Below are 144,179 nucleotides of genomic sequence, written 5' to 3' on the forward strand. Positions count from 1 at the left end.
GAAGCACATGTCTGGAGAAAAAACAGAGATAATGTTTTTGTCTCGCCCCAAAGTTTTTCCTGGAGTAATGGAATGTATTTCACCTTCCTGTTTTCACTGTCCCATTTAAATACTGCTCCAGCCATGCAACTACTACTAAGATTTGACACCACTTTGAAATTGGTACTGAAGGGAAAGCAACACAGTATTCACGACACCATGGCACAGGTGGGCCGTGGCATGGGTTCATCACTGTAACAAACAGTAGTAGAGCTTTTCACAAGGAAATAACACACAATAGCAGTTACCCCATAAAAAAAATTAATTGTGTTTTAACAGTAACTTTAGAACCAAACAACATTGATAGAAGTAGTGCATGGACCTGGATGTTCTTACTACTTAACACACTTATTATGGACATGATTTTTGATCTTTCAAGAAAAGGCACCAATCAATGTTAGTAATTGGAGAGCTAATGGAAAGTAGATTCCTTTGAAATGCCACTCCGAAACAATGTCAAACGAGTGTCAAACGAGGTAAGGAACATAAATCAGAATTCCCCTCATCTCTGCTTCATTATCAAATGCATGTCATGTATTTCAGAGCTATGCACAAATCTGACAATTTGGAGAAAAGCCTTGCCTTTTCTAATCCAGTGGAAATGTTGATTGATTGAAAGTTGGATGAGTTGCAGAGTTGAGCCAAGTGAAAGGTGAATTTGCATTTGGCAGACCAATTTTTATGGGCTCCCTTTTCACAATTGCACTCTTAGGATGTTAATGTAACTTTCAGATAGAATTACCCCTTAATGTGTTCTGATCCCTGCACTCCATTAATTTAGTTGTATTGCCAGTAAATTAGTTTCACTTAGCCCCTCTGGCAGAGAATCCTAAAGAGCATAAATATAATTTATGCACCTAAACATTTGTACTCAAAATATCCCCTTCCTGAAAAGACATGCTTCTGGCAAACAGTTGTGGCAAACCTTTGGCCAATTTGCCACACATTTGCATCAAGCTCATATTTTTAAATGCAAACAATTCTGGGAAACTTGTGGTGAACATTCTGTTTGCTGCAAACTTAGTATGAATATGCAAATGAGATCCGGTTTTTGGCTACTGTGTGTTAAACCAAATTGCATAACTTTAAATGAACTTACTTCACAGAGAAAAAAATGAAGTATACTAAATGTAGAAATATATTGTGTTCAATGTCTAATAGATAAACGTAGATGCAATACAACATCTGCAATGACCGGAAATTTCCCAAATCGTTTATTTAATATTTTCTTGTAGCTAAAAAATTTACAAGAGAGAAATCTGAATACTATGGGGATGTTGACCTTAGGATGTTTAATGGAACAACTACAGAATTATTTACATGAACTAAATGATAACTGAGCAAAGCCTTTTATCCGTAAAAAGCCTGTTTGCTGGAAACATCTATGGTGGGATATTGTTTGATGCAGATTTTAGAATTTTCGCTGGAAAATCTATCATGAATCGGATGGAAATCTTGCTAATCTCTTGGAGTGTGCAGTTATGCGTAACAGATTTTGGAATGCTGTTCCTTTCATTCAAGGTTTACAAAATACCATTATCTCCCTATGCCTATCCACTATTTAAACTCATAGGCTGCAAGTCATTGAAGGACTTTCTAGTCTCATTGAAGCTGGGTTGGAATGTCTTCCTGCCGATATTGTAGACTGGTGATGGGAGGACCACTGGCAGAAGTATTAAAGTGATGTCACCTTCTGTGTCTAGAGAGAATAATCTTTAGTGAATAACTTGATTTCTTTCAGGCAAAAAAAGACATTATCATCTGAGTCACCACCAGCAGGGTCATATCAAACTATACCTGCACTTCAAAGAGAAGATTTTGGGACTGTTTCTCTCTGGGCTGGCGAAGCAAAGTTTTTTGTTCTTGAAGACCGCAATCCAGTTATTAGTTTCAGCAGTCCGTAGAAATGTAGAAGTCTTGTGCAATCTGTAGTTAAGCAGACAATGATTATTTCTTTACATTTGATTTTACTTTGGGCTTTTTTACAAACAAAAAAATACATTGATGTAAATAGACAACTTAACATTCACATACATATCACACTTTCTCAGATCCACGTTCCCACCGTATTCACACCCAATGCTGTTTATAATGCTTGTGAGACTTCAAATTGTTGTTATGTTGTAGACAGAGAAACAATTACCTTTCCATTGCAGTTAAAGCTGGCTAACACCTGACTCTTGAAGTCCTCCTGACTTTAGAGTCTGGAATGTCTCTTTTATATTGTCAGCACAATGCGTCAATAATGAAGGGGCTGTGCTTTTACTGGTTGGCTCTCCTCTGAGTCTTTCTCACTCAAACACCCACAGCCCCTGAGCGCCGCCCCCTTCTATTAGAATGGTTGGATTTTCAAATCCAAATAATGAGAGGTCTCAACCCCGAGGAAAAATCAAACACTTGAGAGAACCAATCAAAACCCGTTGCACAATTTATTTGCAAATATTGCATTAACAAACAGTCCCCTTTCCAGACCAGTTTAGCTCTCCCTGCTCTGTGGGCCACGTCAGCCAGTCTAGTGAATCACAGCAAATAGAATCATATTAAAGTCTAATGTTTTTGTAAAATATGTAACTCACAATGCCTGGAGTATCCGGCAGATGCGCATAACAAATAACAATCTTTTTTTTTAAATACACAACAAATCTTTCGACATGTACCTGGCTACGTCACTCCTGCTCAAGCTTGGTGTCTCTTGGTGTGTCCCTTGGTGTGTCCCTTGGTGTGTCCACAATCCTGTGTGTTACGAGGACCTCCCCCCATGTATAAAAAAAGTGGCATTTACAGAACAATAACTGTGTGTAAGGCTTTTATGTTCTTCTTTAACTTCAGGCTATAGTCGAGTTGTCCAAAACAAAAACAAGAGCGTTTCCTGATCCATCACTTCCCCTTCAAAAGAGAGGGTAAAATGGAGTACCTAATCAGTTGCACAACTTCCGCATTTAACCCAAACAATCTCAATCAGAGAGGTGTGGAGGGCTGACTTAATCGACACCACGTCTTTGACGCATCGGGGAGCAGTTGTTTTTGGGGGTTAACTGCCTTGCTCAAGGGCAGAATGGCAGATTTTCCCACCTTGTTGGCTCGGGGATTTGAACCAGTGACCTATCAGTTTCTGGCCCAACGCTCTTAACCGCTAGGCTTAACCGCTAGGGGAGAGATTTTAAGGGATAGTTTCACCTACATTTCTAAATGAAATACTTTGAAGGAAGGGTTGATAAGCCAGGTCATATGGTTGAACAAAGGCACAGGGACTGAGGGAAGAGCAAAATGAATAGGGGCGGCAGTAGCTTCAAGGTTAGAAAGGCATGCCAATATTCTAACCCCTGAGCAGCTTGCTGGGAAATCTGCAGGACGTGATCCGTCAGCCAGTGGGTTACCAGCTACAATATGTCTATAAACTACCTACTGCTGTTGTGCCCTTGAGCAAGGCACTTTACCCCTAAGTGCACATGAGCTGCCTGTGATGTGTATGTTGTGTGTCAGGTTGGTCACTGTGACAGAATAACAATACAGCAAGTATGGTAAAATGTCCAGACTATCTATGGTAGCTGTGTATTTAATGTACACTAACTACCATTCAAGAGTTTGGGGTCACTTAGAAATGTCCTTGTTTTTTAAAGAAAAGCACATTTTTTGTCCATTAAAATAACAGTGTAGACATTGATAATGTTGTAAATGACTAGTGTAGCTGGAAACGTCTGATTTGTAACGGAATATCTACATAGGCGTACAGAGGCCCAATATCAGCAACCATCACTCCTGTGTTACAATGGCACGTTGTGTTAGCTAATCCAAGTTTATCATTTTAAAAGGCTAATTGATCATTAGAAAACCCTTTTGCAATTATGTTAGCACAGCTGAAAACTGTTGTCCTGATTGAAGAAGCAATAAAACTGGCCTTGTTTAGACTAGTTGAGTATCTGGAGCATCAGCATGTGTGGGTTCGATTACAGGCTCAAAATGGCCAGAAACAAATAACTCATCAGTCTATTCTTGTTCTGAGAAATGAAGGCTATTCCATGAGAGAAAGTACCAATAAACTGAACATCTCTTACAACACAGTGTACTACTCCCTTCATAGAACAATGCAAATGGGCTCTAACCAGAATAGAAAGAGTGGGTGGCCCCGGTGCACAACTGAGCAAGAGGACAAGGCCTATAGAGTGTCCAGCTTCATTAAATAGTACCCGCAAAACACCAGTCTCAACGTCAACAGTGAAGAGGTGACTCTGAGATGCTCAGTGTCTGTGTTCTTTTATCCATCTTAATATTGTATTTTTATTGGCCACTCTGAGATATGGCTTTTTCTCTGCAACTCTGCCTAGAACGCCAGCTTCCCAGAGTCACCTCTTCACTGTTGACGTTGAGATTAGTGTTTTGGGGGTACTATTTAAAGAAGCTGCCAGTTGAGGACTTCTGAGGCGTCTGTTTCTCAAACTAGACACTCTAATGTACTTGTCCTCTTGCTCATTGGCCTTGACCTAGGCATTTAAGTACAGAAATAAAGGAATGTTAGAAACTAACTTGGCTACATCAAACTTAAGGTCAAGTCTAACGTTAGCTAGCTTACAGAATTTGCATCTATCCTCCACAACCTAACAAGTCTGACTAACGCTGCCACTGTCAAAAAACATTTAAAACCAGTACAGTAATGCTGCCGAACTCAATGAATCCCCATGCAAGTTGAGATTAGCCTGCTACATAGCTTGGTTAAATGAACACAGATGGAGAATAAGTAAAATCTAGATATGATAACGTAGCAAGATAACCAGTTAATTTAGCTAACGAGTGAAACAGTGTCCGATACAGTCCAGAAGAAGTGTCAGACTAAACTAACTAAGTTAGCTAGCTTCCGTTACAGACACTGACATAGTTAGCTAGCCAAATGTCAACAAAAACAACATACAATTAGCTAGTTATATTCCGTGTAAACATTTCAGTAAGCTAGCGTCACGAGCATGGTCATGCATTTACTTACCCTATCAATCTTGAAGATGATATAATGTAAACTCATCCCATTCCGTACAAATGTGCGTGATTGCGACATTCAAATGAGGCTACAAAGAAAACTAATGGGACTGTAGTGACTGTGTTGACTTCAAAATCGGGGATGTGAACTAGGTTTCTATTCAAGCGTTGATCGACATGGTAATGGCTCTATAGTATTGGAGAAAAGTTGAAAAAACTGACCCACCGTTACATCTTTACGTGTCATGTCGTAACGTACAGCACGCATAAAGCAACTATTTCTATCTTACAATCTATCTCCACCAGGTGTAGCACTTCTCTCATCGTTTAAAAACAAGAAATGGACAGTGACGGGGGTAAGGGGGGATACATGGTCATTTTTTTTGTCATCATTGCATGCGATCATCATTCTCAAAGCCGCTGTTTACTTCAAAGGTCACTTTAGCACCGCCCTAAAGACTTGATTCAAATTCGACACAAACCTTCAAATAGGTATGTAATGACACATTATATAAACTCTTTATAGTGTTTTATTTACATTTTAGAGGCGATAAGGTGGACAGATCACTATCACGCATTAGTTTCGCTTCCCCATCCTCCATTTTTCAAAGACCCGATGATGCTCATTGCCTGCTTGAATTATGCAGAAACGGGCAGTGTTTAGGTCATGTAATTGAATTGGTTGGAAAGGGGAGAAATTGTGCTTTACAATGGTATTGACATTACAGTTGATCTGGAAGTATTACGTTTTTGTGGCACTAAAATAAGGGCAATTGGACCAAGGCGATGTACGAGTTTACGTTACTCATTTATCACTCAAAAAAGTGTTATGAGTGAGTGCATCACAAACATATTTCCAGGGTGTTGATGCATCATCCTCCCAATACAGCCTCTTCAACATCACGGGTAGGGGAAGGGTATCCATCTGCAAAAGGGAAGTTTTGCTCTGATGTCAAATCAACTCATATTGTTGCTAGCTACCTGCATCAACCTACCTTAGCTGTTGTGCTAACTAACATGCTACTGAACCGTGACGCTAGCATATTGGTATTAAAAGACAGCAACATGTTCACATAAAAATTGTGTTTAGGCAAATCATTAGTTAGATAGCAGAAATATGATAGCTAATGTTCGCTAACTAAGCACTAGCCAGTCAGTCAGTGGAGCTGACAGATTGAAACTGGTATCAACAAAATGTGTTTCACGCTATCCCATAAAACATGACATTGCTAACTAGGCATAATTTAGCTAATACAATTTCAAAGTTTATTTGGAAGTTTAATTAATAAATTGGACACTCACCGGACAACTTTGATAGGTAGCTAGGTTTCCATTTTCGAACAGATGTTTCCAATTGCCTTGATCAACGGTTACTGGCCTTAAAACTTGTTGTCACAAATTTAAATTGAATCATGAGAGAATTGTCTGCAAGAAAAAAACCTCTGGCAAACTGTTTTCCCACTAGTGTCAATACATATTATTGTTGCCTCGTGTTTGCTGCAGATTCAACACCAGTGGCAAACTTTTGGTTATATTTTGTGGCACACTATTTAGTTTGCAGCAACACATTTATTTTTGTAAGGGGAGTCAGATGTGTTAAGCATTTACAGTAGCTCTTCGGCAGGAGGTTTGGCCACCCCTGTTTTCTATTTATTATTTCCCTCCTTATTATTCCTTGAATGTGTCTGAGCTAATGCTATAGAATGTTTGTCTCATTGCCTACAGTTGTCATTCTGAGTGACGGAGCAAGAGCTCAGCTTGGGTTGGTAGATTTAAACCAGGATGTAAACACTTGACTCCCATCAGGCCCGCTGTTGGGATAACCAAAAGCTTTCTCTCTCTGAGGCCTCTCAGCTGAATAGCTTTATTCCAGGACCCAGAGTAAAACATACAAGTCTACAGATTACAAGAGACTACCAGCTAGTGAGAAAAACACCTGAGATAATGAGCTTTGATACGCTGCCTGTCTCTCTTCCTCCAGCCGCCATCCATCAATGGAAATGGAAGAGACAGAGAGAGGGCCAAAGCTGGGTTATTCTCAGTTTGTCACTGGAAACTAGATTTCACAGACCTGGCTGACCTTTGGTGAAGCATTTTTTCTGCGCAGTGTAGCCTGCTGCTGCCCTGCCAACTATGCAAACCACTGGAATGAGTGATGGGATTTATTTAGGGATAGCCATGTCTCACTAATAGCCAAACATAACATATACCTGCACCCACCTACATGTAATTGAAACAAACACAATTAATAGTCCTTCAACTCCCATTTCAAGTGTATCCATGCCACTTTTGTTTTACTGTTATCTCATCAGACATTCCAATTAAGCTCAGTGTTTTCTTTTTCTGAACTGGATTTGCACCTAACATTCCTTAGATTCATACCTCGTGCTCCCCATCATTCTGAAAAGGTACTAAATATTGACAGCCAGAATGAAGACAATAAAGTATATCAATAACTAAATAATGCCCCCACTCTGGCCATCATAAATTATAGACAACTTTCCAAGCTGCCTCTCTTAGTATTTTACACGTTTTTCTCACACAATGCATTGGCTGGATTGTTTTCAAGGATATCCAAGGGATAAAGTCATTAGTCTAAGAACAAGTCACCTGGTGTTTAATGGCAAACACTGGAGCAAGTGGTGCTCTAGGGTTTGTTGTGACTTTAATGTATTATACTGTTGTCTGGCAATGTAGGCTTGTCTAAATCTTTTACCCAGATGAATTGTAAAGATTCACATAAGGCAACATTTCATGGAATATCTGTCCTGGTCCTAAAATATGGGATAAGAAATCCTCTCGATGCGCTAAATGAATGAATGAATGAATGAATGGAACATCTTAATGATATTTCCTGTGGTTTGCATGAAGCTTGTCCTCCTTAGAGAGGAGATTAAGATTTAAATATAATCTTAACTGACACACTTCCATTTAACACTGTCACTTAGTGAATTGGTACTAATTGATAGGATCTGGGACCAACTAACAGTACTAGTATGTCTAATTTTGTTCGATTTGCATCAAATATGATATTATCTAGATGAATGAACTAAAGATCAAATATAAATATGAGATGGATTTAAGTAATATATTATGTCTGAGAAAATTAGACACTAGATGGAGTATCTACACTATTTATAGACAGGACATAAAAATGACTTTTATTTAGTGAATTAACAAATTCAGAATGTTATACAGAATATGGACATTGCTTAGTAATTGTTCACAAACAACTGCATTAAAAAAATACAATTACATGTAACAGAACATACTAGCCATTACATCTGAAGTACTGTTGTAACTCCAATTTGTGGGAATTTAAACATGAAAAAAAAAGTTAAACAAGAAACAGTTGATTTCCATATTGACTCATGAAGCTCTGAACATGGGGTGGGGTAGGATTAAACTGAAGAGTGTGAGTATAAAAACATGGGTTGTGTTTAATAACAAAGTGAAGGACCTAAAACCATGCTGGTGTCAAACCAAACACACTGTCGAGATAACACTTCATTATCAACAAAAGCATCACATTGTAAGTGATTGAGATCTGTGCAATTTAAGGATTTAAGTACATGGGCAACATATCAGTGATGATACATCTTTTGATATCGATAATGGTCAGAAAGTCTGAGTTTTATTGTTATTATGTAAAAAGGCAAAGTGATCATGGTGAAGCCCCCTTATGTGTCTATGACACAACACATCTCCAGAAAGTTATAATTTGACATGAATCCAAATGCATATCTCTTGAGATCATTACCAAAATGTCCCTCAGTGCCTTCCAAAATTGCTCTTAACTGTAATCAGGTCAGTGTGATAGCAGCACAAGCATCTGCATATCTGGACACTGGCACCTTATTAGCTACATAATTTGGTTGTTTCGTATTCCATGGAGTTAGGCTGTTTGGCAGAGAAAGCCTGCAACGCTGCCTGTATTCGGACAACATCTGTGGTGGATAATTTTAGGCGGTGGCGCAGGAGACAGGAGAACAGGTCCAGGAGCTGAGGTCCGGGAGGGGACAGTCTGTTGACCCGGTCCCTGATCTCCAGCAGCTGCAGCAGGGCTGAGTCCTGCGATCCCTGAGTGTACGGGTAGTCCAGCTGCAGAATCAGGTCCTGGATCGCTTCCGGGTCAAAATGCATACTATAGCCGAACACCTGGATGCTATTTATTTTCATGTAGCCCAGGTTCTTACCGGGCTCCAGAAACTCGAAAGGTTCATAGTACACCGAGCCGTTCCCTTGGGGCAATGGAGCCCTGATCCTGCTCCGCAGGTAGAAGTGGACAGTCTCAAAAAACGTTTTCCACTTGTTACCCAAAGTCAATGTCCAGTTGTAACAGTCCAGGGGAATGTTTAGTTTAGTCCTCTCCCAATCAGGATAGCTGTTCTGGTCTATGGGCATGCTCCAGCTCTCAGAGTGACTTCCCCCGAAGGGGTTGATGTAGACAGAGAGCAATGGTTCCAGGGAGCTGTTCCTAGTTAGGCAGATCTGCAGGGTCATCCCCAGGAGCATGTGGACGTGGTTGGACTTGTACTTGTTGCTCTTCAATGTCAACAGCATCCTCTTCCTCCACGATGGGTCAAACCAGTTGTTGAGTCGGACGTCGTTGCTGACGAAGATCCCATGGATGCTAATACGGCTGTCTTTCTTCTGCAGCAGGTATCTCAGCTCCAAGTCCTGCAGGTCTGTCTCGAAGCTGATGTAGTGGTCCGTGGAGTCTGGGACCTCATTGCGGCAGACCCCCTGGCTGAGCATGTACCCGGGGTTGCAGCTGGCACAGCGGGAGCGGTTGTCATAGGAGCAGGAGGCGCAGAAAGAGCCATCGCCCACAGTGCAAGGGATGACACCCTGGCAGGACGGATGGTCGTAGGGGCAAGAGCAGCTCCTTGTCTCCTCCAGGTAGGAACCTATGTAGTTGTTCTCACTGCAGTACATGATGGACAGGATGTAGTTCAGCCAGTAGCTGAAGGACCTGCAAAACACACTCAAACACAAATACAGATCACCTTCCAGACAGTATATTATTATTTTATTTTTAGGGAAATGCAGTTAGTATGGCCATACACTCTATAGTGCACTTTGCAGTTCTGGGAATACTATCTTCACTATGATATCAGGTTCACTAGAATAACCACATATTTCCCAATAAATAGTTTAATCTCCCATAGGTTCATGTCATCCTATAGCTATATTTTCCTGAAGAAATAAAAATATATAAATTATCCCCCTGTAGTATTTATGTCTGGCCATGTCAGAGGGTTGTCAAAGAGTGTTAACTTCATATGTACGCAAGCAGGGTGTCACGGTATTTTCCCAACCCCACATGAGACATAAAAAAGGATAAGTGCAGTATCTATGTAGGTACAGTACCAGTCAAAAGTTTGGACACACATACTCATTCAAGGGTTTATCTTTATTTTACAATCTTTACATTGTAGAAAATAGGATGTATGCAATAGTCATGCCCCTTTAAAAAATGCACGATTAAGGGCAGAGAGAACCCTTGGTTTACTGAGGAACTTAGTAAAACCATAAGGGAATGAAATGCAGTGTGGGCTAACGCAAGAGGGTCTGGTTCGGCGAATGATTGGATGGCTTTTCAGCGTCTTCAAAATATGGGTATGGCTATGATCCAAAAATTGAAAGCAGATCACTACCTGAAATCTACTTCGGATAATTTCAATAATCCATCCAAATCTTGGCAAGTAGTGAAAGGTTTGTTGTGCAAAAAGATACAACGCTTCCCAAATAATTGTTGGTAGACACACAGATTGTAACTGAGAGAACCTCCATTCTGAAAACCTTAAATCAACATTTTCTAGATGCAGGCAGTTTATTTGAAAAGGTCAAAAGTATAACTGAGCCCCGTATGAATTTACCTGACACCCCTGTGCACTCCTTCGCCAGGTTCTCCTTTTCATCCTTCTCTGTTTCAGAAGTGTGTAAATCCCCGAAAGAAATTGACAGAAAAAAAATCACCTGGCCCTGATGATCTAGACGCCCATTTCCTACACCTAGCTGCAGACATCATTGCTCCCCCTTAACATCTATCTTTAACCTTACACTTGACATCTGCTTTTGTCCTGCCTCTCCTGAAAGGTGGAGATCCTTCGTAATTTACCATATGGAAATTGTCAGTACTGTCAAAGGTACTGGAGTTCTTAGTTAGTAGGCAGCTGAAAACAACATCTTAAATGGAATGCAATCAGGCTTTAGGTCTGGCCACAGCACTGTTTCAGCAACATTGAATGTTTTAAATGACATCCACTGTGCTCTTGACAAAAAGTTACATTGTGTGTCTGTCTTTATTGACTGTCAAAGGCATTTGACACCGTGGACCATGCTGTGTTAGTGCAAAGGATAAAATGTTGTGGAATTACAGGTCATGTTCTAGATTGGTTTATAAATTACCTATCAAATCGTACACAATGTGTAATGGTGGATAGTTGAAAATCTGAGTACATAGTGGTGTGCTCAGGTGTTATGGAAGGTTCTATTTTAGGCCCAAAGTTATTCATTTTGTATATCAACAACATTGGGGATTATATTGAAACAGCAGATTTTCAATTTTTGAAGATGATACTGTTCTTTATTCAAGTAGTAGTAGTTTATCTTTAGCTTTTGAAAATGCCCAAAGAGCATTTAACATCATATAACAGAATGTATGATTTGAAGCTGGTTCTGAATTTGGGTAAAACAAAATTCATGGTATTTTCAAATGCTGGACATACTATAGAGCAAGTCAAAGTGTAAAAATAATTAGGTGTGTGTGTTGATGACAAGCTGAGCTTCATTGTTTATGTGGAGAACTCGATAAGGAAGCTCAAGATGAGAATAGGTTTTTATTATTGGCATGAGGCTTGTTTTTCTTTGGAGGCCAGGAAGGAGCTGGTACTATGTACATTACTGGCGGTATCAGATTTTAGTGATGTTATTTATACAATTCAATTCGGAAGTTTAAATACACCTTAGCTAAATACATTTAAACTCAGTTTTCTCAATTTCTGACATGTAATCCTAGTAGAAATTCCTGTTTTAGGTCAGTTACGATCACCACTTTATTTTAAGAATGTGAAATGTCAGAAAAATACTAGAGATAATTCTTTATTTCAGCTTTTATTCCTTTCATCACATTCCCAGTGGGTCAGAAGTTTACATACAGAGAATTAGTATTTGGTAGCATTGCCTTTAAATTGTTTAACCTGTTGAGTGTAGGGGGCAGTATTTAGATTTTTTGGGATGAAAAACGTACCCATTTGAAACGGCCTATTTCTCATGCCCAGAAATGAGAATATGCATATACTTGTCAGATTGGGATAGAAAACGCTCTAAAGTTTTGAAAACTGTCAAAATATTGTCTGTGAGTATAACAGAACTGATATTGTAGACGAAAACCTGAGGAAAATCAAACCAGGAAGTGCTGCTTTTCCTGAAAGCTCTCTGTTCAATTGGATGCCTTGCCTCCATTTAAAGGGATATCCCCAGATTCCTTTTCCTATGGCTTCCTCAAGGTGTCAACAGTCTTTAGACATAGTTTTAGACTTTTATTTTGAAAAATTAGCGAGAAAGATAACATCGCGTCAGTGGATAGCTGGGTGTTGGTGCAGCCATTGTCTCTCCCTCTCCTATTGAAAAAGTGATAGTCCCGGTTGATATATTATTGATTATATATTTTAAAAACAACCTGAGGATTAATTATAAAAAACTTTTGACATGTTTCTGTGGACATTACGGATACTATTTGAAATTTTCGTCTGCGATGTCGTGACCGCTCAAGCCTGTGGATTTCTAAACATAACGCGCCAATCAAATGGAGGAATTTTGGATATAAAAATTATATTTATGGAACAAAAGGAATATTTATTGTGTAACTGGGAGTCTCGTGAGTGAAAACATCCGAAGATCATGAAAAGTAAGCGATTCATTTTATTGCTTGATCTGATTTTCGTGACCAAGCTACTTTGATGCTAGGTGTTCATAATGTTTTGTCTAGTGATTGATAAACTCACACAAACGCTTGGATTGCTTTCGCTGTAAAGCATATTTTCACAATCTGACACGACAGGTGGATTAACAAAGTGTTAAGATGTGTTATGCTATATTGCATTTGTGATTACTAAACATTTTTAATTTTCATTCAATTTTATTTGAATTTGGCGGGTGCTGATGTAAATGATCCCGCTAACGGGATGGGGTGCGTCAAAAAGTTAACTTGGGTCAAACAGGTAGCCTTCCACAAGCTTCCCACAATAAGTTAGGTGAATTTTTACCCATTCCTCCTGACAGAGCTGGTGTAACTGAGTAAGGTTTGTAGGCCTCCTTGCTCGCACACGCATTTTCAGTTCCGCCCACAAATTGTCAATATGATTTAGGTCAGGGCTTTGTGAAGGCCACTCCAATACCTTGACCTTGTTGTCCTAGAACCATTTTGCCACAACTTTGTAAGTATGCTTTGGGTCATTGTTCATTTGGAAGACCCATTTGCGAACAAGCTTTAACTTCCTGACTCATGTCTTGAGATGTTGATTCAATATATCCAGCCTATATTCCAGCCTCATGATGCCATCTATTTTGTGAAGTGCACAAGTCCCTCCTGCAGCAAAGCACCCCACAACATGATGCTGCCACCCCCGTGCTTCACTGTTGGGATGGTGTTCTTCGGCTTGCAAGCCTCTCCCTCCAAACATAACGATGGTCATTATGGTCAAGCAGTTGTATTTTTGTTTCCTCAGACCAGAGGACATTTCTCCAAAAAGTACGATCTTTGTCCCCATGTGCAGTTGCAAACCATACTCTGGTTTATTTATGGTGGTGTTGGAGCAGTGGCTTATTCCTTGCTGAGTGGCCTTTCAGCTTATGTCAATATAGGTCTCGTTTTACTGTGGATATAGATACTTTTGTACCTGTTTCCTCCAGCATCTACACAAGGCCATTTGCTGTTGTTCTAGGATTGATTTGGACTTTTCGCATCAAAGTACGTTCATCTCTAGGAGACAGAACACATCTCCTTCCTGAGTGGTTTGATAACTTCGTGGTCCCATGGTGTTTATACTTGCATACTATTGTTTGTACAGATGAACGTGGTACCTTCAGACATTTGGAAAGTGTTCCCAAGGATGAACCAGACTTGTGGAGATCTACAATTTTATCTGCGATATTGGCTGATTTCTTTTGATTTTCCCATGATGTCAAGCAAAGAGGCACTGGGTTTGAAGGTAGGCCTTGAAATACTTCCACAGGTACACCTCCAATTGACTCAAATCATGTCAATTAGCCTATCAGAAGCTCCTATAACCATGACAGAATTTTCTGGAATTTTCCAAGATGTTTAAAGGCACAGTCAACTAAGTGTATGTAAACTTCTGACACACTGGAATTGTGATTCAGGGAATTATAAGTGAAATAGTCTGTAAACAATTGTTGGAAATATTACTTGTGTCATGCACAAAGTAGATGTCCTAACCGACTTTTCAAAACTATAGTTTGTTAACAAGAAATTTGTGGAGTGGTTGAAAAACGAGTTTTCATGACTCCAACCTAAGTGCATGTAAATGTCTTACTTCAACTGTAATTGTTTTACTGTATTTGTGTCTGTAGTTTTGTTTAAAGTTGCATTAGTGTATGTAAGTTGTTTTGTCTGAAACGTTGTTCCCACTGCTGCTACTGGACCAGGTCTCTCTTGAAAAATAGATGTTCTCAATTACAAAAACCTGTATTAATAAAGGTTAAATAAACATATTTTAAAAACTGTGAAGAAATCCATGTGATAAAATAGCACATATATACAGTGGCTTGTGAATGTATTCACCTCCCTTGGCATTATTTTCTATTTTGTTGTCTTACAACCTGGAATTAACTTTTTATGGCTGCAGGGGCAGTATTGAGTAGCTTGGATGAAAAGGTGCCCATTGTAAATGGACAGCTCCTCAGTCCCAGATACTAATATATGCATATTATTATTAGTAGTATTGGATAGAAAACACTCTGACGTTTCTAAAACTGTTTGAATTATGTCTGTGAGTATAACTGATCTCATATTGCATGCAAAAACCTGATAAATTCCACTTCCTGTTTGTTGCGGTTGCATTAAAGAGAGGTATATCTATAATTCCATGTGTATAACTTTTATTATCATCTACATGTATGATGAGTATTTCTGTTGAAACGATGTGGCTATGCAAAATCACTTTAATGTTTTTGGAAATAGTGAATCTAATAGGCCAATGTCAACTCAGATTTTTTTATATAAATATGAACTTTATCAAACAAAACATGCATGTATTGTGTAACATGAAGTCCTATGAGTGTCACCTGATGAAGATAGAGAAAATTAATCACTAACCTGGAACTATTTCTGCTTTTTGTGAAATCTATATTTAGCTGGAAAATGGCTGTGCTTATTGTGGTTTGGTGGAGAACTAACATAATCGTTTGTAGTGCTTTTGCTGAAAAGCATATTTGAAATCGGACACTTTGGTGCGATTAACAACGAGAATAGCTTTAAAATGGTATGAGACACATGTAAGTTTGAGGAATGTTAATTATGAGATTGTTGATGTTTTGAAAATGACGCCCTACACTTTGACTGGCTGTTGTCAAATCGCTCTCGTTAACGGGATTGCAGCCATAAGAAGTTAAAGTAGATTTTTGGGGCCACCTTTTGCAGCAACTACAGCTGCAAGTCTCTTGGGGTATGTCTGTATTTAGCGCCATCCATCATTCCTTCAATTCTGACTATGAAAAACATCCCCATAGCATGATGCTGCCATCACCATGCTTCACTGTGGGGATGTTGTTCAAGGTGATGGGTTTGTGCCAGACATAGCAATTTCCTTGATTATCAAAAAGCTCAATTTCAGTCTCATCTGACCAGAGTACCTTCTTCCATATGTTTGGGGAGTCCCACATGCCTTTTTGCAAACCCCAAACGTGTTTGCTTATTTTCTTCTTCAAGCACTGGCTTTTTTCTGGTTACTCTTCTGTAAAGACCAGCTCTGTGGAGTGTACAGCTTAAAGTGGTCCTATGGACATATACTCCCATCTCCACTGTGGAGCTTTGCAGCTTCTTCAGGTTTACTTTTTGTTGCCGCTCTGATAAATGACCTCCTTGCCTGGTCCATGAGTTTTGGTGGACGGCCCTCTCTTGGCAGGTTTGTTGTGGAGCCATATTCTTTCATTTTTTTATATTGGATTTAATGGTGCTCCGTGGGATGTTCAAAGTTTCTGATATTTCTTTATAACCCAATCCTGTTCTGTACTTTTCCACAACTTTGTCCCTGACCTGTTTCGAGAGCTCCTTGGTCTTCATGGTGCCACTTGCTTGGTGATGCCCTTTGTTTAGTGATGTTGCTGACTCTGGGGCATTTCAGAACAGGTGTACTGTATATATACTGAGATCATGTGACAGATCATGTGACACTTATATTGCACCCAGGTAAACTAATTACGTGACTTCTGAAGGTAATTGGTTGCACCAGATCTTATTTAGGGGCTTCATAGCAAAGGGGGTGAATACATATGCACACACCACTTTTCAGTTTTACATTCTTTAGGCATTTTTGAAACAAGGTGATTTTTTATTTCACTTCACCAATTTGAACTCTTTTCTGTATGACCATTAAATGAAATAAAAATAAAAATACATTTAAATTACAGGTTGTAAGGGGGATTAATACTTTTGCAAGACACTGTAATTATGTAGTAACCAAAAAAGTGTTAAACAAATCAAAATATATATTTTATATTTGAGATTCTTCAAAGTAGCCACCCTTCACCATGATGACAGCTTTGCACACACTTGGCATTCTTTCAACCAGCTTCATGAGGTGGTCACCTGGAATGCATGTAAATTATTAACAGGTGTACCCTTTGTTAAAATTTTATTTGTGGAATTTCTTTCCTTCTAAATGTGTTTGAGCCAGTCAGTTGTGTTGTGACAAAGTAGGGGTGGTATACAGAAGCTAGCCCTATTTGGTAAAATACCAAGTCCATATTATGGCAAGAACAGCTCAAATAAGCAAAGAGAAACAACAGTCCATCATTACTTTGAAAGTTTTGATGTCTTCACTATTATATAGACAATGTAGAAAACAGTAAAAATAAAGAAAAACCCTTGAATGAGTAGGTGTGTCCAAACATTTTACTGGTACTGCATATGTGCACACAGCAACAGAGTATGTTGAATTGAGGACAACTCAATTCAGAGTGGAGAGTGGAAAAGTAGAAAATAAAAAATACATTTTAAAGTTCAGCTTCATATATCCCCATTGAGACCGTGTTTGTGCCTCGACCTAGGTTGGACAAAACTAAACATGGCGGTGTTCGCCTTAGCAATCTCACTAGAATAAAGACCTCCTCCACTCCTGCCATTATTGAAAGAGATTGTGATGCCTCACATCTCAAAGTAGGGCTACTTAATAATGTGTTAAAGTTAAATATTTCTAAATAATATTTTTATTTATTTCCCACGCCACCTTTTCAGCTGAATGGTAGGGGGTGTCCCCTTTGGGGGACTCCTAGCCATAATTAATGTTAGATCCCTCACTTCCAAGGCAGTTATAGTCAATGAACTAATCACTGATCATAATCTTGATGTGAATGGCCTGACTGAAACATGGCTTAAGCCTGATGAATTTATTGTGTTAAATGAGGCCTCACCTCCTGGTTACACTAGTGACCATATCCCCCATGTATCCCGCAAAGGTGGAAGTGTTGCTAACATTTACGATAGCAAATTTCAATTTACAAAACAAAACAACGTTTTCGTCTTTTGAGCTTCTAGTCATGAAATCTATGCAGCCTACTCAACCACTTTTTATAGCTACTGTTTACAGGCCTCCTGGTCCATATACAGCGTTCCTCATTGATTTCCCTGAATTCCTATCGGACCTTGTCCTAGTCATAGCAGATAATATTCACATTTTTGGTGACTTTAATATTCACATGGAAAAGTCCACAGACCCACTGCCAAAGTCTTTCGGAGCCATCATCGACTCAGTGGATTTTGTCCAACATGTCTAAGGACCTACTCACTGCCAAGGTCATACTCTGGACCTAGTTTTGTCCCATGGAATAAATGTTGTGGATCTTAATGTTTTTCCTCATAATCCTGGACTATCGGACCACCATTTTATTACGTTTGCAATCGCAACAAATAATCTGCCCAGACCCCAACCGAGGAGCATCAAAAGTCGTGCTATAAATTCTCAGACAACCCAAAGATTCCTCGATGCCCTTCCAGACTCCCTCTGCCTACCCAAGGACGTCAGAGGACAAAAATCAGTTAATAACCACCTACACGAGGAACTCAATTTAACCTTGCACAATACCCTAGATGCAGTTGCACCCCTAAAAACTACAAACATTTGTCACCAGAAACTAGCTCCCTGGTATACAGATTTTTTTATATTTTATTATTTGATTCAATTATTTTTCTACTGGGCCTGGTGTTGTCACCCACATGGGTAGTGTTGCCAAGAGAGATGAGGAGAGAGAGGAGGTGGGTGGCAACTGAAGAGGTGCTTACATGTAGCTGTCGGTCTGTCAGCGCTTTACACAAACACCTAATGCCAGAGACCGGAAATGTTACTTTGTCTCTGCTCTGTCACACAATTCTCTGTGACTAACTGGATTTACTTTATAAATTGCCTCCGTGAAACAATAGGGGGGAAACAACAATAGGTAGGCTTGTATTGTTATACTGAAACCCATTCAGACAAATCTGTCAGACTTGAACAAGATCACTTCTGTGTTACAGCCACAATAGCAGTAGTACTAGGAGACCTAGTTTTCTGTGACAGTATTTTCACAGTTTATGAGAATCAAATGGCCATGCCACAACCCTTTTATTTATTTATAGAGTATCAATCTAACTACCGTTTTCTCTTAATGTATGAAGAAAATACATTCTCCATAAACTAGGACAAACAGGACACACCATTAAAATAAAGGCTTTCACAGTATATCTAATGTATGAAATAGTTTCCTATTTATTAATCAGTTCTCTATGACTGTTAACAAAGAAATACGTGCTGATTTTGCCAAGTGAAACCATTACTAAAACATATTTAGAAGAAAATGAAGAGAAAAAATTACAAGCACAGCAGTTTTACCCGACAAGCGGGTTGGTGAAATTGGAGCAGCTATCCAATGTGCTGATTGATTGCCTTTGAACTATTTTGAACATAAGAAACGGAAAACACCAGTGCAGAACTGTCAAAGCAATATGCAGAGTACTGTACATAATTTATAAAGGGGATACTCAAGTGGATGTCTTAGATAGCCTGGATGTTTTACTTTCAAGTCACTTAGCATACAATCTTATCCAGGGCAACTTTCAGGAGCAATTAGGCTTATGTACCTTGCTCAAGGGCACATCAACAGATGTTTCACGTGTTGGACAATTGTCCATTTTTTAAAATTACATATAATAGACACCTCTCCTACTCTGGAGGGTGGGATGAACTTAAATTAATCTTGGTCCTTTGCGATTTCATATTTTTCCCCCAGTTAAAATCCTTGTGTCATTGCACTTCTTGTAAATATAGAAAATAGAAAATCAATAAAAAACAGATAATACTAATAGTTAGCATAGTCTAATGGATTTAGAACCATAAAAGACAATACCTGAGGTCCCACTGCAGACAATACATAATATACAACTAGTCATACATATTATACATGATACAGTATATACACATTCATACTTTTTTGTTCATATCCTCAAGCTCACAAATAGCTGTGTAGAGAGTTTATTTATGTTATTCACTCATAGTTTTTTGTGTAGTCCTACACCTGTAGGTGCCTGACCATGAATATCTACAGTCACTCAATAGCCAGAGATGTGGAACTCATTACATGTAATGTGAAAGGCTGCCACACCTTTTACTCTTTTCAGTAGTGCCTTGGGTGGTGAACCTAATATTCTCTAATTTAAGGAGATAGAAAATGTCTCTCACCAATCGTGAATGGGAGGTTGGGGAAGCAGATTTCTATTAAAAAGGATGAGTCAGCGGGCTAACTGAGATGTGAATGTGAATACTATCATGTCTGATAGATTATTTGTGACATTGTTCCCTGGGGTTATTCCAAATATGATGGTGTATGGGTTGTGTTCAATTGGTCGAACGCAGATGCTGCATAAAGTGTTGAAAATGGGGAACAAAAAAGGGGATAAAGATGGACAATCCCCAAACATATGATGTCATAGCGGGAGCCCAATACCACTTAATAAAAAAAAGACACGTTAGACATGATTATGTAGACATACTGACCAGCTCAAATAGACAAAAGCGTGCTATATGGCAGACCTATCCAAGCTCATCTTTCGGCATGTCCAGCCCACTCATTGTCTCAGCCAATCATGGCTAGCGGGAAGGATTCTATCTTTTTCTTTGGCTAAACTAACTAGGCTCGTAATTTAACAATTTTATTCGTATTTACATTGCCAGACAAGTTTGTTATTAACGCACATGAAGGTCACATGTTCGATAAGGCATTTCTGCCCCAAAAAACTATTTTGATTTAAAAAAGGTTAACATTCAAACGGCTCTCCTGTGAAGTAGTGACCCACGACATATGCCTAGTTTCCTGAATCGGGTCACATATGGAATCATGTGATAACCCCAAAAGTGTTAAATGACAATATATTTGAGATTCTTCAAAGTAGCCACCATTTTCCTTAATGACAGCTTTGCCACACTTGGCATCCTCTCAACCAGCTTCACCTGGAATGTTTTTCCAACAGTCATGAAGGAGTTCCCACATATGCTGAGCACTTGGCCGCTTTTCCTTCACTCTGTGGTCCAAATCATCCCAAACCATCTCAACTGGGTAAGCCTCATCTAATAATTTGAAAATATTTTTTAATCTTAAATTTGTCTTTCAGCATCAAATATGCAAAGAGGAAGAACAGTCCATCATTACATGAAGGTCAGTCAATCTAGAAAATGTCAAAAACTTTTAATGTTTCTTCAAGTGCAGTCGCAGAAACCATCAAGCGCTATGATGAAACTGACTCTTATGAAGGCCGCCACAGAAAAGGAAGACCCAGAGTTACCTCTGCTGCAGAGGATAAGTTACCAGCCTCAGAAATTGCAGCCCAAATATATGCTTCACAGAGTTCAAGTAATGTCAACATCAACTGTTCATAGGAGACTGTGTGAATCAGGCCTCCATAGTCAAATTGCTGCAGAAACCATCAATAATAAGAAGAGACTTGCGAGGGCCAAGAAACACAAGCAATGGACATTAGACTAGTCCAAATTTGAGATTTGAAGACACCCTGGAAAAAAATGTATTGGGGCTGAGATACCCGAAGACATGTGGCAATATTTCAGGATTTAGGATGGAAAAAAATGAACCCAGAATTGGACCCTATTTTTATATATTGTGTATTAAAACTGCAAATGTCCACTTTCTGGAGGACTGAGTTTTGAGACGCGTCCTACCATGAATGATGTGGGTAAGATAGTCTAGCTAGATACATTTTCAGATATTACATGTTTCTAATTTTGAAAGAGCCATTTGCTTGGCTAGCTATAGCTTAATGTTAGCTAGCTCACATTGAACCTGGTTGGATAGCTACCTGCAGATTCATGCAGGGTAGTAAAGTCATGAATTGGGATTATGCTTCAATGTTTAGCTAGCTAGCTACATGTCTTAAAAAAAGACTCCACTATGCAAATCACCATTTCCAGTGTTTGTAAATTCAGTCTGGCCATCTACTCCGATTTCAGAGCACTCTCATCTGAGTGTGCCAGAGAGCGCAGAATAACTGATGAATTTAAGAACGCTTAACACCTGTTGAATATGGCCTGGCCGGTGTCAGTAAACGTTGGCAAAAAAGCGATATTAAATTGTTGCCAGCAGCACAGTGTGGCAACCCTCCCACTCGGTCTGCCGAATTCTTTCTCTTTGCTCTTGTTTTCCTTAAAATACATTTTGGCATATAGCACTTTGATGCATTATGAAGGACTAATATTAGTGTCATTGAGCTTACTAGTATGTGTTTGGGGGAAAATGTGGAGTTAATGTTTGAGAACTGTAGGTGTAGGTGCTTTGCTTAAAACTTTTGTTACAGCTTTTGAGTTGTAGTATTTGGTAGGCCCAGTGTTGGTTGCCTTTGTTTGTTTGGTAAACTTGCCACTGCGGTGGATAGATTGTGTGCTGCGTTGGAGATGGAACATTGATTAGTTTCCAGGCCCCTGCCCAGCCTGGAAACTCTTGCTCTACTCACTGTTGGGACATTGGTCTGAGGTGAGTACAATTGGCTGTGTACCTCAGTGGGAGATTTTTGTAGGGTAGTGACACTTGCTACCCGGAGCTATAGCCTTTCTATTTCCCCTGTTAGGCTTAGTGACGTGTTTCACTTTGGAATACGTTGGGCATGGTTATTTTGTTCGTGGCAGTTGTCTCGGGGGGCACATCCATGGCTTGGGGGTATCTGCCAGCGTGCTGGTTTTTGTTTTTCTTGTCAGCTGGCTACAGTGTGTAACTACCCACCGCAAATACGCACGAAGACTAGGGTTGAGTTATTGTAGGTTTAGGGAAGCTCCATATATATAACTCCTCTCTTCTGTGTCATTTCTCTTGTGGTCCGATCTGGTGTGCTCAGCAGAGGGGAAGAGCGAGATTTTTTTGGGTATTTCTTGTGACTGTGGCGTCTTATGTAGACGAGTTCATTTGCTTTCCATCAGAGGAACTGTTAGAATTATGTACTAAAGAACAGCTGTTGAAGATTGCGGAACACTACAAGGTTGAAATTAGTGATAAATGTCAACAAAAAAATATTAGGTTGATATTGAAGGACAATCTGATGGAGTGGTATTCTTGAAGTTACCACTGGGGCAGCCTCTGCTGAGGACTGGCCGTCTCACCATTTCATTACAATGGCTGCTCCATCTGTAAGCCCTAGTAGTCTTCTTTTTGAACAGCAGTAAGAACCTGCTCCTGTTACAGCTAGAGCATGATCGTGAGAAGCTAGAGCATGATAGGGTAAAGTATGAAAAGGAATTTGAATTTAAACAGGATTTGAAGTGTGCTAAAATCAAGCTGCAACAAGAGCGGTTAGAGTTGGTTAGGGAAGGAACAATCTCAGGGTGAGAGTTTGCTCTGGGAAGGTGACAAATTTACTTAGGGGTCGCTCCTCTTTCGGTCGTGCTCCGGACACATTTGATATTGTTGGGAACTTACGGTTGTTGCCTAAATTTACATTATTTCCGTTGTTTGAGCCGGTTGCTGATGCTAGGAGTTGGCCTGATTCTGACCACAATTTAAATGTTGCAGTGTGTGACTGCTAAAGCGCAGGAAGCATATTCAGCTCTAGGTGTAGCCGCCAGTGTCAGCTATGATAAGGTTAAAATTGCTGTGTTACAGATTTACGAATTGGTTCCTGAGGCTTACCACCAACAATTTAGAACTTTAAAAAGGATGATCTTCACAGTTTAATCGCTGGTGTTCCGTCTCTGCAGTTATGACTTCCAAGGGCTGTGTGATTGGATTATGCTAGAGCAATTTAAGGACAAAATCCCTGATCATATAGCCACATACATTAATGAACAAAAAGTAAAGACTGTTGCTGATGCTGCGGTTTTGGCAGACGAGTATGTTTTGACTCAAGTGTCTTTGCAGAGCCCCGTATTCGGAGTGAGTGGGGGCGTTTAGAGAGATTTGGTCCTGGCTCACCGAGATACTCTGGTTCACGGACAGAGTTTCAGTCAACTAGGGTTGAGCCTGACTTCTGTGGTAAAGCTGACTTTGGTCAAGAGTGTCACTGTCAAGGTTCAGGGCATTGGGAAAATGTATGTCCGGTTCTCAGCGCTAGGGGTAAATGCAGTACTAGCCCCTATGTTTAATCTAAGCCTACGGCGTTAGCAGCACCTGTTCCACATCAGTTTACTCCAGACACATTGTCTCATGCCGAGGGGCATGTGAAAGTCCATATTGATCCAGACTATTTACCTTTCGTTACGGATGGTTTGTGTCTATGTTAGGAAGTAAGGACCTAGTGCCAGTTAAGATCCTGAGAGACACAGGTGCCTCTGAATCATTTGAGTCTATTACCCTTCTTTGCTGAGCCTGATTCGGGGAGTAGTGTTCTAATTAAGGGAATAGGTTTGAATACTGTCAGTTCCATTGCATAAACTGATGTTGGATTGTGGACTGGTGACAGGTGAGGTTGTTGTGGGGGTGCGTCCATCGTTGCCTATTGAGGGTATCAACGTTATCCTTGGGAGTAACTTGGCTGGTGAGCCTGTCTGCCTGTCGTGTTCCCATCTCTAGTGGTTTCCGCTAAGCCGTCATTTGTAGGGATTCCTGATGAGAGTGCGCACAGTTTTCCCAGATGTGATCTCTGCGTGTGTGGTGACGCGTTCTGAGCCATGGCGACCTAGTCACTACGCCTGCTAACGAGAATGGCAAATAAATCTGTCACTACTTTCCCTGTTATCCCATTATCTGTACCCCGGAGCAATGGGCTGACCCCACATTAGACGAGTTGCATGACCGAATTGTGCCTGTGGAACAGTTGGGAGATGTCGCCCATGGCTATTTTCTCTAAGAGGATGTCCTGATGAGGAAGTCAGTGTCTCATGGTAATTGTTTTGTGGGGGAGGCTATTAGTCAGGTTGTTGTACCAGTTAAGCTTTGTGAGTTGGTGTTGACAACTTCCCACAACGACATTGCTGGACATATGGGTGGGAGGAAGCCTGACAATCGCATATTAAGACATTTCTTTTGGCCTAGGTTAAAGAGGGATATTTCTGAGTTCATTAACTTGTCACACCTTTCAATTATTTGGTAAACCCCATCAAGCTATTAAGTCGGTACCACTGTTTCCTTTTCCTGTACTCAGCCAACCTTTTGAGTATCTGATTATTGACTCTGTTGGTCCTCTGCCTCGTTCTACAAAGGGTATTAGTTACCTGTTCTCTGTGATGTGTCAGACCACTAGGTTTCCTGCTGCCTATCCTTTACGGTCTATCACCACTAAGTATGTATGCTAAAAGTTTTGACTCAGTTGATCTCACTGTTTGGAATCCCTATGGTCATTCAGAGTGATCAAGAATCTAATTTCACCTCATCTGTTTGGTCAGGTTCTCCAACAGCTCCATATTAAACACAATTTGTCTAGCGCCTATCAAGTGCTAGACAAATCTGTTCTCCAGGATGACTGGAAGTCTCCCGAGCCACCTTAGTCCCTGTTATCTTATGTGTGTGATTACCGGTGACGCCTGTACGACATTGGTGAAATGGCTAAAGAGAAGATATTTTCACAGGAAAGGATGAAGGGCATATTTGATCGGCGAACTGAGCCTTGTCACTTTAGTCCAGGTGACCAGGTTCTTGCTCTGCTGTCAATTGTTGGTTCTCCTTTTCAAGCAAAGTTTCAATGTCCATATACGGTTGTGTGCACTAAGCAAAACGATTTAGTTGCCACTCCAGAAGGGAGAAAAGCACACCATCTGTGCCATGTAAATCTGTTAAAACCCTATTATGCACGTTCCTGAGGCCGAACAGTGGGAGTCTACAGAGGACGGTAAACCTGTTCTTTTGGCCGATACCATTATTTCGCAGGGTTCTTGACATGCCAGGTCCATGCATGGGGAGGAATATGTTCCTGGTCCCGACGATTGCATACTGCGGAGTAGATTGAAAACTTCAGAGACGTTGGATATTTTAGACAGCCTTCTCGCTTATCTACCTGTTGATGGGCGGGAAGAGATGGTCGGTCTGATTCTGAGATTTCCTCATTTGTTTGCTGATACACCTACATGTACAAACTTAATAGAACACGATATTGACGTTGGAGATGCTAAACCCATTTGGTTCTATATAGTTTCTTCAGAGTAACTGAGTTGTCTGTATGTTGAGGTCAGGTACATGCTGAAGAGTGATATACCAGAGCCAAACCAGAGCCAAACACTCACTTACTCTACTAATTACTGACTACACACATCATTGTTAATTGTATTTAGTTTACTTTATTTAACAAATATATTTTATTCCTTATCTCTACGCTGTCTCCCTTTTGTCACGAACTTCGAGCCGGTTCGTGATAAGAGTTAGTCACCAACGATAACATGAAAACAGCATAACCAGTTCTGCTAGGGCGAGTGGGGTGTTTTCTCATTGTGTCTTCAAGTAGCTAGCAAGCTATCCAACGTTAGCCAGTTGGCTTGGGTGCTTGACTGCCTGTCAGACAATTCGACCCAACCCTACTCATCTGCCAGGATGTCCAATGTGCGCTCTGAATTTACGAACGGACAATCTGATAGCACAGTTGCAGTCACCAATGCTCTGGAAAACATAACAGCCTAACCAGCTCTGCTAGGGCGAGTAATGTTCATTGAGCTGTTCTCGCTCACTTAGATGTCTGGAAGTAGCTAGCTTGGGTGCTTGACTGCTATTGTTAGTACATTCAGAAGTGAGTTTACAAGTTTATCAACTTCTAAAGCAAGATGTTTTTTCCCATACAATTGCTGTGTATGATATACCATTGTGTAGCTCTGTGTCTCTACTTTTATCCAATGTAAAAAAACTAAATTTCTAATTTTGCTACATAAGACTGATTTGAGCAGGTCGGTCACATATGTATTTTGATGTCTTCACTATTCTACAATGTAGAAAATAGGAAAACAAAGAAAAACCCTTGAATTAGTACATTGGTTCTTTCTTTAAATGTTGCGAACTTATGCCGCAACCGTTAGTGGTAGATGGTGGCATTCTGTCATTGCACCACACTGCTCACAATGCTGTTCTATCGGTACTCTAATCTGTGGCATTTAATGGAGACGTTCTGAGTCAGTCTCTCCTCTGGCACTAGAGTCCTGCATCAGGCAAAAACAAAAACTGTCGGTGGTCATGGAGTTGAGCGAACTTGGGTAAATACAATGAGGCAATGTCACCTGACATGTGGACTGAAGATTTTTGAAATAGGCACGGTGGGCTTTTGGTTTCTCTCCCTCTAAAAACAGAAATAAATAATTCTAAATAACAAACTGGCTTTATTGAAAATTATTTATTTATTTAAAATGTTCAATAGCCTTTTTCCCTTTATTAATATCTCCAATATTATTTTTTAAACAAGCCATACAAAGTTGGTTTCAGAAAAAAAAGGAACTTGTCTGTCGGCCCTGCATTAAAATACCCATTTTTTAAAAAGTGAATTGTGATAAATAAAAATATAGTAGTTTCATTTAAGAAACAAAACATTGACATCTGTGCCATATAGATTGCAACATAGTTGGGAAGAGCTTTTCGATGTACCGATTCCATGGCACAGGCTTTATGAAACGACACGCAATTTTCCACTTATTATAACCTGCTGCAGGCTTAAAACCTATGGGTTTAACCCTCCTGTTGGGTTCGTTTCATGTTCATTAATTCTGTGTTCCCAGTCCGAAATGACCGCTCCATTATAGCTGATTATAAATCCAAAATACAGATCACCTAATGTTGTTTTAGAAATGTTTATCAACTGAAGTTCTTGTGTATGTTACAAGTTTTGACATTGTATTTGGTATTTATGGGCTGCAGGCCTCATTGACTTGAACTCATATAACTCGTTTTGAGTAAAAAAAAGCACAATGTATGGACTATAACAAATACTCAGATTAAACATATTGTGCTCTTTATCAGACTACTTTGTGTCAAAGTTTAACAAGGACTTTTGTTTTGAAACCATTTCATTAAAAAAAAAAAATATATATATATATATATATTGACTAGATATTGTCATCAACCCGGGATATGGTGTATCTCGTTGACTCTGGGGTCAGTCACCCTGATCACATTTTCAGCCGACATCTGACCTCTTCTCTCAGGTAGGGATGAAGACCAGGACCAATTCCCATTCTTTGACTGGAATGTAACAACCTCAGCAGGGCCCTCTTCCTCATCACTGGATTGTTCCACATCGGTTGTCTCTTGGTCTGGATCATATTCTGTGTTGTCTTCAACTTCTGACACTTCCTCCTCTAATGCATCTTCACTGTCAGTTTCCTGGCCTTTCTCCTCATCGCCAAATATATGATCAAGAGCCTCACATACAGTATATCGTTTGGTTATTGTGCTGCCATAGAATTAATTGTGAGCAAGGCCTCAATAAAGCTTTTATATACCAGAGCTGTGACAAAAGTTCTATATATTATTGAAACAATGTTGCGATTGTTTGTGAGAATGCCAGCAAGTGTGGTTCCTGTGGGGGAAAGATTCTATTGGGGAAAGGTTCCTGTGGGAGTTGCTATGGAAGCCAAGAAGGGGAGTGAATAATATAATAATAATATATAATAATATATTATATTAAGGGGAGTGAAGTGTGTGTGTTTTTGCTCAAACATGCATGTGAGGGTCTGGGAGAGGAAGTGTGTCCATCCGATGAATGGGCATGTGCCTGAACTAAATTTTATACACCAATTGTAGTCTCACCCATTCATTTCTAACGACTGGTCATTTTTGACCGGGAACACCACAGGTGTATAAAAGTTAAATAAAACACCCCAAATTTTATGAAAATCATCAAAATGTATTTTGTGTGTTCAGATGCCCTATGTGGACAAAGTCATGGAACATCATGACAATCCGATTAAATGGACTACATTTTTCAGAGAGAACTTGTAAATCGGCCAATTCGACTGGAACACAGCAGGAGGGTTAACCTTCTGAATGAATTATTATATTGAAGATAGAAGCCGCCTCTTAATGAGATCCCGAGAGCCGATCTGTTATCCAACGATTATTATTGTTATACTGTAATTAACCATGCATTATCATATAAAAGCCCCTTAGATATTCTCACATCCCAGATTTGACGTTACGAAAAATGATCTGCTCCTGTTGTGTGTTCAGTTATTTGTAACAATGAAGAATGTAAACAAGCATGATGTGCATTTTTTTTAGATGCTGTGTTTTTATGTACAGTAATGATGGACAGCTGGAGGCATTTTGAAAACATGTATACAAACACTTTTTTTCACAAGCAGGTGTGGCACATCATGCAAACAATGTTTACATGATGGGCTATTAGCAGGACAATAGACTCTTCATATATTGATTTATTTACAGAATTATAATTCAATAGCCCGGCTACTGTGGTGTGATATTCCCCCAAAACTTGCAATGTATATGTTTATTTCAACTACCATTTAGTTGCACTTCCCCCCCAGCTCAATGACCACGGTAAAACCTTGCGGAGATGATCAATGTATTTGTTGCATTATTGTATCGTCAATTTCTCAAGTTAAAACATCTTGATGGCCATCACCAGTTCATCTTTGCTTGTAGGCCTCGCAGAGTTACAGATTAATGTTTTCAGTTGATGCCAAACAAGTTTGATTGGGTTTAAAATCAGCAGACCTAAATGTAGAGATTAAAAAATTATTTTAGATATACTGTAGGTCTACCGTATGCGACATAAGTCGCACTAGTGTTGAGACTAGTCAGTTCACCCTAACATTTCCATTGCTCTTCTGACAACAGAACTTAATGAACTGCTCACCAGGCACAGCAAAGGCTGTCTAGACATTTATGCTGTTCCGCTATTTCAAGGATGTGTAACCAAAGACAGATACGAGAGGACACAGAATACCAACTAGGATGGATCCAGAAGCAACTGTGGCTTACCAGTGAACCTTCGGGGGTTCATCATTAATACTGTGTCTCAGAAGTTTCTGTCCATGACTGATGCAACCCGAAAAAGCATTAAAGAACGAGTTAATGAGTTATTGAGGTCAATGAGAAAGTCTGGCCTGCTCTCCCTTAGGTAAAGAATTAGGCACTTTCCCATGTTTACTACAGTATGTACTGTAGGCTATGTGTACTTGTCAGACTGCACAGTAGCCTAATAAACACATACATTTTTAAATGTTTTTTTTTACAATGGTAGATGCTGTGTTTTTGGTTGATGGCCAACATTAAAAACTGTCAAATGCTTTTGTGAATTCAACCGCTTTACTGTTTAATTTTTAAGGCTCCTTTCTCTTCTCTGTGCTGGAGTGAAAGCAACAAATGAAAGCAACAAATTGTTGCCTACTGGAACACCCAAAGTCATTCAATTGTTATAATAGGATTTGAAGCAATAGCCTACCCGCATATTTCAGCACAGTTCCATGCTGCTTATCAAGACCAAGGGGACTGTTCTTGATAAATCATTGTTAGGATTATTCTGCTCTTCACTCTCAGTCACTTAGTAGCCTACTCCGGACCGGTCACGTTGTACAGAACCAACTTTTGAAAGCCAGTCACCGCTTCCCCCCACCATAACAAAACTTGTCTCTTTCTTACGTCAACAGTGAAGAGGCGACTCCGGGATGCTGGCCTTCTGGCAGAGTTGCAAAGGAAAAGCCATCTCAGACTGGCCAATGAAAAGAAAAGATTAAGATGGTCAAAAGAACACAGACGCAGAGGAACTCTGCTTAGAAGGCCGGTATCCCGGAGTTGCCTCTTCACTCTAATAGACACTCTAATATACTTGTTTTCTTGATCAGTTGTGTATTGGGGCCTCCCACTCTTTCTATTCTGGTTAGAGACAGTTTTGCGCTGTTCTGTGAAGGGAGTAGTACGCAGCGTTGTATGAGATCTTCAGTTTCTTGGCAATTTCTCGCATGGAATAGCCTTCATTTCTCAGAACAAGAGTACACTGACAAGTTTCAGAAGAAGGTTATTTGTTTTGAGCCTGTAATTAAACCCACAAATGCTGATGCTCCAGATACTCAACGAGTCTAAATGCCAGTTTTATTGCTTCTTTAAAATCAGGACAACAGGTTTCAGCTTTGCTAACATAATTGTCAAAAAATGTAATGATCAATTAGCATTTTAAAATGATAAACTTGGATTAGCTAACACAACGTGCCATTGTAACACAGGAGTGATGGTTGCTGAAAATGGGCCTCTGTATGCCTATGTAGATATTCTATTACAAATCAGACGTTTCCAGCTCCAATAGTAATTTACAACATTAACAATGTCTACACTCTACTTCTCATCAATTTGATGTTATTTTAATGGACCAAATATGAGCTCTTCTTTCAAAAACAAGGACATTTCTAAGTGACCCCAAACTTTTGAACAGTAGTGTATACCAAATATTTATTTGAAAATACTGTCTTTAAAATATTTTCAACGATATGTATTTGAAGTAATTGTAAACACATGCCAATACTTTACAAATTGTATTTTGAAAAACATTTCAGTATTCAACTACTTTTCTTTCAAATATTAAGCTCATCTTAATACTGGTTTTCAAATGTATTGAAAAGTAATTGAAATACCTGAAATAGTATTTGAACCCAGGTCGTTGTGTGTGTATATGTATCTGTCAGCCACCTCACTGAGTGCTGGGGAAATGTGAAATCAAAGAGGAGGAACCAACTACAGGGATTCTAAGACACTAACTCACTCTCTCCCTCACACACACACACACACACACACACACACACACACACACACACACACACACACACACACACACACACACACACACACACACACACACACACACACACACACACACACACACACACACACACACACACACACACACACACACACACACACACAATGTAGCTTATACTGTACAATCTGTGCTCCTTTACAAGTTGAAGATATTATTTTACAACTACTTTGCTCTATCTAATTTGACACTGATCCTTTTGAAATGTTGAATGTAAACAATGAGGAATCAGCAACAGAAGAATAGTTTTCCATTTTCATATCAGGAAGAAAGAAAGATAATTTTGCTTGCAAAGACTTCAAAGGTTTGGACAAATACTCATTCAAGGGTTTTTCTTTACTTTACTATTTTCTACATTATAGAATAATAGTGAAGACATCAAAACTATGAAATAACACATATGGAATCATGTAGTAACCAAAAGTATTTTTGCCTTGACACCTTTCACACTCTTCTTATTCTCTCAACCAGCTTCACCTGGAATGCTTTCCCAACAGTCTTGAAGGAGTTCCCACATATACTGGGCACTTGTTGGCTGCTTTTCCTTCACTCTGCAGTCCAAGTCATCCCAAACCATCTCAATTGGGTTGAGGCCAGGCCATCTGATGCAGCACTCCATTACTCTCCTTCTTGGTCAAATAGCCCTTACACAGCCTGGGCGTGTGTTGGGTCATTGTCCTGTTGGAAAACAAATGATAGTCCCACTAAGTGCAAACCAGATGGGATGGCGTATCACTGCAGAATGCTGTGGTAGCCATTCTGGTTAACCTTAACTTGAATTCTAAATATATCACCAACAGTGTCACAAGCAAAGCACCACCACATCATCACACCTCATGTTCCATGCATCACGGTGGGAACCACACGTACAGAGATAATCCGTTCACCTGCTCTGCATTTCACAAATACATGGCGGTTGGAACCAAAACTCTCACATTTGGATTCAGACCAAAGGACAGATTTCAGTCTAATTCAAATCAAAGGAAAAAGGAAACTGCACAGTTTCCTTTTTCCTTCATCTTGTTCATCTGTTGCCATGCACCTGCAAAAAATGATTGCTCAGATGTGCGAGTGCCTTTTTGAATTTTGAAGTTTAAATCAAATCAAATTGTATTAGTCACATGCCCCGAATACAACTGCTGTAGACCTTACAGTAAAATGCTTACTTACGAGCCCCTAACCAACCATGCAGTTTAAAACCCCCCAGCTAAGAATAAGAAATACAAGTAACAAGTATTTAAAGAGCAGCATTAAAATAACAATAGCGAGACTATATAAAAGGGGTAGCGGTACAGAGCCAATGTGCGGGGGCACTGGCTAGTTGAGGTAATATCTACATGTAGGTAGAGTGACTATGCATAGATGGTAACAGAGTAGCAGTGGTGTAAAAAGAGAGGGGGGGGGGTAATGCAAATAGCCTGGGGAGCCATTTGATTAGATGTTCAGGAGTCTTATGGCTTGGAGGTAGAAGCTGTTTAGAAGCCTCTTGGACCTAGATTTGGTGTTCCGGTACCGCTTGCCATGCGGTAGCAGAGAGAACAGGGCGGCTGGATTCTTTGACAACTTTTAGGGCCTTCCTCTGCCTGGTATACAGGTCCTGGATGGCAGGAAGCTTGGCCCCAGTGATGTACTGGGCCTTTCGCATTACCCTCTGTAGTGCCTTGTGGTCGGAGGCCGAGCAGTTGCCATACCAGGCAGTGATGCAACCATGCTCTCAATGGTGCAGCTGGAGAAACATTTGAGGATCTGAGAACCCATGCCAAAGCTCTTCAGTCTCCTGAGGGGCCATAGGTTTTGTCGTGCCCTCTTCACAACTGTCTTGTGTGCTTGGACCATGTTAGTTTGTTGGTGATATGGACACCAAGAAACTTGAAGCTCTCAACCTGCTCCAATGCAGCCGTCGATGAGAATGGGGGTGTGCTTGGTCCTCTTTTTTTCCTGTAGTCCACAATCTCCTTTGTTTTGATCATGTTGATGGAGAAGTTGTTATCCTGGCACGACATGGCCCGTTCTCTGACCTCCTCCCTATAGGCTGTCTCGTTGTTGTCGGTGATCAGGCTGTTGTGACACTGTTGTGTCATCAGCAAACTTAATCGTGTTGGGAGTCGTGCCTGGCCGTGCAGTCGAGTGAACATGGAGTACAGGAGGGGACTGAGCACGCACCACTGAGGGGCCACTGTGTTGAGGATCAGCGTGGCGGATGTATTGTTACCTACCCTTACCACCTGGGGGCGGCCCGTCAGGAAGTCCAGTATCCAGTTGCGGAGGGAGGTGTTTAGTCCAAGGGTCCTTAGCTTATTGATGAGCTTTGAGGGCACTATGGTGTTGATCGCTGAGCTGTAGTCAATGAATAGCATTCTCACATAGGTGTTCCTTTTGTCCAGGTGGGAAAGGGCAGTGTGGAGTGCAATAGAGATTGTATCATCTGTGGATCTAATGTATATTGATTGTGTTTGTTGGCCCTAGCAAGTCCATTATTATTTTTTTGTGTCCTTTTGTAGTGGTTTCTTTGCAGCAATCGACCATGAATGCCTGATTCACGCAGTCTCCTCTGGACAGTTGATGTTGAGATGTGTCTGTTACTTGAACTCTGTGAAGCATTCGTTTGGGCTGCAATCTGAGGTGCAGTTAATTCTAATGAATGAATCCTCTGCAGCAGAGGTAATTCTGCGTCTTCCTTTCCTGTGGTGGTCCTCATGAGAGCTAGTTTCATCATAATGTTTGATGGTTTTTATGACTGCACTGTCAGAATAAATCAAATGTATTTATAAAATCCTTCTAACATCCGCTGATGTCACAAAGTGCTGTACAGAATCCCAGCCTAAAACCCCAAACAGTAAGCAATGCAGGTGTAGAATCTTTCAAAGTTCTTGAAATGTTCTGTATGTTTCATATCGTAAAGCAATGATGACAATGTATTTTCTCTTTGCTTATTTGAACTGTTCCTTCCTTAATATGGACTTTACAAAATAAGGGTGTCTTACCTTGTCACAACACAACTGGCTCAAAGGCATTAAGGGAAGAAATTTCACAAATTAACTTTTAACAAGGCCCACCTGTTAATTTAAATGCATTCCAGATGACCACCTCATGAAGCTGGTTGAGAGAACGCCAAGAGTGTGCAAAGCTGTCATCAAGGCAAAGGGTTGTTACTTTGAAGAAACTCAAATATAAAATATATTTAGGTTTGTTTAACACTTTTTTGGTTACTACATGATAACAAATGTGTTATTCCATAGTTTTGATGTCTTCACTATTCACTAAAAACCCTGGAGTGAGTAGGTGTCAACTTTTTGACTGATACTGTATAATTTAGCTACTCTACCTGCTACATTCATGATGAGAAAACTAACTAGCTAGCTAGCCAAGTTGCTAGTTAGCTAACTAACTAGCTAGCTAGCCAAGTTGCTAGTTAGCTAACTAACTAGCTAGCTAGCCAAGTTGCTAGTTAGCTAACTAACTACCTAGATAGCCAAGTTGCTAGCTAAGTTAGTTAGCTAGCTAGACCAGTTGCTAGTTAGCTAGCTAAGTTAGTTAAGCTAGTTAAGTTCGTTAGCTAGACAGCTTGTATTAACCAGTAATACAAAATATGCTTAAACCTTTTAAAACTTTAGCTGTCACCTTGAGGCTTGATAGGGGGTAAAAATAATCTCCAATTCTTTACTAGCTAGATGACCAATTAGCTTTTATACCTCTATGAATCTAGCTAGCCCTACTGGCTGCCGGCCAAACCAACATTCTTGATTCTAGTTACTAAGATAAATAAAACAACTCAAATTAGCTATTCAATTTAGCGTTAACTTCTTGGAAGTATTTTCTGAACAGCTTCTCAAGTCTGTGTTTTTTCCAGTTGTCAACCATACATCATTTACACACTCATTTGTGGCACCCATATTCAAAAATTACAGTTGGAACTCTGAAAATAAGTGATTGTTGTTGCTAGGCTACCAATTTCAGTGCTATTTAGCTTGCGGATTGCAGGTGCCTTTAAAAGTATAGCTGTGTGTGAAATAATTATATGGATTTAATATTTGTCAAATTATTGAGCATATCCTCCAAACTCAAATAAGAATCAGATATTGTCCTAATTGAGCATATCAAAATGTATATCAAGATCCTGATATGGACCTCAGTCAAGAGTCTATGCATTGTATGTGCTGAGAAAATATATTATGTAGGCCTACAGTCAGTATATACAGAAATCCAGAGGGAATCCAAAAGTGATTTGTGCATGAAAGAAAAATATGGGTTTAATATTTGTCAAATTATTGAGTATGTGGTGAAAACTCAGTAATGCCTCTGAAATCATCTTTATTTTCAGCATATCAACATTTGCATATGGACAGCCAAGAGAAGCATATTTTGAATCAATATAGTTCCATATCTTGAATGTGCTGAGAAAACACAGATATGCAATGTATACAGTCAGTATTAGTCAACATGAGAGAAAATAGGTTGTCACATATTTCAGGATATTGAATGAGTCCATATCCAGCCATAGGAAATGTCCATGTGTGATATTCAGAGTAATCCCAATAGCATACATGTCTAAAAGGCACATCTGGATTCTGAAATTCTCAGGACATAGTGCATATCCAAAAATATGCATTGGAAATGGTCTGTATTCTTTAGAATATCAAAAATGTGTCATGTAAAGATATCCCCTGATTATGGACCCTTTTTGCCCAGTGCTTGTGTCTCCCCTGTTTGGTTTGCTCCATGTTTGTTTTTACACCATACGGTAAATTTGTGGCGTTTTCCTTTTCCTTTAATTTGTCTATTAATTAAGGGAATATAGTGGTCATCCATGGTAAATGTTAAGACGCTTCTCGATTTCGCTTGACCAGCACCCCCATGGTTCCCTTTCAGAACCCCTTTTAGAACCTCACCTGTTTTCTTTTGGTTGTCAGTGGCTCATTTGTTAGTTCCATTTTTCTGTTGGGTCACTATTTTTGGTTTCTTATTGGGGAATGTAACACCCAGTACACCACCATTTCACTATTTCCTTTTGCAATACATCCTATTTTACTATGATGTCTTACGAGGGCCTTGAAACTCCATTTGTCAAATTTGTCAGTATTTGTCAATACTTTCCCAATGATCAATTGTATTTTTTTCAGATCTCCTTACAGTACTTTCTGTATGTCCATCTGATAGTGGAACAGACATTATGACTAAACATTCACTCCTCACAGGGACTGTTTATCATTTATCATAACATGTTCTCACCTCTTTCTCAGCACAATGACTGTCAGCTGTGTCCGACACCTCTTGCTGAGGGTGAAGAGTTTGTCAACGATCCGTCTGGATTTGGCGATAAGCTGTCTGCTGCTGAGATCTAGCTGTCTGTAGCGCTGATGGACGGCAGGCTCCATTTTCCAGAAGTACTGGATGGCAGATGTGTTGAGGGCGTAGAATGTCGGTAGTCTCCGTACAAAGTTCTGGAACTCCTCTGCAAGGCAGAGAGGTGTGAAGAGGTTTAATGCTCCATTGCAGTTCTGCTCCGCTTAGTACTTTATATTCTGTATTTAGATTCTGTTAATTTTGTCTCATAGCCAAACGGATCACTTTAGAGAGATGGCACATGGGAATTGGTTTGCTGGGCCACCGTGGGGGAAACTGGAAGAGATGTAAGTCGCTCTGGATAAGAGCGTCTGCTAAATGACTTAAATGAAATTAAATGAATACTATTTGACACATATGATAAATGGGGAGAGGCTGAACTAAATGTTGGTTTGTGTATGAAATGTCCTAGCAGATCAAGCTCATCTCTGTGTGTGGAGGCCAAACAGAAACTTGAAATGTTACCTTGCTTCAGGGTATCCGGTTTAATGAGTGAATAGGGGCATAACAGGAATTAACCAAAATATTTTCAGAGCTATCAATAGCCATTGAATAAATCCAACCTAATCTAATAAGTGACTGTGATATTTACAATTAAACAGTGGTGTGGATTTCTATCTGATAATACAGATACTACATGACCATAAAGTATGTGGACTCTGCTTGTTGAACATTTCATTCCAAAATCATGGGCATTAATATGGAGTTGGTCCCCCTTTTGCTGCAGCCTCTACTCTTCAGGGAAGCCTTCCACTAGATATTGGAACATTGCTATGGGAACTTGCTTTAATTTAGCCACAAGAGCATTAGTGAGGTAGGGCACTGATGTTGGGTGATTAGGCCTGGCTCGTAGTCGGCATTCCAATTCATCCCAAAGGTGTTCGATGGGGTTAAGTTCAGGCCAGTCAAGTTCTTCCACACCGATATTGACAAACCATTTATGTATGGACCTCGCTTTGTCCAGGAAACAGGAAAGGGCTTTACCCAAACTGTTGCGACAAAGTTGGAAGCACAGAATCATCTAGAATGTCATTGCATGCTGGAGAGTTAAGATTTCCCTTTACTGGAACTAAAAGGCACAGCCCCTACTGCTCAGCCATGGAAACCCCTTTCATGAAACACCCGACAAACAGTTATTGTGCATATGATGCAAAACGCTTCATATGGGGATGGTTTCTGTTTTTTGAAAGTTACATATCTTGAAAACTTGATTGTTGACAAGGAAAACCTTTCAGGACCATGTCAAAATTGGACGAATGAAACAAATACAAAAATATTGTTTTGGGGTGGAATTTTCATTTAAAGTTGTTGTACTAGTCCACTTGTAGTCGCTGACCAAACATAATCGCAAGGTGTGCTTTCGCCGTAAATCCTTTTTTGAAATCTGACACAGTGGTTGCGTTAGGAGAAGTTTATCTATAATTCCATGCATAACACATGTATCTTATCAATGTTTATTATGAGTATTTCTGTAATTTGATGTGGCTCTCTGCACTTTCATCGGATGTTTGTTTGAGACAATGCATTTCTGAACATAACACACCAATTTCAAATTATTAGGTTTTTGGACATAAAGATGAACTCTATCGAACAAAACACTTATTGTTTAAAATGGAGTCCTGTGAGTGCCATGCGGTGAAGATCAAAGGTTAGTGATTCATTTTAACGCTATTTCTGAGTTTTGTGACACCTCTTCTTCTTTGGAAAATGTCTCTCTGTTTCTCTGTGACTTGGTGCTGACCTAACATAATCACAAGGTGTGCTTTCGCCGTAAAGCCTTTTTGAAATCAGACACTGTGGCTGGATTAACGAGAAGTTTATCTTTAAAATGGTGTATAATACTTTTAATTATGAGATTTCTGTTGTTTTGAATTTGGCGCCCTGCAATTTCACTGGCTGTTGTTGAGGTGGGACGCGATATCCTAGAGAAGTTAACCACAGAAAAAGTTAAGAACCTTCCCGCTAGCCATGATTGGCTGAGATAATGGATGGGCTAGACATGCCAATAGATGAGTTTGAATTGGTCTGTCATGTAGCATGCTTCTGTCTAGAACATGAGCTGCTCAGTATGTGTAGGTAATCCTTTCTAATAACTCTTTTTTAAGGATATCACGAAAAACTGCAAATGTGTTGATAATGCTCTCCAATTTCTGGAAGACGATCATGCCATGCTTACTCTCTCTGACTCTGAAAATGAGTCAGACGATGAGGAAATCCCTGATTTAAGTAAAAACATTTTAATTGAACCAGACATTGTGGAGTCTTCTGGAACATTAATGGACAGTGTTGTTGTCACAGAGGAAGTGCACTGAGTTTTGAAATCGGTGGAAGCATAGTATAATAGCTAAGGAGATTAAGAAAATTCTGAAGTTTTATTGCAAATATGCAGAGGGAGTTGAAAAGAGAACACACAGAAGGCTGATGTATAAAACACCTGAATCTGGATTACATCTTCAAACTAAGGGGGAACATGACATCTGTGACAGAGACGTAGAAGTGCTCATCTATGTATACTGTAAGAGTCTAGCTAGCAACATTTTCAGATATTATACGTTTCTCTATTTTGTCAGAAAGTTGTTTATTGGCTAGCTACCTGTCTAAATAAAAGAATCCACTATACAAGTAACCATTTACAGCTTCTGTATCCTGTGCATGTAACAAATAAACATACATTTGATTTTAAATAGTGTGTGTTTACCAGACAGTAATGTGAAGAACATGACTTGCACCAAAGTCAAATTAGGATATAATGTTAGGCCAACGAGACAGTGTCCAAGTTCATCAAACCTCCAGTAGAATACCCAACTTGTATTTCGTCACACTCACAACCGTAAGCTATTTTCTGTAATTATCTCACCATTCACTTGTAAATAATGATCTTGTGAGTTTATTTCCGTGTAATAATGAATTACGAAATGACCTCAAGTTAAGACGTTGTCAGCTACAATATGGTAATTATTTGAGCTGGCTAGACAGAAAACATAACACTAGTTAGCAATCCAACCAGCTACAAACAAACTAAGACATTGTTTAGATAGTTACTTTTATTTGCCAGATTTCTAGATTGACATAGAGTTGAAGTCGGAAGTTCACACAAAGTAGTCTTAATGACTCCAACCTAAGTCTTTCAACCACTCCACAAATGTCTTGTTAAAACCTCTTGAAGCTAGGGGGCACAATTTCTATGTTTGGAAAAATAACTTTCCCAAAGTAAATGGTCTATTTTTCAGGACTAGATGCTAGAATATGCCTGTAATTGACAGATTAGGATAGAAAACACTCTAAGGTTTCCAAAACTGTCAAAATATTGTCTGTGAGTATAACAGAACTGATATTGCAGGCGAAACCCTGAGGAAAATCAAACCAGGATGTGGCTTCTATTTTGAAAACTCCATGTTCCATAGCCTGCCTTTGCTCCATTTAAAGGGATATCAACCATATTACTTTTCCTATCGCTTCCTCAAGGTGTCAACAGTCTTTAGACATAGTTTCAGGCTTTTATTTTGAAAAATGAGCGAGAAAGATAACATTGTGTCATTGTATGGCCGGGTGCTAGCAGCATTTTGCTTGGCGCAACAGAATTTGGGTAGCTATTGCCTTTTCCTCTCCTACTGAAAAAGAAGGTTGCGGTTGATATATTATCGATTATATATTTTAAAAACAACCTGAGGGTTGATTATAAAAAAACATTTGACATGTTTCTGTGGACATTACGGATACTATTTGGAATTTGTCTGCGTTGTCGTGACCGCTCTTTCCTGTGGATTTTTGAACATAACGCGCCAAACAAACTGAGGTATTTTGGATATAAAAATAATATTTATGGAACAAAAGGAACATTTAATGTGTACCTGGGAGTCTCGTGAGTGAAAACATCTGAAGATCATCAAAAGTAAACAATTAATTTGATTGTTTTTCTGATTTTCTTGACCAAGCTACTTGATGCTAGGTGTTTATAATGTTTTGTCAAGCGATCGATAAACTTACACAAACCCTTGGATTGCTTTCGCTGTAAAGCATATTTTCAAAATCTGACACGACAGGTGGATTAACAAATGGCTAAGCTGTGTTTTGCTATATTGCACTTGTGATTTCATGAAAATAAATATTTTTAGCAATATTATTTGAATGTGGTGCTATGCAATTCAGCGGTTGTTGATGATAATTATCCCGCTAAAGGGATGGGTAGCATCAAGAAGTTATTAATATATGCCGTCTGTAAATACCATCTGTAAATACGAAAACAATTGTTAAATTACGAGCGTAGTTGGTTTAGCCACAGAAAAAGTGAGCAACCTTTCCTCTAGCCATGATTGGCTGAGATAATGAGTAGGCTGGATATTCTGAGAGATGAGTTTGGATTGGGCTGCCATATAGCACACTTCTGTATATTTGAGCTGGTCAGTATGTCTATTTAATCCTGTCTAACACAGCTTTAAAAAAATAAAACGTTTTGCATTGTAAAACTGCAAAAATGTTGCTCTCCACTTTCTGGGGGACCGAGTTTTGAAATCAGTGGAATTCAAGTATGATAGCTAAGGAGATTGACAGAAAAAACTGTCTCTGGATTACATCTTCAAACTAAGGGCAACCATGACATCCAACAGGAGATGCGTCCATCAATAATATATATGGGTAAGATAGTCTAGCTAGCTACATTTTCAGATATTACACGTTTCTAATTTTGACAAAGTGGTTTCATTTCAAGTTAAAGTGTACTGTTAGCTAGCTAATGTTAGCTGGCTGACTCGCTTGCAAGCAAACGTTACATGCATGATCTTATTATTCGTATCTTAGAGCCATTTGCTTGGCCAATTATAGCCTAATGTTAGCTAGCTAACATTGAACCTGGTTGATTAGCTACCCACAAATTCATTGAGGGTGGTAACGTCATGAGTTGGGATTATTGTTCATTGTTTACCTAGCTAGCTAGCTACATGTCTTAACAAAATACTTCACTATGCAAGTAACCATTTCGGGTGAGGTCATAAATTCAGTCTGGCCATCTACTCCTATGTCAGAGCACTCGTCTGTGTGTGTGCCAGAGCACAGAATAACTGATTAATTTATGAACACCCGTTGAAAATGGCCGGTGACTGTAAACGTTGACAAAAACAACTTAATACAACTGTTTCCAGCAGCACAGTTACAGTCACCAATGCTCTGGATAACGTAACAGCCTAACGAGCTCTGCTAGGGCGACTAAAATAGTCAGTGGGGTGTTCTCATTTGTGTCTAGAAGTAGCAAGCAAGCTAGCCAATGTTAGCCAGTTAGCTTGGGTGCTTGACTGCTTTTGTGAGATCAGAACGTTAGGATCAACCCTAATAATTTACTAGAGCGTCAAGTGCGCTCTAACACTCTGGGAAATGCTTTGATTTTACTAACGGACAATCTGACAGCATAGTTGCAGTCACCAACGCTCTGGATAACGTAACAGCCTAACCAGCTCTACTAGGGCGAATAATGTTCAGTGAGCTGTTTCCTCTTTCTGTCTGGAAATAGCTAGCAAATTGGCTTGGGTGCTTGACTGCTGTTAGTAAGGAACACTCAGATCAACATGTAAAGAGATGGGTGGGGCTAAAGCTTAAGAGTGTGTGAATGATGCTGAATGGGTGTAGACAAAGGGTTCTCCGATAGTAGTACCAAAACATTCAATGGCCATTTTCTCAAAAGTGAGTTTACAAGTTTGTCGACTTTCAAAGCAGAATTACTTACCCATTGTTCCTCATGTAGTGTATGATATAAAAACAAAATTGCTCTGAGTCTCTACTTTTATCCAATGTAAAAAAAACTATTGAACATTTTGCTATATAAGACCGATTTGAGCCTATCGGTCACATATACTAAATACATTTTTAAACGGATGGGTTTATTGCTGTATACATTTTGGACCACCAGACTGATAATGTCATGCAGCGTGTCATTTGTGTTTACACTTTTTCATAACAACAACGACAAGTTTGATGTCGGACGACAATAGAATGTTAATGATGTAACTGCAACAACTGTCTACAGACAAGTCGATAGACGTAGTATGAACCCGCCTTTGGTCTTGAAATCTTTGGTTGTTTTGTACACTACTGTACTCACTCTGTTTAGCACATGGCCTCACATGGGAGTCTTTAAAGAGATGGGTGGGGCTAAAGCTTAAAAGGTTGTGAATGATGCTGAAAAGGTGTTCAGTAGGTGTGCTGAAATGGTGTTCAGTAAGCTCTCCAGTAGGTGTGCCAAAACATTCCAGGGACATTTTCTCAAAAGTTTACCAACTTCCAAAGCAGAATTACTTTCCCATTGTTCTTCAACTGTACTGTATGTACATTTAAAAAAATACAATTTCAAATTTTTCAACATAAGACCGTATCAAGTCAGTCGGTCACATATGTATGCCCATCGCAAAACAAATGAATCCTACTTTTTGACCAGAATAAGGGCAATGTATCTATTTAATAATCATTCCGTACAACTGGGATAACGTATTTTCTCATTTACCAAGGGAAATCCACTGTGGTAATTTACCCTACATGTTGTATAAATGCAAAACTCATGTTTGTGCAGCCTCAATTGTTTCGAATCCAATTTATTGAATCCATTAATTACAATGTGTCTTTAAAAAGTATAGTAATTTGGTATCAAGACCGGGGAGGAATTATCCCTACACTCGCCATATTTGAAATGTGTAAATAAATCAAGTCAATCCTGATTAGTTATCTAATGAAAATGTAGTATAATTAAGATATTTCCAATGGCACACACATTGATTTGCAATTTCAGATGAAACGTTGGAATGAAGTATAGGCCTACTACTCCTATAGTATTAAAAATATTTTCCATTTATCAGCCTTATGTTTTCCGATGCTCTTGATAGGTCATTATTTAATTGGGGCGGATATTGAAAACCTAGACAACGAAGGTTACATATTTCTGGTGTCAATGTAAGATCAGCTAAAATCACTGGATTATTCTTGTGGGGTTTTCATTGCAATCAAGCTATTTTATATTAGCACACAGGTGCATGTAATCTCCCATTTAGTATTGTTTTAAGAAAACAAGCGCTAACACGGTGGTCCAATACAAAGTTCTGCGTCTTTGTTGTGATCCACCCTTACAGTATAATGCTGTCAACATCAATGTTGTGGATTCAGTCCCACATATGGGCCATATTAATGAAATGTGTTTACTGACACAAAGCAGACACTTTAGACTCATCAATATTGACCTAACATTTAATTTGAATAATGAATCCTTAAAGTACATATTGAGTGTACAAAACATTAGGAACACCTGATCTTTCAATGACATAGACTGACCAGGTGAAAGCTATGATCCCATATTGATGTCACTTTATGGGGATGAGATAGGTTAAAGACGGATTATTAAACCGGGACAATTGAGATTTGAATTATGTATTTGTGATATTCAGAGGGTGAATGGGCACGACAAAAGATTGAAGTGGGTATGGTAGTAGGTGCCTGGCACACCAGTTTGAGTGTGTCATGAACTGCAACGTTGCTGGGTTTTTCACGCTCAACAGTTTCCTGTGTGTATCAAGAATGGGCCACCACCCAAAGGACATCCAGCCAACATGACACAACTGTGAGAAGCATTGGCGTCAACATGGGCCAGCATCCCTGTGAAACGTTTTTGACACATTGTAAAGTCCATGCCCCCATATATTGAGGCTGTTCTGAGGGCAAAAGTGGTGGAACTCAATATTAGGAAGGTGGTTCTATTATTTTGAACACTCAGTGTAGACATGAACCCATATATCTTGTCATATGTCACATTAATCTCTGTGTTGTGTAATGTTCTGTGGCCTACCTACAGTACTTGGCTCTGTGTGCAAGTATCTTTAATGTTACAAACTCTTTCCATACTCTGAGTGTATCGTCAATCTCATGCTCCCTACCTGACTCCTCAAAGTCCTGGTTGGCTATCTTCCAGGTGTCCCTGATGTGCATTAGGCTGGCCTCCATGGCCCTCAGGTCCACATCGGGGCAGTTACACTGGGGGAAGTCTGGGCTGCAGCGGCACCAACAGTCATTGTCCCGGCACACAAACTGACCCTCCTCATTACAGCCAATGTAATTCAGAGCCGCCTGGACAAACCTAGACCTCAGGTATTCTGGTAGGATGGTCTGGAGACCTGGCAGAGGAGATGATATGGTACTGTTTATACAGTGTTTTACAATACTGGGTAAACTTCAAAACAAATTACTGTAATATTAACTAGACTCAAATATTGTAGTAACTATAGCATATTGCATTTCTACAGTAAGTTTATAAAGGACAGAATTAGGTACTTTCTAGTCACTTTATAGACACATTTCCACTGGCTTGTTCATACATGTCTATCAATCCCTGTGATTCACTTTGGAATCCAGTGGTATGGTTTCCAATGCCAGACTGAAACACAGATTGAAGCTAAATTCCTTCTGACACTGGTGGCTCGTCTAATGCTTGGCAGAAAATAGAAACTGTGACAATTCCATCAGAATGTCTGGGTGGGTTCAATTCTGGATGGCCGACCTTGCAGATTGATCTTGTTTTCAGGGCTCTGAACCAGAACAGAGCTGACTGAGTCCAGGTTGTCATAGTTACTGCATCCAAGAGGGCCTGTCCTTGTTTCGGTCACCTAAAGAGAAAGACAGAGGCACATGGCAATAATCCACTGCACTGTGAGAGAGAGCCACTAAAGTCATTAAAAATGCAGGGATGCGGAGTTGAATGTCATGTGGAATGAGATGAACAACTAATAGTACACTCACTTTCTCCCATCTGCCCTTCCACAGGACTATATATATTACACCTTATTTAGACACAATTAAATGTTCACATCTACAGACATTACAAGTAGTCTAGATACAGTATTTCAGTTATTTGATGTATGACGCAACACCAAGGATGTGCGTTTTGACATTTAGTATAGTCTGTTATATGAAAACTCAGAGGCCACGTGAGATTATATCCAAAAAGTATGGTACGCGAAGAAGCTTAAAGGTGCAGAGTAGGTTTGTGTGTCTACTCAGAGAACGAGAAGACATACAGTAGCAATGCAACCCAAAAGTCCTGTCATCTGACACAGGGGAGATGATGTGGATCCCCCCCCACCAAAAAAAAAAAAAAAAAAAAAACATTTTTGGGGACAAAGGGAAGAAAGAAAAGAAATCACTAGATTCACGCTGACAAACCTGGAAGACAGGATCTCTGTTCTTTGAGTGGGTGGTTAGATTGTGAACAATCACAGCTCAATCATCATTGACAAAAGGCTGATTTAAAGCTCCCGTATGTCAAGGTTCCTCTGCCATCCTCCCAAGACAAACTGGCAGCCTGCAGGCTTATCCATCTCCCTCCCTGTCACTTAAAAATGGTTCTCCCCTTCCACCACAGTGGCTCCTTAAAAGTAACTACATTGCCAGTGTAGATTAATGAGTACCTGTAATTATACTGTACATCCAGCAGAAAGGACACACTTTTCCTTTCTGTCTGTGGGCAGAACAGTCAGATTTCTTTGACACCTAATTTAAGGTCACTGGGAAAAAACTAAGGGAAGGGTGAGACACGAGAAAGAAAAAGAAAATAAACTGAACTGTGTCAAAAGTTCTCTATCCTTCAAAGCATTGAGACACCAGAACCATGATCAATCAACCTTATCAATGACATAAGTAGCAGTTATATGACTTAAATGTAAATGTAATGTTATTCATTATATGAAAATCACACGATGTTCATACAAAATTTCACTCAACATTGAGGTTTGAGTTACTTTGAAACGGAGGAGCGGGGGGAGAGAAAGAGTGTGTGAGAAAGAGACAACGAGACAAAGCGAGGGTGGGAGAAAGAGGGGGAAAAGAACCAGAACTTTACCAGGCCCATCGCCAGCATTTCCATTCTTTTTTTATTGATGCTTCGACACAGTTAATTAAAATCCCAGATGTGTCTACAGGGATGGGCAGATTAATTTCAAAACACAGACAGATGTCCGACTTAAAGGGAAAATTGACCGAATGCAAATCTAAAGCTGGGTTTTCAATGCATAGCAATGAGACCATCTGCAACAAGGACCCAGCGGAGCAGAACACGTGCACACTTAGTCGTTTCTATAAGAAATTGATTTAGAAAAAAAATACTCTAAACAGTGATTTGTATATTTCAGTATGGACAGTAACTTATGGGGGATTTGGGCGCTGTCATTAACTGGGAAATTGCCTGAATACAAATTGAAACATTTAAATGAGATGGATTGGAGATGGGGAGAGTGGGTGGAGAGAGGGAGGATTATATTAATATGCCAAAATCGAGTGCAATTAAATCACGCTGACTATCAGACATTCTAATTGTAGCTGTTTGATTGCTCTTAAAGGATTTCCTGGAATAATTTGTTTGTGTTGCTAGGTTATGTGATTAGGAGGGGACAGGGCTGGCCCCAGGTATGAGCGACATAAGTGGTCATTAGGGGGCCGGCAAAAAAATGAAAAAAACTACTTACTGTTGAGAATTAGAATAGTAGAATACACAAGGTACAATTTCAAAATGTGGTTCTGCATCAACAGTTGTCAATTAGCCCATGTCAACATATATATTTTTAAATTGGTAAATTAATCTAGCCAGCTATCTGAACTTGTGGTAATCATGGCCGAATTACCAAGCAGGCACGAAGGGCATGAACCCTGTGGAGGCCCCCATAGATTTTGTTAGTCACGCTCAGTATCATATCAAATTAACATCGCCATGTAAAAAAATGGTCAAATTGCAGCAAATTAACTTTTTCTTACTCTGGAGAGGGGAAAATAATCAAGAGTAGAGCCATTAAAACGTTTTTCCCATGAGCTGGAGGGGTCCCCATCCAAATCTCTCTTAGGGCCCTCAAAAGGCTAGGGCCGGCCCTGGGAGGGGATGTGTCTAGTATGCATCATCAAACAGTACTATTAGTCAGCACCAGCATACTTTCACTCACTCCTCATGAAGCATGCATTCCTCCTCTGATTCGGGCAAGGATGTTTTAAAATGCCTCAGCCAAAGAATCTGCCACTGGGGACTTGTTTAAAGGTCTAACTAGCGGTTAGCGTTTTGGAATAGCTAATGGTTTTAAGGGAGGATGGCAAAAGTGCTCAAAAGTAGTGCAGTAACAACCCTTTAATATTTTAATATGCATGGTGCATTGCCTCAAGTGTCTTGGAAGCTCAATTATTTTCTAAATGGAAGCATTCATATTATTATAATACCACTAAGGCAGAGGCATTGAAACTGAAAGAATCATGCCTTTTGTTAATTCAACCAATGGATAATTCCACAAAAGCAGGATAAAATGCCACTAAATGTGCCAGAGATGTGATGTATTTGAATAACAATGGCTATTAAGGGGCCTGTACTCCAACCTGTTTAGAAAAATATGGAATGCCAGTAATGTTTCATAAGGAATGGCGATTCTTTGGAAATTGCTTATTTCACAGCGCCAAAGAATCGGCCCATTTCTTAATTTCTTATGTTCACTGGGGCATAGCCTTAGTCAATGCTGCATATCCCCATTTACATCCTAGATGTGTTTATGATTGTTGAGACATTCTTTGATGATTCCGGCCAGATGTTTTAAAACCACTGTTTTCCTGGCTTACACTATCATCACCAGCAGAGTTGACATTAGCTAGCTACCTTAACAAGCTAAGGTTAGCCTACTTCATTGCAACGTGGATTTGGCTTTGAAACATAATAACATTTAGAAGGAAAATTAGAAGGAAAACATTTTGTCATGATTGTGATGTCGCCAGATTGACTTTACATGCAGTAAAAATGTAGCAAGCTAACCAAGATTGAGGGGACCACTGATTTTTTTCTAGCTAACATTAGCATTGCTAGCTATTTTTTATTAACTTTACTAGTAACAGTAATGGAGTGATTGAGCGGTGCTCTTCCCTTCTCTTAGAGCTGAATGATTCAGGTGCTCTGACCAGACAACGTTGCAGAGAGTAAACCGAGCTGGTTAAAGTTAAAGTTTACTCACAGCTTGCAATTGAGAAGCTTTTATTGACGACCTAGACAGAGGTTTTAACGGTAAGCGAAGCTGGCTACAGCTCATACCTTTATCTACATTTGTAAAGTTCCCCAAGATTCTATGACCTTGATAGAAAATAACAAAGTTACTCTTTTTTTGCATCCAAGGGTACCTTTTTATTGAGGGGAGGACATCGAGACCTTAATACTGTCATGACGTTGCCCTCTTTGGGTACAGCGAGCACCATCCCCCGCTCTCTGCTTCTACAACCAGACTGCTGTGGTCAGAGAGAGGTCGTAAATTCTTGAGAAGACCCTGCCTCATGGCCACACAGTATAAGAGACAGAGTGAAAATTCATAGAGAACAAAGGAATTTCTCCCACCTCACAGAACTTGAGGTCCGAATAAATTTCATGTTCCGGAGAAGGTATAAAAGATTGGTGAAGAATCAAGCTACAAACGGGTCTGTTTGTTACAACTTGGGAAAGCTCATGGGAGACAGTGTGGCCACATTATCATAACGCTGTTTATATAATAGCCTCATATATGAGGTTTACATCTAATTGTTGTATAAGATGAATGAGTATGATACTGTTTGTAAAATTGTGTAATGTGATTTTGGACTGTTTAATGAAGGAAACTCCAATTCCCTTTTGAGTTGAACTTAATCAGAGGACCGCCCCTGAGCCCAGTTAGGGTCAGGCATCCTGGGACAGCCCCTTTTCTGCAATTCCAAATAAAACCCAACTCAGTCAGACCATGTTTCTTTTAATCACGGGAGTACAAAGATTGCAGACCATTGCTGAATCTTTTAACCATACCACGTGGTTAAACTCTTAGACTATCGATACCGACAGAATAAGAACAATCTTTGATATTAATTACTAGTCTGCAGCTAGTAATTCGGTATCATTGAACGCGAAGAACGACAACCGCCGAAACATCCATTCAACAACAACATGAATGAATGTCACTCTGAACTATCCCCAGAGAGAGAGAGAGAATTCTACAAAGGAAACAGACTTTTCACCAGCAATCAAGACCACACACTGAGGGTAAATATTTATATATTGATTGCAATTGTTCCTGAATGAGTGAGCGCAAAGGATTATCATTTCAATTGTTATAATTATCAACTCTGTTGTGACTTCTCAGCTGACCCCCACTCCCCGTTTTGTCCACCAAGCCGTGATGCCGGTTTAGCCCACTAGGGCACATTCCCTCATCATTTCTTGTAACTATATCTACTTTGTGCTTTGTTTATGCATTTCTGTGAATTACTTAGTAAGTAATAAATAAATGATTTAAATGACTGGGTTCGTGCAGATAAACAACAATTTACGACGTTTGGAATGAGACTAACGTCAGGTAAAGTAAATAATTCATTAATCAGAAGACTATGGATTAGATATGAAAATATCTGAAAAGTTATTTTAGGAAATGATAACTTTGTAATCTGAATATTTTCCTTGGTGCCCCGACATCCTAGTTAATTACAGTTACATGATTAATCAGTTTGATCGCGTAATACTAATTACAGAGAATCTTTGATAAAAACAATCAATTCAATGATAGTAAAGACACGACAATACTGTAAGGTTCTATCTGACATTTCTGTCAAAAATCGGTCAGTAACATATCTTCAGATGGTTCTTCATATGTCTGTGAAGTTAGATTTTTGAAAAAGTAAAGTGAAAAAAAGGAAAAACTAGTAAATTTGATCTGCATAAACCCATTTGAACCCATTGGCTCTATACGGTTCTATCTGAAATTGAATCACAAGCGTTAACAAATTCAGACAGGCCAATCAGACCATCTCTTTGCCATCTGCCGCTAAGTATGCTCTTGGCCAGGTGTGGACAACCCCAGTCCCCGGAGTCCTGATTGGTGTCACTTTTGTCCCAGCACCAACTTACACACCTGACACCAATAATCAACTAATCATGATCTTCAGTTTAGAAGGCAATTAGTTTAATCAGCTGTGTTTGCTAGGGATGGGGGGTATGTTACAATCTGTCCCCGAGGAGTGTAGCATCCCTGGTCTGAGCTAGTCTAGCCAACAAGCAAAATCTTAAAGTATAATAAATCTTCAAGTAAATAATGTTGTCCCATCATTCAGTGATGACAGTAATTTGTCTGATGATCATAATACCTTTCTTTATGTATTTGATGATGTGTTCTGACTATCTTGGCAAACTAGTGTCTATCATTTACATATTGAAATAGCTAGTTTTTCCATCAAATCCGTTCTACATCTTGAACTGCTGCTACTCTCATTTTTCACTATATTTATCTTGCATTCCAAAGCGGGCTGTTTACTGCCCCCGCTGGAGTAATTGCGTGCCCATAGTAAACATATTTTTTTTTGTCAAAAGTTGCTAATATATGCAAATAAAAAATATTATTGAATAGAAAACACTCTAAAGCTTCTAAAACCGTTTAAATTATGTCTGTATGTAAAGCAGAACTCTCAGGGCAGTCATTCTCCCAAACTCTCTCTTGTCATCAGAAAAGTTGGCCCAACTTTGACGTCATCGCCCCCACCCTTCCCAAGCACTTACAGGTCTGGGAACAGTCTCTTTGTCTTCAGCGCGATGTCTGCTGTCAATGGGGCTTCTCATTGTGAGAATCGCGAGCTCAGAGAGTTTGGCGGGCCGAAACCTTTCTGGTCACGCGCCAGGGTAGTGGGTTCGAAAAACAGGTCACTGACTGTCATGCACGCTCTGCATATATTATTATTATTATTATTATTTATTATATTATTATTATTATTATATTATTATATATTATTATAAAAACGGTCCTGTCTGTTTTTCCAAGATCGATTATACAATGCATGCGTTTCTGTTCGTCCTCACGATTGCTGTACACCTTTATAACATGTTAAAGCTTGATTATGAACTTAGTTTGACAAGTTTAGTCGACATATAATATGTAAGTTCGACGTTTTGGTGCGCATCCACTTGACTTTTGGCTACATTTCAACCGAAATGTGTCGTGTTTGAGAACCGAAAGACAGAGACTGCAAAACTAAACGCTGTTTTTGGTAAGTATAATTCCTTCCAGGTCTTCTGATGGAAGAACAGCAAAGGTAAGGGAATATTTATGTGGTACTTTGGGTTTCTGTGGACTCCAAGATAGAGGAGCCATAATGCTACTTTTTGAGCGCCGACTCATAGTATAGCCTAGTGAACGAAACCTGTAACGTTAAAAATAAATGTAACACAGCGATTGCATTCAGAAGAAGTGTATCTAACTATATATATGTAGAACATGCATATTTAGTCAAAGTTTATGATGTGTATTCCTTGTTAGCTGACGTTATCTGCAGGAGCTATCGTCATTTCTCAGGACATTTGAGTAGCATTTTTTGAACGATGCATCATTGTAAACAGAGATTTATGGATACATATAGCATATTATTGAAAAAAACATAAATGTACTGTGTAACATGTTATATTACTGTCATCTGATGAAGATTTCAAAAGGTTAGTGCATTATTTTTCTTTTAATCCTGCGTTTGTTGATTGCATATTTTTTTCAACTTGGCTATGCAAATTAGCTGTGTCTTCGGTGGTGGTTTGACATAAATATGTGCTATGTTTTCGCCGTAAAATATTTTAGAAATCATACTTGCTGGGTAGATAAACAAGGTGTTTATCTTTCATTTGAGCCATTGGACTTGTTAATGTGTGGAGGTTAAATATTTTTAGGAATATTTTTGCGTTCCATGCGCTCCTTCCAGCTGAACGTGGGGGGGGGGTGTTCCCAAATTGGAACCCTAGTCCCCTTATGGTTAACCATAACAAGTTATCTTAATTCTCATACAAATGAACCATAACAGGACATGAATGACTAAACACCACATCCTAGCAGACCAGAAGATTGGGTGAAAAACAGTCCTCGATCCTTTCTCACATCGATGGCTAGTTGTTTTTCAAGCTAATTGCAATAAACCTCAGTCGAAATTGACCAGAGTTATAAATCAAACCACCTGATTTATGTCCACCTGGTGCTTTTAGTGTTTCCTGTTTGTGTTCCCTGCTCACTGGTAGGTTAAAGAACGATGAGACACCTTAACTCATACCGAAGAGCGTGAACGAAGAGCGTGAGACACCTTAACTCATACCCAAAATGGCTGACAAATGGGGCAAGCTCTCGAAGAAATTATTGAAATGGAACCGATGATTCGTCTCTCATGCATAATTGTAGAGGCACCACTTCCCCTCCTCATCTATTTCATTTTCCCATTCCCTTTCTTTTTTACCCGGCGTGTTACACTTCTAAAAAGTTTTGGGACACTGGAGAATAAGAGCTGCTCCCAGCTGCCCACTGCACTGAGGCAAGGAAACACTGGCACCACTGATAAATCTACGATAATTTCAGTAAGCATTTTTCTTACGGCCACCTGGCTACACCTACCCTGGCCAACAGCTCTGTACCCCCCGCAGAAATGTGCCCAAGCCTTTTTATCCTTCACCCAAATCCAGACAGCTGATTTTCTGAAAGAGCAGCAAAATTCATATCCCTACAAATCAGCTGGGCTGGACAATCTGGACCCTCTCTTTCTAAAATTATTTGTTGCAACACCTATTAGAGGGTCCAAATATATAAATATTTTTTAAATTAATTAACCTGGGATAGGGGGCAGCATTTTCACTTTTGGATGAAATGCATGCCCCGAGTAAACTGCATCCTACTCAGTCCCAGATGCTAATATATGCATATTATTATTAGTATTGGATAGAAAACACCCTGAAGTTTCTAAAACTGTTTGAATGATGTCATGTCTGTGAGTATATAGAACTCATATGGCAGGTGAAAACCTAAGAAAAATCCAACCAGGAAGTGAGAAATCTGAGTTTTGTAGTTTTTCAAAGCTTGGCCTACCAAATACACAGTGTCTATCTATGGGGTCAAGTTGCACTTCCTAAGGCTTCCACTAGATGTCAACCATCTTTGAAACTTGTTTTAGGCTTCTGCTATAAAGGAGGTGACTGAGTCATGGGTCTTGCAGAGTGTCAGACTCGTGACGCGCGGTCCAGACGGAGTTAGCTCTCGTTCCAGTGCTTTTCTTCAGACAATGGAATTCGTTTGACATGTTTCTAGCGGAACAACTGTGCTAGAAATGTAAAAAAAATATTTAAAAAAATGACTAGTCTTCAACCTCTCTTTCGTATCGTCTGAGATCCCCAAAGATTGGAAAGCTGCCGCGGTCAGCCCCCTCTTCGAATGGGGAGACACTCTAGACCCAAACTGTTATAGACCTCTATTTATCCTGCCCTGCCTTTCTAAAATCTTAGAAAGCCAAGTTAACTATCAGATTACCGACCATTTCAAATCCCAACGTACCTTCTCCATTATGCAATCTGGTTTCCGAGCTGGTCATGGGTGCAACTCAGCCACGCTCAAGGTCCTAAACGATATCATAACCGCCATCGATAAAAGACAGTACTGTGCAGCCATCTTCATCGACCTGGCCAAGGCCTTCAACTCTGTCAATCACTGCATTCTTTTCGGCAGACTTAATAGCCTTAGTTTATCAAATGACTGCCTAGCCTGGTTCACCAACTACTTCTCAGATAGAGTTCAGTGTGTCAAATCGGAGGGCCTGTTGTCCAGACCTCTGGCAGTCTCTATGGGGGTGCCACAGGGTTGAATTCTTGGGCTGACTATTTTCTCTGTATATATCAATGACGTCACTCTTGCTGCTGGTGATTCTATGAATCACCATTCTGTGTCTGTATACATCTAGCCCTTCTTTGGACACTGTGTTAACAAACCTACAAACGAGCTTCAATACCATACAACACTCCTTCGGTGGCCTCCAACTGCTTTTAAATGCAAGTAAAACTAAATGCATGTCCTTCAACCGATTGCTGCCCGCACCCGCCCACCCGACTAGCATCACTACTCTGGACGGTTCTGACTTAGAATAGAATATGTGGACAACTACAAATACCTAGGTGTCTGGTTAGACTGTAAACTCTCCTCCAGACTCACATTAAGCATCTCCAATTCAAAATTTAATTTAGAATCGGCTTCCTATTTGGCAACAAAGACTCCTTCACTCATTCTGCCAAACGTACCCTCATAAAACTGACTATCCTACCGATCCTTGACTTCAGCGATGTCATTTACAAAACAGCATCTAACACTTTACTCAGCAAATTGGATTTAGTCTATTACAGTACCATCTGTTTTGTCACCTACGCCCCATATACTACCGACCACTGCGACCTGTATGCCCTTGTTGACTGGCCCTCGCTACATATTCGTCGCCAAACCCACTGGCTCCAGGTCATCTAGGTAAAGCCCTGCCTTATCTCAGCTCACTGGTCACCATAGCAACACCCACTCGTAGCACATGCTCCAGGTATATTTCACTGGTCAATCCCAAAGCCAACACCTAATTTGGCCGCCTTTCCTTCCAGTTCTCTGCTGCCATTGACTGGAACAAATTGTAAAAATCGCTGAAGTTGGAGACATATCTCCCTCTCTAACTTTAAACATCAGCTGTCAGAGCAGCTTACCGGTCATTGTACCTATACACAGCCCCTCTGTAAGTAGCACACCCACCTACCTCATCCCCATGTTGTTATTCTTTTGTTGTTCTTTTGCACCCCCGCATCTCTACTTGCACGTCACCATCTGCACATCTATCACTCCATTGTTAATGCTAAATTGTAATTATTTTGCCTCTATGGCCTATTTGTTGCCTTACCTCCTTAATCTTACTATGTTTGCACACACTGTACATAGACTTTTCTATTTTGTTACTGACTGTACATTTGTTTATCCCATGTGGAACTCTGTGTTGTTGTTTTTGTCGCACTGTTTTGCTTTATCTTGGCCAGGTTGCAGTTATAAATGAGAACTTGTTCTCAACTAAGCCTACCTGGTTAAATAAAGGTGCAATTAAATTAAATTGAGTAGCTACAGGGTTTTCTCCTCTTGAAAATCTCTAAAAGCCATTGTCCGGTGCTCTCTCTGAGAAGCTTTTGTCTTGCCATCCATCTTCATATTAGTGAGGTAGAAATCCATGGCCTGAATTAAAGCCTGCTGATGCTGTGAATATTTCACATCAGTCACCTGAAACTGCCTCCCAACAAATGCAACTCCCGAGAACTTCTGCTCCATTCATCTTAATCAGAGGATTTTAGCAACACTTTGTCCACGAGGACACTTCCAACGCAGCCATGGTGTGTCCTTTTGCCAATTTAATGACTATGCCTTATCTGTCTGTGGTTTCCCATGATGGGATAGCACTGGGATGAGTCAATGAAAAATGGAAGGACGGTTACAGAACAGCAAGTGAGTTTTTAATTAATCTCAGATAATGTTAGGAATCAACACCCAGCTGTATAATTTTGTTAGGGACGACCATCACAGTGGTTCCCAAAGCCTCATTATGAGCAAAACAGTCCAGCAGTGTAGTTTTATACAATTACTTAAAGAAACTTAAATTAGCTGGGATGGCTTACCAGCTGGTCCAAAACTACCATTTGGGAAACATCGCTCTAATACAAGGTGCCTGTGCTAGGGAAATTCCTCATTGATAATCCTGTCATTGTCACAGGTACATGTAAATATACCACAGGCTTACATGGAAACTGCCAAACGTCCTGCTGTGCAAAGGGCAACCTCAGCCGATCAGACTCATTATTCAGTAATAATGATGGTCCCACCTAGAGAGCTCTGGGAATGAAAGACGGAATGAATTGATGATATTTAAATCAAACACACATCCTGCTATTTATGAAACTTTCATCCTGGCGCCAACAGACACAACTACAGCACACATCACAGATGGAACTACAAAGCAAAACTGCTAGGTTTATTCTAACCATTGTATGGTTACCTTGATGGCTGTGGATGCTATTTGGATGTGGTGTAGCTTGCGCAAGGTGCCTTCCCTGTCGATGAAGTAGGATGCAGCCAGCTGGTGGAGTGCCTCCAGAGTCACGGCCGTACCGTTGGCCTCGCTTGCCTCCACTGTCCTACTCAACCTCCGCTTGTCCACAAAGATCATTAACGACTCCTCCCCTAAACACAAACAAGGGCACAGAACGGCGCAGAATATGCACTGAGAACTGGGTCGGGAATAGTCCACATCCAACACGACACCTATACAGCACAGAGAGAATGTGTTTCTGAACCTGAGAATCAGCAGCATAAAGATTGAGTGGAAAGAAATAGGCCTTCCAATCATTCCACCAATAAATAAAAGGTTTATTATTCTTACCCCCCAGGGTGGCTGAGAGTAGAAAGTGTGTTCCGTACTTCCTGATGATGCTGTCTGTGATAGAGCTGAGGCTGGGCCGTCTGCCCAGGTGCCTTATGGTCTGAAGGAACTCGGGGTCCAGAGGCAGAGCCAGACCATTGTTATCCTGTCTCTCTAGAGCCAGGCTGTTCACCTTCCAGCGGCCAAACTCCCTGCAATGTCACACACAAACATTAGTACGCACACACACACAAACAAGCTCACAGGCAGGGATGCACACACACACACACACACACACACTGGCAGGGCACACTCCATTAGCAAACACCCTCTATCATAGTCATAGTGAAGAGAGAGAAAAAGGGCTCTAGAGCATGTTACAGCCAGACCCAGCCCACAACCCCAGTGCCCTCTGCCAAAATGAAGAGTGGACCGTCTAAAGGGCTGCAGAGGCCCTGGCACCGCCCCAGAATGAGGCCAATGTCTATCTGTGCTCTGAGTATTGAAAGAAGAATACAACGTAGGATTATAGTGTTCCAATTGCAGAGTGGACAGAACGACACAGCTTGGGCTGCATTAGAAGACTCATATTCATATTCAGGCCATGGTGGGTGGAAAATATCATGTCTGCACAGCAACTCCGGTGGCATTTGGATCTTTATGTGCCATTTCCTAAAAGATGAATGGTACCATGCTGTTTTCAATGTGTTCTGATAATTACTCTGTGCCTATCGTGAAAACACTGTCCTTCCCCAACACTTTTTACACAATGGTGCAATCTCGGTTGTGTAGAGTAACTTGTGATGCCCTGCGGCTGGACTGGTTTGTAATCACTGGGGAAGACATTCTGCTCAAAGGGCGCAAGCACACAAACACACACACACTGTGCTGATGAGCTGCTCTCAAGGGTCCTCTGTAGAGGCTAAGACCCTCTGATGAGTATAAAATGTCTTGATATCCATGCTGGCAGAGCAGGGTTCCAACAGTCTAGATTACCATGTGGCTCAAATAGCCCATAATAACCAGGGTTTAGTGGTCAAGCCTGTTATGGAAAGAAGAAAGCAGAATTGTAAAACTGTCCGACATGAGTGCTGCTGAGGTGTATTATTCCATTATAAGCAGTCCATGTTATGAGTGTTCCACCACAGCAAGGATACTATATTTATACCTCACATTTCTATGTGAATTTGGTCAGGTCGCCCAAAAAGTTACATATTGCAGCTTTAACACCAGTGGGATTGCAATTGACACCACATGTGGTGAATACACGAAGTGTTAAATTAATCACTTTGGAATCAACACTGTGTGGTGTTGTTACTCAACTGTGTTGACTTAATTTCCATTAACTCTGAGTAAAAAAGACGTGGAAGGGGCCTTGTTCACATTTTCCCAGAATGCTTTGTTGCAGGTTGATTTATAGAAATGTATTGTAATATTTGTGTTTCTGCATAAACATTGATTGATTATTTGAACTAAACTAATCCAATCTGTAATTGCACCTGTTACTGAGATGGTTGTTACAATTTAGATGGTTTAGGTAGTCTTTTTTGTCAAGTCCTTCACAATAGCAGTCATTTTGAATACAGGTTGTGGGTGATAAAATAGTCAAATTGTTGGATATCCTTACTCTGGCTGGATTCCGATAGGAATTACTAATCACTTCACAAACCATATTATTGTGACTTGGAGGTCTGATGTGGCCCAAGAGCCAAGAGTTTCAGACCACAATGTTGAGGATAACTAGGCCATAACTAAAGTCATTATGAAATGTACAGAGTATACAAAACATTAATAACAGTTCCTCCCATGACATAGACTGACCAGGTGAAAGTTATGATCTCATATTGATGTCACATGTTAAATCCACTTCAATCAGAGTATATGATGGGGAGGAGACAGGTTAAAGAAGAATTGAGACAATTGAGACATGGATTGTATATTGTCGTGGAAATTCTAATCAATAATGAGGAGAGACAAGGTCAATCACCAATCAGGATATTACATTATTCAAACCTTATTAATAGGGGAGCATAGAGCAATTTGCTTCCACAATATTGAGGCTAGTCGACTCAACACTCCCAAGTGTTGTGGCGAGCAGCTCCGATACAAATAATAAAACATCGATTTTATATTAAAGATACACCATCTTGGTCTACATGACAAACAACAGATGCATGGAATGGGTCAAATGGTGAGACTTGATATATGAGAAAGGAGTGTCCCCCAGCCAGATTGCATTTGTTATGAAGACTGTTCTTATTGTACAGAGTTTGGCCCCTAAGACACAGCTCTGATCTCGTCCCTTGTACTTCACAGTACAGAGACACCAACTCATTCTATGGCATAAATCAAATGTAAAGTCCCGAGGGGAGTGAGTCTCTGGGTTATTCACTAGGTATAGGATGACGTACAATTGTACATCAGAGATGACGTACAATTGTTCCAGACACTACCCAACACATCTTGTCACACCTTACCTTCCCCAAGGCCAAAGGAGGGAGTGACTGGCACACAAACATGGTGGACACAAGTAATTGGTTCCCCATTAATCACGCCATCCCTTCACATGGTTTAAAATAGGTAAAGACACATTCACATATGAAGACAATGTTTCCTCCTGTCCTCCTCTCTATCTGATATTCTGTATAGCATCAGGGACATGTGATAGACAAGTTTGACTTCTCCCCTCTCTGGACCACAGGTGACTGAGACCCATAAGAGGGAAGAAGTGCAACTCTACGGACAATTCCTTCAACCTCATGGCTTGGTTTTTGCTCTGACAACTGTGGAACCTTACATAGACAGGTGTGTGCCTTTCCATATCATGCCCAATCAATTAGATTTACCCCAAGTTTTAGAAACATCTCAAGGATGATCAATGGAAACAGGTTGCACCTGAGCTCAATTTAGAGTCTCATAGCAAAGGGTCTGAATACTTATGTAAATAAGGTGATTCTGATTTTATTGGGAATACATTTTCAGAAATATCTAAAATCATGTTTATGCTTTCTCATTATGGGGTATTGTATGTAGATTGATAAGGAAAACATTTTTAATACATTTTAGAATAAGGCTATAATGTACAAAATGTGGGAAAAGTGAAGGGGTCTGAATACTTTCAGAATATACTATATCGTCATAAGGGTTTACTTTTACTTCAAACACATTCACTTAGGAAGTCACTTGGTAAACACTTCAGGAATAGAATGTATTGAATGCAACAACCATGTTTCTGTCACTTACAAACACAGTCATGGGTGGGTATCCCTCACATTCACTTGAAAGGCATAATGGAAAATATGCAAATAAAGCTTTACAAACTGCAATATTAAAACACTGTGAGTGTAAAAATTCTGATCTCATATGTGCTGTGTAGAGACGCATGCTGATGTGATGCCATTACACTGGGTGTTCTGTTGTGGAATTTACAACAAGCAGATATGCACGTATGTACACTCGCGCACACACAGCAACACAAATTTATTTCTGGAGAGAACACCCCCAGGAGTCCGTGCTAACTGTCAATCAAAATCTCACCAATGAGAATTTCCACAGAGGAAAAAACAAGTGAAAAAATAAAGTAGCCAACGGGAATCAGTTCATTAGGACCTGTTTCATGACGGATTTCTCTATAACGAGGGGCCATTAATGGTACTCCTTCCACTAAGCTGAGGGGGAGAAAGGGAGGGAGGGAGAGGGAACAAGGGAATAAATGAGCGAGGGAGTGGAGGAGAGCTTAACCGTAATCGACACAAAGCTTCTGGGGATTTCTGATGGACAGTTATGGATTCCGCTGCAGGTTAGCAAGGACACACACACACACATACTGGTGGGTTAGCTGGGCAATTCCACCACTTGCCCCTGGCAGTATGTGAGCGAATATTTATTTGAAAATACTTTCTTTAAAATATTTCCAACGATATATATTTGAAGTAATCGTAAATACATGCCAATACTTTACAAATTGTATTTTGAAAAACATTCCAATATTCAACTACTTTTCTTTCAAATTAAGCTTATCTTATTACTTGTTTTCAAATGTATTGATAAGTAGTGCTGGGGAAATGTGAAATCAGAGTGGAGGAACCAGCTACAGGGATCTTAGGACACAAACTCTCTCCCTCTCTCACACAGTAGAGCTTATACTGTACAATCTGTGCTCTTTTACAAGTTGAAGATATTATTTTACTACTACTGTGCTCTGTGTTCAATATTATTTGACAATGATCCCTCTGAATGTTCAACGTGCACAACGTGGAATCAGCAACAGAAGAATAGTTGACCATTTTCAGATCAGGAAGAAAGATCCTTTTGCTTGCAAAGACTTCAAAGTCGTCATACCTGAAGTCAAAGTAAAGAGCCAAAAGAGAGAAAGAGATGAGATGAAGAGATGAAAAGGGAGAGAGAGACAAAAGGGAGAGATATGAGAGAGATCAATACAAAAGCAAGAGAGAGAGACAAAAGAGAGAGAGACAAAAGATAGTGAGGAGAGAGAGGAAAGCAACGACAGAGAGAGACGCCAGAAAGAGACGAAAGAGAGGGATGAGAGAGACACGAAAGACAGAAACACTAAAGAGAAAAGAGATGAAAGAGAGTGACGAGAGAGAGCGAAATGAGAGAGTGGGAGACGAGAGAGAGAGAGCGACGAGAGAGGGAGAGAGGAAAGAGAGAGATGAGAGTAACAGAAATGAAAGAGCGAGGGAGACGAGAGATGGAGAATTGAAAGAGAGAGAGACAAAGAGAGACAAGGGATACAGAGATGAAAGACATGAGAGAGAGGGACAGAGATGAAGGAGCTGGAGAGAGACGAAAGAGTGATGGAGTATTGGAATGGATAACAGCTTTGATAATAACAAAAGCAATGATCCCATGAGTGAACATGATACCAACAACATCAAAAGAACTTACCCTTACAAACACTTACAAAAGAGAAAGACAAAAGAGAGACTAGAGAGACGAAAGAGAGAGATACGAAAGAGAAAGAGAGATGAAAGAGAGAGACGAAGAAGAGAGAGATGAAAAGTGAGCATGAAAGTGAGCAACGGAGAGTGATGAAAGAGAGTGAGACGCAAGAGAGACAAAAGAGAGATAGAGACTAAAGTGGGATACAGAGATGAAAGAGAGAAGTATGGGAATGGTTAACAGCTATGATCCCAATGGAATCAATCATCCCATGAGTGAACATGCCCCCAACAACATCAAAAGGACATTAAACACCAATTTGAAAGACTGTTTCCATCCGTTCCGAGGCTGTTTCCGACCGTTCTACGATAGTTGCCGGGAGCTGATGCTGTAGTAGTCCATGTGGAGTCAAACAGCATTAGGACAGCTCAGTAAAGTCTGAAAATGTAGTTTAAAGAACCAATTCCAGCACTGAAAGATTCCAAAAAGTGGCTAATTATTGTTGGGCTGCAAATGTGAAAGATTCAGCAAGCTACTTGCAAAACACACCTGGCTAAAACATTACTGTAGCTCTTTTGGAATCATTTTTACAGATAATTTTGACACCTTTTGTAAATAAAAGTTGAATGACGAAGTCCATCCAAATCATCTTGGCTCCTGGACTACTGTCCACGCACTTCAAGGCTACGTTGAGACATTGACTTATCAATGACCCAAGCCCAGCTCAGATAAGCCCTACCATTGTGTCTCTGCTACTGAAAATGTACATTGCCCCAGGGGTGTTGGCAGACAGAATGTAAATAACTTAATTTATGTCCCTCTAACTTCCCTGAATGCCTCTGTTGGTCCTACAGCTATTGTATGCAGTAATCATGTGCCTATGAACCATAGTTATACTGTTAGAACTGCGGCTGTGTGACCTAGTAGGAAGTCCACTGTGTGCAGCTTACCCTGCAATATCAGCTCAAAGATAAATAGCATTGGCATGTCTACTTCTGATAAGCTTCCCAGTAAAGTTTTTTTTTAAACTAAGCAGTATCCCAGAAAAAAAAATAGCCCACGTAAACAAATGTAGCCTAAGAAACAAGGTTCATGAAATCAATAAACTCCTTGAAACAGATTACATTCATATTCTGACTATCTCTGAAACTCACTTAGATAATACCTTTGATTATACAGTGGTAGCAAAACATGGTCATAACATTTACAGAAAAGAAAAAATGCCGATGGGGACTGTGTCAGTCTATATTCAGAACCAGATTCCTGTAAAACTTAGAGAAGATTTCATGTTAAATACTGTTTAAGTGATATGGCCACAGGTTAATGTGCCTCACCTAAAGCCCATTCTTATGGAAGCTCCTATAGACCACCAAGTGCTAACAGTCATCATCTAATTAATATGTGTGAAATGCTTGATGATGTATGTCGTATTAACAGGGAGGTATATTTTCTGGGTGATTTCAATATAGACTGGCTTTCATCAAGCTGTCCACTCACGAAAAAGCTTCAAACTGTAACAAGTGCCTGCAACCTGGTTCAGGTTCATTTAGGGATTCCCAAGTGGAGGAATATTTATTTGAACGGAGAGGACATCGTTTTGGACTGATTAGTTATTCGCATGCTAATGCCCTTGTTTGAAATTAATAATATAAAATATTATTTGTGATTTTTTTTTCAGAAGCAATATATACAATTCAAAAAGGCACTCACACATCTGAGCAATCTAATTTGCAGGTGCAATATATAAAAATGTAATCTAATGAAACGTGAGATGCGTGTGTCTGCCGCCCCACACCAACCCACATGAAATAGCCTATTTGAGGCTGTTGAGAGGAGGGCAGGCCCACAACAATGGCCAAAGTGAAATGGAGACAGTAGATACAGCTGGTCTGTTGTAATACAATAAATACAGTAGATCTTGCTGAAATGTCATACTATAACAGAGACAGTAGATCTAGCAGGTCTATAATAATATATTCAACCTTATGTTCCCTGTACTCTATATATATCTGTTGATACAGGGCTCATATGTGAAACTATTCTAACTGAACATTCTCTTTCAAAGAGACACTGACTCCGAATGGCAGCCCCCAGGGCCAAGGTGTCCATCCCCCACTGAAGCTGGTTCATCCAGCTCCTGCCACAAGTGGTGTTCATCTGCCCAAATTTATTTCTGCAGGCATGGATGTGCCTCAGGGCCAAAAGGGCACAGCATGGAGGCGTCGCTGTGTCCTTTGCAAAATGAAGTCCCCCATCACCTGCGCCACATGCTTGGTGACCCTCTGCTTTACAGCAGAAAGAGACTGCTATGGCACCTGGCATCAGCAGCACAATATTGTGTAGAGCTTTGGCAAAGTGGGTGGGGTTATATCCTTGCTGTTTGGCCCTCTCCGGGGGTCTCGTCGGATGGGGCCACAGTGTCTACTGACCCCTCCTGTCTCAGCCTCCAGTATTTATGCTGTGGTAGATTTTCGGGGGGCTAGAGTGAATTTGTTATATCTGGAGTACTTCTTCTGTCTTATCCGGTGTTCTGTGTGAATTTAAGTATGCTCTCTCTAATTCTCTCTTTCTCTCTCTCGGAGAGATGATGACTCCTTGCTGTCCCCAGTCCACCTGGCCTTGCTGCTCTTCCAGTTTCAACTGTTCTGGCTATGGAACCCTAAACTGTTCATATTTACTCTAGAGGTGCTGTCCTGTTGCATCCTTTACAACTACTGTGATTATTATTATTTGACCCTGCTGGTCATCTATGAACATTTTGGAAGTTATCACTCTGAAACTTTGCACAAGTACTGCTGCCCTCTTATATGTTTTACTGAAATTGTCCCCATCATCCTATCTGAATGTTTGTTTTATCTTGTTCAATTTAAAGATGATACAACAATAAAAATAAAAAATGCATGTTTTTTTCAATGTATTATCTAAACCAGATCTATTGTGTTATATTCTCCTACATTCAATTCACATTTACACAAACTTCAGAGGGTTTTCTTTCAAATGGTACCAAGAACATGCATATCCTTGCTTCTGGGCCAGAGCTACAGGCAGTTAGATTTGTGTATGTCTTCAGGTGGAAATTTTTAAAAGTAGGGGGGTAGCTCTAAGAGGTTTTAAGGCAAGTTCTCTCTAGTTACGAGGCAAGGTCTGGATTTTACTCAGATCCAATTTAGACAACTAACTTCACATTTCATCTTTATGAAAACATTATCTTTGATCTGGACATTTTCCTCACAAAAACTTCAGGTACATAATGTGAAAACTCGTCAAGTTACAATTTTTTGTTATAATATTGTCATTTAAATTTGAATAACATATTCATTTTCATATTCATTTTCATATTCCATCTACCGTCATTACTACCATTTTGGCTGACGAAACATATTGTCCCTAAGTCCATTTATTGCATGTTAATGTTCTGATGTATGTTCTCCATAAGCCCATCATGCATTCCATTCCTCCAAACTGAGAGGACAAAGGCTTTTGTCTGCTGCCTTAAGATTTACAATAGGGGTGAGGTGTCATAAAACCACCCACCTCCATACTTCTCGATCTCCCCCATCTGGTAGGTGTGAGATATGTCTCGTAGGAGTGTGGTCCACGGTAACCTGACCCGAACAAGCCAGTCATGACAGATCACTACTAATGCTACAGAAATGTGCTTTACAGCAGTATCGAGATCCATCGGATGTAGTGACCACAACATAAACTCAGCAAAAAAAGAAATGTCCTCTCACTGTCAACTACGTTAATTTTCAGAAAACTAAACATGTGTAAATATTTGTATGAACATAAGAAGATTCAACAACTGAAACATAAACTGAACAAGTTCCACAGACATGTGACTAACAGAAATGGAATAATGTGTTCATGAACAAGGGGTATTGTAAAAGTTATGTCAGTTAACAATCCAATACGTAATATGGTACAGTCCAGAGAGGCTGGAGAAGTGATCGACATCTTCAATGAGACTATGCAGGGATCCAGTTTGCAGACTTAAGAGGAAATTTGAAAGTCTTACATACATTGCATACATTGACACTTTTATTTGGAAGCCCTGGATTATTTTTATTTGGAAACCCTCCTGGATTATTTATTATTTTACACCTAGGGATGAGGTAACATAGCATATTACTGCATCCATGCTATAAATTTACAGCGGGGATGCTGTAATAGGTTTTACAGCAAGGAAAATCATGCTGTAAACTATATTACAGCATCACTGCTGTAAAGCAAAATTACAGTATTAAACTGGCAACTGTGGTGCCAGTATAATGCTGTACATTTACAAGGAAATACCTACAGTAATATACAATTATTTTACAGTACTAAGCAGCATTGCAGGTTGTCTTTTAATTAAGACAGCTCCCTGAAATGTAATATTGTAAAAAAACAAAAAAACAATACGTGTAGAAATATATATATTTATTCAAATTCATGACATGAATTGCGGTTTATCCACAAACAACTACATTTGACAAGAGCAACACTACTCCAGATAGTAGGGGAGAGAGAGAGAGAGAGAGACAGAGACAGAGAGAGATACAGTGATATCAACCTTGACAAATACTGGCCAATAATGTACTTTACCAAACATAAACCAAGACATCAGAATAGGTCATTCTTGTAAATACAGGATTATAAAATTAAAAAAATTTAAACAGATCAATGAAAAATAGGAAAACAACAGTTGTAGGGGGAGAATTTTGTACAAAAAAACTATAACAACAACTGCTTGCCTGCCTGTCTTTGAGAGAGAGATCGAGCGAGAAATGGGTTGAGAGAGAAGGATGGATAGAGAGGAGCAAGCAGGGCTAGACTGGAGCCAGAGAAGCACGCTACCTACCGCAAGCCAACACAGGCTCCGGGATGGCGCAAGCAGATCATTTGCTGACCCAACCTGCATTGCAGGATTTATGAGAGAATGAGAGATGCAAACAAGTCTCGTTGGCATTCAGATTATCACCCCAATCTTTGAAACTCTGATCCTCCTTAGGTCTGATATGTCAACTAGGATAAACATGGAAATATAAAGAGAGATTGCTATCACTATCTCTAATACTATCACTACTACTACTATTGCTATCACTACTACTATCAATACTACTACTATTACTCGCTGGGTAAAAAGGCAGATGACAAATGACAAATAAAGTTTGTGTTCATCAGGTGTGTGTGTTTGTTTACTTACAAGTTGGAGTTTTTCCACTCAAACTCCTTCAGGTCTGCGAGAAAGCGTGTAACATGTGGGTCAATTGGCAATGGCTTCCTCTGAACAACCTTTCTGGTCTTGCGGCTCACTCCCGCTTTCGCTGTGCATTTGGTTCCTTCAGGGTTTATTCGAATCAGGAACCTGCATAACCCAACATAGAACATATTAAATCAGTTGAGGCATTGAAAAAATAACAATAAGAAATATCATTGCAATGTAACTAACAAATGCTAAATGTAAGTGCTGGATCAGTGAACGTTCAATGCTTGCCTCTGTATCAGCTCCAAGGTTGCAGCGGCCGACTCCTGGTATTCTATCATCTACCAAGAGGAACAGAGATTCGTCCTTCTCTTTGAAGTGGGTCATCAACAAAAGAATGGCAGCAGTGGCTGTTAGATCGTCATTGCCTTTTATGTAACCGTCGATTTCATTCAGCAGGCACTGGATCTCTCTTCTCAACTTTTGGCTTTTAAGAAAGTTGACAATTCTCTTACCCTTGTTCAGGAGAGCTTGAGTCAAGTGACTGTCAATCAAGAGTATTGAAGTGGTTGCAGAGCAATAACTTGGTGAAAAGAATGTGTCCTATCCATTTTTATTTTCTTTCAAAAAAGCACAAAGAAAAACACTCTGTTAGGCTATGCGCTGCACTCCATATCATCACAAGAGGACAGACAATTTACAGAAACATTTGAATATTTCTGTACATTTCTGTATTTTTGTCATTTCCATCCCTTTTATTGCATATGCCTCACTACCTCATATCAGAAACCATTTATTTTGAGGGCAAACAAACAAACTATTTACAGAACCTTTTTAACATTGTGTGTGTGTGTGTGTGTGTGTGTGTGTGTACACTCTTAGAAAAAAAGGGTTCCAAAAGGGTTCTTTGGTTGTCCCTAAAGGAGAACCCTTTTTGCTTCCAAGCAGAACCCCTTTGGGTTCCATGTAGAACCCTCTGTGGAAAGGGAGGAACCAAAAGGGTTATACATGTACCTGGAATCAAAAAGGGATCTTCAAAGGGTTATCTTATGGGGACAGCCAAGTAACCATTTTAGGTTCAAGATAGCACCTTTTTTTCATAACAGTTACATATATTTGTTACATTTATCAATCAAGATCTCACCTCTTTGGTTGAAGGACTGAAGCAATTCCCGGCACTATATTGGCGTCAAATTGTATTTTATGTCCTCCGGCTGAACATATTCAAGGTCGTTAATATTCTCGACTCCAACACTTGCCCTCAGATGCTCTGACAAAGATCTCACCATCTCTGTCTCCATCTCGAGCAATTGGTGTTTAATTGCTTCTTGAAGACTCTCCATGCCACTGGTTTAAGGTGAACACACTGAGAGATGCAGGGAAACAATAGAGAAACCTAACACTTTATAAACTGATAGTGGTTAATAATTACTAAGACTATCTTCATTAACACACACATAATTAATCAGATAATCTGGCATAAAATGAACCCCCAGATCGACAAGTGACACAGACTGATACACCCCAACAATTAAATGCACCTGTGATTCTTTGACCAGAATCAGTGAGATCTTTCCAAATGCATATCCGTCAAAATTTATCCCATTACAACATGGCCTTCAGTGTATGTTTTAACTTTGAATACAATTTTAGACACCTCTGCAGTGCTTTGATTTGTGAACCCTTCTGAATGTACAGCTCCCTAAATGGCGTTGTTATACACTGCTCAAAAAAATAAAGGAAATAACTTTTTTCTTTACATAGTTGAATGTGCTGACAACAAAATCACACAAAAATGATCAATGGAAATCAAATTTATCAACCCATGGGAGGTCTGGATTTGGAGTCACACTCAAAATTAATTTGGAAAACCACACTACAGGCTGATCCAACTTTGATGTAATGTCCTTTAAACAAGTCAAAATGAGGCTCAGTAGTGTGTGTGGCCTCCACGTGCCTGTATGACCTCCCTACAATGCCTGGGCATGCTCCTGATGAGGTGGCGGATGGTCTCCTGAGGGATCTACTCCCAGACCTGGACTAAAGCATCCGCCAACTCCTGGACAGTCTGTGGTGCAACGTCGCGTTGGTGGATGGAGCGAGACATGATGTCCCAGATGTGCTCAATTGGATTCAGGTCTGAGGAACGGGCGGGCCAGTCCATAGCATCAATGCCTTCCTCTTGCAGGAACTGCTGACACACTCCAGCCACATGAGGTCTAGCATTGTCTTGCATTAGGAGGAACCCAGGGCCAACCACACCAGCATATGGTCTCACAAGGGGTCTGAGGATCTCCTCTCGGTACCTAATGGCAGTCAGGCTACCTCTGGCGAGCACATGGAGGGCTGTGCGGCCCCCCAAAGAAATGCCACCCCACACCATGACTGACCCACCGCCAAACCGGTCATGCTGGAGGATTTTGCAGGCAGCAGAACGTTCTCCACGGCGTCTCCAGACTCTGTCATGTCTGTCACATGTGCTCAGTGTGAACCTGCTTTCATCTGTGAAGAGCACAGGGCGCCAGTGGCGAATTTGACAATCTTGGTGTTCTCTGGCAAATGCAAAACGTCCTGCATGGTGTTGGGCTGTAAGCACAACCCCACCTGTGGACATCGGGCCCTCATACCACCCTCATTGAGATGGCAGTGATCGCTGAGATCCTGATTGAAAACAGCAGAGGTGTATTTGGAGGGCAAGTTGGTCAGGATAATATCTATGAGGGTGTCCATGTTTACGGATTTAGGGTGTTACTTGGTGGTTTCCTTGATAATTTGTGTAAGATTGAGGGCATCTAGCTTAGATTGTAGGACTGCTGGGGTGTTAAGTTAGGTCACCTAACAGAATGAACTCTGAAGATAGATGGGGGGCAATCAATTCACGTATGGTGTCCAGGGCACAGCTGGAAGCTGAGGGGGGTCTACAGCAGGCGGAAACAGTGAGAGACTTGTTTCTGGAGAGATACATTTTTTAAAATTAGAAGCTCGAACTGTTTGGGCATAGACCTGGAAGGTATGACAGTAGATTGCAACTCCTCCCCCTTTGGCAGTTCTATCTTGATGGAAAATGTTGTACTTGGGTATGGAAATCTCAGAATTTGTGGTGGCCTTTCTAAGCCAGGATTCAGACACGGCAAGGACTTCAGGGTTGACGGAGTGTGCTAAAGCAGTGAGTAAAACAAACTTAGGGATGAGGCTTCTGATGTTAATATTCATGAAACCAAGGCTTTTTCAATTACAGAAGTCAACAAATGAGAGTGCCTGGGGACAAGCATGGCATGGGTTAGCCTCCACATCACCTGAGGAACAGAGGAGGAATAGGATGAGGGTACGGCTAAAGGCTAGCAAGACTGGTCTTCTAGTGCGTTGAGGACAGAGAATAATAGGAGCAGATTTCCGGGCATGGTAGAATAGATTCAGGGCATATTGTGCAGACAGGGGTACGGTGGGGTGCGAGTACAGTGGAGGTAAGCCCAGGCACTGAGTGGTGATAAGAGAGGTTGCGTATCTGGACACGCTGGTTATACTGGGTAGGGTCACCACATGTGGTAGGTGGGACAAAGGAGATATTTAAGGCATGTACAGTGAGACTAGGGGCTCCGCGGTAAACTAAACAATGATAATAAACAACAGTATACAAGGCAAATTGACATTTGAGAGAGACATAAATCGAGGAATAAAGCAATCACAGGTGTTGATTGGGAGAGCTTGCTAAGTCAACAACGGGTAAGACAACAACAGCTAATCAGCTAAGACAACAACAACAGGGAAAATGGCGATGAATGGGCAGAGAGGGTCGGTTAACTACACACAGGGCCTGAGTTCGGGGCTAGGGCCGACAGATAAACAAAGGTAAACAAAGTGGAATACTGTGATAAATGAACAGTCCAGCAGGCATCAGCTATGTATCCAGCAGGCATCCCCTATCAGCTATGCCGAGTGATAATAGGGTCAAGTGTAAAGCAATAGATGAAACAGGGAAGCCGCTAGGTATTCATTACTATGCAAGCACGCGGGAGACACGGCGTTTAAAGTTAGCAGTCCGGGGTAAGGAGAAGCATATGCTCCATCGTCCGGCAAATGCCGGTTGAAGGCACAGCTGATGGAATTACGTCTGCGGACCAGTCATGGTGGTACGACGGGGCACCGTGTCGACGAAGGGTCCGGGCCAGATAGCGAAAGAGGTATTGTCGTTGTGGTAATTTCGTTTGCTAGCCAGGAGATGCGCCTGGCTCAGGGCTAGCTTCGGGGCTGGGTCACTCAGTGGCAGCTACCTAGCTCTGATGATCAATGGTCCAGGGTTTACGGCAGGAATCTGGCGTTGTATTGGAGAAAAACTGTCCGAGGCTGGCAGGTATTATCCAGCCTAAAAAATGGCTGGTGCCTGAGCAGAGGGTAAAGGCCGCTAGCAGTGGCTAACAATGACTAAATAGCTAGTAAATAGCTTATTAGTTGGATACCTTGTGATGAAAGTTCTGGCTATAGGGTCTAAAAACATAGCGGATCCATGTCACATTGAGTGAGGCAGGTTACTGGGAGGTATATTTCATTTTAAAATGGAAAAAGAGATTGAAAAATAAATTGGAATATATACAAAAAAGACAAAAATATAAAAAGTAAATGAGAGGCCAACACACCTGCACTGCTTTTTATTTTATTTTAACTTTATTTAAACAGGAAAGTCAGTTAAGAACAAATTCTTATTTTCAATGACTGCCTAGGAACAGTGGGTTAACTGCCTGTTCAGGGGCAGAATGACAGATTTGAACCTTGTCATCTCGGGGGTTTGAACTCGCAACCTTCTGGTTACTAGTTCAGCACTCTAACCACTAGGCTACCCTGCTGCGCCAATGGAGCATATTCTTCTCCTTACCCCGGACTGCTAACTTTAAACGCTGTGTCTCCCTCATGCTTGCATAGTAATGAATACCTACCGGCTTCCCTGTTTCATCTATTGCTTTACACTTACTACGCCATTTGGAATGATATGATCTTTCTGGTAAATAAGATCTGGTGCAACCAGTTACCTTCAGAAGTCAAATAATTAGTTCAATAAAGTCAACATGTGTGCAATGTAAGTGTCACATGATCTCAGTATATATACACCTGTTCTGAAAGGCCCCAGAGTCTGCAACACCACTAAGCAAGTGGCAACATGAAGACAAATGAGCTCTCCAAACAGGTCAGGGACAAAGTTGTAGATAAGTTCAGATCAGAAACTTTGAACATTCCTCGGAGCAACGTTAAATCCATTATTAAAAAATGAAAGAATTTGGCAACACAACAAACCTGCCAAGAGAGGGCCGCTCACCAAAACTCACGGACCAGGCAAGGAGGGCATTAATCAGAGAGGCAACAAAGACCCCAAAGATAACCCTGAAGGAGCTGCATGTGGAATGTGGTAGATTCTCCAACGCATGTGGGAGACTCTCCAAACATATGGAAGGAGGTAGTCTGGTCAGATGAGACTAAAATTGATATTTTTAGCCATCAAGGAAAACGACAACAACTCTCATCACCCCAAAAATATAATCAGTGAAGCATGGTGGTGGCAGCATCATGCTGTGGAGATGTTTTTCATCAGCAGGGACTGGGAAACTGGTCAGAATTGAAGGAATGATAGATGGCGATAAATATAGGGAAATTGTTGAGGGAAACCTGTTTCAATCTTCCAGAGATTTGAGACAACACTCAAGTGGTTTAAGGGGAACATTTAAATGTCTTGGAATGGTCTAGTCAAAGCCCAGACCTCAATCCAATTGAGAATCTGTAGTATGACTTAAATATTGCTGTACACCAGTGGAACCCATCCAACTTGAAGGAGCTGGAGCAGTTTTGCCTTGAAGAATGGGCAAATATCCCAGTAGCTAGATGTGCCACGCTTATAGGGACATACCCCAAGAGACTTGCACCTGTAATTGTTGCAAAACGTTGCTCTACAAAGTATTGACTTTGGGGGGAGTGAATAGTTATGCACACTCAAGTTTTCTTTTTTTTGCCTTATTCCTCGTTTGTTTCACAATAAAAGTTTTTTTTTACCTTCAAAGTGGTGGGCATGTTGTATAAATCAAATGACACAAACCTCCCCAAAATCTATTTTAATTACAGGTTGTAAATGCCAAGGGGTGAATACTTTCTCATTCCACTGTATATCTATACTTTAATAATTTTCTCTAATTTCAACAGTAAAACACTGTAGAATGCACAGCAAAATACCTTAAATATGTTATACGGCATTAATGCTGTAGATTTCACTGCATTATGGTTAAAATACTGAAAAATACTGTTATTAATTGTAAACCTCTAAAAATTACTCTAATTTTCTGCCTTTACAGTAGTACCCGAACAGTGTTGTAGTTGGCGGCGCCAAACATCTGTGGTGTGTGTGTGTGTGTGTGTGTGTGTGTGTGTGTGTGTGTGTGTGTGTGTGTGTGTGTGTGTGTGTGTGTGTGTGTGTGTGTGTGTGTGTGTGTGTGTGTGTGTGTGTGTGTGTGTGTGTGTGTGTGTGAGAGAGCTGTAATTTCATAGTTGAAACAAAAACTGTTCTCAGGGCAGGTCTGCCGGTTTTGACTAGCAGAGGTTGCTTTTTCACGACTGTGCATGTATTTGGACCATTTTAAGTATACTGCATCCCAGTCAATGTAGATGGGGGTGTGATCTCCTTGGTCTTACTGACGTTGAGGGAGAGCTTGTTGTTCCGTCACCACACTGCCAAGTCACTGACCTTCTCCCTGTAGGCTGTCTCATATTTGCCCGTGAGGCACCCGTGATGAGGGTCAGTGTGGCAGAGGTGATATTTCCTACCCTCACCACCTAGGGTGGCCAGTCAAGAAGTCCAGGATTCCGTTTCAGAGATAGTCCCATGGTCCTTAGCTTGGTGATGAGCTTGGAGGGGACAAAGATGTTGAGCTAAGGTTTTCTTCTTATCAAGGTGGGTGAGGGCAGTGTGGAGTGCAATTGAGATTGCGTCATCTATTGATCGGTTGATACCTACCGGAGAGCTCTTTGTCTACATTCAGCATCGTTAACACCCTTTTTACCTTTAGCCCCACCCATCTCTTTGAGGATTCACATGTGAGGCTATGTACTAAACAACCAAAAATGTCAAAACTTAAATGCTGGTTTAATCTACAGGTGTGTTCGTAATTTAATCTGGAGTGCCAGAGTGCTCTGGGCGTTCATAAACTCAGAGCGTTTCGCTCTTAGAGTGCACACTGGACGCTCTGGCTGAAAAATAAGGTTGATCCGAGCGTTCTGACCTAACAGCAACAGTCAAGCACCCAGGCTAACTAGCTAACGTTGGCTAGCTTGCTAGCTACTTCCAGACACAAATGAGAGAACAGCTCACTGTGACCATTTTACTCGCCCTAGCAGAGCTGGTTAGGCTGTTTTTATGTTATCCAGAGCGTTGGTGACCATCAACTGTGCTGCTAGCAACAATTTAATCATGACCCCCCCCCCCCCCCCCAATGTTTACTGACACCGGCTATATTCAACAAGAGTGCTCTGAAAGGGGAGTATCATTTTTTTACCAGCTACTTCTATTGACAGTTGGCGCAGTGACATCATAAACATTCTATTGAAATAGTTACTTGCATAGTGGAGTATTTTGTTTAGACATGTAGCTAGCTAGTTCGCTAAACAATTAACCATAATCCCAACTCATAACATTACTACCCTGAATGAATCTGCAGGTAGCTAACCAACCAGGTTTAATGTTAGCTAGCTAAAATGAGGCTATAACTAGCAATGCAAATGGCTCTGAGATACAAATAATATTACTACACAGCTTATAAACATAACGTTAGCTAGCTAGCTAACAGTGGATGCATCTCGCTCTCGGATGCCATGGTTGCTCTTAGTTTGAAGATGTAAGGAACCTTTTGTGTGTTCGCTTTCGACTCCTTCTGCATATTTGCAATCAAAACAGCAGAACTCTCTCCATCTCCTTAGCAATAATACTCTAAGTCCACTGATTTCAAAACTAGGTCCTACAGAAAGTGGAGAGCAACACTTATGCAGGTCTACTACGTGATATATTATTTTTAAAAGCCGTGTTCGAAACGATTACCTACACCTGCTGACCAGTTATAGACAGAAGCGTGCTACATGGCAGACCAATCCGAACTCATCTATCTGCATGTCCAGCCCACTCATTATCTCTGCCAATCATGGCTTGCGTAACGGTTGCTGGCTTTTTCCATGGCTAAACCAACTTGGCTCGTAATTTAACAACTTTTTTCATAATTACAGATGGCATACACGTTTGTTAATAAGGCACTCCTGTGAAGTGATGCGCGACATATGTCTAGTTTCCTGAAATGAGTCACAAATATCAGTGTTGTAAAGGATAAAATGCACTTTTCCCACCAATGTTCTACACAGGAAACCCAACTCTGATCCCCACTCCACCAACTGGTTCCCCGACCAACCACATCAGATCTCCTCACATCAAAAAAGGGTTACTCACAACCAGGTTGTTATCTTGGAGTCCCTAAAGAGTTGGTTGTTTAGGTACAACTTATTCAATACAAGGCGTACTTTATGGAAATGTGCCCTGTGGTGTTTTATAATAGGGTACAGTACCCTTACCGAAAAAGTCAGTTGTGGCAAACCTTTGGCCAATTTGCTGCCACTTGTGAACTTCTGGCAAACAATTCTGGGAAGCGTGTGGCAACAATCTGTTTGCTGCACACTCAGTATGAATATACACATTAGATCAGGTTTTTGGTTACTGTGTGTAGAACAACATTGAAATGTATCTACATAAACCAACTTTAAACACAACTTTAAATTAACTTACTTCACAGAGAAACATACTAAATGTAGTAAATACACGAAACAACATGTATTCAATGTCTTTAACAGATGCAAATAAATCCAATATAATTTGAAATCATCAGCATTGTAATGAAGAAAATTGCAAAGACGGGATATTTCCCAACTAAATTGTTTAATATTTTAAATGCAGCTACAACATTTACACGTGAGAAATGTGAACATTATGGGGATGTTGACCTTAGGATGTTAGGGACAACTACATCATTATTTACATGAGTCAAGTGATAACTGAGCAATAGATGAACCAATGGAAGTTTAAAAGATAATTAACACAATTGTAATAATTAAAACAAAAACCAAATCAAACCCAGTTCAGAACAATTCCGTTTTGAAAAATTTTGAAATTTGGAGAAGTCAATTTGGAGAAGTCATTCTTCCAATGCTTGTTGAATGCATGCACTGAAACAATCAGAAAAAAAAATTAGGATAATGAAAACATTTACTGATTTTTGCATCTTAAAAAAAGTAGGAATTGGAGTTATGCCTAAAATGGACATTCATATTATTTTTCCAAAATGAAGTATTATTCCTCAAAGAAATGCTGGGCTAAAAATAACCTAATTTGGATAATTTCAACAACCCAGCGCTGTGTCAATATGGGACAAACGCAACATTGGGTCAATTCAACTGAGCGGGTTTGGGTTTTGCTTCAAACCCAGTGCCTTGGGTTGAGCACTTGACCCAACTGCTGGGTAAATTGGACTATATTGTGTTGGGGATGAATCAGAATTAGTTAGGTAACATAGATAAATAAGATGTTTTATTTACTTTCATAATATGCTTATGTGAGATACTTGTCATTAGAGTGTCTTCTTTTGGACTATACTGTTGACAGTTGCAGTTGTCCCTTCTCAGCTAGGGCTCAGTCACTTGGGGCCCAGAGAGAGAGGTCAGGCTTGTCTTTTACATGTCTGGTAATATGCAGAATTTCAGAAAGTCAGAATTTAACAATGTCTTCATATGTGAATGTATCTGTTAAACCATGTGAAGGGCTCCACAATGTACACTAGTCACTCCCTCCTTTTCCCATTGGGGGAAGGAGTATTGCAGTGTCTGGAACCATTGTATTACCCCTCTGATGTTGACATTATCTTTCATAGTATATGACCTACAGGCTCACTCCCCTCAGTGAGCTTATCCAGGAGGGAGTGTATTTGAAATGGGTGTATCTAGAATTGACTATTGATATTTACCATTGGATGAGGTAATGTGTTGGTACTATGAAGTACCAATAATGAGATTAGAACCTCATATAAGAGGCCAAACTGAATGATAATTTATAGCTACTGCTATCTGGCTATGGGATACTCCTTTCTCAAGTAAAAGGCCCTTTGTGAAGTTCCTGAGATCTGTGGTTCGTCATGTGAGTTTAAAGGGGTGTATCTGGGCTATAAAATATACTAGTATTATTTTGTAAGCACTGTCAGAATTAATTTATTAGCACTGAATTGTTCTGAGAGTCAAAGGGCTATGGTGAAGCTCATATGAATTAAAGATAAAGTTTAAGTATAACTCTGACTGTTGTGTGGACCGGTAGCTAACTTTAGCTTGGTACCTAGCTAGAACCAACACAAAATTCATTTGAAATATTCTTAGCAATCATTTAGGAATCCTTGGGAGTAAGTATTAGCTAAGTTGCCACTAGTTGTTCGCTTATTGAAATTGAACTTCAGTACATGAAAATAAGTAGCTAAGCAGCTACTTAACCCTGTTGCCCAAAGCTAACGTTGTCAGTAGCCAGGCTCAACCGGCATGGGTTATGTGTTGTGAAGCTAGCCACAATAAAGATTAGGCACAATAGTGGAATTTGCAGTTTGCCTTTAAAATAAAAGTATGTCATTGACAGGGATGCAAATGAATACAAATAGTATAATTATTCCATACTTTTATTTTTAAGGCTAACTGCAACATTCACTATTGTGGCTAATTCTTATTGTGGCTAGCTTCACAGATGGGTCCAACCACCATTAATCAAATAAGAACTGTCTTATAAATTAGGCTTATGTTAGATGATGACACCTAGCTATAGGGTTAGCTAGCTAACTATAGCTACTGAAACAGATTGTCGTTTTGCTATGTTTTTGGGGAAGAACATTGTTTGCATCCTTGAGCGAGCTAGCTTTTTTTATGACCAGCACTGTAGGTGCACGAGACAACTTTACCAACATCACAGCATACGTATCGATTAATCGGTGTAACATATGAAATACGAGTGAAAGTGTAATCAATGTGTAATAACTATGTAAAAAAATGTATGAATGCGTTAAATTATCATGTGACGTGCAGTCATATTCAGATCCTGATTGGTCTTCAAGCTTATTTGACACATATCTTTTTTGACACGCAAAGACCCAAAAGGCGTACCATAAAACTCCTGGTTGAGAATGAAATGACTGAAGAAATGAACAACGAAACAGCACAGCAAGTAAGTGAAATAAATAGTTTTTGATTATGCTTTACTGGTAATGCAGACATAGGTAACATGGCAACAAAATCATTTTGGGGTTAGTGTGGTGTGTGTGTGTAACCTTTATTTAACTATGCAAGTCAGTTAGGAACAATTCTTATTTACAATGACGGTCTGCCCAGCCAAACCCAGACGACGCTGGGCCAATTGTGCGCTGCCTTATGGGACTCCCAATCACGGCCGAATGTGATAGAGCCTGGATTCAAACCTGTGACTGTAGTGACACCTCTTGCACTAGGTGTTACGAATAACTATGAGTGGTGGATGGAATCAGGCGCAGAGAGCAGGGGTCTGTCGTTTATCAAATGTATTACACCGGTGCAACCGAAAATGATCACGCCAACACACAGGGCGTGAAAAACAGACCAGAGAATAAAGATAAGAAAACAAATCACACCATCAAACACAGAGTAACAAAAAACAAGCCCGCACAAAATACCCAGCGGGCCTAGTGCCCTTAAATACCCTACAAACAAACTCTAATACAAAACAGGTGTACCCAATTAACCACTAACCAACACAAACGGAAAAGGAATCGATGGCAGCTAATACGCCGGTGACGACGACCGCCGAGCCCCGCCCGAACAGGAAGAGGCACCCTCTTCAGCGAGGTTCGTGACAGTACCCCCCCTGACGCGCGGCTCCCGCAGCGCGCCGACCCCGGCCTCGAGGACGACCCGGAGGTCGAGGCGCGGGGCGATCCGGGTGGAGGCGGTGGAAATCCCTCAAGAGGGAAGGATCTAAAATGTCCCTCCCCGGTACCCAGCACCTCTCCTCCGGACCGTACCCCTCCCAGTCCACAAGGTACTGCAGACCCCTCACCCGGCGTCTCGAGTCAAGAATAGCTTGTACTGTGTACGCCGGGGACCCCTCGATGTCCAGAGGGGGTGGAGGGACCTCCGGTACCTCATCGTCTTGTAGGGGACCAGCTACCACCGGCCTGAGGAGAGACACATGAAACGAGGGGTTAATGCGGTAATAAGAGGGAAGTTGCAATCTATAACAAACCTCGTTTATCCTCCTCAGGACTTTAAATGACCCCACACACTGCGGCCCCAGCTTCCGGCAGGGCAGGTGGAGGGGCAGGTTTCGGGTCGAGAGCCAGACCCTGTCCCCTGGTGCGAACACCGGGGCCTCACTGCGGTGGCGGTCAGCGTCTCTCTTCTGCCGTTCACTGGCCTGCCTGAGAGAATCCTGGACTGCCCGCCAGGTCTCTCTAGAGCGATGTACCCACTCCTCCACCGCAGGAGCCTCGGTCTGACTCTGATGCCACGGGGCCAGGACCGGCTGGTAGCCCAGTACGCATTCGAATGGCGACATATTCGTAGACGAATGCCGAAGAGAGTTCTGGGCCAATTCTGCCCACGGAACGTACCTCGCCCATTCTCCTGGCCGGTCCTGGCAATACGACCTCAGAAACCTACCCACTTCCTGGTTTACTCTCTCCACCTGCCCATTACTTTCAGGGTGATAACCAGAGATAAGGCTGACCGAGATCCCCAGACACTCCATAAACGCCTTCCAAACCCGGGACGTGAACTGGGGACCCCGATCGGAGACTATATCCTCTGGAACCCCATAGTGCCGGAAGACGTGGGTAAATAGAGCATCTGCAGTCAGGGCCCTAGGAAGACCAGGCAATGGGAGGAGACGTCAGGACTTAGAGAACCGATCCACAATGACCAGAACGGTAGTGTTCCCCTGAGATGGGGGAAGATCAGTAAGGAAATCTACCGAGAGATGGGACCATGGCCGTTGTGGAACCGGGAGGGGCTGTAACTTCCTTCTAGGAAGGTGCCTAGGAGCCTTACTCTGGGTGCATACCGAACAGGAGGAGACATAGAGCCTAACATCCCTAGCTAAAGTGGGCCACCAGTATTTCCCCCTAAGACCCCGCACTGTCCTATCAATCCCCGGATGACCCGCAGACAGTAGTGTGTGAGCCCACCGAATCAATTTATCACGGACACCAAGCGTTACTTAACTTCGACCAGTTGGACACTATATAGGCGCAGGTTCAACCCTCAACGCCCGCTCGATGTCCGCGTCCACCTCCCATACCACTGGGGCCACCAGCCGAGAGGCTGGAAGGATGGGAGTGGGTTCGATGGACCGGTCCTCGGTGTCATAGAGACGGGACAGCGTGTCGGCCTTAGTGTTGAGGGAACCTGGTCTGTAAGAGATCGTAAATCTAAAACGTGTAAAGAACATGGCCCACCTAGCCTGACGTGGATTCAGTCTCCTCGCTTCCCGTATATACTCCAGATTACGGTGGTCAGACGTGCTGAGACAGCACGGCTCCAACTCCAGCCTCGGACGCATCCACCTCCACTATGAATGCTAACGAAGGGTCCAGATGCGCCAACACGGGAGCTCCGGTGAACAGTACCTTCAACTGGTTGAAGGCTCCATCAGCCTCTGCTGACCAACGCAGACGCACCGGTCCCCCCTTCAGCAGTGAGGTAATGGGTGCCGCTACGTGACCAAAACCCCGGATAAACCTCCGGTAGTAATTGGCAAACCCTAAAAACCGCTGCACCTCCTTTACCGTGGTCGGAGTCGGCCAATTATGCACGGCGTTAATGCGGTCACACTCCATCATCATCCCCGAGCTGGAAATGCGATAACCCAGGAAGGAAACGGCTGGTTTGGAGAAAACACATTTTTCTCAGCCTTGACGTATAGGTCATGCTCCAGCAGTCGCCCAAGAACCCTGCGCACCAAGGAAACATGTGCGGCGCGTGTGGTAGAATAAATCAAGACGTCATCAATATAGACTACCACACCCTGCCCATGCAAGTCCCTAAGAATCTCATCTACAAAGGATTCGAAGACGGCTGGAGCATTCATCAACCCATACGGCATGACGAGGTACTCATAGTGGCCCGATGTGGTACTAAACGCTGTTTTCCACTCGTCTCCTCCCCAAATACGCACCTGATTATACGCGCTCCTGAGGTCCAGCTTTGTGAAGAAACGCGCTCAGTGGAATGATTCCACCGCCGTAGCGATGAGAGGTAGCGGATAACTAAAACTCACGGTGATCGGATTGAGACCTCGATAATCAATGCACGGACGCAGACCTCCCTCCTTTTTCCTCACAAAAAAGAAACTCGAGGAGACGGGTGACATGGAGGGCTGAATGTACCCCTGTCTCAGAGCCTCCGTGACATATGTCTCCATAGCCAACGTCTCCTCCTGTGACAGTGGGTACACATGACTCCGGGGAAGTGCAGCGTTCTCCTGGAGGTTTATCACGCAATCCCCCCGTCGATGAGGTGGTAATTTGGTCGCTTTCTTCTTACTAAAAGCGATAGCCAAATTGGCATATTCTGGGGGAATGCGCACGGTGGAAACCTGGTCTGGACTCTCCACCGTCGTGGCACCGATGGAAACTCCTATACACCTCTCTGAACACTCGTCTGACCACACCTTAAGAGCCCCCTGTTTCCAGGAAATAAAGGGATTGTGAATAGCCAGCCAGGGAACCCCCAACACCACCGGGAACCCAGGTGAATCAATAAGGTAGAAACTGATCCTCTCCCTATGATTCCCCTGCGTTACCATGTCCAGCGGAATCGTGGCCTCCCTGACCAGCCCTGACCCTAACGGTCGGCTATCTAAGGAGTGCACAGGGATAGGTGGGTCTATCTGCACTAACGGAATACCCAATTTACGGGCGAGTCCACAATCCATAAAACTCCCAACTGCGCCTGAATCGACTAGCGCCTTATGCTGAAGAGAGGGGAAAAAACGCAGGGGAAAAAATTAACAAAAACATGTGACCAACAGGGAGCTCTGAGTGAGTTTGGGGCTTACTCACCTGGGGTGGCCGAGGAGTGTTCCGCCGACCATCTCGACTCCCAGAGGGACTCCCGGCGCCGACTGAGATGGCCGCCTCGCTTCGCGTTCCTAGGAAACTATGCAGTTTTTTGTTTTTTTACGTGTTATTTCTTACATTAGTACCCCAGGTCATCTTAGGTTTCATTACATACAGTCGAGAAGAACTACTGAATATAAGATCAGCGTCAACTCACCATCAGTACGACCAAGAATATGTTTTCCGCGACGCGGATCCTGTGTTCTGCCTTACAAACAGGACAACGGAATGGATCGCATGCAGCGACCCAAGGAAACGACTCCGAAAAAGAGGGAAATGCGGCGGTGTTCTGGTCAGACTCCGAAAAAGGGCACATCCCGCACCACTTCCCAGTATTCTTCTTGCCAATGTCCAGTCTCTCGACAACAAGGTTGATGAAATCCGAGCAAGGGTGGCATTCCAGAGGGACATCAGAGACTGCAACGTTCTTTGCTTTACGGAGACATGGCTTACTGGGAAAACGCTATCCAGGGCGGTACAGCCAACGGGTTTCTCCACGCATCGCGCCGACAGAAACAAACATCTCTCTGGTAAGAAGAGTGGCGGGGGCGTATGCCTCATGACTAACGGGACATGGTGTGATGAAGGAAACATACAGGAACTCAAATTCTTCTGTTCACCTGATTTAGAATTCCTCACAATCAAATGTAGACCGCATTATCTTCCAAGAGAATTCTCTTCGATTATAATCACAGCCGTATATATCCCCCCCCAAGCAGACACATCGATGGCTCTGAACGAACTTTATTTAACTCTTTGCAAACTGGAAAACATTTATCCGGAGGCTGCATTCATTGTAGCTGGGGATTTTAACAAAGCCAATCTGAAAACAAGACTCCCTAAATTTTATCAGCATATCGATTGCGCAACCAGGGGTGGTAAAACCTTGGATCATTGTTACTCTAACTTCCGCGACGCATATAAGGCCCTGCCCCGCCCCCCTTTCGGAAAAGCTGACCACGACTCCATTTTGCTGATCCCTGCCTACAGGCAGAAGCTAAAACAAGAGGCTCCCACGCTGAGGTCTGTCCAACACTGGTCAGACCAAGCTGACTCTACACTCCAAGACTGCTTCCATCACGTGGACTGGGACATGATTCGTATTGCGTCAGATGGGAATATTGACGAATACGCTGATTCGGTGTGCGAGTTCATTAGAACGTGCGTCGAAGATGTCGTTCCCATAGCAACGATAAAAACATTCCCTAACCAGAAACCGTGGATTGATGGCAGCATTCGCGTGAAACTGAAAGCGCGAACCACTGCTTTTAATCAGGGCAAGGTGTCTGGCAACATGACTGAATACAAACAGTGCAGCTATTCCCTCCGTAAGGCTATTAAACAAGCTAAGCGTCAGTACAGAGACAAAGTGGAATCTCAATTCAATGGCTCAGACACAAGAGGCATGTGGCAGGGTCTACAGTCAATCACGGACTACAAGATGAAATCCAGCCCAGTCACGGACCAGGATGTCTTGCTCCCAGGCAGATTAAATAACTTTTTTGCCCGCTTTGAGGACAATACAGTGCCACTGACACGGCCTGCAACGGAAACATGCGGTCTCTCCTTCACTGCAGCTGAGGTGAGTAAGACATTTAAACGTGTTAACCCTCGCAAGGCTGCAGGCCCAGACGGCATCCCCAGCCGCGCCCTCAGAGCATGCGCAGACCAGCTGGCCGGTGTGTTTACGGACATATTCAATCAATCCCTATACCAGTCTGCTGTTCCCACATGCTTCAAGAGGGCCACCATTGTTCCTGTTCCCAAGAAAGCTAAGGTAACTGAGCTAAACGACTACCGCCCGTAGCACTCACTTCCGTCATCATGAAGTGCTTTGAGAGACTAGTCAAGGACCATATCACCTCCACCCTACCTGACACCCTAGACCCACTCCAATTTGCTTACCCCCAAATAGGTCCACAGACGATGCAATCTCAACCACACTGCACACTGCCCTAACCCACCTGGACAAGAGGAATACCTATGTGAGAATGCTGTTCATCGACTACAGCTCGGCATTCAACACCATAGTACCCTCCAAGCTCGTCATCAAGCTCGAGACCCTGGGTCTCGACCCCGCCCTGTGCAACTGGGTACTGGACTTCCTGACGGGCCGCCCCCAGGTGGTGAGGGTAGGCAACAACATCTCCTCCCCGCTGATCCTCAACACGGGGGCCCCACAAGGGTGCGTTCTGAGCCCTCTCCTGTACTCCCTGTTCACCCACGACTGCGTGGCCACGCACGCCTCCAACTCAATCATCAAGTTTGCGGATGACACAACAGTGGTAGGCTTGATTACCAACAACGACGAGACGGCCTACAGGGAGGAGGTGAGGGCCCTCGGAGTGTGGTGTCAGGAAAATAACCTCACACTCAACGTCAACAAAACTAAGGAGATGATTGTGGACTTCAGGAAACAGCAGAGGGAACACCCCCTATCCACATCGATGGAACAGTAGTGGAGAGGGTAGCTAGTTTTAAGTTCCTCGGCATACACATCACAGACAAACTGAATTGGTCCACTCACACTGACAGCGTCGTGAAGAAGGCGCAGCAGCGCCTATTCAACCTCAGGAGGCTGAAGAAATTCGGCTTGTCACTAAAAGCACTCACAAACTTCTACAGATGCACAATCGAGAGCATCCTGGCGGGCTGTATCACCGCCTGGTACGGCAACTGCTCCGCCCTCAACCGTAAGGCTCTCCAGAGGGTAGTGAGGACTGCACAACGCATCACCGGGGGCAAACTACCTGCCCTCCAGGACACCTACACCACCCGTTGTTACAGGAAGGCCATAAAGATCATCAAGGACATCAACCACCCCGAACCACTGCCTGTTCACCCCGCTATCATCCAGAAGGCGAGGTCAGTACAGGTGCATCAAAGCTGGGACCGAGAGACTGAAAAACAGCTTCTATCTCAAGGCCATCAGACTGTTAAACAGCCACCACTAACACTGAGTGGCTGCTGCCAACACACTGTCATTGACACTGACCCAACTCCAGCCATTTTAATAATGGGAATTGATGGGAAATGATGTAAATATATCACTAGCCACTTTAAACAATGCTACCTTATATAATGTTACTTACCCTACATTATTAATCTCATATGCATATGTATATACTGTACTCTACATCATCGACTGCATCCTTATGTAACACATGTATCACTAGCCACTTTAACTATGCCACTTTGTTTACTTTGTCTACACACTCATCTCATATGTATATACTGTACTCGATACCATCTACTGTATGCTGCTCTGTACCATCACTCATTCATATATCCTTATGTACATGTTCCTTATCCCCTTACACTGTGTATAAGACAGTAGTTTTGGAATTGTTAGTTAGATTACTTGTTGGTTATCACTGCATTGTCGGAACTAGAAGCACAAGCATTTCGCTACACTCGCATTAACTTCTGCTAACCATGTGTATGTGACAAATAAAATTTGATTTGATTTGATTTGACTCCTCCAACACCGGTCCGAAGTGTGTCCTCAATAGGAGCAGGAGGAGCCCCCTCTCGTCCCCCTAGATGCAGCTCCTCCCAACTCCATCTGAGTGGAGCAGCTAGCAGGTTGTCCAATCGAATAGACATGTCTATAAGTTCATCCAGGGAGAGAGTTGTGTCTCTGCAAGCTAGCTCCCGGCGGACATCCCTGTCATTTAACCCAGCACCAGCAGCTAGGGTCCTAAACTCCAACGCGAAGTCCTGCGCTCTCCTCATTTCCTGTCTGAGGTGGAACAGTCGCTCACTCGCCGCTTTACCCTCTGGTGGATGATCGAACACAGCTCGGAAACGGCGGGTGAACTCCAGGTAGTTGTCCCGAGCCGAGTCTGGACTGTTCCAGACTGCGTTAGCCCAGTCCAGGGCCTTGCCCATTAAACAGGAGAGGAGGAGACCGACACTCTCCTCACCCGAGGGAGCCGGAGGCACGGTAGCCAGGTAGAGCTCTAGCTGGAGCAAAAATCCCTGGCACCCAGCCGCTGCTCCATCGTACTCCCTCGGGGGGAGAGACTCAGTGCGCTGGACCCAGAGGACGACGTAGGTGGAGTAGGTGTTGAAGGTGGTGTCGGCAGTGGGAGAGCTGAGATAGATGTCGGTAGACCACTCCTCTCCCATCGTTCCATCCTCTCCATCATCTGATCCATCTCCGTACCAATCTGATGGAGGACAGCTGTGTGGTGATGAACGCGCTCCTCCATAGTGGGGAGAGGGTTGGTCGCTGCTCCTGCTGACTCCATTTCTTTGGTGCGGGCTTCTGTTAAGAATAATTATGAGTGGTGGATGGAATCAGGCGCAGAGAGCAGGGGTCTGTCGTTTATCAAATGTATTACACCGGTGCAACCGAAAATGATCACGCCAACACACAGGGCGTATATAGGTTGTCAGTCCAAAACAGACCAGAGAATAAAGATAAGAAAACAAATCACACCATCAAACACAGAGTAACAAAAAATAAGCCTGCACAAAATACCCAGAGGGCCTAGTGCCCTTAAATACCCTACAAACAAACCCTAATACAAAACAGGTGTACCCAATTAACCACTAACCAACACAAATGGAAAAGGAATCGATGGCAGCTAATAGGCCGGTGATGACGACCGCCGAGCCCCGCCCGAACAGGAAGAGGCACCCTCTTCAGCGAGGTTCGTGACACTGGGGATGAATTGCCTTAGAACGCTGCATCCATGTGTGTGTGTGTTAACTATTTAACTGTACTAGAATGCTTAAAAGGCCGCTAAAATTTTTAATATCGGTTATTGGTAACGTTTTTTGGCAAGGAAAATATTGGATATTGGTATCGGCCAAAAAATGCCATATCAGTGCATCACTAGTCACAGTTCTCCCTGCACTGTGAGTCACGTGGGTGGTGTCAGCCAGGCTAGTTAATCACAGAAAACAGATTAAGATTTAAGTCTAATGTTTTTGTTAAAAAAAAATAACACACCATGCCTGGAGTATCCAGCAGATGTGGATACTCCTGGACAATCTCGACTGTCGTGGCCCCATTCTGTCTTGTCTGGATCGGAATCTCCTTCATGTACTGCGCAACCTGGTTTGCCAGCCAGATGTTGTTCAGCCACTTGGTCATCTGGGCTGCCCTCTCTCACATCTCACATTTCAGCACAAAGTATTCAATTAATTATAAATTCCTTCTAACAATCCGTTTTCAAAAAACACAGCAAAAATTTAAATATGTACCTGGCAAGACCCGGCTACTGTTCAAGCTTGGTGTGTCCACAACATATATGTATTTACATTTGTGTCCCGAGGAACTCCCACCGTGTATAAAAAAAGGTTGAATCGTCCAAAAGCAAGAGTGTTTCCTGGTACAGCTCTTCTGCTGAAAAATAATGAGTTAAAAGGGAAGGGGGTACCTAATCAGCTGCACAACTGAATGCATTAAACTGAAATGTGCCTGGCAGACCAATCAGAGGTGCAGCGGGCTGCCTTAAATCGACATCCACGTCTTCGGTGTCCAGGGAGCAGTTGTTGTTGGGGGTTAGCTGCCTTGCTCAAGGGTAGAATGGCATATTTTTCCACTTTGCTGGCTCAGGGATTCGAAACAGCGAACTATCAGTTAATGGCCAAAAGCTCTGAAGTTAAGTGCTAGACTTAACCGCTAGAGGGAGATTGTAAGGGATAATTTCACCCACATTTCTAGATAAATACTTTGATGGAAATGTTAATAAGCCAGGTCAATTGGTTGAAAAATGCAAGGGATTGAGGAAGGAGCAAAATTAATAGGGATAGCCAAAGATTTGAGGTTAGAAAGGCAGTCCCCTTTTCAAACGCCTGAGATGCCTGTGGGGAAATCTGCAGGGAGTGATCGTCAGCCAGAGTTACCAACTACAATATCTCTATACTACCTGCTGATGTTGTGCCCTTGAGCAAGGCAGTTTACCCCTAAGTGCTTATGAGCTGCTCCCAGCCTTTGTGTGTCATGTGTCAGGTTGGTCACTGAAAGAATATTTGTGCAAATGACCAATAAAGCAAGTATGGTAAAATGGCCAGACTATCTAGGGTAGCTGTGCATGTAATGTATCTAGACCCAACGGGGCTGGTTCTAAGAGGCTCTGTTGAAGTTAAGTCTTTTAAGTTTCCATTAAGGTTGTACTATTGGTTATCGATGACAATGTGGATGATGTAGATGCTGTTTTACACAGGGTCAATGAAAATCTGTTTCCCCCTTCTGTCTCCACTCTCAAATTAATTTTTCAGTTTTACTTACCCTCAAACTTTGGAAACAAAGAGCCCAGATTTGAATCATTCAATGTATCTTTGAAAAGCTGTCCATTCATTGGCCTTGATCTCTGCATTAAGTACATGAATAAATTAATGTTAAAAACATAGTTAGCTAAACTATCTTGGCTACATCAAATTTAATGTAAACTAACGTTAGCTAGCTAACAGAATCTGCACCCATCCTCCTCAACTTCACAGCTGCCACTGTCAGAAACCATTGAAAACCAGTACAGTAACTCTAACTAACTCAATCACCATGCAAGCATGATATAAGCCTGCCAAATTGCTTGGTTAAATTAACCCATATGGAGAATAAGTCAACTCTAGCTATGGTAACATAGCTAGCTAGCTATCGAGTGAGCACTGACACAGTTAGCTAGCTAGCCAAATGTTTTCAAAAACCGTACATTTGTTATATTCTGCCACAACACTTCAGTAAACATGCGACACGAGCATGGTCATGAAGCTAACCTTAGCTAGCTAGCTAACTTTAACACAGCCAGAGACATTAGCACGGGAAATGGCTTATTAGTTAACTATCTAACGCTCAAGCTAACGTAAGCTAGCAACCTAATTATGATAGGACAGCCTATTTAACCTGAATAAAATGCATAATTCGTAACATTTTTTACTTACCGTTTTCAGTCAGCCAAAACACCATTTGTCTGTCGAAATAACGTTAGCCATTTTCCACTCCTCAGTCACACTAACTAGAACTAGAATAGCATTCTGGTGGATTTCACACACTGGTAGCGGGAGAATTAACCCACTGGCTGGGTCAAATATCCATAGCCCAACCTTTCTGTATTTACAGAAAACAACCCAACTATTGACCCAATGCCTGTACCTCAGCAAGTGGGTCATCCAAACAACCTAAAACATTTTTTTGGTGTAACTTACATTTCACAGCCATGTATGCCAAAAAGCCTTGACCAGTCTGGTGCACACATATTTCTCTGTCCTCAGTTTGATTGAAGGCCTCAATCTGTATTTTTGCCTTGTAACTAGAAAGAGAGAAGGCTAGGGCTGATTTCAATGTTTTATTGCTAACCTACAAAGCATTACATGGGCATGCTCCTACCTATTTCTCCGATTTGGTCCTGCCGTACATACAGGCCGGTGTAGTGCTTCCCCCGCAATCAAACCACCATAAAAAATTTAAATGAAACGCAGCCTAACGTGATCATTGAGAGCTGCCTTGAAGGACACACATTTTAAAAAGCTTTCTGCTACTAAGATCAGTGAAATGTAGGCTAAACTGACAATGGAGTGAAGAGCAGAAATCTCAACGCAAATGAGGGGGGAGTATTCTGACGGGGGAGATTTTTGGCACAACACCGGCCCTGGACATTCTGCCACCCTAGGCGAGACAAAAATCACTTTTATATAACATATTTAACATATATTTTAATATTCCTGTAGAACTCTAAAACAATGTAAGATCATTTGAGCTTTGGAAACAAGTGCTTTCATAAATGCATTGTGGGCCTCATTCACCCTATTCCAACTAAACTACTGAAAGAGCTGCTTCCTGTGCTTGGCCCTCCTATGTTGAACATAATAAACGGCTCTCTATCCACTGGATGTGTACCAAACTCACTAAAAGTGGCAGTAATAAAGCCTCTCTTGAAAAAGCCAAACCTTGACCCAGAAAATATAAAAAACTATCGGCCTATATCGAATCTTCCATTCCTCTCAAAGATTTTAGAGAAGGCTGTTGCGCAGCAACTCACTGCCTTCCTGAAGACAAACAATGTATACGAAATGCTTCAGTCTGGTTTTAGACCCCATCATAGCACTGAGACGGCACTTGTGAAGGTGGTAAATGACATTTTGATGGCATCGGACCGAGGCTCTGCATCTGTCCTCGTGCTCCTAGACCTTAGTGCTGCTTTTGATACCATCGATCACCACATTCTTTTGGAGAGATTGGAAACCCAAATTGGTCTACACGGACATGTTCTGGCCTGGTTTAGGTCTTATCTGTCGGAAAGATATCAGTTTGTCTCTGTGAATGGTTTGTCCTCTGACAAATCAACTGTACATTTCGGTGTTCCTCAAGGTTCTGTTTTAGGACCACTATTGTTTTCACTATATATTTTACCTCTTGGGGATGTTATTCGAAAACATAATGTAAACTTTCACTGCTATGCGGATGACACACAGCTGTACATTTCAATGAAACATGGTGAAGCCCCAAAATTGCCCTCGCTAGAAGCATGTGTTTCAGACATAAGGAAGTGGATGGCTGCAAACTTTCTACTATTAAACTCGGACAAAACAGAGATGCTTGTTCTAGGTCCCAAGAAACAAAGAGATCTTCTGTTGAATCTGACAATTAATCTTAATGGTTGTACAGTCGTCTCAAATAAAATTGTGAAGGACCTCGGCGTTACTCTGGACCCTGATCTCTCTTTTGAAGAACATATCAAGACCATTTCGAGGACAGCTTTTTTCTATCTACGTAACATTGCAAAAATCAGAAACTTTCTGTCCAAAAATGATGCAGAAAAATTAATCCATGCTTTTGTCACTTCTAGGTTAGACTACTGCAATGCTCTATTTTCCGGCTACCCGGATAAAGCACTAAATAAACTTCAGTTAGTGCTAAATACGGCTGCTAGAATCCTGACTAGAACCAAAAAATTTGATCATATTACTCCAGTGCTAGCCTCTCTACACTGGCTTCCTGTCAAAGCAAGGGCTGATTTCAAGGTTTTACTGCTAACCTACAAAGCATTACATGGGCTTGCTCCTACCTACCTCTCTGAATTGGTCCTGCCGTACATACCTACACGTACGCTACGGTCACAAGACGCAGGCCTCCTAATTGTCCCTAGAATTTCTAAGCAAACAGCTGGAGGCAGGGCTTTCTCCTATAGAGCTCCATTTTTATGGAACGGTCTGCCTACCCATGTCAGAGACGCAAACTCGGTCTCAACCTTTAAGTCTTTACTGAAGACTCATCTCTTCAGTGGGTCATATGATTGAGTGTAGTCTGGCCCAGGAGTGGGAAGGTGAACGGAAAGGCTCTGGAGCAACGAACCGCCCTTGCTGTCTCTGCCTGGCCGGTTCCCCTCTTTCCACTGGGATTCTCTGCCTCTAACCCTGTTACGGGGGCTGAGTCACTGGCTTGCTGGGGCTCTCTCGTGCCGTCCCTGGGGGGGGGTGCGTCACCTGGGTGGGTTGATTCACTGTTGTGGTCGGCCTGTCTGGGTCCCCCCCTTTGGGTTGTACCGAGTCGGAGATCTTTGTGGGCTATACTCGGCCTTGTCTCAGGATGGTAAGTTGGTGGTTGAAGATTTCCCTCTAGTGGTGTGGGGGCTGTGCTTTGGCAAAGTGGGTGGGGTTATATCCTTCCTGTTTGGCCCTGTCCTGTTTGGCCCTGGGTGTCCTCGGATGGGGCCACAGTGTCTCCTGACCCCTCCTGTCTCAGCCTCCAGTATTTATGCTGCAGTAGTTTATGTGTGGGGGGCTAGGGTCAGTTTGTTTATCTGGAGTACTTCTCCTGTCCTATTCGGTGTCCTGTGTGAATCTAAGTGTGCGTTCTCTAATTCTCTCCTTCTCTCTTTCTTTCTCTCTCTCTGAGAGGACCTGAGCCCTAGGACCATGCCCCAGGACTACCTGACATGATGACTCCTTGCTGTCCCCAGTCCACCTGGCCATGCTCCTGCTCCAGTTTCAACTGTTCTGCCTTACTATTATTCAACCATGCTGGTCATTTATGAACATTTGAACATCTTGGCCACGTTCTGTTATAATCTCCACCCGGCACAGCCAGAAGAGGACTGGCCACCCCACATATGCTCTCTCTAATTCTCTCTTTCTTTCTCTCTCTCGGAGGACCTGAGCCCTAGGACCGTGCCCCAGACTACCTGACATGATGGCTCCTGCTGTCCCCAGTCCACCTGACTGTGCTGCTGCTCCAGTTTCAACTGTTCTGCCTTATTATTATTTGACCATGCTGGTCATTTATGAACATTTGAACATCTTGGTCATGTTCTGTTATAATCTCTACCCGGCACAGCCAGAAGAGGACTGGCCACCCCACATAGCCCGGTTCCTCTCTAGGTTTCTTCCTAGGTTTTGGCCTTTCTAGGGAGTTTTTCCTAGCCACCGTGCTTTTACACCTGCATTGTTTGCTGTTTGGGGTTTTAGGCTGGGTTTCTGTACAGCACTTTGAGATATCAGCTGATGTACGAAGGGCTATATAAATAAATTTGATTTGATTTGATTCAACTAGAGCAGTGTAAAATAAGCTTCATGTCAATGACCCAGCCTTAACGAATGTAATTTATTTACATATCGAATTTGATTGTCCAACATCAGCATTTATTTATTTTGTCTAACCTAGAGTGGCATATTTCCTCTGCTCTGGTGCTGCATTGCAGTCAGCGATGTTAGCTCTCGGTAGCTGTCTATGGTCCTTAAATCAAATCATCTGTGTCTGCTTGGACACCAGCCTGATCTCCAGCTCCTTCCACCTCTGGAAACTTTCTAGGTGGTCATGTGACTTATCATGCGAACTGAGATGGTGTCACGGATTCTTCCAGTCCCTGGTTCTATCCCTGACCAGCGCAGATTTGCACTTGTGTGAAAAAAGTTTGCAGCAAAAATAGATGGCAGCATCGCTTTTCTTGGAATAGACAAGCCTTGGTCTCTCCACTCTCTCCCCGTTCGCCATCCTCCTATTGTAGTGAGCAAAAAAACTTTCACTGCTCTTCATCTCTTGGGAAATTCCCCTCCTTATCCTGATGTGGCTCAGCCTGCACTAACATATCACGTAAAGAGACATTCATATATTTTGGCCACTCCCGGGATCTTTTATGTTTTCAGTCTGGGAGTTGGATTTAGCAGCAGCAGCACCACCACTGTCATCGGGGACGGGGAGCGATGAATCTCAATCTGGGTCCAAGATAGTAGGGTCTTCGCCGACATTGTTTTAAAGTGTGGTTAGGCCTGGTGACCACCTGTTCAGCCAGAGAGCTGTCATCATCGGTGGAAGTGCATGGCTAGGACTCCTCCCGGTTTGCCCTCTTTGTCGTAGACGATCAGGGGTGCCGGAGGGCGGCAGCCAATTGTCAAAATTCTACCTCAAATTTAGGGGCCTCCGTAGGCGGCGGCCTAATCTAACCTAATGGGAGGGCTGGCCCTGCGTACATACCTTACACTACAGACACAAGACGCAGGCCTCCTAATTGTCCCTTTAATTTCAAAGCAAAAAGCTGGAGGCAGGGCTTTCTCCTATAGAGCAACATTTTTATGGAATTATCTGCCTATCCACGTGAGAGACGCAGACTCGGTCTCAACCTTTAAGTCTTTATTGAAGACTCATCTCTTCAGTATATCCCATGATTGAGTGTAGTCTGGCCCAGGGGTGTGAAGATGAACGGAAAGGCACTGGAGAGACGAACCACCCTTGCTGTCTCTGCCAGGCCGGTTCCCCTCTCTCCATCGGGATTCTCTGCCTCTAATCCTATTACGAGTCACTGGCTTACTGGTGCTCTTCCATCCCATCCCTAGGAGGGGTGCGTCACTTGAGTGTGTTGAGTCACCAACATGATCTTCCTGTCCAGGTTTGGCTTCTCGGGTTCGTGCCTTGGGGAAGATCTATGTTGCCTATACTCAGCTTTGTCTCAGGGTAGTAAGTTGGTTGTTGAAGATATCTCTCTAGTGGTATGGTGGCTGTGGTTGACAAAGTGGGTGGGGTTATATCCTGCCTGTTTGGTCCTGTCCAGGGGTATCATTGGATGGGCCACAGTTTCTCCCGACCCCTCCTGTCTCAGCCTACAGTATTTATGCTGCAATAGTTTGTGACGGGAGGCTAGAGTCAGTCTGTTATATCTGGAGTATTTCTCTTGTCTTATCCGGTGTCCTGTGTGAATTTAAGTATGCTTCATCTAATTCTCTCTCCCTCTTCCTCCCCTCCCAGAGGACCTGAGCCCTGGGACCATCATCCAGGACTACCTGGCCTGATGACTCCTTGCTGTCCCCAGACCACCTGGTCATGCTGCTGCTCCAGTTTCAACTGTTCTGCCTATGGAAACCTGATCTGTTCACCGGATGTGCTACCTTGTCCCGGACCTGCTGTTTTCAACTCTCTCTCTCTACCACACCTGCTGTCTAACTCTGAATGCTTAGCTATGAAAAGCCAACTGACATTTACTCCTGAGGTGCTGACCTGTTGCACCCTCTACAACCACTGTGATTATTATTATTATTTGTCCCTGCTGGTCATCTATGAACATCTTGGCCATGTACTGTTATAATCTCAACCCGGCACAGCCAGAATAGGACTGGCCACCACTCAGAGCCTGGTTCTTATTTAGGTATCTTCCTAGGTTCCTGCCTTTCTAGGGAATTTTTCCTAGCCATTGTGCTTCTACATCTGCATTGCTTGCTGTTTGGGGTTTTAGGCTGGGTTTCTGTATAGCACTTTGTGACATTGGCTTATATAAAAAGGGCTTTATAAATACATTTGATTGATTGATTGATTGATTGATACGGAACAGCACATGATCAAGATGAACTAGGTACTTGTTTAAAGCAATGAAAGACGTAATTGTTACAAAGAATGAATGTACTGTATCGGCTACATTTCTGGACCAGAGTGCCATCAACACTCCTCACTCAGCTGTCCTTGAGAATGAAAGCTCTGTCACCACCAACACAAAGCTCAGGATCTGGAATAAACGTTACCACGGACCTCTGCTCCACAAACAAACACACACACACAGGCAATGGCTGTGGACATGGCAGCGGAGACACCACCACGGACCTCTGCCCCATATAACTTCCCCCAATCACGCACTTGTCAGGAACAATAAGCCCTGTGCTCTATGAGCTCCCTGTCACGACTCCTCGAGCTACAGGGAAACGCTACTGTGACTGTCCTGAGGCAGAGAAGAGGTCATGCTCCACAGTACATCATGAGTCTAGATATTAACCATTTGAAGTAGTAAATGTTATGTGACTTGAAAATGGATGTGTGACTATGTTTGGTGATTTTAAGGAGTCTGAAAATGATGTCCCTCTTGAAAGACAATATAGAATTATATTATATAGGCAATGTGGAGTGGCTTTTGCCATATAAGGACATCCCTAATAAATAAATAAAAGTTTTTTCACATGTCGAGCTTAAATTTAAAACAGTGAAAAAAATAGTTCACCTGTTAGCACCACGTTTTCACATGCAAGGAGAATAACATATTTTCCCCTCATTTGAATTGCAGTTTCACATGTGAAAATCACATTTGCCATTTTACATGTCAAAAAACTGTGGAATTGCAGATGTACATTTCCACATGTGATTTTCACATATGAATGTCAAATAATGTTATTCTCCTCACATGTGCAAAGATGGTGTTAATATGTTGCAGAAACAATGTTTCCACGGGTAGAATTAGGGTGACCACATCTAAAATGTCCAAATGTGAGACAAGGGAACAATTTTGCGGGACATTCACAGAACAGTGCAATGATTACATTTTGTGGGTCAGGTTAATGGATCACATTCAAATGGAGACATACACTACATGGCCAAAATGTGGACACCCCTTCAAATTAATGGATTCACCTACTTTAGCCACACCCATTGCTGACAGGTGTATGAAATCAAGCACACAGCCATGCAATCTCCACAGACAAACATTGACAGTAGAATGGCCCATACTGCCACAGTGACTTTCACCGTGGCACCATCATAAAAAAGCCCACACAATCTTTTTATCGTCAATTTCTCTCAGCTAATCAGTAATTTGTGTAAGTGCTGTGCTTGTTGAATGTCCTTCTCTATAAGCATGCTGAAAGTTTGATGTCAATTTGTGTACTGTAAAATAGCATTGTATCTGGTCAAACACAATTTTTTACAAAAGTTTACTAAGGATTGGTAACAGGCTGGTTGGTCGGCTTTTTGAGCCAGTAAAGGGGGCTTTACTATTCTTAGGTACTGGAATTATTTTAGCTTCCCTCCAAGCATGCGGGCACACACCTAGTAGGCTTAAATTGAAGATGTGGCAATATTGTCCGCTATTATGCTCTGTAATTTTCCATCCAAGTTGTCAGACCCCGGTGGCTTGTCATTGTTCATTGACAACAATAATTTTCCACCTCTTCCACATTAACAGTACAGAATTTAAAATTACAATGCTTGTCAATCATACTTTGGTCAGATATACTTGCATGTGTAGAGTCAGAATTTGTTGCTGGCATGTCTGATAATCCTGCCAATGAAAAAAATAATTAAAGTAGTTGGCAATATCAGTTGGTTTTGTTATGAATGAGCCATCTGTTTCAATGAATGATGGAGCCTTTTATCCCGGAATTTCATTGAAGGTGCTCCAAAGCTTTTTACAATCATTGTTCATTTTATTTATTTTGGTTTCATAGTTTAGTTTCTTCTTCTTCTTTTTATTCAGTTTAGTCACATGATTTCTCAATTTGCACTACGTTTTCCAATCGGTTATGCAGCCAGACTTACTTGCCATTCCTTTTGCCTCATCTCGCTCAACCATACAATTTTTTCAATTCCTCATCAAGACATGGGGATTTAACAGTTTTACAGTCATTTTCTTAATGGGTGCATGCTTACAGTGGCTTGAGAAAGTATTCACCCACCTTGGGATTTTTACTATTTTGTTGCCTTACAACCTGGAATTAAAATAGATATTTGGGGAGGGAGTTTGTATCATTTGATTTACACAACATGCATACCACTTTGACGATGAAAAATATGTTTTATTGTGAAACAAACAAGAAATAAGACAAAAACCAGAATTTCACCGCCCAAAGTCAATACTTTGTAGAGCCACCTATTGCAGCAATTACAGCTGCAAGTCTCTTGGGGCATGTCTCTATAAGCTTGGCATATCTAGCCACTGGGATTTTTGCCAATTCTTCAAGGCAAAACTGCTCCAGCTTCTTCAAGTTGGATGGGATCCACTGGTGTACAGCAATCTTTAAGTCATACTACAGATTCTCAATTGGATTGAATTGAATTTCTCTGTATTTAGTGCCATCCATCATTCCTTCAATTCTGACCATGAAAAACATCCCCATAGCATGATGATGCCACCACCATGCTTCACTGTGGGAATGGTGTTCTCAGGGTGATGAGAGTTGTTGGGTTTGCGCCAGACATACCTTCTTCCATATGTTTGGGGAGTCTCTCACATGCCCACATCTCCCACAAACACAAAATATGGTTGCTTACTTCTTTCTTAAGCAATGTCTTTTTCTGGCCACTCTTCCGCAAAGTCCAGCTCTGTGGAGTGTACGGTTTAAAGTTGTCTTATGGACAGACACTCCCATCTCCACTGTGAAGCTTTGCAGCTCCTTCAGTGTTATTGTTGGTGTCTTTGTTGCCTCTCTGATTAATACCCTCCTTGCAGGGTCTGTGAGTTTTGTTGTCACTTGGTCCTCTCTTGGCAGGTTTGTTGTGGCGCCATATTCTTTCCATTTTTTTTATAATGGATTTAATCATGCTCTGTGGGATGCTCAAAGTTTCTGATATTTCTTTTTAAGCCAACCCTGATCTGTAATTCTCCACAACTTTGTCCCCGTCCTGGTTGGAGAGCTCCTTGGTCTTCATGGTGCCGCTTGCTTGGTGGTGCCTCTTGCTTAATGGTGTTGCAGACACTGGGGCCTTTCAGAACAGGTGTATATTTTCACTGAGATCATGTGACACTTAAATAAAGTCCACCTGTGTGCAATCTAACAAATATGTGACTTCTGAAGGTAATTGGTTGCACCAGATCTTAATTAGGAGCTTCATAGCAAAGGCGGTGAATACATATGCACGCACCACTTTTCCATTTTTTTTATTTTTTATGTTTTGAAACAAGTTTTCTTTTTCACTTCACCAATTTGGACTTTTGTGTATGTCCATTACATGAAATCCAAATAAAATCTATTTAAATTACAGGTTGTAATGCAACAAAATAGGAAAACCCCCAAGGGGGATGAATACCTTTGCAAGGCACTGTATTAGCGACTGGAATAAGCAATTTCATAAATGTGTCAAGTACAGTGCCTGTTTGCTCATCTTTACTCACCACAGACCAACATATATTCTTTAGTAACATAGGAATCACTACAAAACTGTATGACCTCTTATTTACTATATTTGGCCCAGCCTTTGAAGCTTTGGTTTTCCTAAATATGGCTACTATATTGTGATCACTACATCCTATGGATTTGGATACTGCTTTCAAGCTCATTTCTGCAGCATTAGCAAAGATGCGATCAATACATGTTGATGATTTCATTCCTGTGCTGTTTAACTACCCTGGTAGGTTGACTGATAACATGAACCAGGTTGCAGGCACTAATTACAGTTTGAAGCTTTTTCTTGAGTGGGCAGCTTGATGAAAGCCAATCAATATTTAAATCACCCAGAAAATATACCTCTGTTGGTATCACACACATTTTCAAGCATTTCACACATATCCAGATACTGACTGTTAGAACATGGTGATCTATAGCAGCTTCCGATCAGAATGGGAATTAGGTGAGGACGTTTAACCTGTAGCCATATTACTTCTAACTAATTAGAAGTATTTGACATGAGATCCTTTCTAATCTTTACAGTAATGTGGTTCTGAATATAAACAGCAACACATCCACCATTGGCATATATATTTTTTCTATAAATGTTATAACCTTGTATTACCACCACTATATTGTCAAAGGTATTATCTAAGTGAGTTTCAGAGATAGTCAGAATATAGAATATGAATGTCATCTTTTACTAGCAAATTATTAATGAACCTTGTTTCTTAAGCTAAATATATTAATGTGAGCTATTTTGAGCACTTTACTTCTGGGATGCTTACTTGCTTTCACTGCTTTACCGGCTTAGTGCTAAAAGTATACATCTAGGTGCATGATTACTGCATACAATAGCTGTAGGATCAGTAAAACCATTCCGTTAAAGGGACATATATTAGGTTACTTAAATTGTGCCTATTGACACCCCGGTGTAATGTTGTCACGACTTCCGCCGAGGTTGGCTCTCCTGCCCGTTCAGGCTGTGCTCGGCGGTCGTCGTCACCGTCCTATTAGCCACTACCGATCCCTTTTCGGTTATCTGTTGGTTTTGTCTGATTGTTTTCACCTGTGTGTTAGTTAATTAGTATCTGTATAATATGTAGGTTGTCCCGCCCTTGTTTTGTGCGGGATTGTTTGTTTTTGTCATTTCGTTTCGGCTGTCAGTGTTTTTGTGTTTTATTTCTCCGGTTTGTCTGTTATTTCCTGTTTTGGATATTTTTCACCCTGTTTGTATTTTGGGTTGTCCGTGTTTATTTTTGTTCACCGGAGAATAAACCTCTATTCACTATTTGCTCTCTGTGCCTGATTCCACCCACCTTGACTAGTCGTGACAAATGTACAATTGCTGAAGCATTATGACAACTGCAACACAATGGTAGGGATTAGCTGATAATAATATCAACCCATCTTGAAGAAAAAATGTATAAAGGCCTCATGAGTTTAGTTCAACTTTCATACCCCATGAGAACCCCAAATATAAGCTTGTTTTACTTCAATGTTTGTAAAAAAAAAGTAAGTGTAAACAACCAGCCTACAAACATGGTTAAAACGAAAAGGTTTATTTCATGTATGGTCAGTCCTTGCATCCAATAGCGTAGTCTATGGATTTGAGAGTGGTTGCATTTCTCCAGTCACATATCTTAGCTCCCTACTGAAACTGTGGTAGGAGTAATAGTGTAATAAAGTAATTGTGTTATTATATGGTGCAATCCTCTAGTGAGTGAGTTACGTTTGTGCCATTAATATCAAGCAAGATTTCTGAAGTCGATGACAACATTCTTAGTATTTCAAACAAAATTAATGATATTGAAAGCAAAACGTAAAACCCAAAGTACTGATAGTGAAACAAAATAGTTCAAGGAAATAATTTATTTCCCCCCCCCTCTCATAACTGGATACAAATGTTATTTTTTAATATATATTTTTTACTTTTGTTATGATAATGCGATAAGAAAAATGACACACTTTCCTGCAATTTTCCCTATCTTTGGTTATGTCACGCCCTGGTCTTAGTATTTTGTGTTTTCTTTATTATTTTGCCCAGGCCAGGGTGTGACATGGGTTTATTTATGTGGTGTGTTTTGTCTTGGGTTTTTTGTAGGTATTGGGATTGTGAATTAGTAGGGTTATCTAGAAAAGTCTATGGTTGCCTGAAGTGGTTCTCAATCAGAGGCAGGTGTTTATCGTTGTCTCTGATTGGGAACCATATTTAGGCAGCCATATTCTTTGAGTGTTTCGTGTGTGATTGTTCCTGTCTCTGTGTTAGTTTGCACCAGTGTAGGCTGTTTCGGTTTTCGTGTTACATTTCTTGGCTTTTATTGTTCGTGTTTATTCGTTATTAAACATGTATGAAAATTACCACGCTGCATTTTGGTCCGATCCTTGCTACACCTCTTCGTCAGAGGAGGAGATGGAAGAAAACCGTGACAGGTTATGTTACCCTGGTTTTGATTTCGCTGCCTTTTTTCCTTTTGCAAGTTTTGGCACATTCATTCCTGCATCCCACTGCTAGTTTTCCTCTGAAGTTAAGCAGGGTTGGTCCTGGTCGGTCCTTGGATGGAAGACTAGATGTAGCGGGAAGTGTTAAAATAAACAGAGAAGAAAATTTGTCTGATTTGTTTTATGAGGCAAAAACGTGAAAAACAAATATATGAAACTTCATTTGTGTCCCAAAACCACATGTCTAACTGGTGAAAATGACACAAGAACATATATTATCACGTGTCCTAAAACCACATTTTCTTTCACGTGACTTTTTTCATGCGGTTTCTTTTGTAAAGGCGGTGGCATGCAGAGTTACATTTACCATTCATATCCCCATTACTATTTAGTGTATGATTCAATCTTGTAGGGGTTTATCAAGGCTGTGTGCCTCTTCCTAACAAACATGGTTGTGTATCTAATTAAACAGCAATTACTCCCTAATTACACGCAATCACTTCTTAGATCAACCAGAGTCAAGGTCATTTTCAGCTGAGACGATGGTCAGAATTAAAGTGTGGTGATATGTGCACAAATGAAAATAAATTAAATACAGTAGCTCTTGGTTAATTCTACCAATTTTATACATTTGTATGGTATAGGAGTTGGCATGTTTTGGCCGACAGTCACAAAGCTAATCTGTCACAGCACCAAAGGAATCCCTGCTCTCGACAAATACCCACAGCTACTACACTATCCCTGGACTGGGTGAGGAATGTCATCAATAATATTCCATTTAAAGCTTTAGTCGATTCAGGGTGCCTTTGTCTCACATTATATAGGCTTAACCACAAACAGACAGAAAATAAAATAATATGTAAAAGCACATATTACATAGTAATATTCAACTCCTATGGTTAATTCAGAGTCTGTAGTACTTATCTTAATTAAAATAACTATGTTTATGACATGAGAAGGGAGAGTTTATCCCCGATAAGGGATGAGAATTAATGAGGTGTTGCAATGCCAAGACACTATTCCTCTTTAACTTCCAGAGTAGGCAGTGTGGCAGAGGCACCAATGTTCTCTGCGCTAAGAGTCACCGGCAGGGGGGAGTAAGGCACCGAGACAGAGCGAGAGGGAGAGTTAACACTATCACACTCCTCTTGACTCCCTTTCCCTGGTCCTGACTTAAAAAGGTCACTGGAACACTGGAGAATATTCACGAGTGTGAGAGTGTAAGACAGAGAGTGTGTGTTGGGGAAGGTACACAGAGCCGGAGAACGGGGAGGGAGACAGAAAGACAGACGGATAAATATACTGATCAGATAGACAGAGAGATCAGAGTAACCAGTGCAGTGTTACATTCCCCATCTGTGCATGGCCGTGTCACCTCAGCCGGCTGCCAAACACCAGTGTGTCAATTAGGACAATTCAGCTGGTATCATCCACTATGCTGTTCCAGCTATGCCATGCCCAACAACATCACACTCAACACTATTCATATGACCTGGCACACGCACACACAATTGCACCTGGGACACACCGCACAAACACTCATGAGCACGCCCTGCATCTGAATGGAAAAAAACAACTACAAACTATGGGTATGGACAGGAGACAAAGCGACCAGCACTCACTACATCAAACAACCCCAGTATTCAACCCCTGACCTTGTCAGTAGTCAGAGGAGCACATGCTATTGATGAAGACCACTGGATGTGAGCTATGATATATGAGGCTACTCTGTTAGACTTTGCAAACTGCCTCGCCCTTTCCATTATTTTGAAACTAGAGGTACATGCCAGCGTAGGTAGGTGCAAGGCTAAACCAATTTGTTTTGTAATACAAACAATCTCACATGCAGCAATTTCACCTTTACATGTATCTCTAAAGCATAGTGTCAATTTTACACTGAACCTTGCTGCTCAACAAACACTTGATGATCTCACACGTATATCACTTAACCTTGCAGCCATCTTTAATTAATTCCCTCAGCTAGACTCACCTGTATATCGTGTACTTGGTGGTGAATCCTTGCTGGTAGCGCTCCGTAAAGTCAGAAAACTCCTGGGAGTGATGAAAGGGCCCTTTGTCAGACAGGAGCCAGGCAAAGGGCCCCGTGGCATTGCTGGAGCCCCCTGCATCTGCAGCGGCCCCAACTCCAGTACGGCTAGCCCCCGCGGCCGCCGCCACTACCACCCAGCACTGGAGGAGGCTTAGAGTTGTACACTCCCATAGAACCATCAGAGCCGCCCGTCTAACAGTGATACACCGGCCACTCATGCTTCCCCCGCACCCGACGACTCTTCATTCTCCCCAAACTTCTCTCCCAGTGTCCTGGAGGAAAGAATGGAGACAGAAAGGATGGTTAGATGTTAGAGAGGGGGATGAGTGTGTGTTGGAATGAGAATAATATACAGAGGCTAACATGTTGTCACTGCGTGTGTGTTTGTGTGTGATCTTAGTGAAATAATGTAGGTTCAGGACCTTGTTATTTCTTGACCTTCTGCTTTACTGTAGTCTTCCTGACATGTTTCAATAATCAAGTAGGCTTTTAAAATGATGTCCTTTTAAGATGATCTCCTGAATTACCATGATGCAATTTAAATACTATATTATAATGTGTTCTGTAAATGTTCAATGGTTTCCCATCACTATACATATACTTCATATAATTAGGTAAATAGCTATTTCTACAGAGGTGTCAAATTGACTGCATTTAATCGGCTATTGTATTTTCATACATTAGTAAATGATTGTTTACCTGATTCTGCAAGCTGTGTTGTACTATGCTGATCACTGATGTTGTTACAATGTCTCCCTGGTAGACCAGAAGGTGAAGTTGTTAGCAGCACAATGCACAGGAGACCAAACGAGAAAAAAACATTTTCACTGGGTCAGATGCGCATACGCTATAAGGCCACGGAAAGTTGATGCATGAGCAAAGTGAGCGACATCCACCTGAATGGCTGGATCCCTCTCTCACCGAATCAGTGGGTACCCTCGATGGTGTAAAATCCAAAGAAAGGAGAAGGCAACACAGCGCACCGGACAGTCGAACAAGCGCGCGTCGCTCGTTCCAACGAAGGAAAACAAATGTCACCTTCTGCATGTGAATCTTGTGTTTTTCCAGGGATAAAATAGGTTATTTATGATGTTCCATAGAATAAACAACGCATGCATGCACTAATAGCTGGTTGTTTTCCCCTCCTCGTGGAAAAAAAGCCAAATGATCCTCTTTTCTATTTGTTTTTAAATTTGATTTGAGAGACTCACTTGGAGCACTGTGCACTCGAGTCAGTGCAATGCTTTCTTATACTCCCGTCAGTGTAGTGGCATGCATCTGACTGATATTCGCTTGCTTGCTCTCTAGCACTATTAAAATGTCCAAGTTATTCCTAAACCGAGCCTCCTCCACTCCCCATTGGCTGAAGCGAGATAAGAGAGGCATGGTTTAGGTCTGGCTGTATAACAGGATCGATGGTCAATGTGCTTACCCAGACAAAAATGTGAGTACCCAGAGAAAATTTGTATGTACATATATGCGGGGGAATTAAACATACATTTACATATATGTCCAGAATATATTGATTAAATGTATAAATTGAGCACATCATTGTATGTCAAAAAATAAAATATATATGTAAATTAAAATACATTTTTGCACCACATGTATCATGCTGAATTGTTCAATCAAATCAAAGTTTATTTGTCACGTGCGCCGAATACAACATGTGTAGACCTTACAGTGAAATGCTTACTTACAGGCTCTAACCAATGGTTTCGGTAAAAAAAAGGTGTGTGTGTGTGTGTGTGTGTGTAGGTAAATAAAGAAATAAAACAACAGTAAAAAGACATTTGAAAAAAAGAGTAGCAAGGCTATATACAGACACCTGTTAGTCAGGCTTATTGAGGTAGTATGTGCATGTAGCTATCATTAAAGTGACTATGCATATATGATTAACAGAGAGTAGCAGAAGCGTAAAAAGAGGGGTTGGGGGGAGGCACGCAATGCAAATAATCCAGGTAACCATTTGGTTACCTGTTCAGGAGTATTAATGGCTTGGGGCTAAAAACTGTTGCGAAGCCTTTTTGTCCTAGACTTGGCACTCTGGAACCACTTGCCATGTGGTAGTAGAGAGAACAGTCTATGATTGGGGTGGCTGGGGTCTTTGACCATTTTTAGGGCCTTCCTCTGACATCGCCTGGTGTAGAGGTCCTGGATGGCAGGCAGCTTTACCGGAATGTGCAGTTCTATCCTGCAGGTGCAGCATGTATCCCTCCCATTGTCTACTGAGAGAGCTGTTCTTACATAAACGCTTGTAATGCTTTTGCCGAAAAGCTGAATTGAAATCTGACACGCCAGGTGGATTAACAACAAGCTATGCTGTGTTTTGCTATATTGCACTTGTGATTTCATGAAAATGTAATATTTTTAGTAATTTAATTTGAATTTGGCGCACTGCAATTCATCAGGTGTTGATGAAAATGATCCCGCCAAGTTTTTTCGGGAGATAAAAGCTCTATAAACACTATTTCTTGGTGTCCCGACTTACTAGTTAATTACATTTACATGACTAGCTCAATCAGGTAATATCAATTACAGAGAAAGGATTTTATAGAATTGCATGTCGTATCACTTAATCCGGCATAGCCAAAGACACGACAATGTGGATATAGATACTTTTGTACCTGTTTCCTCCAGCATCTTCACAAGGTCCTTTGCTGTTGTTCTGGGTTTGATTTTCACTTTATACTCCAAAGTACGTTCAGCTCTAGGAAACAGAAGGCGTCTACTTCCTGAGCGGTATGATTGCTGCATGGTCCCATGGTGTCTATACTTTCATACTATTGTTTGTACAGATGAACGTGGTACCGTCAGGCATTTGGAAATTGCTCCCAAGGATGAACCAGACTTGTGAAGGTCTCAATTTCTTTTTTTTTACATTTCTTTAGATTTCCCCATGATGTCAAGCAAAGATGCACTGAGTTTGAAGGTAGGCCTTGAAATACATCCACAGGTACACCTCCAATTGACTAAAATGATGTCAAATTGCCTATCAGAAGCTTCTAAAGCCATGAATTCTCAAAGCTGTTTATAGGCACAGTCAACTTAGCTTATGTAAACTTCTGACCCACTGGAATTGTGATACAGTGAATTATGAGTGAAATAATTTGTCTGTTAATAATTGTTGTAAAAATTACATTTACATTACATTTAAGTCGTTTAGCAGACGCTCTTATCCAGAGCGACTTACAAATTGGTGCATTCACCTTATGACATCCAGTAGAACAGTCACTTTACAATAGTGCATCTAAATCTTAAAGGGGGGGGGTGAGAAGGATTACTTATCCTATCCTAGGTATTCCTTAAAGAGGTGGGGTTTCAGGTGTCTCCGGAAGGTGGTGATTGACTCCGCTGTCCTGGCGTCGTGAGGGAGTTTGTTCCACCATTGCTGCGTGGTCCCATTTGTTCCACCATTGGGGGGCCAGAGCAGCGAACAGTTTTGACTGGGCTGAGCGGGAGCTGTACTTCCTCAGTGGTAGGGAGGCGAGCAGGCCAGAGGTGGATGAACGCAGTGCCCTTGTTTGGGTGTAGGGCCTGATCAGAGTCTGGAGGTACTGAGGTGCCGTTCCTCTCACAGCTCCGTAGACAAGCACCATGGTCTTGTAGCGGATGCGAGCTTCAACTGGAAGCCAGTGGAGAGAGCGGAGGAGCGGGGTGACGTGAGAGAACTTGGGAAGGTTGAACACCAGACGGGCTGCAGCGTTCTGGATGAGTTGTAGGGGTTTAATGGCACAGGCAGGGAGCCCAGCCAACAGCGAGTTGCAGTAATCCAGACAGGAGATGACAAGTGCCTGGATTAGGACCTGCGCCGCTTCCTGTGTGAGGCAGGGTCGTACTCTGCGGATGTTGTAGAGCATGAACCTACAGGAACGGGCCACCGCCTTGATGTTAGTTGAGAACGACAGGGTGTTGTCCAGGATCACGCCAAGGTTCTTAGCGCTCTGGGAGGAGGACACAATGGAGTTGTCAACCGTGATGGCGAGATCATGGAACGGGCAGTCCTTCCCCGGGAGGAAGAGCAGCTCCGTCTTGCCGAAGTTCAGCTTGAGGTGGTGATCCGTCATCCACACTGATATGTCTGCCAGACATGCAGAGATGCGATTTGCCACCTGGTCATCAGAAGGGGGAAAGGAGAAGATTAATTGTGTGTCGTCTGCATAGCAATGATAGGAGAGACCATGTGAGGTTATGACAGAGCCAAGTGACTTGGTGTATAGCGAGAATAGGAGAGGGCCTAGAACAGAGCCCTGGGGGACACCAGTGATGAGAGCGCGTGGTGAGGAGACAGATTCTCGCCACGCCACCTGGTAGGAGCGACCTGTCAGGTAGGACGCAATCCAAGCGTGGGCCGCGCCGGAGATGCCCAACTCGGAGAGGGTGGAGAGGAGGATCTGATGGTTCACAGTATCGAAGGCAGCCGATAGGTCTAGAAGGATGAGAGCAGAGGAGAGAGAGTTAGCTTTAGCGGTGCGGAGCGCCTCCGTGATACAGAGAAGAGCAGTCTCAGTTGAATGACTAGTCTTGAAACCTGACTGATTTGGATCAAGAAGGTCATTCTGAGAGAGATAGCGGGAGAGCTGACCAAGGACGGCACGTTCAAGAGTTTTGGAGAGAAAAGAAAGAAGGGATACTGGTCTGTAGTTGTTAACATCGGAGGGATCGAGTGTAGGTTTTTTCAGAAGGGGTGCAACTCTCGCTCTCTTGAAGATGGAAGGGACGTAGCCAGCGGTCAGGGATAAGTTGATGAGCGAGGTGAGGTAAGGGAGAAGGTCTCCGGAAATGGTCTGGAGAAGAGAGGAGGGGATAGGGTCGAGCGGGCAGGTTGTTGGGCGGCCGGCCGTCACAAGACGCGAGATTTCATCTGGAGAGAGAGGGGAGAAAGAGGTCAGAGCACAGGGTAGGGCAGTGTGAGCAGAACCAGCGGTGTCTTTTGACTTAGCAAACGAGGATCGGATGTCGTCAACCTTCTTTTCAAAATGGTTGACGAAGTCATCTGCAGAGAGGGAGGAGGGGGGGGAGGATTCAGGAGGGAGGAGAAGGTGGCAAAGAGCTTCCTAGGGTTAGAGGCAGATGCTTGGAATTTAGAGTGGTAGAAAGTGCCTTTAGCAGCAGAGACAGAGGAGGAAAATGTAGAGAGGAGGGAGCGAAAGGATGCCAGGTCCGCAGGGAGGCGAGTTTTCCTCCATTTCCGCTCGGCTGCCCGGAGCCCTGTTCTGTGAGCTCGCAATGAGTCGTCAAGCCACGGAGCGGGAGGGGAGGACCGAGCCGGCCTGGAAGATAGGGGACATAGAGAGTCAAAGGATGCAGAAAGGGAGGAGAGGAGGGTTGAAGAGGCAGAATCAGAAGATAGGTTGGAGAAGGTTTGAGCAGAGGGAAGAGATGATAGGATGGAAGAGGAGAGAGTAGCGGGAGAGAGAGAGCGAAGGTTGGGACGGCGCGATACCATCCGAGTAGGGGCAGTGTGGGAAGTGTTGGATGAGAGCGAGAGGGAAAAGGATACAAGGTAGTGGTCGGAGACTTGGAGGGGAGTTGCAATGAGGTTAGTGGAAGAACAGCATCTAGTAAAGATGAGGTCGAGCGTATTGCCTGCCTTGTGAGTAGGGGGGGAAGGTGAGAGGGTGAGGTCAAAAGAGGAGAGGAGTGGAAAGAAGGAGGCAGAGAGGAATGAGTCAATGGTAGACGTGGGGAGGTTAAAGTCGCCCAGAACTGTGAGAGGTGAGCCGTCCTCAGGAAAGGAGCTTATCAATGCATCAAGCTCATTGATGAACTCTCCGAGGGGACCTGTAGGGCGATAAATGATAAGGATGTTAAGCTTGAAAGGGCTGGTAACTGTGACAGCATGAAATTCAAAGGAGGCGATAAACAGATGGGTAAGGGGAGAAAGAGAGAATGACCACTTGGGAGAGATAAGGATCCCGATGCCACCACCCCGCTGACCAGAAGCTCTCGGGGTGTGCGAGAACACGTGGGCGGACGAAGAGAGAGCAGTAGGAGTAGCAGTGTTATCTGTGGTGATCCATGTTTCTGTCAGTGCCAAGAAGTCGAGGGATTGGAGGGAGGCATAGGCTGAGATGAACTCTGCCTTGTTGGCCGCAGATCGGCAGTTCCAGAGGCTACCGGAGACCTGGAACTCCACGTGGGTCGTGCGCGCTGGGACCACCAGATTAGGGTGGCAGCGGCCACGCGGTGTGGAGCTTTTGTATGGTCTGTGCAGAGAGGAGAGAACAGGGATAGACAGACACATAGTTGACAGGCTACAGAAGAGGCTACGCTAATGCAAGGAGATTGGAATGACAAGTGGACTACACGTCTCGAATGTTTAGAAAGTTAAGCTTACGTAGCAATAATCTTATTGACTAAAATGATTAAAATGATACAGTACTGCTGAAGTAGGCTAGCTGGCAGTGGCTGCGTTGTTGACTTTGTAGGCTAGCTGGCAGTGACTGCGTTGTTGACACTACACTAATCAAGTCGTTCCGTTGAGTGTAATAGTTTCTACAGTGCTGCTATTCGGGGGCTAGCTGGCTAGCTAGCAGTGTTGATTACGTTACGTTGCGTTAAAAGAACGACAATAGCTGGCTAGCTAACCTAGAAAATCGCTCTAGACTACACAATTATCTTTGATACACAGACGGCTATGTAGCTAGCTATGTAGCTAGCTACGATCAAACAAATCAAACCGTTGTGCTGTAAAGAAATGAAATGAAAAATGTGATACTACCTGTGGAGCGAAGCGGAATGCGACCGGGTTGTTGAGTGCGGAAGTTCTATTCAGTAGACGTTGGCTAGCTGTTGGCTAGCTAGCAGAGTCTCCTACATTAAGGACGACAAATAGCTGGCTAGCTAACCTCGGTAAATTAAGATAATCACTCTAAGACTACACGCTCTAAACTACACAATTATCTTGGATACGAAGACAGCAAAGACAACTATGTAGCTAGCTAACACTACACTAATCAAGTCGTTCAGTTGAGTGTAATAGTTTCTACAGTGCTGCTATTCGGTAGACGGTGGACGTTTGCTAGCTGGCTAGCTACTTGTGTCATGAACAAAGTAGATGTCCTAACCGACTTGCCTAAACTATAGTTTGTTAATAAGGCTAGGTGTCCTGCTAGAGGGACAACTTCCGATGAAACCAGAGGGCGAGCAATTAAAATAAATAATCAAACCAAATTATAGATATTAAACATTTAGGTACATACAAGTGTCTTACATCGGCTAAAAGCTTACATTTTTGTTACCTTTTAGAGATAGGGGGGCAGCATTTTCACTTTGGATGAATTACGTGCCCATAGTAAACTGCCTCCTACACTGTCTCAGATGCTAATATATGCATATTATTATTACTATTGGATAGAAAACACTCCGAAGTTTCTAAAACTGTTTGAATTATGTCTGAGTATAACAGAACTTCCAAACAGGAAGTGGAAATTCTGGGGCTGGTTGATTTTCAACTCATCGCCTATTCACATCCAAATTGTAACGGCGTTCGTCTGTTGAATGAAGAGAGTCGGACCGAAATGCAGCGTGTTGGTTACTCATGCCTTTAATGAATGAAAACGCGGTACATGAAATAACTGAAACTAAAACACAAAATACAATGAACGGAACGTGAAACCAATTACAGCCTATCTGGTGACAACAACACAGAGACAGGTACAAACACCCACGAATTACAAAGTGAACTCAGGCTACCTAAATACGGTTCCCAATCCGAGACAACGAGAATCACCTGACTCTAATTGAGAATCGCCTCAGGCAGCCAAGCCTATCTAGACACACCCCTAATCATACACAATCCCAATGCTAATAAAACCCCAATACGAAACACAACATATAAACCCATGTCACACCCTGGCCTACCCAAACATATAACAAAAACACAAAATACAATGACCAAACCGTGACACAAATAAGATATGGATCTGTTCTTCCTATGCCTTCCACTCGATGTCAACATTCAGTAGAACGTGGAATGAAGACTCTAGTGTGATGTGGGAACGGATGGCAGTCATTTGAGTCACTGTTCTGGCAGAATGGCAGTTCCTGGTTACGCACAGTAGTCATTATATCTCCTTGCATTCCATTACTCTGTAGACAAAACGAATGCTCTGGTTGGAACGTTATTGGATATATATGATAATAACATCCTGAAGATTAATTCTCTACTTAGCTTGACCAGTTTATTCAACCTGGTCACGAAAATCTGAAAAACAATCAAATTAAATAGTTTACCTTTGATGAGCTTTGGATGTTTTCACTCACAAGACTCCCAGGTAGATAGCAAATGTTCCTTTTTTCCAAAAATATATTTTTTGTAGCTGAAATAACTCCATTAGTTCTTCACATTTGGCTGAGAATTCAACCGGAAATTGTGGTCACGACAACACCGAAAAATATTCCAAATTAGCACCATAAATATTGACAGAAACATGGCAAACATTGTTTATAATCAATCCTCAAGGTGTTTTTCAAATATCTATTCAATAATATATCAACCGGGACAGATGGCTTCTTAGTAGGAAAGAGAGAAACAATGGCCGCATTTGCCCCTTACGCACAAAACACTCTGAGAGACTCCAGCTGACCACTGACACAATGTTGACGTTCAGGCTCATTTTTCAAAATAAAAGCCTGAAACTATGTATTGTGACACTAGACACATGAGGGAAGCCATATCAGTTATGTTATACTCACAGACAATATTTTTAGAGTTTTGGAAACTTTAGAGTGTTTCCAATCCTAAAATGTCAATTATATGCATATTCTAGCATCTTGTCCTGACAAAATAGCCTGTTTACTTTGGGAACGTTATTTTTCCAAAAATGAAAATAGTGCCCCCTAGATTCAAGAAGTTAAGGACTTAATGTTCAGGAACTAGCTAGCTAAATCATACAAAAGACTAACTTACATTGGCTGGGGGCATGTCCATGGGCAATTTAAGATCAACTGCAGGGAAAAATATTGCAGTAGATCTTTCTGTTCTGGAGCCTAATTATCCTATGGACATACCCCCAGCCAATGTAAGATAGTATTTTGTATTTCATAGTTTTGATGTCTTCACTCTTATTCTACAATGTAGAAAATAGTAAAAAATAAAGAAAAACCCTTGAATCAGTAGGTGTGTTCAAACTTTTAGCTGGTACTGTATATATAGAAAGATTTTTGCAAATGTTTTAAAAATAAAGAACATAAATACCTCCCTAATACGACCCTAAGCACACAGCAAAGACAACGTAGGAGTGGGTTCGGTCTCTGAATGCCCTTGTGTGGCCATGCCAGAGCCCAAACTGATCAAACATCTCTGGAGACACCTGAAAATAGCTGTACAGCGACGCTCCCAATCCAACCTGACAGAGCTTGAGAGGATCTGCAGAGAAGAATGGGATAAACTCCCCAATCCAAGAAGCCTTGGCTGTAATCATTGTCAAAGGTATTTCATCAAAGTACTTATGTAAATGTGATATTAAAAAAATGAAAACAATTCTATAAAGCTGTTTTTGCTTTGTCAATAGGGGGTAAAAACAATGTAATCCATTTTAGAATAAGGTTGTAACGTAGCAAAATGTGGAAAGTCAAGGGTTCGGAATACTTTCCGTATGCAGTGAACAAAAATGTAAACACAACATGTAAAGTGTTGGTCCCACGTTTCACAAATAAATGATGAAATAATAGATCCCTGACATTTTACATATGCACAAAAAAATGGCAGGCCGGGCGCAGTGCATGCTGACCAGGTCGCTAGGAGTACGGTGTTTTCTCCGACACATTGGCGCGGCTGGTTTCCAGGTTGAATGTGCATTGCTCTCGACCTTCGCCTTTCCCGAGTCCGTACTGGAGTTGCAGCGATGAGACAAGACAGTAACTACTACCAATTGGGGTTAAAATAATAAAAAATAATAATAAAACCTATTTCTTCAAATGTTTTGTTAATTTCCATTGCCAAGATAATCCACCCATCTGACAGGTGTGGCTTATCAAGAAGTTGATTAAACAGCATGCTGTTTGTGCAGTTGACAATAAAAGGCCACAGTAAAATGTGCAGTTTTGTTGCACAACACAATGACACAGATTTCTCCAAGTTGAGGGAGCATATAATTGATGTGCTGACTGCAGTAATGTCCACCAGAGCTGTTGCCAGATAATTGAATGTTAATTTCTCTACCATAAGCTGTCTCCAGTGTCATTTTAGAGAATTTGGCAGAACGTCCAACCGACTTCACGACTGCAGACTACGTGCATCCACGCCAGCCCAGGACCTCCACACCTAGCATCTTCAAATGCAGGATTGTCTAAGACCAGTCATTAAAACAGCTGATGAAACTGAGGAGTATTTCGATCTGTAATAAAGCCCTTGTGTGTAAAAAAAATAACTGATTGGCTGGGCCTGGCATCCAAGTGGGTGTGCCTATATTTTATTGAAAATAACTTTGAGCATATAGAACATTTTTGGGATCTTTCATTTGAGCTCATGAAACAGGGGACCAACACTTTACATGGTACGTTTAAATTTGTGTTCAAAGTGTGTTTATACATACATACATGTATATTTATCGTAAGTGATTTTAATCAAGATTAGGAAAAGTTTTGCGGCATACAGGTCTTCAAGGCAAGTCTGTCAAATTGGCCGCGTAATGTCTGTCAAATTGGCCGCGTAATGTCTGTCAAATTGGCCGCGTAATTCACTTTCTTTCCAATGGAGTAGGAAATTAGCGACTTCAAACTTGCACTAACACTCAATATTTTATAAAAATCCATTATTTAACACTTTACTCTGTACAATACCTGTGCCTGTCCTGCTGTTTCAAGAATTGTCAGTGGAAGATGGAATCCACCGTTTTTTGTAAGAAATGTAATGCCTACCTAAACAAAAATGTGCTCCAAAATTCGGTCCAAAATAATATTAATGAAATTTGAGCCAATTCCCATATGTTCCAAGACCGACCAGAGATATGAGAATTCTAGTCTATGTAAAGCTTTTTCTACATCGAGAAATAATACATCCCAAAGAGCTGCATCTACGATATGTAATTGTCAATGGAGGTTATCTGATAAACTCTTTTTAACAAACCAGCTTTGGTCCATATGTACCAATTTGGATAAGTAAATCTTGATGGGACGACAACATTTTGGAAACAGTTTAATATCTGTGTTTATCAAAGATAGTGAGAAGACTTTTTAGCATCGTTACCTTTTTTTAATAAATGCAAAATCAGTGCAGTATTCACATCTCTCCCAAATGAACCTTTGTGAACAGCTAAGCAAAAGTGGACCTAATTGATTCCACAATGTTAAATAGACCTCAGGGGGAATACCATCCCATCCAGTTGATATTCCCTTATTCATGCTATTCCATTTCCTTTTGAGTTCATTGAGATGAGATTTGGTGAGTGAGTTTGTTATGCAGGTGAATGAGGACCCAAAAGCGACTTAACAGAAACAGAGTTTATTCCAGTCTTTAACAAAAACGATAATCCTGGATACTATCACAGGTAAAGTCAAAACAGGAAAACTGAAACCCTCTAGTCAGTAGAGGGGAACAACTGGAGATGCGACCACAGACTGCAGGTCGCTTCGGGAAGGCGCAGGCCGTAGCTGATATAGACACCTGCTCACACGCAGCATCTGAAGAAGGCAAAAACACGACAGGACGGAACAAGGACACAGAACAGCAAACAAGGATCCGACAAGGACAGAAGCGAAAACAGAGAGAGAAATAGGGACTTAAGAGGGCAAAATAGGGAACAGGTGTGAAAGAGTAATGAGGTAGTTAGGAGAATGAGGAACAGCTGGGAGCAGGAACGGAAGGATAGAGAGAGAGAGAGAGAGAGAGAGGGGGAGGGAGGGAGGTGCGCTCACAACGTTGGACAGAGGATCGGCGAGCTGGGACGAGAACAGAGGAGGCTGGTACCCAAGACCTGAAAAGGAGATAGCCCGGAGAGAGGATAGAAAGAGGGAAAGAACCTAATAAGACCAGCAGGGGGAAACGAATAGAAGAGGAAGCACAAGGACAAGACATGACAATCTATGACAAAACATGACAGTACCCCCCCACTCACCGAGCGCCTCCTGGCGCACTCGAGGAGGAACCCTGGCGGCAACGGAGGAAATCATCAATCAACGAACGGTCCAGCACGTCCCGAGATGGAACCCAACTCCTCTCCTCAGGACCGTAACCCTCCCAATCCACTAAGTACTGGTGACCACGTCCCCGAGAACGCATGTCCATGATCTTCCGTACCCTGTAAATAGGTGCGCTCTCGACAAGGACGGGGGGGGGGGAGACGAACGGGGGCGCGAAGAAAAGGCTTGACACAGGAGACATGGAAGACAGGGTGGACGCGGACGAAGCAGTCGCACTGCGACAGGATTGACGACCTGAGAAACACGGAACGGACCAATGAACCGCGGAGTCAACTTGCGAGAAGCTGTCGTAAGGGGAAGGTTACGAGTGGAAAGCCACACTCTCTGACCGCGACAATACCTAGGACTCTTAATCCTACGTTTATTGGCGGCTCTCACAGTCTGCGCCCTGTAACGGCAAAGTGCAGACCTGACCCTCCTCCAGGTGCGCTCACAACGTTGGACAAAAGCCTGAGCGGAGGGAACGCTGGACTCGGCGAGCTGGGACGAGAACAGAGGAGGCTGGTACCCAAGACTACTCTGAAAAGGAGATAGCCCGGTAGCAGACGAAGGAAGCGAGTTGTGAGCGTATTCTGCCCAGGGGAGCTGTTCTGCCCAAGACGCAGGGTTTCGAAAAGAAAGGCTGCGTAATATGCGACCAATCGTCTGATTGGCCCGTTCTGCTTGACCGTTAGACTGGGGATGAAAACCGGAAGAGACTGACGGAAGCACCAATCAAACGACAGAACTCCCTCCAAAACTGTGACGTGAATTGCGGACCTCTGTCCGAAACGGCGTCTAACGGGAGGCCATGAATTCTGAACACATTCTCAATGATGATTTGTGCCGTCTCCTTAGCGGAAGGAAGCTTAGCGAGGGGAATAAAATGAGCCGCCTTAGAGAACCTATCGACAACCGTAAGAATCACAGTCTTCCCCACAGACGAAGGCAGACCGGTAATAAAGTCTAAGGCGATGTGAGACCATGGTCGAGAAGGAATGGGAAGCGGTCTGAGACGACCGGCAGGAGGAGAGTTACCTGACTTAGTCTGCGCGCAGTCCGAACAAGCAGCCACGAAACGGCGCGTGTCACGCTCCTGAGTAGGCCACCAAAACCGCTGGCGAATAGAAGCAAGCGTACCCCGAACGCCGGGGTGGCCAGCTAACTTGGCAGAGTGAGCCCACTGAAGAACAGCCAGACGAGTAGAGACAGGAACGAAAAGAAGGTTACTAGGACAAGCGCGCAGCGACGCAGTGTGAGTGAGTGCTTGCTTTACCTGTCTCTCAATTCCCCAGACAGTCAACCCGACAACACGCCCTTCAGGGAGAATCCCCTCGGGGTCGGTAGAAGCTACAGAAGAACTGAAGAGATGGGATAAGGCATCAGGCTTGGTGTTCTTATTTCCTGGGCGATAAGAAATAAGGAACTCAAAACGAGCGAAAAACAACGCCCAACGAGCTTGACGTGCATTGAGTCGTTTGGCAGAACGGATGTACTCAAGGTTCTTATGGTCAGTCCAAACGACAAAAGGAACGGTCGCCCCCTCCAACCACTGTCGCCATTCGCCTAGGGCTAAGCGGATGGCGAGTAGTTCGCGGTTACCCACATCATAGTTGCGTTCCGATGGCGACAGGCGATGAGAAAAATACGCGCAAGGATGGACCTTATCGTCAGAATGGAAGCGCTGGGACAGAATGGCTCCCACGCCCACCTCTGAAGCGTCAACCTCGACAATGAATTGTTTAGTGACGTCAGGAGTAACAAGGATAGGAGCGGATGTAAAACGCTTCTTGAGGAGATCAAAAGCTCCCTGGGCGGAACCGGACCACTTAAAGCACGTCTTGACAGAAGTAAGGGCTGTGAGAGGGGCTGCCACTTGACCGAAATTACGAATGAAACGCCGATAGAAATTCGCGAAACCGAGAAAGCGCTGCAACTCGACACGTGACTTAGGGACGGGCCAATCGCTGACAGCCTGGACCTTAGCGGGATCCATCTGAATGCCTTCATCGGAAATAACAGAACCGAGAATTGTGACAGAGGAGACATGAAAGGCGCACTTCTCATCCTTCACATAGAGACAATTCTCTAAAGGGCGCTGGAGTACACGTCGAACGTGCTGAATATGAATCTCGAGTGACGGTGAAAAAAATCAGGATATCGTCAAGGTAAACGAAAACAAAGATGTTCAGCATGTCTCTCAGTACATCATTAACTAATGCCTGAAAGACAGCTGGAGCATTAGCGAGACCGAACGGCAGAACCCGGTATTCAAAATGCCCTAACGGAGTGTTAAACGCCGTTTTCCACTCATCCCCCTCTCTGATGCGCACGAGATGGTAAGCGTTACGAAGGTCCAACTTAGTAAAGAACCTGGCTCCCTGCAGAATCTCGAAGGCTGACGACATAAGGGGAAGCGGATAACGATTCTTAACCGTTATGTCATTCAGGCCTCGATAATCCACGCAGGGGCGCAGGGTACCGTCCTTCTTCTTAACAAAAAAAACCCCCGCTCCGGCGGGAGAGGAAGAAGGCACAACGGTACCGGCGTCGAGAGGAACAGACAGATAATCTTCGAGAGCCTTACGTTCGGGAGCCGACAGAGAGTATAGTCTACCCCGAGGGGGAGTGGTCCCCGGAAGTAGATCAATACAACAATCATATGACCGGTGAGGAGGAAGGGAGTTGGCTCTGGACCGACTGAAGACCGTGCGCAGATCATGATATTCCTCCGGCACTCCTGTCAAATCACCAGGTTCCTCCTGAGAAGAGGGGACAGAAGAAACAGGAGGGATAGCAGACATTAAACACTTCACATGACAAGAAACGTTCCAGGATAGGATAGAATTACTAGACCAATTAATAGAAGGATTATGACATACTAGCCAGGGATGACCCAAAACAACAGGTGTAAAAGGTGAACGAAAAATCAAAAAGGAAATGGTCTCACTGTGGTTACCAGATACTGTGAGGGTTAAAGGTAGTGTCTCACATATGATACTGGGGAGAAGACTACCATCTAAAGCGAACATGGGCGTGGGCTCCCCTAACTGTCTGAGAGGAATGTCATGTTTCCGAGCCCATGCTTCGTCCATAAAACAACCCTCAGCCCCAGAGTCTATCAAGGCACTGCGGGAAGCTGCTGAACCGGTCCAGCGTAGATGGACCGACAAGGTAGTACAGGATCTTGATGGAGAGACCTGAGTAGTAGCGCTCACCAGTAGCCCTCCGCTTACTGATGAGCTCTGGCTTTTACTGGACATGAAATGACAAAATGTCCAGCAGAACCGCAATAGAAGCAAAGGCGGTTGGTGATTCTCCGTTCCCTCTCCTTAGTCGAGATGCGAATACCTCCCAGCTGCATGGGCTCAATCTCTGAGCCAGTGGGAGGAGATGGTTGAGATGCGGAGAGGGGGAACACCGTTAACGCGAGCTCTCTTCCACGAGCTCGGTGACGAAGATCTACCCGTCGTTCTATGCGGATGGCAAGTGCAATCAAAGAATCCACGCTGGAAGGAACCTCCCGGGAGAGAATCTCATCCTTAACCTCAGCGTGGAGTCCCTCCAGAAAACGAGCGAGTAACGCCGGCTCGTTCCAGTCACTGGAGGCAGCAAGAGTGCGAAACTCTATAGAGTAATCCGTTATGGATCGATCACCTTGACATAGGGAAGCCAGGGCCCTGGAAGCCTCCCTCCCAAAAACTGAACGATCAAAAACCCGTATCATCTCCTCTTTAAAGTTCTGATACTCGTTAGTACACTCAGCCTTTGCCTCCCAGATAGCTGTGCCCCACTCCCGAGCCCATCCAGTAAGGAGTGATATGACGTAGGTGATCCGAGCTCTCTCTTGAGACACCTGCTCACACGCAGCATCTGAAGAAGGCAAAAACACGACAGGACGGAACAAGGACACAGAACAGCAAACAAGGATCCGACAAGGACAGAAGCGAAAACAGAGAGAGAAATAGTGACTTAATCAGAGGGCAAAATAGGGAACAGGTGTGAAAGAGTAATGAGGTAGTTAGGAGAATGAGGAACAGCTGGGAGCAGGAACGGAACGATAGAGAGAGAGAGAGAGAGAGGGGGAGGGGGAGAGAGAGGGATAGAAAGAGGGAAAGAACCTAATAAGACCAGCAGGGGGAAACGAATAGAAGAGGAAGCACAAGGACAAGACATGACAATCTATGACAAAACATGACAGAGTTGGCTTCGTCTGTTGAGAGAAGAGGAGTTGTTAATTATTTTAGAAAGGACTTAGTCTGGGTTGTTGTGGATTTACAATCAGAGATGTACAGTTCCTTATAGAATCAGGAAATTATTGGATTAATTTGGGTTCTGATAGTAATTTCCTTGTTTCAGATTCAATAGTTGCTAATTGATCATTATTGCTTAGCTTGTTGGCCAGTAAACGACTGAGATGATTACCATGGAAGTAATGGTTGAGTCTAACTCGATAGATGTCAAATTCTGCTCTCTCTCTCAATCAATAAATTATATTCTGTCTTGACTTTGGAAAGTGTAGTAAGAACCTGGTCTGAAAAGAGAACGCTTTAACACAGTTAACAACATTTCCAAACCTGATATGTTCTTTAATTGTGATTTTATTAAATGCAGATGCAAATGGTGTTGTATTATTTGTTAATTTTCTCAAAATCTAAAAGCACAACTTAGATTTGAGCTAATGTCGTTGAACATGTTATTACTCCACATGTTATTACTATGTTATTACTAGAGAAGCAGTTTTTTCATAGCTTCATACTAAACCATCTTTGACACGTATGTCCAATCAGGAAGTGTCAAACCTGGGTTGGGAGATTCCACGGATAGTAGTATAGGGTTTCCTGGGTTCAAACCAAGCATGTCAGGATATTGGTTTAAACCCCAGGAACTCTTCTACTAATATCCTTGGAATCTCCCAATTTAGGTTTGCCACTTCCTGTTTGGACGAGGACAAAATTTTGGCAGCAAAAAAAATATAAATACTTAAATTACTTAAAATAACAACTATTTGATTTCCAAATATGAAACTATTATAGTTGATATAAACACATGTAATGCATATGCAATAATAAGGACCCAATGTCAAAATAAAGCTGCCGGTAGGCATTTCCCGACTAGCCAAAAAACAAATTGTAACGGCTTCCTTGTGGTGAAGGAGAGTCGGACCAAAATGCAGCGTGATGATGATTCATAATATTTTAATGAAGGAAAAACTATACAAGCAGAAACTACAAAAATAAAGAAATGTGAAAAACCAAAACAGCCCTATCTGGTGCAAACACAAAGACAGGAACAATCACCCACAAAACACTCAAAGAATATGGCTGCCTAAATATGGTTCCCAATCAGAGACAACGAAAATCACCTGCCTCTGATTAAGAACCGCCTCAAGGCAACCATAGACTTTCCTAGACAACCCTACTCAGCCACAATCCTAATACCTACTAAAACCCCACTACAAAAACACACCACAAAATAAACCCATGTCACACCCTGGCCTGACCAAATAAATGAAGACAAACATACATACTTCCACCAGGGCATGACACAAATGCTATGAAAAAGACTGTGGAATAAATAAAGTGCATGGGTGGATGGATTATGTGGCAGCGCATACAATAAACAAGTGTTCAGTCCGTGCTAGTTGTCTGTAGAAACGTACATGCTTCCTTTATTCTGTAGGCCACAGCTTAGCCCCATGATGATGACAATGGTGAGCGGAGAGGTGGATTGATTATGACTATGGTTAATATCATCAGAACACCACTTTGGTGTATCTGCAGGCCTATGTTATTCAGACCTAATTTGAAAGCTAATCCAGGTCTCAAACATTAGCCTACTTTTGCTATTCCTCTGAATTTATACGATTGACACTGAGCATGCCACACCGAGATAGGGAAGAAGAAATTATGGCTTCCTGCAGACGTTCAAGAGAAGAAATATTGAATCGTGATGCTGTGCTGTTCAAAGAAGAGCTGAAATCCCATAGCACAGTCTCTTCACAGGCTGAAGTGGAAGACTGAGTTGATTCTCAAACTTGTCAGCAGCTCTCAGAAAGTTGAGCTCATAGAAATAGAATTCTCTTAAAGTTGTGCCTTCTCTCCAATCTTCTGAAATAACACCAAATACTTCCTCATCGATATTAAACTATCATAGGGAATGTGTCAACTGACACCGTAATCCCCATACGCCTAGTACACCAGTTTTGACCAAAGCCTTTGATAATAAGACAGATGTTGGACCCTTCACTATGATTCTTCACTTTCTTTGGATAAGACCCAGAAGTCTGGTTCTGCTCTGGTCATGGCCGGTCCACCTGCTTCTACTTGGTGCAAGAAAAGGTGACATGTACTATTTAGTCTCCACATGGCATAACTATGCAATGGTGGAGAAACTTAAAGGTATTTTTTTTTCATAGGTCAAAAGTGATTTGAAATTGATTGCTAATAGATCTTGACCATGCAAATAACAGTTTGAAATAGAGTAATCTCAGCTGGAAATCAAAGTGTTTCAAAAGGAGTCATTATACGGACAGAAAGCACAGGTTCGCTTTCCAGGACTTGCCTGGATAGGTTTGGGTTGCAGAAGTTGCTGTTTGCAGAAAACATTTTCCTGAGCAACTGCAAGTGAGGTGAGGATAACATTGATATGAACGTTGGCTTGTTAAAAACGGTTGGAATATCAATGTCAGTTTTCATGTATTTGATAATAATGGCAAATAAACCAAAAAATAATCTTGATAAACAGTTTATAAGCACACCCTCCAATAATGTGTCACTATTTCCTCTACGGACGCTCTGCCAGGCAGTCATTTGAAGAGGTAAATATTCACTTTAGGCTGAGACTGTTCAATAACACCACTGAAGTGTCTCTGTGACAAGCAATCAGGGAAGAGATTCCAAAGAGGATATTTTAATTAGCCAGATTCTTGACAGCTTTTGTCAGTGCTTATCCAGATCAGTACCATGTGTTTTATCTTTTGTTCAGTGAAGCCAGAATGTTGGGTGGTTACAGTACAGAAGCTTGAAAGGAATATACATCCCAAAATAGACCTTTGAAGTCATGCTGCTGCACAGACATACAGTCAGGTCCAAAATGATTGTCACCCTTTATAAAGAGCAAAAAAAGTTTGTATAAAATAAGTAATGCAAATACAGAGCTATATTGTATGCTCAGAAATATTGTAAAATTACATTATTGTATACCAATAGAATTGCCCCCAGAGATAGAGATTTATGTTGATAGGGGTCAATTTTATTGCCACCCCTGTTTCCAATATCTGTCAATACTGGATAATGACACTGATCCTTTTTCTAATGTTTTATGAGATTGGAGAACACATTGGGGGATCCTTCCTCCATGCAGAATCTTTCCAGATCTTTGGTATCCTTTGACTGGCCTTATGGACTGCCCTCTTCAATTTCAACTGCAGGTTTTCAATGTGGTCCAAAAACCCTTTTTTGTAGATTGATGATTTGATGTGTCTTTGGTGTTCTTTATTTGCTGGAAGATGCACTTGAGGCCAAGTTTCAGCCTCATGGCAGAGGCAATCAGGTTTTGGGAAAAAATGTCCTGGTACTGGGTAAAGTTCATGATGCCGTTGACCTTAACAAGGGTCCCAGGACCAGTGGAAGCAAAACAGCCCCACTATATTTTACTGTTATATTTTGCTCATGCATCGTCTTTTCTACCTGAAACATACCACTAAGTTCTATTTTCATGTCATCCAACAAATGGAAACATCTGGAGATGGCGAAACGGCATTGACACTTGGACTAGAACCGGTGCTTCAATCTGGTCTCAGAACATTTCATATCATTCTGTACATAATTCCCAAGACACTCCATTTAGTATATGTTACGTTTAGTATTATATGTGTTAATTTGTGGATGTCCATCAATTTTTGTAATTTTTATTTCACTTTATTTAACCAGGTAGGCTAGTTGAGAACAAGTTCTCATTTGCAACTGCGACCTGGCCAAGATAAAGCATAGCAGTGTGAACAGACAACACAGAGTTACACATGGAGTAAACAATTAACAAGTCAATAACACAGTAGATCAGGGAATCGCCCGCAGCAAGAGCAACATCATTGATATATACAGAGAAAAGAGTCGGCCCGAGAATTGAACCCTGTGGCACCCCCATAGAGACTGCCAAAGGACCGGATCATTTCGTATGATATGTTACATTTAGTAAAACGTACAATATGTTGTGAATTTGCTAAATGTATGATATGTTACAAATTCTAGCTAGGTGGCTAACGTTAGCTAGCTCACTAACTTTAGCTAGACTAGGGGTTATGGTTAAGGTTAGGGTTAAGTTTAGGAGTTAGCTAAAAGGGTTACGGTTAAGGGAAGGGTTAGCTAACATGCTAAGATGTTGCAAAGTAGCCAAAAAGTAGGAATTAGTTGAAACTTTGTTAATTAGCTAAAATGCTAAAGATGTCCATGATAAAATTCAAACTCGCAACCTTTTTATTGTAGACGTTTGCATTATACACCCACCCAACAAACCAACCAACCCCACCTTCCATTCGATTTTTACCTCAAGTAACCAGCTGTCTTATGTAACCATATCAAACGTAACATATCATACTTACATACATAATAATATGAAATGCTATGAGATCAGGTTGGGTGAATGAAGGAAAAGCACCCTGTGTGAAAAATATTTTTTTCCAATGTTCTTTTGATGAGTTTTCCTGTAGATTTTTCAGATTTTCACTCTCAAAATCACTTTTAAATATAAAAAAATACAAAAATGTGATGGTCTAAGTTCACAACAATGCTTAAACCACATCAGTCTGATTGGGTGGGCTTGTCAGGGCCTGGTTCCCCAGTTGGTGGGCCTCTGTCTACACAGGCCTCTCCATGCCTACGCCTCTGATGCAAACATGCGCATGATGACAATACCACATCACAAATAGCCTACTAACCAACACTAACCCAGTTTTCAATATCTGGTTGTGCATACCCATTGTTACCTTAGTTAGCATTTACTGGTAGATATCAAGTTCAATTGTCTTTCCTACACTACAGGCTACTGATTTCATTCTTCTGTGAGCTGCTTCATGCCTAAACCAGTTGAGAGCTGGCTGCACACCCTTGCTGACTTCCATTGAAACTAGGTTCTGTATGGCACACATGTGAATATATTTCATGTGCTTTGTGATTGTGTAGGCTACTTTGTGCATGATTTGTCTATTTGACTACATAATTGATCAATTGTATAGCTCCACTACACTACATTGATATGCATCAATAGGGATTAATTATTAAGAGGTGAGTATACGCAATGCCCGCTGAAAAAGGTGGGTACACATTTATACCTGCGTATTGCCTCAACTACACAACTGGCCATTTGTGTTGTTGTGTTTTACAAAAAGTGCACTCCGCTACATGAGTGCGCTGATATTACAGTTGCTGTCCTTTTCAGGCCTATAAGCTCACCATTGCGCAAACATGTCTATAATGGATTAAATGTATTACATGCTAAAGATTGATTCTATACATCATTTGACATGTTTCTACGGACTCGCGCCTCATACATTTGGATTACTGGGCTAAACGCGCAAACAAAAAGGAAGTATTTTGACATGAATGATGGACTTTATCGAACAAATCAAACATTTATTGTCGAACTGGGATTCCTGGGAGTTCATTCTGATGAAGACCATCAAAGGTAAGTGAATATTTATAATGCTATTTCTGAGTTTGTTGACTCCACACCATGTCGGTATCTATAAGGCTTGTTTTGGTCTATGAAGGCTGTACTCAGATTATTGCATGGTGTGCTTTTTCAGTAAAGCTTTTTTTTAAATCTGACACAGCGGTTGCATTAAGGAAAAGCGGATCTAAAATTCAATGCATAACAATTGTATCTTTTAGCAATGTTTATTGTGATTATCTCTGTAAATTGATGTGGCTCTCTGCAAAATCACCGCATGTTTTGGAACTACTGAACGTAACGCACCAATGTAAACTGAGATTTTTGGATATAAATATGAACTTTATCGAACAAAACATACATGTATTGTGTAACATGAAGTCTTATTAGTGTCATCTGATGAAGATCAAAGGTTAGTGATTCATTCAATCTCTATTTCTGCTTTGTGACTCCTCTCTTTGGCTGGAAAAATGGCTGTGTTTTTCTGTGACTAGATACTGACCTAGCATAATCGTTTGCTGTGCATTCGTCATAAAGCCTTTTTGAAATCGGACACTGTGGCTGGATTTACAACAAGTTCATCTTTAAAATGGTGTGAAATACTTGTATGTTGGAGGAATTTTAATGATGGGATTCTGTTGTTTTGAATTTAGCGCCCTGCACTTTCACTGGTTGTTGTTGAGGTGGGATGCTTCTGTCCCGAATATCCAAGAGAGGTTAACTTCTTGACGCTACCCATCCCTGTCACAGGAATAGCATAGCGCCACAGTCAAGTAATATTACAAAAAATATTAATATTCATGAAATCGCAAATTCAATATAGCAAAATACAGTTTAGCCTTTTGTTAATCCACCTGCCGTCTCAGATTTTGAAATGATGCTTTATACCGAAAGCAATCCAAGTGTTTGTGTAAGTTTATCGATAGCCTAGCATAGCATTATGTACACTTAGCATCAGGAATCTTGGTCACCAAAATCAGAAAAGCAATCAAATTAACCGTTTACCTTTGATGTTTTCACTCAAGAGACTCCCAGTTACACAACAAATGTTATTTTTGTTCCATAAAGATAACGCAACAAACAAACGGAGTTAGTTAGTTAGTTATGTTCAGAAATCCACAGGAAAGAGCAATGCAGACAGAAATTCCAAATAGTCTCCATGATGTCCACAAAAACATGTCAAACCTTTTTTAGAATCATTCCTCAGGTTGTTTTTAAAATACATATTTGATAATATATCAACCAAGTGTGTAGGTTTTTCAATAACACCGGGTGGAACAATGGCCGCTTTACTCTGTAGCACAAAAACTCACTCTGAGAGCCCCCAACTAGCCACTTACGCAATGTGATCTTTCACGATAATTTTTCAAAATAAAAGCCTAAAATTATGTCTAACAACTGTTGACACCTTAGGGAGCCATAAAAAAAAGGAATCTGGTTGATATCCCTTTAACCAGTTTGTGTGAAAGTTACTTATTTCAAAAAAATATTTTGGGAATTTCGCACGCTGCCTTTTCAGCGGAATGTTGTTGAGGTGTTCCGCTAGACGAACCCCTGCGCTAGAAAGGTTAATAGCTTCTACACCCAAGCGATAAAAATGCTGAACAATTAATCATATGGTCCATGACTATTACATTAACCTCCACCCCCCCCTCCATTTGTTTTGTACACTGCTGCTACTCATTGTTTATTATCTATGCAGAGTCACTTCACCCCTACATACATGTACAAATTACCTCTAACCTGTACCCCCGCAAACTGACTTGGTACCGGTAACCCCTGTATATAGCCTCATTATTGTTATGTTATTGTGTAACTTTTGATTATTTTTCACATTATTCTATTTGGTCAAGGACTTGTTAAGGACTTGTAAGTAAGTGTTTCACGGTAAGGTCTACACTTGCGCATGAGACAAATAAAGTTTGATTTGATGATGACAGAGGTGAGTGCAAAAATGATTTACAGCGAAAGCACCACAAACGATAATGTTAGGTCACCACCAAGCCACAGAAACACAGCAATTTTTCCAGCCAAAGAGAGGAGACACAAAAAGCACAAATGGAGATCAACTTAACACTAACCTTTGATGCTCTTCATCAGATGACACTCACAGGACTTCATGTTACACAACACATGTATGTTTTGTTTGATAAAAATCATATTTACATAAAAAAATCTGAGTTTACATTGGCGGGTTACGTTCAGTAGTTCTAAAACATGCGGTGATATTGCAGAGAGCCACATCAATTTACAGAAATACTCATATTAAACATTGATAAAGATACAACTATTATACATGGAAATTTAGATAAACTTCTCCTTAAAAACTCTGGGATAGGCGGGACGCAAATGTCTCAATTGGCCAATTGCCAGGAAAAATGCAGAGCGCCAAATAAAAAAAAGCTATAAAAGTCAACATTTCGTTAAATCACACATGTACGATACCAGATTAAAGCAACACTCGTTGTGAATCTAGCCAATATGTCAGATTTCAAAAAGGCTTTTTGGCGAAAGCATAATAAGCTAGTATCTGATGACAGCACAACAGTAAACAAAGAGAGAATAGCATATTTCAACTCTGCAGGCACCACACAAAACGTAGAAATAAAATATAAATCATGCCTTACCTTTGACAAGCTTCTTTTGTTGGCACTCCAATATTTCCCATAAACATCACAAATGGTCCTTTTGTTCGATTAATTCCGTCGACATATATTCAAAATGTTCATTTATTTGGCGTGTTTGATCCAGAAAAACAGCTTCCAAATTGCGCAACGTCACTACAAAATATCTCAAAGGTTACCTGTAAACTTTGTCAAGACATTTCAAACAAATTTTGTCATACAACTTTAGGTATTTTTAAACGTTAATAATCGATCAAATTGAAGACGGGTCTATCTGTTTTCAATACATGATCACAAACTAACACTACTTTTCAAGTCTTGCGCAACTCTCAAAAAGTACACATAACGTTACCCTGTTCCAAGATGTGTCACGAACCGGCTCAAAGCCCGTAACAAAGGGAGACAACGTGGAGATAAGGAGTAGCAAAATATGTATTTATTAACTAAAGCAACTAAGTATAATATACAATGGTGTGTGTAATCAGTAATCAGTAGTGTAAGTGAGTGTTTTGCATGCATGAATGTGATAATGCAGGGTGATGAAAGGTGCCAAAGCAAACAAACAAAAGGCCACCAAGAACCACAACACAATCTACAGTGGGTGTCTGCATGGAGAGAGTCTCCTCCATGAATGTGGAAGAGGTCTATTTATCCTGGGAGACACCTGGCCCAGGTGTTTCCCATGTAGCTGACGACCCTCTCAACTCCGCCCACCGGCATCCAAATAAGGAAACAAGAACAAAGACAGAATACGGCAGACAGAGGGGGAGGGTCGTCACATTCCCCCCCATAAAACCGGGGACCAACAAGGACCCCGGAACAACATACCAGCCTCCCGCGTCCCAAATTGACACAGGCCCTGCGTCCCAAATTGACACAGGCCTCTGCGTCCCAAATTGACACAGGCCTCTGCGTCCCAAATTGACACAGGCCTCTGCGTCCCAAATTGACACAGGCCTCTCGTCCCAAATTGACACAGGCCTCTGCGTCCCAAATTGACACAGGCCTCTGCGTCCCAAATTGACACAGGCCTCTGCGTCCCAAATTGACACAGGCCTCTGCGTCCCAAATTGACACAGGCCTCTGCGTCCCAAATTGACACAGGCCTCTGCGTCCCAAATTGACACAGGCCTCTGCGTCCCAAATTGATGAGTGTTTACGTGTTCACACTTACAATTTGCCCCAGCCAACCTCCTCCCCAGACCTCAGCAACCTTCGCACAGGAAGCAACATTTAAGAGGAAAGAAAACAAGACCAGTAGGGAGCAGACAGGACAGAGAGAACATGACAATACGAAACAATGGTCAGTCACGTAAACATTAGGAACAGGGCGCACGAGAGAGCGCATCAGCAATCACGTTTTCAGTCCCCCGGATGTGCCTCACATCGAGATGGAATGATTGTAAAAATAAACACCATCGCATTATCCTCTGGTTTGGACACATCATGGACCTCAAAAAAGTGAGGGGTTATGGTCTGTGTAGACCACAATAGGTACTACCCCCGACCCGACATACACTTCGAAGTGTTGTAGCGCCCAAATGAGTGCTAGCGCTTCCTTTTCAATAACCGAATAGTTCAACTGATAATCGTTAAACTTTTTAGAAAAGAAACTAACAGGCCTCTCAATCCCAGACACATCTGCTTGCAGCAAAACTGCACCTGCCCCCACATGACTAGCATCCACCTGCAAGGTAAATGACAAATCCATGCGAGGAGCAGCCAGCACTGGAGTTGAGGTAAGCAACCTCTTTGAATCTTCAAAAGCGTGTTGACAACGAGTAGACCAAACGTAAACAGCCTTAGCTTTCAGCATATCTGTCAAGGGAGCGACCACAGTAGAGAAGTTATTACAAGAACTACGGTAATAACCAATCATGCCCAAGAAACGCATCAGTTCCTTTTTAGTAGTTGGTGGTGGAAAAGCATCAATAGCCACCACTTTAGCCCGAACAGGACGCACTTCACCCTGCCCAACCACTTTTCCAAGGTATGTAACGGTCGCCTGAGCAAACTCACATTTTGCCAGATTGATTGTGAGGCGACCCGCAGCCAGACGTTCGAACAAGGCTTGAATACGGGACAGATGTTCTTCCCAAGTATCTGCATAGATCACTACATCGTCCAAATAAACAGCGCACCCGGTCAGACCGGCGACAACCCTGTTCATAAGTCGCTGAAAAGTGGCAGGTGCATTGCGCAGACCGAAACTCATAACTGAATACGAGTACAGACCAAAGGGTGTAATAAAGGCAGAGATTTCACGTGCCCTACTCGTCAGTGGCACCTGCCAATAGCCTTTTAACAGGTCAAATTTGCTCACAAACTTAGCTGCACCGACTTGATCAACACAGTCCTCCATCCGAGGAAGAGGAAATGAATCTGGCTTTGTGACACTGTTTACCTTACGGTAGTCCGTACAAAAACGGTTTGTTCCATCCGGTTTACTGACCAAGATACAGGGAGAAGCCCAACTGGAGAAAGAAGGCTCTGCTATCTTACTCTCCAGCATGTACTTGACCTCAGCATCCAGACAACGTAGTTTCTCTGAAGAAACTCTATAGAACCGCTGACGAATGGGGTCAGCACCTCCAATGTCAATATCATGTTCTATTAAGTTTGTACGTGTAGGTGTATCAGAAAATAAACCTGGAAATCTCTGAATCAGACCAACCATCTCTTTCCGCTCATCAACAGGTAGGTGAGTGAGAAGACTGTCTAAAATATCCAGTGTTTCTGAATTTTTCAATCTACCCTGCAATATACAATCGTCAGGACCAGGAACATCTTCCTCCTCATGCACAGGTCTAGCACGACAAGAACCCAAGGAAACAACGGTATCAGCCAAAAGAACAGGTTTACCGTCCTCTGTAGAATCCCACTGTTCAGTCTCAGAGGAACGTGCATAATAGGGTTTTAACAGATTTACATGGCACAGCTGGTGTGCTTTCCTCCGTTCTGGAGTGGCAACTAGATAATTTTGCTCAGTGTACTGGCGCACCACTGTATATGGACCTTGAAATTTGGCTTGAAAAGGAGAACCAACAATTGGCAGCAGAGCAAGAACCTGGTCACCTGGACTAAAGTGACGAGGCTCAGTTCGGCGATCAAATATGCCCTTCATCCTCTCCTGTGAAGATGATAACTTCTCTTTAGCCATTTCACCAGCGGCATACAGCCGTCGCCGGAAATCACACACATACGAACACAGGGACTGAGGAGGCTCGGGAGACTTCCAGTCATCCTGGAGAACAGATAAAAGTCCACGCACCCTATGTCCAAACACAAGGTCATTTGGACTGAAACCTGTGCTCTCCTGTGAAACTTCCCTAGCGGCTAACAGTAACCAAGGCAACCCCTCCTCCCAATCCTTATCCATCTCAGTACAATAAGCTCTCAACAAAGACTTAAGTGTTTGATGGAAACGTTCCAGTGCTCCTTGACTTTGCGCGTGATAGGCGCTAGACACATTGTGTTTAATATGGAGCTGTTGAAGAACCTGACCAAACAGATTAGAGGTAAAATTAGATCCTTGATCACTCTGAATGACCTTAGGGATTCCAAACAATGAGAGAAACTGAGTCAAAGCTTTTAACACCGATTTAGTCGTGATAGATCGGAGAGGATAGGCAGCAGGAAACCTAGTGGTCTGACACATCACAGTGAACAGGTAACTGCTACCCTTTTTAGAACGAGGCAGAGGACCCACACAGTCAATAATCAGATACTCAAAAGGTTGGCTGAGTACAGGAATAGGAAACAATGGTACTGGTTTAATAGCTTGATTAGGCTTACCAGTTAATTGACAGGTGTGACAAGTTTTGATAAAATCAGAAACATCCCTCTTTAATCTAGGCCAAAAGAAATGTCTTAATATGCGATTGTAGGTTTTCCTCACCCCCATATGTCCAGCAACGTCGCTGTGAGAAGTTTCCAACACCAACTCACGAAGCTTAACTGGTACAACAACTTGACTAATTGCCTCCCCCAGAAAAACACTATCATGAGACACCCACTTTCTCATCAGGACATCCTCTTGGAGAAAATAGCCATGAGCGACATCTCCCAACTGTTCTATAGGCACAATTTGATCACGCAACTCTTCCAACGTGGGGTCATCCCGTTGAGCATTGATTAGATCTGAGCGGGTTACAGATAACGGGATAACAGGGAAGACAGTGACATACTTTGTATTATTATCATTAGTCGGCGCAGTGACTAGTTCGCCACGGCTCATAGAACGTGTCACTGCACACGCAGAGAACACCTCTGGGAAACTCTGTACACTCTCATCAGGAATCCCAACAAATGACGGCTTAGTGGAAACCACTAGAGATGGAAACACGACTGGCCATACACGCTCACCTGCCAAGTTATTCCCAAGGATAACGTCGATACCCTCAATAGGCAACGAAGGACGCACCCCCACAACAACTTCACCCTTCACCAGCCCACAATCCAACATCAGTTTATGCAATGGAACTGACAGTGTTCAAACCTATTCCCCTAATTAGAACACTATTCCCCGAATCAGTCTCAGCAGAAAAGGGTAACACAGACTCCAACACAAATGATTCAGAGGCACCTGTGTCTCTCAGGATCTTCACTGGCACTAGGTCTTTACTTCCTAACATAGACACAAAACCTTCTGTAATGAAAGGTAAATAGTCTGGATCAATATGGACTTTCACATTCTCCTGGGCCTGAGGAAATGAGTCAAGAATGAACTGATGTGGAACAGGTGCAGCTAACGCAGCAGGCTTAGATTTAGCGTAAGCACCCTTTGACCTGAGAAGTGGACATTCATTTTTCCAATGACCTGAACCTTGACAGTAGTGACACTCCTGCCCAAAGTCAGCCTTACCATGGGAGTCAGGTTCAACCCTAGTTGAATAGAACTCTGCCCGAGAACCAAAGTATCTCGGTGAGCGAAGCCCAAATCTATCCGAATGCCCCCACTCTTTCCGAATACGGGGTTTTGCAAAGACACTTTTGTGAGTCAACACATACTCGTCCGCCAAAACCGCAGCTTCAACATTCTTTACTTTCTGTTCATTAATATAAGTGGCAATACGATCAGGAATTGTGTCCTTAAATTGCTCTAACATAATCTGATCACACAGCCCTTGGAAAGTCACAACTGCAGAGGCGGAACACCAGCGATTAAACTGTAAAGATAACTGTCGCGCAAACTCAACATGAGTCTGGTTATCGTCCCTTTTTAAAGTTCTAAATCGTTGGCGGTAAGCCTCAGGGACCAATTCATAAATCTGTAACACAGCTGTTTTAACTTTATCATAACTGGCACTGTCGTGTACACTAAGAGCTGAATATGCTTCCTGCGCTTTACCAGTCAGCACACACTGCAACATTAAAGTGCGGTCAGAATCAGGCCAACTCCTAGCGTCAGCAACCCGCTCAAACAACGAAAAGAATGTCTCGGGGTCCCTTTCATTAAACCGAGGCAATAACCGCAAGTTCCCAACAATATCAAATGTCTCTGGGGCATGACCAAAAGCGGAACTACCCCTAGGTAAATCTGGGTCACCTTCCCAAAACAAACTCTCCCCTGAGATCTTTCCTTCCCTAACCAACTCTATACGTTCTTGTTGCAACTTGATTTTAGCACGCTCCATATCTTGTTTAAATGCCAATTCCTTTTCATATTTCACACGATCATGCTCTAGCTGTAACAAAAGCAGTTCTTTCTGCTGTTCAAAAAGAAGGCTACTAGGACTAACCGATGGAATGGCCATTGTAACGTTATGGGGAGACAACAAATCCTCAGCAGAGGCTGGCCCGGTGGTAACTTCAAGAATACCACTCTCCATCAGATTGGCTTTCAATATCAACCTAATAGAATTCTTTAGACGTTTATCACTAATCTCAACCTTGTAGTGTTCCGCGACCTTCAACAGCTGTTCTTTAGTACCTAAATCTAACAATTCCTCTGATGGAGAGCGAATGAACTTATCTACATAAGACGCCATAATCACACAAAAAAAAATTACCGCTTTTCCCTTCTGCTGAGCACACCAGAACACAACCCGAGAATTGACAATCACCCTGAGCACCACAGAAGAGAGATGAGATATGGAGCTTCCCCAAAACCTACAATAACTCAACCCTAGTCTTCGTACAGATTTGCGGTGGGAATTTACGCACTGTAGCCCGCTGGCAAGGAAATAGAACTCCCCAGCATGCTGGCAAATTACACCAAGCCACAGATGTGCCCCCGAGACAACTGCTCAGTCCACAGACACCACACAAAAATAACAAACATTAACCATGCCCAACATATTCCAAAAAATGAAACACGTCGCTAAACCTATCAGGGGAAAAAGGCTATAGCTCCGGGTAGCAAGTTCCACTACCCTACCCAAATCTCCCACCGAGGTACACAGCAGATTACTCACTTCAGACTGACGTCCCAACAGAAAGTAGAACAAGAGTTCAGGCTAGGCAGGGCCTGGAAACTAACCATTATACTCTCTCCAACATAGCACACAAACCAAACAACAAAGGCAACCAATACTGGGCCGATCACACTCAAACACCATATTCAAACCAAACACGTACCTCCACGGTCTCCCAAACCAATAGTTCAAAGATCCCGGACGAGCCCCCACTTGTCACGAACCGGCTCAAAGCCCGTAACAAAGGGAGACAACGTGGAGATAAGGAGTAGCAAAATATGTATTTATTAACTAAAGCAACTAAGTATAATATACAATGGTGTGTGTAATCAGTAATCAGTAGTGTAAGTGAGTGTTTTGCATGCATGAATGTGATAATGCAGGGTGATGAAAGGTGCCAAAGCAAACAAACAAAAGGCCACCAAGAACCACAACACAATCTACAACAGGTGTCTGCATGGAGAGAGTCTCCTCCATGAATGTGGAAGAGGTCTATTTATCCTGGGAGACACCTGGCCCAGGTGTTTCCCATGTAGCTGACGACCCTCTCAACTCCGCCCACCGGCATCCAAATAAGGAAACAAGAACAAAGACAGAATACGGCAGACAGAGTGGGAGGGTCGTCACAGATGGCTGTACACAAAGGAATAACCTCAACCAAATTCCACAGACTGGTGACATCCAGTGGAAGCGGTAGGAACTGCAAACAAGTGCCTAAGAAATATAGTTTCCCATTGAGAAAATATTGAACAGACAGTGACCTCAAAAAACATATTCTGAATGGTTAGTCCTCGGTGTTTTGCCTGCTACATAAGTTATGTTATACTCACAGGCATTATTCAAACAGTTTTAGAAACGTCAGAGTGTTTTCTATATATTTCTTATATTCTTGGCATGAGTAGCAGGAAGTTGAAATTGGGCACGCTATTTATCCAAAAGTGAAAATGCTACCCCCTATCCGATCAGTTACCTTTGCCTTCTTGGGTACAGGAACAATGGTGGCCACCTTGAAGCATGTGGGGACAGCAGACTGGGATAGGGAGATTGAATATGCCCATAAACACTCCAGCCAGCTAGTCTGAGCATGCTCTGAGGATGGGATCTAGACCGGCAGCCCTGCGAGGGTTAACACATTGAAATGATTTACTCACATTGGCCACAGAGAAGAAGCACCCACAGTCCTTGGTAACGGGCCGTGTCGGTGGCACTATGTTATCCTCAAAGCTTGCAAAGAATGTGTTTAGCCTGTCCGGAGGCAAGACGTCGGTCTCAGAGACGTGGCTGGTTTTCCTTTTGTAGTCTGTCGTTGTCTGTAGTCCCTGCCACATTCGTCTCGTGTCTGAGCCGTTGAATTGTGACTCCACTTTTATCTCTATACTGATGTTTAGCTTGTTTGATTGCCTTCCGGAGTGAATAACTACACTGTTTATATTCTGCCATTTTGCCAGTCGCCTTGCCATTGGTAAATGCGGTGGTCTGTGCTTTCAGTTTCATGCTACCATCTATCCACGGTTTCTGGTTGGAGTAGGTTTTAATTGTCACAGTGGGCACTACACCTCCTATATACTTCCTTATTAACTCAGTCACCGTATCCGTGTATGCATCTAGATTATTTTTGCTCGCTAACCGGAACATTTCCCAGTCCACGTGATCAAAACAATCCTGAAGCGTGGATTCCGTTTGGTCAGACCAGTGTTGAATAGTACGAAGCACGGGCACTTCCTGTTTGAGTTTCTGCCTATAGGACGGGAGGAGCGAGATGGGGTTGTGGTCAGATTTGCCCTAAGGAAGGTGGGGGAGGGCCTTGTAAGTGTCCCGTAAGTTTTCATAGCAATGATCAAGAGTCTTAGTAGCGCGAGTTGGATAGTCAATATGTTGATAGAATTTCGGCAGCCTAGACCTCAGATGTGCTTTGTTAAAATCCCCAGCTACAATAAATGCAGCCTTAGTCCGGTGAAGCTCTTTGATGGCCATCGAGGTTTTCGGCTTGAGGTGGGATGTAAACGGCTGTGGCGATGACGGATGAGAATTCTCTAGGGAGATAATATGGTCGGCATTTCATTGTGAGGTATTCTAAGTTGGGTGAAGAAAATTACTTGAGTTCCTGTATGTTCCTAGAATTACACCACGAGTCGTTAATCATGAAACACACCCCTCCGCACTTCTGCTTCTCAGACAGATATTTGTTCCTGTGTGTGGATGTTCTGAGAATCCTGCTGGCTTTACTGACTTCGACAGAGTATCCCGAGAGAGCCATGTTTCCGTGAAACAAAGTATGTTACAGGCCCCGATGTCTCTGAAAAGAAATCTTTGCTCTAAGGTCATCAACTTTGTTATCCAAAGACTGAACATTAGCGAGTACTATACTTGGTAGCGGTGGGTGGTGTGCGCGCCTCCTAAGTCGAACCAGCAGGCCGCCTCGAGTGCCTCTCCTCCGCCGGTGATGTTTCGGGTTGGCCTCTGGAATAAGTTCCATTTCTCTGGGGGAGAGTGAACAAAAGACCTGCTCCAGGTATTCCTGGTCGTAATGCTGGTAGTTCTGGTGAGTTACCGCTGCTCTAATATACAATAGTTCTTCCCGGCTGTATGGAATGACACAAAACATTTCCTGAGCTAATAATGTTAAAAAAATGTAGATAAGAAAAACAAATTACTGCAAAGTTTTTTAAGAGCTAGTCGCGATTCTGCCATCTCCGTTGGCGCCATCTAGATTTATTTTTATGCCAGGATTGTAGCGTCATACCCATGAAGACTCAATGCTATAATCGCGTAAAGGGTTTGAATACCTATTTAAATATAATATGTCAGTTAGATTTTTTTTAATAAATTAGCAAAAATGTATAAAATCCTATTTTTTCTTTGTCTTTATGGGTTATTGTGTGACGATTGATGAAGGGGAAAAACAATTTAATACATTTTAGAATTAAGGTTGTAACGCAACAAAATGTGGAAAAAGTCAACGGTTCTGAATACTTACCGATGGCACTGTAGCTCAGTATTTGTATTATTTATTTTATACAGCATTTCTTGATCATCTTTATATCCCTCTCTGGGATATGTGGGACGGTAGCGTCCCACCTGGCCAACATCCAGTGAAAATGCAGAGCGCCAAATTCAAATAAATTACTATAATTATTAACTTGATGAAATCACAGATTCAATATACCAAATTAAAGCTACACTTGTTTTGAATCCAGCCAATGTGTCAGATTTCGAAACTGCTTAACGGCGAAAGCAAACAATGCTATTATCTGAGGATAGCACAACAGTAAACAAAGCGAGAAAAACATATTTCAACCCTGCAGGCGTGACACAAAACGCAGAAATAAAAATATAATTCATGCCTTACCTTTGACGAGCTTCTTCTGTTGGCACTCCAGTCAATAGTCCACTCAGTTTACCTCCGTCAAAATGCATATAAAATGAATCCCAAACAACATTTATAATCAAACCTTAGATATCCTAATACGCCATTAAACGATAAAATGAAAGACGGATAATTGTTATTGTCTTTACCGGAGATAAACAAGAAAGAACACGCTCTCATTCACACCCTTGGAAACACTACAGCCTAAATGGGAGCGATCTAGAAAAACTACAATTTCCGGGTCATTTTTCCAAACACCAGCCTGAAACTCTTTCTAAATACTGTTGACATCTAGTTGAAGCCCTAGGAACTGCAATCTGGGAGGACTTGGGCTTTTATTTATAGTACTGTTTTCTATCCAAATCTACCAATTATATGTATATCCTAGCTTTTAGACCTGAGTAATAGGCAGTTTTTAAGAAATTATAAGTTCACAGCAACACGTTGCCACTAAGTTAATTGAAAATACACATGAACATCTTTACATTTACATTTACATTTAAGTCATTTAGCAGACGCTCTTATCCAGAGCGACTTACAAATTGGTGCATTCACCTTATGACATCCAGTGGAACAGCCACTTTACAATAGTGCATCTACATATTTTAAGGGGGGGGGTGAGAAGGATTACTTTATCCTATCCTAGGTATTCCTTAAAGAGGTGGGGTTTCAGGTGTCTCCGGAAGGTGGTGATTGACTCCGCTGTCCTGGCGTCGTGAGGGAGTTTGTTCCACCATTGGGGAGCCAGAGCAGCGAACAGTTTTGACTGGGCTGAGCGGGAACTGTACTTCCTCAGTGGTAGGGAGGCGAGCAGGCCAGAGGTGGATGAACGCAGTGCCCTTATTTGGGTGTAGGGCCTGATCAGAGCCTGGAGGTACTGAGGTGCCGTTCCCCTCACAGCTCCGTAGGCAAGCACCATGGTCTTGTAGCGGATGCGAGCTTCAACTGGAAGCCAGTGGAGAGAGCGGAGGAGCGGGGTGACGTGAGAGACCTTGGGAAGGTTGAACACCAGACGGGCTGCGGCGTTCTGGATGAGTTGTAGGGGTTTAATGGCACAGGCAGGGAGCCCAGCCAACAGCGAGTTGCAGTAATCCAGACAGGAGATGACAAGTGCCTGGATTAGGACCTGCGCCGCTTCCTGTGTGAGGCAGGGTCGTACTCTGCGGATGTTGTAGAGCATGAACCTACAGGAACGGGCCACCGCCTTGATGTTAGTTGAGAACGACAGGGTGTTGTCCAGGATCACGCCAAGGTTCTTAGCGCTCTGGGAGGAGGACACAATGGAGTTGTCAACCGTGATGGCGAGATCATGGAACGGGCAGTCCTTCCCCGGGAGGAAGAGCAGCTCCGTCTTGCCGAAGTTCAGCTTGAGGTGGTGATCCGTCATCCACACTGATATGTCTGCCAGACATGCAGAGATGCGATTCGCCACCTGGTCATCAGAAGGGGGAGCTCATGACTGACACATACTCTTACAGAGTTTGCAAAAGAGACAGTGTCAGAGGAGGTACTCAACTGTCATTAGCATATTCTGGGAAGAAATGTACTCTTGCCAATACACTGTGTCTGTGGCCCTATCTCTTTTATGCTCAGAAAGCTGATGGTGTAGCAGGACATTTCAGTTTGCTAGTGACCAAGAGGTTACAAGTTCAAATCCTAGTTAGAGGGATACATCGGATTTTAGCAATGACGCCCTTTAACTACTTCAACTGAGACATATGAACGTGTGAATATAATTGTATGTCTCTGTGTCCAGTATGAAGGAAGTTAGAGGTAGTTTTGTGAGCCAATGCTAATGCTAGATGACAATTGTGCTAGCGCTAGTTAGCAACTTCCTACAAACTGCACGCAGATATAAAAATGGTATCCATGAGTTAATCTGACTCTGGTAAAGTAGATAAAGAGCCTCATTGACAAAATCTCTAAGTATCCCTTTAAAGCGGCAATCAGCAATAGAAACAATAACAATGAGGCTTCCTGCCCCTGGCACGGTGAAAAGCTGAGGGTTGGCGCAATAATATATGTAAAGACAATCGCCTTTATGTGGCCTGATCTGGGGACACTGCAGGAACTTCAGGTAGCAATCAACCAAGAGGTTTCGATTTCAAATCCCAAGTGAGGTTGAGTCCCAAGTGATGAACATACAACAGCATACTGTCCATTAACACCTTAATTTAGCTGTAAAAAATACAGTTACTTGTTGAAGATTTACAGTATTTTCACTGTAACTATATCAAATCCTCCAGGGGACCATGACACAAACATCTAATAATGCCCTAAAAAAGGTTATTGGGGACATCCCTGGAAAACCTGCAAGGGACCATGACTGTTTAAAATGTCAATTATGCCTTTTAAAGTAAAATATTCTCAATTACATTTGACACATGTAGTTTTATGGTATCACATGTAAACATTTTGCATCTCCATGTTGTCACATTTATTTAATGTGCTCAAATGTTGTCACGTGTAGTTTTATGGTATCACATATTGCGTCCCATGTTGTCACGCTATCACATTAATGTCACATAAAGTCACATGAGATTTAAAGTCACATTTTATTATAGTGGTTAAGATGGTCATTGTGTTCCATGGTGTTTATGGCCCCTAGTGGAGCTTCTGGTACTTAGAAAGACTGCATGAAAACAGGAAGTAGGGTAGATATTCTACACGCAGACAAACAGCTAAAAACAATGCTACAGTGCAGTTATTTGTTTGTAAGTTCAATTCAAGCATATTTCTAGTGATGATAATATTCTTATTGATATAATTGATTACTTATCAATGTTAGTTGGCTACATTTACTCACGCAAATTGCTTTCCCTTTCATGTATTGCCGTCAGCTGTATTAGTTTGCTTGTGCATCATGTAAGTGAATTGTAAAACATACTATACTATAGTTTTGTTAATGTTTTTAGTGTAATATGCTTTGTTATCGTACAGAGGTGTTTGCACATTATTAGAAAGGAGTTGGCTAGTTGCTACTCATATGGTAATCATCTATCTGGTTTGGCATCATGCCAAACACATGATACCTTGGCATGTGCTTTGTATTTATGCAACTTCAACTTGAAATGTATAATGTACAGCTACAGTATATCAGTGTGAATTGAAAACTAAAGTATATTATTTTCTGTATTTTGCAGTGTCATAACAAACATTTTCAATATATTAGTTCAAGAAAAGTCACGCCTTGGGAGTTTTATTGAAGACTCAGTTGTTAGCTGTCTGTCTAGTTTTGCATGAGAACGCAATTCCAGGGCAGAATAACATATGTTCACGTGACATTAATGTGTGTTTCTGTAAGGGTCAAGCCCTTGATGTTACTAATTGCGCCAATGCCTACTGTACTCTCGATTTACATTCAACAAGGAGAAATAAGCCATTTGGATTGTCAGGTTCAGCATATCATCAACATTGTTTTATATTTTCCAAACCATTAATCACCTACATATTATAATTCAATTAAATATTCTGCTTAATTGACTAGAGAATATCTCCCTGTTATACATAACATATTTTTACTTGTGAGTCAAAATCAGCAGTGTTGGGCTGACTCGGTACAGCCTAACTTTGAAGTTCATGTATGCCTTCCAGTTTTAACGGTCTTCAAAAGGAAAGTTGAGTGAATGAATCTACAGTACCTCACTTTCCTGTCTTAGAGTGCTGAAGATACTGTGAGGGTTCAAACAGTCTTGAAGCCTTCGGCAGGGAACTAGAGTGAACATGTGCACAATACAATGAGTTCACCTCAAACAAAGCTACATTCTGCACAATGAAGCACAGTGATTTTTGATTAGCATTAAAAGCACAAAACGGTATTTGATTACCAGAAAGGGAAAAGCAGATAACAATATTTTTCCAATCAGTAGTGTAGTATTTATCTAGTAAATACATTAATATAATTAATTAATAAATTAACATTGGATTTGGAGACGATTTAGGTACTCAGACTAGTAAGGAGTAAGGAGTAACTGATTTATACAGTAGAATTGATACTTTCAGAACAAACAATAGCAATCAAGGGAGACCTGCCCTTGAAGAATTCCATAAAGAATGATTATCAAGAAGAGTACAGGAGATGTTGAAGATGCCCTAGAGAAGGCTACAGGTCAAAACAGCTTACTTTTAACAATAGAAGACCACTGTCATTGTAAGAGTTGCTGACTATTTTAAGCACATGATGATGTTGACCATAAATTAAGCATTCGGCTGTCCAACAACCATCATCTAAACAAAAACAGATACAGAAATAATGATGGCTATTTCTCTCCCATTTGTCAAACATTACATCAAACTACATACTCATTATATTGTACATATCAAGGAATCCACTTGCAGTAAACCCCAAACAGTCCCTCTACAGTCAGATTCAAAATGTTAGGCACCCTTAAGTAGAAGTCGATCTTTAATTCTGTGAATAACACTTGTATCTTTTATCAATGTTTATTATTAGTATTTTTTTAAATCTCCAGATGTTTTGGAATCAAAACATTACTGCACGTAATGCGCCAATGTAAACTCAGATTTTTGGATATAAATATGCACATTATTGAACAAAATATATATGTATTGTGTAACAAGATGTCCTGTAAGTGTCATCTGATGAAGATCAAAGGTTTAGTGATTAATTTTGCGGAATGTTGTCGAGGGGTTCCAGCCTATAAAATATATTTTAATTTGTTTAACACTTTTTGGGTTACTACATGAAACCATATGTGTTATTTCATAGTTTTGATGTCTTCACTGTTATTCCACAATGCAGAAAATAGTAACATAAATAAATGTGTGAAATCATGTGTTTTTTCGTAAGGGGGCACAAGTTGTTTTGGACCTGATCCATATAATTTACAGTTTAGAATTGCACAATTGAGGCAAACAACATGACAACAAATACCATGCATAATTAACAACTTCTATTCTAAGGCCATATACCCTGCACTACAGTCCTGTAGCGCTCTAGAAACCAAATTTCATCCCCAGCAGAAGTATAATTCCACTCAGATACAAAGCAGCAGTATCTATTAACAGTTAAGGCATGAAATGTTTCAGAAGGGAATAAGTCACCTCAAATTACCGCTGGCCATTTATCAGGGAAGGGAATTGGGGCCTGAGGACTGGCCAAACACACTGTGGTAATATTAATATGCTGAGGTTAAGCTGTTGAACAGCCACTACCAGACATTCTAACCACCATGGAACAAACACCATTTGTGGTCCGAAGAATCTAAAAAGGAATGCATCCACTCCGGATAGAAACCTCTACATTTCTAGGACGGGATGCATACCATGTTGCACAACAAAACATTTACCATTTCGAGTGGTTTTAAGAGGAAATCCTAAAAATTCTCCAAAGCCTTCCATTTTGACATGAGCCTACTTTCGCAAGAGTCAAACACAGTTTAACAAAAACAAACAGGATGCAGACTGATAGAGCATCTTGAGAGCATCTTTTTTTCTGGTTAAAAAACCAGCGTAAGGAGGACTTTACTACTCTGTGGTGTGGGTTTATGGGGCATATAGGTCACTGACAGAAAGTATTGCTGCAGCTGGGTAATGCGGTAGCCCAGTGATAAATTACTTTGGTTCAGAAAGCTGTGAGCTTGTAGGACAGTGACCTTATCATAGAGGTTTGTCCATGCAGCAGTGAAGCCTGGGCTGATTACTGGCTGACTGTCATAATTATCATTACAGCAGTAACGCTAACAGCTTGCTAGAACCCAATCTGCTCTGCTCTGCATCACACACACTGTGGAATGCAGATATACCTGAGGATGAGGACCGCAAGTAAACCAATAAGAATATTTAACATGTTGCTAATCCGAAAAATGATATATACAGTGCCTTGCGAAAGTATTCGGCCCCCTTGAACTTTGCGACCTTTTGCCACATTTCAGGCTTCGAAAAAAAAGATATAAAACTGTATTTTTTGTGAAGAATCAACAACAAGTGGGACACAATCATGAAGTGGAACGACATTTATTGGATATTTCAAACTTTTTTAACAAATCAAAAACTGAAAAATTGGTCGTGCAAAATTATTGTTGTTACATGTACATTCTATACACATTTGACATACATGATACTTTTTAATTATTATTTTTTAAATTAGTTACATAGCAAGAATAAATGCGTTACATCAAAATAGATAGTACTTATACATTATACATAATGTTTTCAGTCATACCTATAATTAGCTTTTAAACACGCCCCCTCAGCTACTCTCAGTCCCACCTATCTCTGTCAACTACCTCTTCTGATTTCCATGTCCCATGTACATATGTATTCACCCAGTTTGCTATGAAGCCCCTAAATAAGATCTGGTGCAACAAATTACCTTCAGAAGTCACATAATTGGTTAAATAAAGTCCACTTGTGTGCAATCTAAGTGTCACATGATCTGTCACATGATCTCAGTATACAGTTGAAGTTGGAAGTTTACATACACCTTAGCCAAATACATTTAAACTCAGTTTTTCACAGTTCCTGACATTTACTCTGAGTAAAAACTCCCTGACTTAGGTCAGTTAGGATCACCACTTTGTTTTAAGAATGTGAAATGTCAGAATAATAGTAGAGAGAATATATTTAATATATATTTAAGATTTTATTTCTTTCATCACTTTCCCAGTGGGTCAAAAGTTTACATACATTCAATTAGTATTTGGAGGAAATTGTGTTATTTCTTTGTACTCCCTGACGAAGGCCATGCAGCCGAAACATGTCGGATTTTTAACACTTTGTTTCTATAGAACATGCCATACTAATAAAGGCATTTTAATTAATTATATGAAGAGTGCCTTGGTCCTCCTTTCATTTTGATGACCAACTTACCCCTTTTACCAAAGAGCATCTTCTGTCTACCAAAATGTACTATTGTGTACCTTAGTACTGC

The 144,179-nt window shown here is 41.8% G+C and overlaps 1 protein-coding gene across 1 annotated transcript; it reads right to left on the reverse strand.

The window, feature by feature from the left end:
- Positions 1 to 8,155: 8,155 nt before the first annotated feature.
- On the reverse strand, positions 8,156 to 104,372 carry LOC124037889 (BMP/retinoic acid-inducible neural-specific protein 3-like). The gene is made up of 9 exons (XM_046353086.1): positions 103,982 to 104,372; positions 103,785 to 103,841; positions 103,026 to 103,357; positions 57,038 to 57,228; positions 56,654 to 56,838; positions 45,330 to 45,435; positions 44,710 to 44,946; positions 36,689 to 36,911; positions 8,156 to 9,982 (listed from the first exon to the last, which is right to left on the reverse strand). The coding sequence occupies exons 3-9, from the start codon at positions 103,301 to 103,303 to the stop codon at positions 8,866 to 8,868; spliced, it is 2,337 nt and encodes a 778-aa protein (XP_046209042.1). The 5' UTR covers positions 103,304 to 103,357; positions 103,785 to 103,841; positions 103,982 to 104,372; the 3' UTR covers positions 8,156 to 8,865.
- Positions 104,373 to 144,179: the final 39,807 nt, after the last annotated feature.

This window comes from Oncorhynchus gorbuscha, linkage group LG06 (assembly GCF_021184085.1).
Source record: "Oncorhynchus gorbuscha isolate QuinsamMale2020 ecotype Even-year linkage group LG06, OgorEven_v1.0, whole genome shotgun sequence".
Lineage (NCBI taxonomy): Eukaryota > Metazoa > Chordata > Actinopteri > Salmoniformes > Salmonidae > Oncorhynchus > Oncorhynchus gorbuscha.

Excerpts from the sequence above, each read along its gene's own strand:
- LOC124037889 (XM_046353086.1), bottom strand. The coding sequence starts at position 103,303 with ATGAGTGGCCGGTGTATCACTGTTAGACGGGCGGCTCTGATGGTTCTA. Across the intron at positions 45,436-56,653 it reads TAGCATCCACAGCCATCAAG|GTGACCGAAACAAGGACAGG; the intron begins GTAACCATACAA and ends CTTTCTCTTTAG. Across the intron at positions 44,947-45,329 it reads AAACAAGATCAATCTGCAAG|GTCTCCAGACCATCCTACCA; the intron begins GTCGGCCATCCA and ends CTCCTCTGCCAG.